This window comes from Dendrobates tinctorius, unplaced genomic scaffold, assembly GCF_039654945.1.
Source record: "Dendrobates tinctorius isolate UK_male_01 unplaced genomic scaffold, ASM3965494v1 ptg000164l, whole genome shotgun sequence".
Classification (NCBI taxonomy): Eukaryota; Metazoa; Chordata; class Amphibia; order Anura; family Dendrobatidae; genus Dendrobates; species Dendrobates tinctorius.
In genome coordinates, this window is record NW_027361831.1 from 985,026 (window position 1) to 1,129,204 (window position 144,179).

The 144,179-nt window shown below is 46.4% G+C and overlaps 1 protein-coding gene across 3 annotated transcripts; it reads left to right on the top strand.

Annotated features, from left to right (window-relative positions):
• Positions 1-8,570: 8,570 nt before the first annotated feature.
• LOC141053011 (uncharacterized) lies at positions 8,571-118,298 on the top strand. 3 transcript variants are annotated; one of them, XM_073550340.1, is made up of 8 exons: positions 8,571-8,698; positions 10,813-10,973; positions 11,104-11,283; positions 11,369-11,492; positions 11,576-11,673; positions 11,860-11,962; positions 32,633-33,960; positions 114,159-118,298. In XM_073550340.1, the coding sequence occupies exons 2-8, from the start codon at positions 10,896-10,898 to the stop codon at positions 115,281-115,283; spliced, it is 3,036 nt and encodes a 1,011-aa protein (XP_073406441.1). In that variant the 5' UTR covers positions 8,571-8,698; positions 10,813-10,895; the 3' UTR covers positions 115,284-118,298. The 3 variants fall into 3 exon arrangements, with proteins under 3 accessions (XP_073406441.1, XP_073406439.1, XP_073406440.1); XM_073550338.1 differs by lacking the exons at positions 8,571-8,698; positions 10,813-10,973; positions 11,104-11,283; ... (2 more) ...; positions 11,860-11,962; positions 32,633-33,960 and adding exons at positions 65,410-65,481; positions 81,893-82,060; positions 82,190-82,369; ... (1 more) ...; positions 82,659-82,753; positions 82,952-83,042 and having other exon boundaries at positions 113,803-118,298; XM_073550339.1 differs by lacking the exons at positions 8,571-8,698; positions 10,813-10,973; positions 11,104-11,283; ... (2 more) ...; positions 11,860-11,962; positions 32,633-33,960 and adding exons at positions 65,425-65,481; positions 81,859-82,060; positions 82,190-82,369; ... (1 more) ...; positions 82,659-82,753; positions 82,952-83,042 and having other exon boundaries at positions 113,803-118,298.
• The last annotated feature ends 25,881 nt before the right edge of the window (positions 118,299-144,179 follow it).

Sequence of the window (144,179 nt, forward strand, 5' to 3'; positions counted from 1 at the left end):
TATTGATTGTGTGTTAGTCATTCACAAGGAAGCTGGGTGAATGAAGGAGCTGAACATGAGTCCTGCGCAGCCCAGCCAGAAGGGACGAGTGGCAGCTAGGTGGTCTGCAAGAAGGGCTGGCATGGCGTGGTGGAGTCACAGTTTATGGTGTTGGCAGGAAGTGCTTGCATGGCTTGGTGGAGTGACGACTATGGAGAGTTGCACTCAGCGTGCGGGACTTGGTTGCTGAGAGCTGGACTCAAGCATGCTGGACTTCTTGGGCAGGAGCTGAACTCATCTTTGGGACTCTGTTACTGGACAGCTGCAACTGGTGGTGGACTCTGCTCCAAGGCTGCACTATGGTGAAGGATCCAGTTATGGTGATGGATCCGGGTGGAGAAGATGCACACAGGTGGTGGGCTCTGTTGCTAGGAGCATACGCAACAGAGCAAAGCTAAGTGGTGTTTCCCCTGTTTTGTCATCTTTCCTCATGTGTGTTTTAGTGCAGTGGTGGGATTAGTTTCCGCACCGATCTATTCCCTAGTGAGGGTTTAGGTCAGGGTGAGCTAGGGTTTTTAGGTTCCTGTTGCGCGCCCGGTGCGGAACCGGCATAGGGAACGTTAGGAGTGCAGGGACACTGGCTCAGGGGAGCTCAGGAGGTCTCCACTTCCCTATTCCCTATCGCAGGGCCCACCATTGTTAATGTTTCCCAGGTTTCCCTTATTGTTTAAATTTGCCTTACTGGAGGCGGGGTTTCCAGACTTGTATATACGTGTAATGTCTAAATTCGCCAGTTGGAGGCGGTGTATCCCGCTGCACGTGTTTATTATTTAAATTCGCCCCACTGGAGGCGGTGTATCCAGGGTCACGTGCGTCACATGGGTTCGCCTTGCGGTACTCGCTGCGTCCAGACACACGTGACCGTGACAGGTCTCTATGAGTTCAATTATATGCCATTTGGACTCTGCACTGCCCCAGGAACATTTCAACGGCTGATGGAGTGCTGCCTGGGACACATGAACTTTGAGACAGTCCTGTTGTACGTTGATGATGTCATTGTTTTCTCCAAGACGTATGAGGACCATCTGGAGCACCTGGCTGAGGTGTTTGAAGCGTTGTCCAACTTTGGCCTGAAGGTGAAGCCTTCCAAATGCCACCTCCTGAAGCCCAAGGTGCAGTACCTTGGTCATGTGGTGAGTGCAGAAGGTGTGGCACCAGATCCTGACAAGGTCACAGTCATCCGGGACTGGCTGAAACCCAGCAACCTCCATGAAGTACGTCAATTTCTTGGACTGGTAGGCTACTGCCGAAGGTTCATCAAAGGCTTCACTGAAATAGCCACTCCTATGCAAAATCTTCTGGTGGGGCAGTCCAAGAAAGCCAAACAGAAGAATTCCACATTTGAATGGACTGAGGAGTTGGAAAGGACCTTCACCAGACTGAAGATGGCTCTCACAGGAGATGAAGTTCTGGCCTGCCCAATTTATGACAAACCCTTTGTGTTGTATACTGATGCCAGTGTCATGTCCGCCATGTTTGTCATGTCTGCCATGTCTGTTTTGCCTCAAGAACTCCTGGAGCGATGTGCATGTGCATATCTTGTCTGCTGTCCTGCATGTTCACTAGAGCAGTGTGCACACTCACCTCATGTCTGAGCTGCAGGATGCCTGCGTTTCTGTGATCTTCTCGTCATGTCTAGGATTCCTGATCATGTGTTCCTGCCTGGATCCTGCACTGTCTGGTTCTGCAATCATCTCGTCATGACTGAAACGCTGATCATGTGACCTTTCCTAGGATCCTGCACTGTCTGGTTTGGCAATCATATCGTCATGTCTAGAACTCTGATCATGTGACTTGTCTAGGTTTCAGCACTGGATCTGCGGTCGTCTCGTCATGTCTGGAACTCTGATCATGTGACTGTGCTCTGTTATCCTGTGGATCTGAACCCGGAAGTGCTCCCCTGGTCCTGACCTGGAAGAGGAGGTGCTATGCCCTATATCAGGCCGCCCCTTCCTATGCTCAGGGCCTGAGTATTGTGTGGTGTCCATGCATGGCTGCTTGGTCTGTGGGGCGCTCCCTCTATTCTGTGCCCTTGCACTCTGCCCTGTCATGCGTCTCTGCACACGCTCCGTGCTCGTACTCCATCTCTTGTCCCGTGCCTTGTCTTATGTTTGTCTGTTGTGCCATGTTCGTCTGTGTCCTGCTTGGACTTGTAGTCCTTCTGTTATTCTTTGCCTTGCCTGTTTTCGCTATGTCTTGTTCCGTACCTTGCCTTGCTCTGCCTTGTTCCTCCCTATGGTCTTTGCATGCTCTGCCTCGCTCTCTCCTATGGTGCTCTGTTGTGCTCCCTGGCACACGCACCCTTCCTCCTCTCTTTTCCATGTCTAGTCCCAAGGCTCTGCCTTGGCCCGGCTCTGGGCTTCGCCTACGTTCCGCTGCTAGACTCTTTCCTATTAGGCTCTCTTGCACGTTTCTAGGCTAGTCCCAAGGCTCTCCCTTGGCCCGGCTCTGGGCTTCGGCCTACGCTCCGCTGCTAGCTCTGTTCTTGCTCTGACCTGATTCCGTGTTTCTGCCTATGCTTCCGTTCCTGGTTCTGTACTCTGCTTAAGCCCTGCCTTGTTTCTCGTCTTGTCTTCCCTTGCTCTTTCTTCGTATGCTCTTTGCATGCACCTGGCCTTCCTAGCCTCCTGTTTGTGCCTCAGCCGTGCCCGCCCTAGCCGTGCCCGCCTGCTTGTGCCTCAGCCGTGCTCGTCGGTCAGTGACAGCTGTGTCGCCTGCCATGCCTCAGCCGGGTTTGCTGGAGTCTTGCCCGTCTGTCAGTGCCGCAGCCCGATCAGCTAGCCAGTGCCCCAGCCGTGCTCCCTTGCATCTCACGCTGTTTCTGCACTGTGCTCTACGTGCCCTCTATAGCACGCACAGGCCTCGCCTGCCCATGGCATACCTCCCCATGCTTCTTTAAAAGTACGTGCAGGCCTTGCCATATCCCCTGTCATGCCCTCTTGCACGCACAGGCCCTAACCCTGTCCTGGAACCTGACCCTGGCGTGCCTCTCTGCACGCGCAGGACTTTGCCTCGCCTGTCCCTGGCGTGCCTCTCTGCATGCGCAGGACTCTGCCTCGCCTGTCCCTGGCGTGCCTCTCTGCACGCGCAGGACTCTGCCTCGCCTGATCCTGGCGTGCCTCTCTGCACGCGCAGGACTCTGCCTTGTGACCTTGTGCCTTGGCGTGTCTCTACACGCACTCTGTCTAGTGCCTTGGCGTGTCTCTACACGCATTCTGTCTTATCCTATGCTTTGGCGTGGCTCTACACACGCACCCTGTCTCGTTTGTGAACCCTGGCGTGTCCCCTACACACGCACCTCGCTTTGAACCCTGGCGTGTCCCCTACACACGCACCTTGTCCCGCACCTAGTCTTGAACCCTGGCGTGTCCCCTACACATGCACCTAGCCTTGGACCTCGGCGTGTTTCCTAACACGTACCATGCCTGGATATCTGTCGTGCCTCCTTGCCTGAAACCTGGTTTGCCTGCCGGATGCCTGGAACCTGCCGATCGCTGCCAGAGATCATGAGCAGGATGACTGCGGCCTGACGTCCGGAGCTGATGTCCGCAGCCTGATGCCTTGATGATGTCGATCGTTGCCAGCAGTCCGGAGTCTGATGCCATCGTGCCGTTACCTGTACCTAGGCGTGCCACCTGGCACGTACCATGCTATGGACCTTGGCGTGCCCATGCACGGACCTTTCCGTGTTTGCGTTCTCAAGTTTTTGCACTGTATGTGATCCTGAGTTATCCTAATGAAGATACCTTGCACCTACGTCTTGTCTTGCTTCCTGCTCGTCTTTGTAGTCAGACACTTGCACTTAGTGTCCCCCTGAGCCGGCCGTCTGGTTCCAGCAGTCGTGGAGGCTCACCCCCTTGGTCTTGCCCCTGACACTCCCTGTATAGGGGGTGGATTCTCACAAGGTAAGCTCGTCCTCATTGGGTGGGTGCCATGACCCAGAGGGTCCACTCAAAAAATGGGCTCGGCAGGAGCTGAGTCCGTCACAGAATACTCAGGCCATGGACTCCACTGGTACCTCAGCTACCCGTCTGATGACCCGTCTGTTGTAGAATCTGATGAAGGATCTGCCCTATGTCTCCTGGACTCTCCTGAAAATGGCGGTACCCCGGCCACTCTTCTGGTGTAATTCAGACCCGGCCCTTGACCTCTGAACTCATTTGGAAATGATGGCAGCCAGAGTAAGAAGACTTGCTTGTCTACCCGCAGTTCTCCCCACTGGATCCCCGTGTCTCGTCCGCGGCTCCTGTGTCTTGACCGCTGCAGGGGTGGATTCTCACAAGGTAAGCTCGTCCTCGGTGGGTGGGTGCCATGACCCAGAGGGTCTACTCAAAAAATGGGCTCAGCAGGAGCTGAGTCCGTCACAGCCAGCAACGTGGGACTTGCAGCAGTACTGTCGCAGGTACAGAATGGCAAAGAAAGGGTGATCTCCTACGCCAGCAGGAAGCTTCGTCCCACCGAAAGGAACCCAGACAACTACAGTTCCTTCAAGCTGGAGTTCCTCGCCATAGTCTGGGCTGTGACTGAGAGATTCAAGCATTACCTAGCTTCAGCCAAGTTTACCATCTTCACGGACAACAACCCGTTGACTCACTTGGACACTGCAAAACTAGGTGCACTGGAGCAGCGATGGATGGCTCGGTTGTGTAACTATGAGTTTACCATCAAGTACCGGGCAGGGCACAAGAATGCCAATGCTGATGTGCTGTCAAGGATGCCTAATCTGCCAGATGCAGGAGAAGACCCTGAGGCTCTTGAAGAAATTGAGTTACCTCCCTTCCACCGGCCACTTGCGGCCCAGCATGCTCAAGGAGTGAGAAACAGACGGTTTGGTTTGAAAGAAGTCACCCTAAACCCATTGCCCCATCATGACTGGGCAGAAACTCAGGATAATGACCCCGCAGTCCGCCTGGTGAAGGAGCTACTGTCACAAGCTTATTCACGCCCAGAGTCGAATGCTCCTGAAGAAGCCCAGCCATTGTGAACGAAAGAGGTTGGCTGTTCATATATGAAGGAAAGCTGTGTCGGAGGAGTATCAATGCCCGCACTCATGAGCTGGTTTGGCAGGTGATAGTCCCAAAGAGAGAGGCATCAATGGTCCTGGAAGCATATCACAATGGAGCTGGACACTTCGGATGGAATAAGTTGGAAGCGCTGCTCCGGGAGAGGTTCTACTGGGCTGGTATGAGGAAAGCCGTTAAGAGGTGGTGCCGGGAGTGTGGACAATGTAACCTGCGCAGAAAGGACTGAGACAGCCAGAGAGCTCCTCTACAACCAATCATCACCAAACAGCCACTTGAGTTGGTAGCCCTGGACCATGTGAAGCTGGTTTTAAGCCGGTCAGGCTACATGTATGCTCTTACCATTGTGGACCACTACTCAAGATTCCTGGTAGTTGTGCCTGTCAAAGATCAAACAGCCAGGACAGCAGCCAGACCATTCCAACAGCACTTCTGTAGACCACATGGATATCCTGAGCAAGTGCTTACAGACCAAGGTCCCGCCTTTGAGGCAGAAGTGTTCCAGGAATTCTGTAACTTGTATGGTTGTAAGAAGATCTGGACAACACCGTATCACCCACAGACCAATGGCATGTGTGAGAAGATGAACCAGGTGGTGATAGACCTGCTGAAGACCTTGCCTTTGGAGGAGAGGAATCTGTGGCCAGAAAAGTTGCCAGACCTTGTAGACCTCTACAACCACATCCCTGTGAAATCCACCAATTGCACTCCAGCCTACCTAATGAGAGCAAAGCCTAGTAAACTGCCTATTGATTTGGACATGGGAGTCCTGACACCTGAAGTAACATCACCAGATGCTGACTGGGATACAGAGAGGCAGCAACAGTACAGAAGAGTACAAGAATGTGTGGAAAAGAGTTTAGCCCAGGCAAGACAAAAGCAAGAAAGGCACAACAATCAGCATGCACCTGCAGTTCCCTTGTCACCAGAAGAACAAGTCCTCAAGAGGAAAAGAAGACTGCATAAGCTGGATGACCAATGGGAAGCTGAACCCTATACCATTCTACCCTCAAACTTTTACAATACCAAGGTGTGCCTTATTAGTAAAGATGGAGGAGAAACATCAACAGCAGTATCAAGAGATCATTTGAAATTATGCCCTGATCAGCTAAAAGAAAGAATGGAAGAACAAGATAACATCCAACCCATAGAAGAAGAGAAGGTCAGCACCATACTTGGAGAATTTCCTGCAAATTGGACTAAAGTAAATGATACAATAGTGGTGCCAGTGTTGACATTTCCCCAATTGGTAGCACAGGAAGAAGTGACTCAAGAAAATCCTGAAGATCAGGAAAATCAGGCAGCAGATGCCACACCAGCAGTGGAGAAAGAGAACCCTCGCCCTGCCAGTGGTGAACCTGTTGTGCCCATGGTGAGTCTAGGAGTTCGCAGATAATCTAGTATCCCTGTGTTACATAGAACCACCAGTAGTGTATCCAGTACATTACCCAGTACACCAGTATTATGCAGGTCTACCCGTACATCACAAGGTATACCGCCCATCAGATATCGCATATAAATAAGTTAAGGTAATGTTAACCTGTACCTGTAAATATGTAACTGTTCTCAAGTTTTGTGCCTACAGGTAACCTGTAAGAGTTTCCTTTGAAGTTTCTGGTTTTGTTTTATGGACATTGTACCACAGGACTTGTGTGGTCACCAACCTGTATATAGTTCACCATTTGCCCAGGAATGGACCATGGACATTGATGCTTGGACTTGTCATCATAGGACTATTTTTGGAGCTCTTGGGTTTTTGTAACTTTTTCCTTTTTCAAATCTTGTACAATTGTAATTGTTCACATTGTCTAGCCGTTTATATGTTTTCATGCTTTGTTCAGCCCAGGAGTGCTGACTTGCTCTAGGGGGGAATGTGGTGCCCCCAGGAGTATGGCCTCCACAGTGGCTTTGCCTTCCTCCAGGGAGGGTAATGCCAGGCTTGGAAGCAGTGAAGGGTCTCTCTCGCAGCTAACCTATACATGCAACACAGTTCCACTCCAGGCCAGCAGGGGGGACTCTGAACCGGAATTGAAGGGAGGAGTGCTCTCTGAGGGCCAAGAGGAAGAAGTGGTCAGTTAGTCTGTGGAGGGTGAAGTGTGCAGACGTGTGGAGAGAAGCTGGAGGTTGAGCTGAGGAAAGAGAGCTCCCTCCCAGTGAGAGCGCATGAACTGTAGCCTGGTCTCCACGGGTGTATGGATACTCACGGTCCTGCACCAGAAACCAGAGGAGTAGGAGGCTGTAAATGCCCTACTCTCATCTAATACTCGGAGGCACAACAGCACGGAGTGAGCCAAGAGAGGAATAGCGGCTACAGCTGTCTGCCATACGAGGAGTGCTAGTAGAAGAGAATTAGGAGGAACTTCAGTGTAACTCAGTACTAGGAGTACTTCATTCACATAAGCGCTAGGAAGGAGACTACACATCCCTTCTGCTGAGAGAGAATCCTGAGCTGCTTCCAGGCAAGCCTGCTCCGGTACCATCTGTAATCAGGACCCTGGACTGCATTTATCAAGTAAAGGTACAGAAACTGCACCCCACTGTGTCTTTGTCTGCTTCCTACCCTTCCGGCACTGTTACATCCCCGTGCCAACCACATCTACACTGCCCTGGGACTACAGCTTCACCTGTGGGGAGCTTTTACATCTTTGCTGCACCATACTATCAGTCCCAGCGGATCTGCATGCAGCGTCGGCTTAACATCTCACTTGCCGAACACCACAGGTGGCATCACAAACTATTCCATTAACTATAATCCACCATTTCCATTCCCCCATTACTTGGGCGCAGAGGGCCACGGACCGGGTCACCGCTGCTGTGACACATCCCGCTGACACCGGCCCGGTACCGAGTACCCCACAGCCCTGGGAGGGCGACCCATATATATCATACAATCACACACATGCTCTGCTGCATACACATACGCATGGCTTGGCATCGTACACAGCATACATGCACAGCTTCACTCTGTGCATATTGTACCCACACTGCTCTGCTCCGTGTATATATTACAAACACGCGGCTCCGCTGTGTACACATTGTACAAGAACACAGCTCCGCTCCGTACACCTCGTACACACGCGGCTCCGCTCCGTACACCTCGTACACACGCGGCTCCGCTCCGTACACCTCGTACACACGCGGCTCCGCTCCGTACACCTCGTACACACGCGGCTCCGCTCCGTACACCTCGTACACACGCGGCTCCGCTCCGTACACCTCGTACACACGCGGCTCCGCTCCGTACACCTCGTACACACGCGGCTCCGCTCCGTACACCTCGTACACACGCGGCTCCGCTCCGTACACCTCGTACACACGCGGCTCCGCTCCGTACACCTCGTACACACGCGGCTCCGCTCCGTACACCTCGTACACACGCGGCTCCGCTCCGTACACACGCGGCTCCGCTCCGTACACCTCGTACACACGCGGCTCTGCTACATCCACCCTGTAAACCCCTCCTGACCCCACACAGAAACTTCTCCTCATCCAGCACCATGACAACCAGCACAGCAGAGTCCTGCATACACTGAGGCCCCTGATCATGTGACCCCTGACTCCTCCCCTCCTGTGACCTCATCCCAGGTCCTGTGCGCACAGAACAGCCATATATGTGGAGTGCGGCTCTGCAGGTGGAGGTAGGTGCTGGAGATTCCCCATTACTGGGCACAGGGGGGCAGTAACCCCTTCAGTGCTGATTATCTTTTGAAGTTTGACATCACTGTGTCCCAGACCTTTATAATTTTCTTTCCGTCCCATTTCTCTGTTTCAGGCTTTTTAGTATAACAACTGATTGACTTCTATTAACCCCTTCACGACCTTGGTCATATACTGTAGGTACATCCAAGGTCGTCTCCCTCCCTTTGATGCGGGCTCTAGAGCTTTCCCATCACACGACAGCTGATCTGATCCAAGATTCACCTACGGCTGTAAACCAGTTACATGCCGCTGTCAATCTCATCACTAATCCGCATGTGTCATGTGAGCACAGGGCGCCGATAGGTTGTCATGACAGCCGGGGATCTGCAGAAGAATGTAGAACGCCCCGTAGCCGGCGTTCATAGGAGACGATGATTTCTGCTATACATGGGAGTGCTGAGTTCCTGCTCTGTGCAGCACAGGCGATCAGATCAGAAGATCGCAGCTTCAATTCAAGGAGACTAATGAAACCAGTAAAATGTGGAAGAAAAAAAAGTTTAAAAAAAGCACGAAAGGTCAAATCGCCCCCCTTTTTCCCCATTCAAAATAATAATAACTAAACAATATATAAAACACACATATTTGGCATCGCTGCATTCAAAATCGCCCGATCTATCAAAATTGAAAGTAAATTAAATGTGATCGGTAAACGGCGTAACGAGAAAAAAAATCGAAACACGAGAATTACCTCCTTTTGGTAGCCGCAGCATTGCAATAACGGGCGATCAAAAGATTTTATCTATCCCAACATGGTACAGAAACAACGTCAGATCGGCGTGTAAAAAATAAGCCCTTGGCCAGCCCGGGATCACGAAAAATGGAGACGCTATGGGTCTCGGAAAATGGTGCGATTTTTTTTTTTTTTTTTTTTAAAAAGAACCTAGACATGTTTGGTGTCTACAAACTTGTAATGACCTGGGGAATCATAATGGCAGGTTAGCTTTAGCATTTATTGAACATGATAAATAAAAAATCCAAAATCTATTGTGGAATTGCTCTTTTTTTTTTTTTTGCAATTTCACCGCACTTGGAATTTTTTCCCCATTTTCCAGTACATTATGTGGTAAAGTCAATGGTGTCATTCAAAAGTACAACTCGTCTCGTAAAAAACAAGCCCTCACATGGTCATATTGACGGAGCAATAAAAAGTTATGGCTCTGGGAAGAAGGGGAGCAAAAAACGGAAAATTGCCCTGGGGGTGAAAGGGTAAATATATTTTTGGTGAGCAGGAGACAGACAGACGCTTCTCTATTATTTCTGATTATTACATATACAATTACTGTGATAACAATGACGTATAGAGAATACTTGTCTGACTTTTCCACAATAATATCTTATTACTGGGAAGAAATATTGTTTTCATGTCATCACTTTACAAGTACCGGAACCTTTGTTATTTTTTTCTGGCTGCCATGGTGACTATCAACATCCTGCGATCGAAGCCGATGCGATGTTTAACCTTCTGGATGAGATGTCACTATAGATCACAACATCTAAGGCCCCTGTCACATTGCTATCTTGCCCACTCTCAGTGGTCCGGTCAGAGCTTGCATCTGAACCCCCTGCAAAACGGGTTTTGGGAGTATGCGTTGAAGGAGCCATTGATAATAATGGTTCTGACAAAGACAACATATGTGCTCTGTCAAGCAGATTTTTGAGTGTATACACCTACTGGAAGCAGACGCCCAGATCCAGTCTATTACGTCTTGGTGTCTGCATCCAGTAGGCGTGTACGCCCGAAAACAATGCACGACAGACCACACATACACCCATGGGGAGGTTCGGATGCAAGCCTCAAAAGGACCACTGAGAGTGGGCAAGTGCGCAATGTGAAAGCACCCTAAGGAGTTATGTAGCCTCTATCGAGATTTGTAACAGTATGGCCATTGTTCTAGGAGGGATAAAGGGATTTTCCAATCATCGATAGATTATAAATAGAAAATCTACGCATTACATTATTTCCTGATATGTTTCCCTTTATTATCTCCAGTAATTGTATTATCACACAGAATTCTTTATGATGTTACATAGGCCTCATCTTCTTCCCATTCAGGTCAGGTCCCTACAATATCAGTATCAGATCCGTTCAGTGTAGATTTTCTGTATAAGAGACTCTTCCTGATTGACCAGTCAAGGATGGATGGGGACAGAGACAAGATGGTGGAGAGGATATTACACCTCACCCTAGAGATCCTCTTCCGGCTTACTGGAGAGGTGAGAGATTCTGATGATGTCACATTACATCATTCTTATCTATGTGAATAACAGATGGACAGAACTTGGAGAGGTGAGGACTCTGGAAATGTCTGTAGTGAGATTTATTAATGTGTCTCTCCATAACCAGGATTACACAGTAGTGAAGAAGACCTCTAGAGGGCGCTGTCAGGACTCTGTGTCTGAGGGATGGGGAAGACCCCTGAGCCCAATTACAGGGACTCCACCTCACCCCCTGATGCATGAGGACATCAATAACCAGAAGATCCTAGAACTCACCTACAAGATGATTGAGCTGTTGACTGGAGAGGTGACACTGCTGGGAATGCTGGGACATTATACAGTAATGGTATGAAGGGATCGGGGTGATGATGATATATCATTGTGTGTGTCAGGTTCCTATAAGGTGTCAGGATGTCACTGTCTATTTCTCCATGGAGGAGTGGGATTATTTAGAAGGACACAAAGATCTGTACAAGGACGTCATGATGGAGGTTCCCCAGCCCCTCACATCACCAGGTAATAGACAGGACTAAATACACATGGCCTATAATTATCTGTATGTAAAGAATGAATTCAGTCCCTGTATGTGTTTCCTCCAGTTCTATCCAGTAAGAGGACAACACCAGAGAGATGTCCCCATCCTCTTCTTCCACAGGACTGTAAACAAGAAGATTCCGATGCTCCTCAGGATCATCAGGTAAATGGAGAGAAGGTGTCATGAGATCTCCCCTATGATGTGTAGACGGCTGTGAAGGTCTTGTGCTCAGTCTTGTTTTATCCACCAGTATTATATGTTTTATACTTGTGTAATGAGAGCAGTGGAGATGGCAGGATTAGAGCTGATCATAGATGTGACTTCTCCATCTGTCTGTGACTTTTACAGTATTTGTTTCAGGGTGAAGATCTGACCCATATTAATACTACAGAGACATATGCGTGGGGTGATGAGGGGTGTAAAGAGGAGATTCCTACAGATAAAGGCCCAGGTGAGTAGTAACCGCTAACTTCAGAGAAGTCACAGATTATTCTCATTCACCGGCTGTCACTGATTTATAGGTTTTATCAAGTGGTCACCATTCTGCCACTGTCCCAAATACTTTGGGCATGGAAATTCTTCTAATGGAGTGATGCCTGTTTTGACCACAACTTACAGCTTGGTGAATCCATCCTATCCCCTGGAATTAGAAGATGCTGACCCTTAGCTGCCCAGATATTTAACCCCTTTTCCCCCGAAGGTAGTTTGCAAGTTAATTATCAGGCCAACAGATCCTGGTGATTCTGAGATTGTGTTTTCATGGCATATTGTATTTCATGATAGTGGTAAAATTTATTTGTTAAGACTTGTGTTTATTTGTGAAAAAAATTTGGCGAAAATTTCACAATTTTCCAACTTTGAATTTTCATGCCCTTAAATCACAGAGATATGTTACACAAAATAGTTAATAAGTAACATTTGAAATCACTTTGAGGGGTGTATATGATAGGAGATACTCAAAAGTCACATCATTTCTAAAAACTGCACCCCTCATGGTCCTTAAAACCACATTCAAGAAGTTTAGTACCCCCTCAGGAGCCTCACAGGAATTTTTGGAATGTGGAATACAAATAAACATTTAACTTTTTTTTCACAAAAAATTTACAATTTTTTTTTTACTTTGGCATGGATAACAGGAGAAAATGGACTCCCAAATTTGTTGTGTCATTACTCCTGAGCATGCCGATACCCAATAGGAGGGAGAAAACCACTGTTTGGGTGCACGACAGAGCTCGGAAGGGAAGGAGCGTTATTTGACTTTTTGAATGTAAAATTTGCTGGAACAATTGTCGGACGCCATGTCACGTTTTGAGAGCCCCTTATATGTCTAAACAGTGAATATCCCCCACAAGTGACACCATTTTGGAAACCAGACCCCTCAGGGAACTGATCTAGATTCGTGGTGAGCACATTGAACCCATCAGGTGCTTCACAGAAGTTTATAACGTTGAGCCGCAAAAATCAAATTTTCCCAACAAATATATTTTTAGCCAAAAATATTGCATTGTCATAAGGGTAACATGAGAACCTGCACCATACAAATTGTTATGCATTTTCTCCTGAGTACGCCTATACCCGATATGAGGGAGAAAACTAGTGTTTGGGCACTCGGAAGGGAAGGAGTGTCATATGACTTATTGAATGTAAAATTTCCTGGAATCATTAGTGGACGTCAAGTCCCATTTGGAGAGCCCCTGATGTGCCTAAACAGTGGAAGCCTCCAACAAGTGACCCTTTTTTGGAAACTATAACCCTCAAGGAATGTACAGTGGATACGGAAATTATTCAGACTCTTTTAAATTTTTCACTGTTTGTTTCATTGAAGCCATTTGGTAAATTCAAAAAAAGTTCATATTTTTCTCATTAATGTAGACGCTGCACCCCGTCTTGACTGAAAAAAACAGAAATGTAGAAATTTTTGCAAATTTATTAAATAAGAAAAACTGAAATATCACATGGTCATAAGTATTCAGACCCTTTGCTCAGTATTGAGTAGAAGCACCCTTTTGAGCTAGTACAGCCATGAGTCTTCTTGGGAATGATGCAACAAGTTTTTCACACCTAGATTTGGGGATCCTGTTCCATTCTTCCTTGCAGATCCTCTCCAGTTCCGTCAGGTTGGATGGTGAACGTCGGTGGACAGCCATTTCCACGTCCTCCAGAGATGCTCAATTGGGTTTAGGTCAGGGCTCTGGCCGGGCCAGTCAAGAATGGTCACAGAGTTGTTCTGAAGCCACTCCTTTGTTATTTTAGCTGTGTGCTTAGGGTCATTGTCTTGTTGGATGGTGACCCTTTGGCCAAGTCTAAGGTCCAGAGCACTCTGGAAGAAGTTTTCATCCAGGATATCTCTGTACTTGGCCGCATTCATGTTTCCTTCAATGGCAATCAGTCGTCCTGTCCCTGCAACTGAAAAACACCCCCATAGCATGATGTTGCCCCGACCATCTTTCACTGTTGGGATTTTATTGGACAGGTGATGAGCAGTGCCTGGTTTTCTCCACACATAGCGGTTAGAATTATCACCACAAAAGGTCTATCTTCATCTCATCAAACCAGAGAATCTTATTTCTCAAAGTCTGGGAGTCCTTCATGTGTTTTTTAGCAAACTCTATGCAGCCTTTCATGTGTCTTGCACTGAGGAGAAAAGTGGGAATGAATGAACTCATGGAGATCAACATCCAACACTGCAGAGGCACCATCACATGTTTCTCAACGCAGTGATTCTAGAGCTATGCCCCCATCCCCTATGGGAAATATGTAAAAACATGCAAAACACAAGCCGCCAGGTCTTTCTCCGGAAAGGAACAACCACGGGAAGGGCAGTCTCCAATGAAGGAAACCACCTATGCCAAAACATGGTATCCATCCACAGACTGCTGTTTCGGGGTATTGCCCCTCATCAGTGTGGAGTAGGAAACTTGCTAGTAGGAGCAATGCCTAGTAAAAGACTGTGAAAAATGGGGTTGAATGCAAAACACAAGCCGCGGAGACACCATCACATGTTTCATCCCCATTTTTCACAGTCTTTTACTAGGCATTGCTCCTACTAGCCAGTTTCCTACTCCACACATATGAGGGGCAATACCCCGAAACAGCTGTCTGTGGATGGATACCATGTTTTGACATAGGTGGTTTCCTTCACTGGAGACTGCCCTTCCCGTGGTTGTTCCTTCCCGGGGAAAGACCTGGCTAGTCATTGCTTGCGTTGAGAAACATGTGATGGTGTCTCCGCGGCTTGTGGTTTGCATGTTTTTGCACTGAGGAGAGGCTTCCGTTGGGCCACTCTGCCATAAAGGCCCAACTGGTGGAGGGCTGCAGTGATAGTGCACTTTGTATAAAAAGAGCAAGCGGGCACTATCACAACAGTAATAATTAGAGTCTATATTCACTAGGGGATCTCTTGCATGACATATATAGAAACCAAAAAGAGGAAAAGAATCATGCAAAAAAATAGGATCACCACACAGTATCAATAGGTACAAACTAAGAGCAAATTTTATTAATGACAAGCCAAAAAACAGCACACATTTAAAAACATCCAAAAGATCATAAATGGTCTCTCCAAAAGATGACAGAATATAACATAATAGATTTTAATATATCAGTAGACTGCAAATGCTGAAAGTGCACAGAGAAAAATAACTCTGAATAAATGCTGCCAGCATATAACCAACAATCTTAGGTTATAAACCAGTGTAGCCCCCATATATGGAGCCTGCAGTGCAAAAGTTCAACCCTGATTATTACCATAAGCCAAACGGCTGAATGCCACAAGAAAGGGGTTAGTAGTGAATACACAATGATGCCCAATGCATCCTGCATGCTGGGCTACAGAAGCTGAATACGTCACCCCGTATAATAGTGATTGGGGGAACCAGTCAGTCGTCCCGTCATCTGAATAGCAGCGGTGCGGTCAGAGGTGATGTTGAGTCCTCATGGACTCAACATCACCACTGACCGCACCGCTGCTATTCAGATGACGGGACGACTGACTGGTTCCCCCAATCACTATTATACGGGGTGACGTATTCAGCTTCTGTAGCCCAGCATGCAGGATGCATTGGGCATCATTGTGTATTCACTACTAACCCCTTTCTTGTGGCATTCAGCCGTTTGGCTTATGGTAATAATCAGGGTTGAACTTTTGCACTGCAGGCTCCATATATGGGGGCTACACTGGTTTATAATCTAAGATTGTTGGTTATATGCTGGCAGCATTTATTCAGAGTTATTTTTCTCTGTGCACTTTCAGCATTTGCAGTCTACTGATATATTAAAATCTATTACGGTATGTTATATTCTGTCACCCTTTGGAGAGTCCATTTAGGATCTTTTGGATGTTTTAAATGTTTTTAAATGTGTGCTGTTTTTGGCTTGTCATTAATAAAATTTGCTCTTAGTTTGTACCTATTGATACTGTGTGGTGATCCTATTTTTTTGCATGATTCTTTTCCTCGTTTTGATTGTTGACTTTTTTGGAACTTTCTCCCATCTCCCTCCTGCATCTCTGGAGCTCAGCCACAGTGATCTTCGGGTTTTTCTTTACCTCTCTCACCAAGGCTCTTCTTCCATGATTGTTCAGTTTGGCTGGACGGCCAGGTCTAGTAAGACTTCTGGTGGTCCCAAACTTCTTCCATTTAAGGATTATGGAGGCCACTGTGCTTTTAGGAGCCTTGAGTACTGCAGAAATTCTTTTGTAACCTTTGCTAGATCTGTACCTTGCCACATTTCTGTCTCTGAGGTCCTTGGCCAGTTTCTTTGACCTCATGATTCTCATTTGATCTGACATGCACTGTGAGCTGTGAGGTCTTATATAAACAGGTGTGTGCCTTTACAAATCAAGTACTATAAGTTTAATTAAACACAGCTGGACTCCAATGAAGGAGGAGAACCATCTCAAGGAGGATCACAAGGAAATGGACAACATGTGACGTAAATATGTGTGTCTGAGCAAAGGGTCGGATTACTTATGATCATGTGATATTTCGGTTTTTCTTTTTTAAAAGATTTGCAAAAAATTCTACATTTCTGTTTGTTTTCAGTCAAGATGGGGTGTAGAGTGTACATTAATGAGAAAAAAATGAACTTTTTTGAATTTTTTTTTTTGATCAGATAGTTTTTATTAAAAGTTTTAGAAATGACAGGCATGTACAACTTACAACATGTTGTCAAACATTCCCTTCCCCCATAACACCCCCCTCCCTTTGTCCGATGGCATATAGACTGGTACATAGCGAATAAACCCAATTCCATCACACAACCATATCATATGAGAAATGACGATTAGCAACCGACAGGAGACCACCTCCAGGGCCCACTCATTAATCTAGGAGATTTGAGGCAGCCAGGCCAGGAACCTTCAACCATCCCTCCCATATTTTCCCAAAAATATGCGGCACACCCCTCCTGAGGTACACAAACTTTTCCCTATATAATATTTGGTTCAGCCTATTAATGTATTCTTTTCTTGAGGGGATTTTGGCAGAAATCCAGTGATAAGCTATCAGCTTTCGGGCCACAAATAGCATTCTGGCCACAGCAATTTTAAGGTATTGATCCCCTCCCACCTCATCAACATAACCCAAAACACAAATCGTGGGGTCCCTGGGAATATCCTGTCCCGTGACCAAGTGTATAAGGCTAAGGACCACGATCCAGAATATTTGCAGGCAAGAGCATGTCCACATCATATGTAAAATGTCCGCATTATCCATCGTGCACCTGGGGCACCTCGAATCCAACCGTAACCCTCTACTGAACAACCATTCGGGAGACCTGTATGTCCTATAGAGGATATATAGCTGAGACAGGCGGCCAGGCTCACTAAAAGACAATCTGGGAATCATCTGTAGAATCGAGTCCCACTGTTCCGCTGCTATCGTACCCAGCTGTTGTTCCCACTTTGTCAGTGCACCAATAGGATGCTTTGACAGGACCTGTCCAAGTAAGCCACCATACACCATCGAAATCAGTCCCCTGGTGGACCCCTGCATACCAAGCCTATGAACAATGACGTCGTGGTGTACGGTTAGGTCAGCTTTTTTGCCTTGCACCATATACGCGTGACGCAGCTGCAAATATTGATAAAACATAGAGCGTTGGAGGGGAAATTCCCGTCCCAATTGCTCAAAAGTTTTAAAGACCCCTCCCTCCACCAGCTGCGACACCCACCATATGCCAATCCGCCTCCAGTGAGCAAAGCCTCTGAGCGTTTTCATGCACGGCAAATGCTGATTGTCCCATATGGGGGAGTACTTTGTAAGACCGCGTATTCCTCTCAGCTGCCTCAGCTTATCCCATACCCTAACCATTAGAAGCACCGTAGGGAACCTGAGTGCAAGGGATCGAAATCTACCCGACTCCAGACTCGACACCAGTGATCCCCGCCCCACTAGGAATTGAAGGATCTTCTGACCTCCCACCAAATCCACCAACTCGCCCTCCATTCCTCCCGCTACATGCTGGCATTGAGAAGACAGAAAATAAAGCCATGGGTTGGGCAACGCAAGTCCCCCCTCTTCTTTAGGTTTTTGCAAGTGTTCAAGTTTAATTCTCGCACCTTGTTTTAGCCAGATGAGCTCTCTAAAAATCATATTAATTTTATGAAACCTGTTCTGGGGAAGCCAGACAGGGGAGTTATGGAGGACATATAAGAGTTGCGGCATAACTACCATCTTCAACAGATTCACTCTTCCCACAACAGAGAGGTGTAACTTTGCCCAGGCCTTAACCTTCTGTTTGATCCTGTCCAACAGCGGAGCAAGATTTAGGCTCTCATAGTCTGTCAGCTTATTGGATATTCTTATGCCCAAATATTGGAGGGACGTTGCAACCGGCACACCTACCACACTGCAGGAGCATGAGTCCAGTGGGAGGAGCGCAGACTTCTCCCAGTTAATAACCAGACCCGAGACCTCCCCAAACGCCCCAAGAAGTGTCATCGTGTTTTGTAATGATCTGTCCGCGTCCGCTAAAAATAACAACAGGTCATCCGCATATAATGCTACCTTCTCCTCATGCTCCCCATACCGGAATCCCTCTATGCCAGCATCCGATCTTATCCTCGAGGCCAATGGCTCCACCGCGAGAGCAAACAGCAGCGGGGATAAAGGGCATCCCTGCCTTGTTCCTCTATGAAGTGAAAAAGGGTCAGACAACTGACCATTAGCCCTCAGCCGAGCACTCGGCTCCGAGTACAAGAGCTTGACCCAGCCAATAAAGCCCGGGCCAAAGCCCATACAGTGAAGCGTCGCCCATAAATAATCCCACTCCACACTATCAAATGCCTTAGCGGCGTCTAGAGACAGAACCACCCTCTTCCCGGCATTATCAGCCCTCACCTGCATATTCAGGTACAATCTCCTAATATTCATAGCCGTCGATTTGTTGGGCATAAACCCCGTCTGATCGGGGTGTATTAACACAGCTTAAAAATTAACTTTTATTCCAATATTTAAAACCTGGATAGTACCAGTATAGGGAACAGGGTACATGATATTTTTGACATACAAATTGTGCAATATATCAGGGCACTACACTCGCCCTAATAAGCCCTAGTGCGTCCCTTCCTTGCCGCGGAGGTTGGCACCCTAATATATGCGATATGGCGCCCACGCTCAACGTCGGTGACCCTAATAGCACCGACGTTGAGCGGGGGCGCCATATCGCATATATTAGGGTGCCAACCTCCGTGGCAAGGAAGGGACGCACTAGGGCTTATTAGGGCGAGTGTAGTGCCCTGATATATTGCACAATTTGTATGTCAAAAATATCATGTACCCTGTTCCCTATACTGGTACTATCCAGGTTTTAAATATTGGAATAAAAGTTAATTTTTAGGGTCAAATTTATTTTTCTTTTTGCTATCTTGGTTTTTTTCAGAATATTTGATCCATTAATTTTTTTGAGGTTTTTTCTGTATTAACACAGCTACTACTTTTGAGAGTCGAATGGCCAGGACCTTCGCTAAAAGTTTAATGTCTAGCGTCAACAGGGAGATGGGCCTATACGACGCGGGCAGAGTTGGATCCTTATCCTTCTTCAACAGCACGGCGATGACAGCTTCTCGCATAGACGGTGGGAGAACACCCCGTTCCAAACTATCATTAAACACTGTCAATAGAGCAGGGAGCAACACCGTTCTATACCGTTTGTACACCTCAGCTGGCAACCCATCTACCCCAGGTGCTTTACTATTGGACATGGTTCCCAGAGCCTCCTCCAACTCGTCCAGACTTAGAGGTCTATCTAGAAAGTGTCTGTCCTCAGGAGTCAGCCTTGGGAGATTGGCAGCCTCCAAAAAGGCAACAACATCCTCCGTCGGGGCCCTAGCATGTGAGGAATATAAGTCAGCATAAAAAGTCTCCAGAATTTTTAAAATCCCCGGTGCGTCAGTGAGTAATCGCCCATTCACATCCTGAAGACCCGCTATAGTCGCAGACCCTCTCTGTGCCGATGTCACGACAGAAAGCAAATGCCCCACACTTTCCCCACTCTCAAAATATTGAGTAGATTGAAACAGCCGTTTTTGCGCCGCCACCTCTAATGTCTGTTTGGTCACCTTTGACTGCGCCTCCCCCAACCGCTTCCGAGTGGCAGGTGTGCTCTGTGTCGCAAGGGCCCTTTCCGCATCTTCCAGTTCCCTGAATACAAGTTGTGATTTTGCCCAGGAGGCGGTCTTTATTTTAGAAATCTCTCGTATGTACATTCCCCTTAAGTACGCCTTTAAGGCCTCCCAGACGATCCCACTAGAAGTCGAGCCTCTGTTAAAACTAAGATATTCCTGCAACTCAGGGATAAAGCCGTTATTCTTATCGATTAGCTGCAGCCAAAACGGGTTGAGGCGCCAGAGAGGTCTATCACTCCTCCCGTTCCCGCCCCCCCCAAGCATGACTGAAACAGGCGAATGATCAGATACCGTTCGCGCCAGATATTTAACCTCTAAAGTTTTTCCCAGCATAAGATCATCACCCAGGGCCAGATCGATGCGAGACAGGGAGGAGTGAGTAGAGGAGAAGCACGAGAATTGACGGACACCAGGGTTACGGCATCTCCACAAGTCGGTCAAAGCTATCTCCCGCACGAGCACCCCAAATGGCGTAAGATTACCTCCCAGCCACAAAGGTTCATGGCTACCCCTGTCCCAGTGTGAATCCAGAATATTGTTAAAATCTCCCACCACCATACGCGGAACCCCCGGAAAATCTCTCAGAATGGCAAGAACCTTATAGATAACTCTACTGCTATATGGCGGAGGTATATATATAGATATCAACACCAGTGGGGTAGAAAAGATTGTACAAGATAAAAGAACAAATTGCCCCTCTGTGTCCACCACCACCCGGTGACACTTAAATTGAGTCCTGGAGTGAATCAATATACTAACCCCCCTAGAGTATTGGGAATGAGTAGAGTGAAAGCCCGCCTGTACCCATCTCTTATCCAGGATTCCCAACGTCTCCTGTGTGAGATGCGTCTCCTGCAAACAAACAACCGCCGGCTTCTGGTCCGTTATGAAGGAGAATATGGCCTGTCGTTTTACCGGCGACTTTAACCCCCTGATATTCCAACTAAGTATCTTAAAGTCAGCCATTATCATACCATAGCATATTGCCTACCATCTCCCCCCCAGCCGCACCATAGCCAATATTGAAATGTACAAGTATGCCAAAGGACATTTTGAACCTAATCCCACCCCCCTCCCCCCAAAGAACACCCTCCAACAATTCCTTGGGCTGAACCAAGGGTGCAACAAGTAAGGGTGCTGTCGAACCCTTCCACCCCATTCAGCAGGCGCTTCAGTTCCTTTTCACTACCCGCATTTGACAGGATATAACCCCACAGCACTTTGCATTTTTCCTTATCCATATTCAGACCAAGGCCCCATAAGGACCACAAATTCTTAAAAAACAGCATATAACAGAGTAATATAAGAATAAACAAAAATATAACTTCTTAGGCAGTCCATTGCCTCAGGACCGCAGACTTCAACCGCAAGGCACCATAATAACTGAGCGAGCCAAGATACCATCAGCCACGTTCCTACTCCTTCCCCTCCTTCTTCAACTGTCGCTCGTTAAGGTCCAACCAGTCCACGGCTTCCCTGGGGTCCAGAAAAAAGTGGATTTTATTCCAAGCCTCAACACGCAGTTTAGCCGGGAAAAACATGGAGTACTTGACGCCACAGGCTCTCAGACGCTTCTTGATGTCTGTGAACTTCGCTCTCATCTTCTGAACCTCCGGCGAAAAGTCCAGGTAAAAGGAGACTCTGGATCCTTCTATTGTAAGGTCAGGGTGTTCTCTTGAGTATCTAAGGATAACGTCTCTATCTCTATAATGGAGGATTTTAGCCAGCACAGGTCTTGGTGGATGACCAGGGAGGGGGGGCCGAGTCGGGACTCTGTGTGCTCTTTCCACTGCATATAGGTGTGTTAGATTGTCCTCACCTACTTTTTCCTTAAGCCATGTTTCAATGAAGGCAGTAGGATTCTTTCCCTCACAGTGCTCTGGCATGCCCACAATACAAACATTATTCCTTCTGGATCTATTTTCAAGGTCATCAGTTTTAGCCCAGACAGCTGCCATGTCCTTCTTGAGCTCTGTACAATGCTGTCCTAAGTCAGAGGCCGAATTCTCCACAGCACCCATACGTTTTTCCAGCTGGCTTGTTCTGTCTCTAACACTGTGCAGTTCATGTCGCACAGTCTGCATGGACTCCTGCAGAAAGCCCAGTTGTGTCAGGACATGTGAGATCGCAGTCCCACAGTGCACCACTGCCAGCATTACATCTTTGTTGGTGGGCTCGTCTGGAACTTGTAGTTGCAAGGCTGTGAGGTGCTGTTTATTTCTTTCCACCAGATCACTCCAGCTAGGCTCAGCTCCCTTCCCCCCCCCTGCACTCTGGCATGGGCAGCCTCCTCCTCCTCCCCCATTCCCGGGCTCATGTCCTCCACCACAGTCTCCTGGTCCATATCAGAGTCCTGGAGAGACTCCTGCTCTGCCTCAGCCGTGCGGGCAAAGCGCTGCAGCCTGGCCGCCACTGCCCTGTTCCTAGCCGCGCTGTCTTCTGCGGCCTCCTCTAAGGCGCGCGCTGCGGCGGCGGCGCCATCTTGGTTCCCCGCTCCGGCCTCTCCTGCCACCCTTCTCTGACCTCTTTTCCCCATATCCTGGGGTGAAGCAGCGATCTCCGGTGCCCCGCGGTGTCTACCGTCTCCGGTGCAGCCTCCAGGGTTTATACTAGCCGTGCTGTGGGGACGGAACGGCTGAATTAAGCAAGTATATGCGGGAGCTCAGCGGGCACACGTCTTCCTCACATGCCGCTCAGGCCACGCCCCCCGAACTTTTTTGAATTTACCAAATGGTTGCAATGAAACAAAGAGTGAAAAATTTAAAGGGGTCTGAATACTTTCCATACCTAACATAACTGTATTTAGATGTGTGGTGAGCACCTTTAACCCCCAGGTGCTTCACAGAAGTTTCTAACGTTGAGCCGTGAAAATAATAAAATCACATTTTCCCCACAAAAAATGTTATTTTAGCCCCAAATTTTGCATTTTCATAAGGGTAACAGAAGAAATTGCACAATACAATTTGTAGTGTAATTTCTCATGAGTACGCAGATACCCCATATGTGGGGGAATACTACGTTTGAGGCACAATGCAAAGCTCAGAGAGGAAGAGGCACCATATTGGGATTCAGACGTTACTGGAATGCATTGAGGGTGCAATGTCACATTGGCAGAGTCCCTGAGGTTCCAGAACAACAAAAATCCCCTATCTGTGAACTCATTTTACAAACTACACTCCCCAATGAATTCATCGCATTCATCTAGGGGTCATTATATTAACACCACATGTGCCTCACAGAATTTTATACCATTTTGCAGTGAACAAAGAATAAATTACATTTTTACCACTAAAATGTTGTTTTAGCCTCAAGGTTTTAATTTTTTTTTTTAGGGCTAATAGGATTTTTTTTTACAATAAACTGAGGTCCATTTTTTCCTGAGTGCGCCAATACTCCTACATGTAATCGGGAAATATTTTTCAGGTACAGTGCCATGTTCAGAAGGCAAGGAGCGCCAGATTTTACTGTTATGCAGGTTTTTTTACTGTTATGCAGGTACAATGACCCACTGCGGGGAGCCCATGAGGTGCCAGAACAGCAGACCCCGTCATACATGACCCCAGTTTACAAACTTCACCTCTCAATGAATTGATTTAGGGTGTGTCAGTGAAGAAAAAATAACTACATTTTTACCACAAAAATTTTGTTTTAGTCCCAGATTTTACAGTTTTACACAAGAAGTGGGTAAAATTGGCACCATAATTTGTCCCACAATTTGTACTGAACGTGGCAATACCCCTTATGTGGCTGTACAGTGCTACTTAGCCATATGGAGAGACTCTGGAGGAACAGAGAGCTATTTGCCTCTTGGAGCGCAGATTTTCCTAAAACAGTTTGAGGACTCCATATACAGAGCCCCTAATTTGCTAGAACAGCATAATCCCCCCTCAAGTGACCCCATTTTGGAAATTATACCCCTTTGGGAATTTATCTATAGGTGTAGTGATGATTTTGACTCCATGGGTATTTTCCAGAAACGAGCAGCAATGAATGTTGTTGAGTAAAAATTGAAAACTGCTGCTGTAGTGACCATTACGTTGAAGTCACCAGTACATTATGCCCAGCCCATGCTTCTGGAGGCATGCACCCGTAAGTTAGGCGGGCTCTCATCGTTTCAGAAATGCCAGACATGTGGATGCTATATGTGATTTAGGTACACTGTGGGGCTCAGAAGGGAGGGGGCATTTGGATTTGGGAGCTATTTTGTTTTTCCAGAGCCTTTGTACTACCAGTAATGTAGACGCCCCCTATATTTCAGTTAACAGATGGCAGACCTGAGTGATGGCTTGCTTTTTTTGTGGACTGAGTTGAAGCCTTTATTGGGAATATTTGACAATATTGGACGCTGTCCCGGCCAGTGACAGACGTCCCGCTTACCGCGTGCCAGCCACTAGTAGAAGACGGTAAGGGCACTGCGTGTAAGCTGTTGCCAGCGAGGTGAAGCAGAAACCTGCAGGACCTCGCGTGACGTCACGGTCACGTGTAGGATCACATGACTGGCTAAGGAGCGCTGAATAGACCACACTAATGTCTTGCGCGTTTCGGAATTCGCGGATTCCTTTCTGCTTCACCTCGCTGGCTACAGATTACACGCGGTGCCCTTACCGTCTTCTACTAGTGGCTGGCACGCGGTAAGCGGGATGTCTGTCACCGGCCGGTACAGCGTCCAATACCCACGATATCATCTTGTGTTTGGAGCATTTGGAAATTTATATTCCTACCTGTGTTGCCGCATGTACCGGTGCTCTTCTATTGGATCCTAGTAGCCAAGAACTTTCTACTGCTCAACGCTTTGCTCAGACAAAGGTATTTTTGGATCTGTGTATGATCTGTCTTTAGTAGTTACTTGGCTTTTAATTTTAATTATTTTTTATGGCTATTTTACCATTGGTGCAGGCATTGTTGTGCATGTATTGTGGATAAAACCTACCGTTGTGTAGGTCTTTTAGATATTTTGGATTTTTAATCATTTTCCTGCAGGCATCTTTGTGTGTGCATATTTTACTTTATTTTTTTCCCGGATATCCTTCTAGCGCAAATAGTATTTTTATTATAAATGATTTGTGTATCTTTTGGACAAACTAGGTGGTTTTGTCTATTATTTGCTGCTTAGGATTCCGATGTATAGCGCTTAGCGCCTCTGATACTTGTTTCATTTGTTATTTAATTTGTATTTGCAGTTTTGAGTTAAAGCTATGCTTGTGCTCTGGGGCGGCCTGTGGGGGGGGCTTCATCAGTATGGCTTATAACTAGTCACTGATCCCTCAATCACCTGCCCCCTATTTTACATACTGAATATAATATGGTTTGGGGGAAAAAAATCACATTCAGCAGGCAGGCGGCTGCGCTGTAGCATGATCGCGTCTATAATATCCATATAATTATTTTATTCAGCGATATAAATTTCTTCAGTAACAATCTCAAAATGGCGATCCGATAGATGCTACTGCGCAGGTGCTGCCAGCGCCATCTTGGCTGAGACAGGTTTTTTTCTCTAGCAAAATAGCGCACAGTAGCATGAATTGACGATGGCGCCATTTTGGTAGAATTTTTTTTCTACAGAAATTTATATCACTAAACAAAACAATTAAATGGATATTATAGATGCGATCATTCTACAGCTCAGGTGTTGTCGTCTGCCTACTGAATGTGAATTTTTTTTCAAACCGTATTCTATTCAGCATATAAAATAGGGGGGAGGTCACTGAGGGATCAGTGACCTGTCATAAGCAGTTCAGATGAATATGTAAGCATAGCACCACATAAAGAACCCCCTTCCCCACAGGCCGCTCCGGTACATGAGAATCTCATTAACTGAAAACTACAAATACAGATTAAATAACAACCACCAGACGGATTTCATCACCCAGGTATCATTGTAATCAGTATAATGACGCCAAGCTGACACTGTCTGTAGGTTACTCAGCACAATCCTGTTGACAAGTTTCCTTTAATCCCATAAAAATGTGACTCAAACTAAAACCCCGAGAGAACCACCCACTATAGTGAGGCAATTTGGAGTCTGTTCAGGTGGTGCCCATCTATTTAGACGTTTGCAGAACTGCGGTCGATCACACTTTTGTGCCAAAAAGACACCTAAAATGATGGGACACTGCGACAGAGACAAGATGGAGTTCAAAGTGACTCCATTTGCCTCATAAGTGATTGGTTCCATCAGGGGCTTTGTCTGAATTGCGGTTTTGGGGATTTACACAGAAACCCCAGAATAAGTGCTTAGTGGACATTGCAGGATAAATGAGAACCTTATTCTGATTTTTGGGACGTAGAATGAACATATAGACAAATAGCCTAAATAGGGTCCTGTTAGTATATGTGTTACGCGTCGGGTTCCTGCCTCTGCACAGGAGGAAGCCCGAGCCTTGCCTTCTGCGATCTCCCATTCTGTTTCGGCGGCAGAGGAGGCTGCTCAGCAAAGGCGTCGAGCCCGGCGTCTTGCTCAGGCAGGTGCTGTCAGGTTGGTTGCTGCTGCTACCTCTGGTTCAGCTTTAGCAATCCGCATTAGCCAGCAGCGAGCAGCTCCAGAGTCTAAGTCCTTTTTGTAGCCTACTGAGCATGCCCGTGGAACGACCTCTCATTGGAGCTCAGAGGTCACATGCTCAGGTCCTCAAGCAGCTCCGATTGGACTATCAGGAAGGTCCTGGAAGGACGCTGCTATAAAAGGTTCGCATGGCCGCTCGGCCATGCACTAGTATAAACTCTTATTGTTTATTGTGCGTGTGATGATAGATGCATGTGTACAGGTGACTGACTCATTAAGATTCCTTCCCTCTGGTTGTGTATGTGTATAGGGCACTCGAGTTAGTCAGCACATACTAGTGGCTCCAAGTCACAGCACTTTTCTCCGCGCCATATTGTGCCATTCAGCACAAGGCAACTCAGTACTGCAGTAAGTAGCTGCAACTGCCAGTGTGGCGCCATGCACAAGTCATGCGCTTTCTTTACCCTAGTCAGGGAAGTTAGTGGCGTCTGCCAGAGCGGTGCAGTGAACACTTAGTGCACTATTACTCCAGCTATTATCCTGCTGACTCCGCAGCTGCGGTATCGAGCACTAGTGTGTCTAGAAAAAAAATTCAGGATTGAGAGTCCTCAGTAGTTGATACCTTTTAATGGCTAACTGAAAAGATGGTAACACATTGCAAGCTTTCGAGACTACTCAGGTCTCTTCATCAGGCTAGACTAATACAAAATCTGAAGTCACATATTTATGCACAATACAGCCTAGAAAAAATGCAATAGATGAGACAAGTGACGTGAAGCAGAACTATCAATATGGGAGAGGGAGAAGCATAAATATAAACATTGGACCAGTTCATAGATAAGGAGTCCGGATGTTTTATGGTCCTCTGATTGGGGTCTAGTTTTAAAAGGAAATTCCTTAATTGATGTAAAAAGATATAAAGTGCTGGAATGAATGTGTCGCATGGATTTATGTCTTTTTACATCAATTAAGGAATTTCCTTTTAAAACTAGACCCCAATCAGAGGACCATAAAACATCCGGACTCCTTATCTATGAACTGGTCCAATGTTTATATTTATGTTTCTCCCTCTCCCATATTGATAGTTCTGCTTCACGTCACTTGTCTCATCTATTGCATTTTTTCTAGGCTGTATTGTGCATAAATATGTGACTTCAGATTTTGTATTAGTCTAGCCTGATGAAGAGACCTGAGTAGTCTCGAAAGCTTGCAATGTGTTACCATCTTTTCAGTTAGCCATTAAAAGGTATCAACTACTGAGGACTCTCAATCCTGAATATTTTTCTATCCACTGGCTAACACGGTACAAAGATATACATCTTTCCTGTATCAAAATAGTGTGTCTAGAAGGACTCTAACCCAGTGTCTCAGGGACAGAGTCCTGTGACTATACACTAGCACTCACACTGCCGAGCTTTGTGAGTATAAACAGGCTACGGCATTTATATTTGGCGGTTGTGCAGGTCTACCTCTGTATTATACCGCCATGTCACGTCCGCCATTACTGAGCAGCAGTTAACACCTCTGCACGGTGGACCCCGGGCTGCGAACGCACCTAAGTCCCATCTTTATTATTTGGTGCGTTCTGCCAGCCCCTAACAACATTTAAGTATATCTTCAAATAAAGTTAATTTTTACTGAGATAATACAAAACAAAAAAAACACTAATATGTAAGAACAATTAAGACCTCAGACTGCAGAGATGACAGGTAAGTATAAATTAATTTTGTGTTAGTTTTAAGTAGTGTTAATAAATCATAATTCATTACAAGAAAGTTATTTTAGAAATTAGAGACCCACATGGAAAAAAGGTACAATATCCTAATGTGACAACTTGCAAAACTTCTAGAGTGAACCCACTGTGTCATAGTGACGAACCTCCCCCGGGTGAGCTAACCTAGTGAGGACCACCCCCTATACAGGGAGCATCAGTGGCAGACCCAGGGAAGACTATCACCGCGACGGCGGGTACCAAGGGACGACCCGTAGGAGACACACGAGGCAGAAGAGGGTTAGGTGTCCTGGGGAGAGAGGGCGAGACCGGGTACAGGAGCCAAAACGGAACTGAGAGAAAAGATCAGGCAGACCACTAGGAAGAGGTGCAGGAAGGAAAACGAAGGCTAGCGAGGACTGGAGCAGACGGGCACTAGAGGGAACACAAGAACGGAAGGAGTTAAGTAACAAGGAGTATGGAAACGCCGGGTACACACAGGGAACCGGGAGGTATGGAGAGACATGAACCATGCAAGGGCCTAAATCACAGGGGTGCACAAGTGATAATCAGGCGCCTCCTACAGGAAGAGGCTGCCTGATATACCCGGTATGTACCGCAAAGCTTCCAAGTCAGGATACTCCCGTGGCAAAAGGAAGCAGAGACACGCGGCCTTAGCAACCTAGTGCGCATGCGCATATGACGCGATCCAGGAGCTGGCCACGAGACCGGAAGTGAGGACACCTGGCGGCGCGCTCCCGATACAGAGACACACCGGGATGCCGAGGCTGGGTCAGAATGGTGAAGCGGTGTGACACCTAAATTAAACCTACATAGACCTGTCTAACAAAAAAGATAGTATATTGTATACTCTTAGTGATGAAATGTGTACGCAAATCCTGATATAAAAATACGTTTCCAATAAAATCATCTTAATCCATAGGAAAAGTAGCTTGTATTACTATGGTTCACATCCATGAGGCATGTAATATGAAGTTCCAAAAGTAATAATAAACTGCTTATAGACCAGTGCTATATTTAATGGAGCAAACACCTGTCCAAAATCAAGGATCTAGCTCTGGATGAAATAATCATCTAAGTAGTGTTCTCTAATATCATCTACACGAGCGACTAGATAGCTATGTTGTGATGACATCAGTTATGTCACTGGCGCAGGCTAGGGGGCGCTATCAGGGGGCACGTGAATGAGCACAGGGAGTGAAGGAGCAAGGCATGCAGTGTGCTAGGACCTGACAATAAGCAGTGAGCACAGGACCTGGTACTAAGCAGTCACGTGACCAGGGGGCGTAGTCACCACGCGTGAGCACAGGGAAGGCAACTGAGTGCACAGAGTGCAGGGCACAGACAGTAAACGTAGTCAAAGGAGAGCCGAGGGTCAAAAGCCAGAAGGGACTGTAGTACTTAGAAATAAGACAAAGAGTAAATGGAGACAAGCCAAGGGGTCAGATAAGGCCTGTTTCACACTTCCGTTTTTGTGTCCGCCAAACGGATCCGTTTCCGTTTTTTTGACGGAAACTGATGCAAACGGATCCGTTTTTTTAAAAACTGATCCGTTTTTTTGACGGATCCGTGGTAACCGTAATGGAAGTCTATGGGACAAAAAAAACGGATCCTGCAAAAAATGGCGGATCCGTTTTTTTACGGAAAACAACGGATTTTGACGGATTTGAAAAAACGGAAGTGTGAAACAGGCCTAACCAGGAGGGACAAGGCAGTACAAAGCAGGATACAAAGGAAAAAGTCAGGAGACAAACCGGGTCATACACAGCAAAGCACACAAGCGCAGAGGCAAAACGATTACGGACAAGTAACCTGGGTCAGCAACCACAAACCGAGTATATACGAAAGTATCACCTACACCAAATCTAGGAACTGCCAACATTAAATTGCCAACTCAGAGCCAAAGAGAGGCGAATTAAGATTAACGCTGACCTGACCAGGATGGAGACGGCACCATCCTGTCCAGAGTCATGACACGTGTCTGAGAGCGCAGACTTCCAAATACTACAGATTATAGAAAGTACAATTGCTCTTAGTAAATCATATATTTTAAAAGAACAGGCACAGAGCTGGGCACATGGGGATCAAAGTACACAATTGAAAATAGTTGAGCATAAAGACACTTCAAGGGACAGATAAACATTTCAAATTTACAAGATTAGACCCTGTGACGTGCGTTTCGCTTAGTGCTTCCTCACACCTTTTCGAAATGTTCAACCTTTAAATTTGTACTCCTTTAAAACAGAAAATGATACCACACAAAATTATAAACATTTTCGGAATTTCAGGCTGTGTGCCTACCATGCGATTTTTAAGCATTTTTGCCGCGATTTTCGGCGCGAAAACGCTGCGAAAACGTTTAAAAAACTCGTACAGAACGCCCCCCATGCATTCCTATGGCATTCTGCACATGCTGTGCTAATGCTGCGCTTTTTTCTGCGGCGGAATCGCATCGCGGAAAAAACGCAGCATGCTCATTCTTTTTGCGGAATCGCAAAGAATTGCCGCGATTCCGCACCCATAGGAATGCATGAGAATCACTTACTTCCCGCATGTGGCTATGCCCACCATGCGGGAAGTTAAGCGTCTCATGTGTGGATGGTACCCACGGTGTGGAGGAGAGGAGACTGTCCTCCAGGCCTTGGGTACCATACCCCTGTAAAAAAAAAAGAATAAAAAAAAAAAAAATCGGGGTATATTTACCTTCCGGCGTCACGCGCAGCCTTCCCGGGCCTCAGCGTTCCCAGTAATGCCTTGTGGCAAGGACCTGTGAAGACGTAGTCTCGCGTTACTCTAGCGGTCTCGTGAGATCACTATAGCAACGCGAGACCAACGTCATCACAGGTTTCGCAAGGCATCGCTGGGAATGGGAGCGTCGCTGAGGCTGCGCGGGACCTCGGAAGGTAAATATACCCCAATTTTTTATTTTTTTATCATTTTTCACATTCTATCTTTTACTACTGATGCCGCATTGGCAGCCTCAATAGTAAAAAGCTGCTCACACTTGTCAAACACTATGTGTTATGCTTCAAATCGCTTGGAACGTGCTTGAATTTCGCTTGCGAAAATCGCGGCATAAACGCGAACATAATCGCGGTAAAATCGCGCGGGAAAAAAAGCACGCATTTTCTGGGAAGGAGTCCGGTTTTGAGTGTCCGGTTTAAAACGCTACGTGGGCACATAGCCTCAACATCTTTTTCTATTTATTTTTAGAACATATAAAAAACCTATTTATTAATTTTTTATTTTTTTTTAGACTGGATCACTTTTGAAATTACTTTGAGGCGCATGTACTGTAGAAAATTTAACTCTTAGTATCAAAAAGCACATTCAAGAAGTTTGTTAACCCTTTAGGTGTAACACAATAACAAAAATGTTTTTTTCCCCACTAAGAGTAATAGGAATAAATAGACCCCACAATTTATTTTTAAACTTGTCATAAATCTGATAATACTGTATGTATTGTTGCACACTACTGTCTGGGCACATGGCAGGGCTCAGAGTGGAAGGAGCGGTATTTTGGCTATGGGAATGCAGATTTTGGTGGCATAATTTGTTAATACCATTTGCAGATCAACTACAAGAGCTACAGAACTGTAGAAAGCCCGATAAAGTGACTACATTTCTCTATTGGAATTCATAGGAGTAGTGACTATTTTGACACCACAGGCACTTTCTGGAAAACTGCACATAATTGATTTTGCAGAGTAAAAATTGTAAATCTGTCATTTTAGCGCCCGATACATAGTGCCCAGCTCGTGCTTATAGAGACATGCACACCATAAATGTTTAAGTGGGTTCTTCTCAGTACAGCAATGCCAAAAATATGGACACTAACAGTGTTTGGGCATATGGCAAGGCTCAGAAGCGAGGGGGACATTTTGTCTTTGGAGAATGGTATTTGCTTGATTGGTTGTTGCTTTTCAAGAATCATTGAGCAAACCCTCTAGTTTTCCATTGAAAAGTGATGGATCTGAGTAGGGGCTTGTTTATGAAGGATGAGTAGAAATTTTTATTTCTATCATTTTGACCCACATATAATTTTTGGTGGTTTCTTATTCCGATATCAGGGAGGTGTTTTGTGCAAATAGTCAAATTTCGTGGTCTACTGGTTCGTGCTCTGAGGTTTGTTAGATTGTGAACTGTTTTTGTCTTAGTAAACCAATTTTTCTACATAAAATATTCATAGAAATTGCAATTTATCGAGAAATTTAAAAATATAATTAAGGATTCTTTATTAAATATTTGGTTTTATTCTTGGCAGATGACTGTACCTGGAGATCAGAGGGACATCAGACATCTTCAGTTTTTAAATCAGATGACCTTGATATCACACAAGATATAACTGAAGTGAATGCCATTACTCCAGATATTTCATCATCCCTTCACAGCAAAGATCTATCATCTGATCCTTCTAAACAAGACTTATCTCCAAATGCTTCAAAAACTATTAAGAAAAATCTAACCCACAAAAGAGGCGTTAAAAATCCAATTGCTCATACAAAAAAGAAGCCATTTTCAAATTCAAAGAATGAAAAATGTTTTTCCCGTAAAAGTTTTCTTGTTAAGCATCAAACAATTCACACAGAAGTGAAAAGATTTTCTTGTTCAGAGTGTTTGAAATATTTTAATCGGAAATCACACTTTGTTATACACCAGAGATCTCACACAGGGGAGAGACCTTTTTCATGTTTAGAATGTGGGAAATGTTTTGTAAGGAAGGCACTTCTTATTAGACACCAGAGAATTCACACAGGAGAGAAGCCCTTTTCGTGTGCAGAATGTGGGAAATGTTTTAATCAGATATCATCTTTAGTTTGCCATAAGAGACTTCACACAGAGGAGAAACCTTTTTCATGTTCAGAATGTGGGAAATGTTTTGCAAATAAATCAAATCTTGTTATTCACCAGAAAACTCACACAGGGGAGAGGCCATTTTCATGTTCAGAATGTGGGAAATGTTTTACACAAAAATCACATCTTGTTCTTCACCATAAAACTCACATAAGGGAGAAGTCATTTTATTGTGCAGAATGTGGGAAATGTTTTAATCAGAGATCAGATTTAGTTATCCATCAGAGAACTCATACAGAGGAGAAACCTTTTTTATGTTTAGAATGTGGGAAATGTTTTGTAAGGAAGGCACGTCTTATTAGACACCAGAGAATTCACACAGGAGAGAAGCCCTTTTCATGTGCAGAATGTGGGAAAAGTTTTAATCAGAGATCAGATTTAGTTATCCATCAGAGAATTCACACAGGGGAGAAACCTTTTTTATGTTCAGAATGTGGGAAATGTTTTGCAAATAAATCAAATCTTGTTATTCACCAGAAAACTCACACAGGATATAAGCCATATTCATGTTCAGAATGTGGGAAATGTTTTCCAAGGAAATCAAATCTTGTTATTCACCAGAAAACTCACACAGGGGAGAAGCCTTTTTCATGTTCAGAATGTGGGAAATGTTTTACAAGTAAATCATATCTTGCTACACATCAGAGAACTCACACAGGAGATAAGCCTTTTTCATGTGCAACATGTGGGAAATGTTTTAATCAGAAATCAAATCTTGTGAAACATCAGAAAACGCACGTAGTGTAGAGAAACCTTTTTCATGTTCATGTTAGACATCAGAAACCTCACACAGGAGAGAATCCGACATTTTGAATATGGAACACTTTAACCAGAAATCATAGTTATTCACCAGAGAAATCACACAGGATTATTGATCAATATGCAGGAAATTTTGGGCAAATAAGTAAAGTCTTATTAAACACCAGAGAACTAACACATGGGAGAAGCCATTTTCATATTCAGAATGCGGGACGTTTTTTAGTCGCAAATGGCATCTTCTTGAACATCCTAAATCTCACACAGGGAGAAGACATAACCATACCTAAAAAGTAATAAATGGTTGACTTAACAGTCATTTTATTGACCATCAAAACAACTCAAACTCAAATATATTTTTGACAAACGGTACAAGAAAGCACATAACAGACAGTCATAGTAATGACAAATATGTAAACGAGAATGGGATTGTAATAGATATGTTACCTAAAAAGCAAATCAAATGCAATATTCTATCTGCACTGAATAGTTCAGTTATATATTTATATATTCACTACGTGGACAAGAGTATTGCAAACTCCCTCTGCAAGAAATTGCCCTACATTTCCTCCTCTTCTTCTTAACCCACAATCTCACATATCTGTCTGTGATTACAGTTTCCTATAATCCACGATCTGCGTGTGTGAACAACGTCTTTATCTTTTCTATGTTACAGTAATGAACATGTTCATATTGTAAATTGCTATTTACATCTATAATCCATTCCTTCTTGGTAGGAACATCTTGTGTGATCTATTTTTTTTAAATCACTTTCCGTGTTAAGTTGGGAACTGATTCCCTTCTCTATCCCCCAATACACATATTATTGGGACTAAGGGGACTTTGATTTTAAACACTTATTCCCTTGTCTCAATAACCTGACACCCACAAATTTACATTTTATAGCAAAATAATTACATATTATACGTGTTCCCCCAACATAATCTGACATTTCAGAAACTCAGGGTCCTTTTTGTTACCCATCTTTGGCAATACCTCAAGCGTTAAATAATTGCCAAATTATTTGTTTTTAGAAAGTAGAGATACTTGTCTGGGTATTCCAGACAACTGCTCTTCTTTCATTGGTGTTACTTCTTTCTCCCATTTACTTTTTGTTGGAGCAGAAGTCGGCCAATCATGTTTTCTCATTATGGCATTATAAAGCCTGGATACAATTCTCGTATTACTGCAATTTCTAACTAACAAAGTTATAACTGTTAGTTTATTTTTCAAAAAATATGTCCCCTTTTCTCTCTAAAAGGCTTGAAATAACAATTTCACCCTTAACCAGTGAACATTTTCTAGATTGAATAAGAACTCTTAAGGGGGTTTTACACTAAGCAATATCGCTAGCAATATCGCTAAAACGTCACTGGTTTTGTGACGTTATAGCGATATTGCTAGCGATATCGCTATGTGTGATACTTACCAGCGACCGGCTCCCCCGCTGCTCATCGCTGATCGCGCGAGAATGTCCGGCTCCATTTCTCGTCGGGCGCTTCCTGCTGAGACTTCCTGCTGTGACGTCCAGCGACGCGTGGAGGCGGGCGGGAGGACGCAGGATCGCTGTGTGTGAATGGTAAGTATCGTGCGCTGCGTCGCTGCTGCATCGCTGTGAGATCTTTCTGTATGAAAGCTCACTAGCGATCATTTAGCGATGCACCAGCGATCCTGACCGGGTCGGATCGCTGGTTGGATCGCTGGTGCATCGCTAAATGTAAAAGGGCCTTTACTCCTCTATCGTCCTTATCCTTCTATTCTCTAGCAACTTAGAAGATAACAAACAGTAAAAAAGAGGCTATGTTGAAGCGCTTCTGAATGAACGCTGAACACACAAAAAGGATACACAAAAGGATGTTTGCAATCTGATCTGCATACCCATAGTCCATTCCTGCTTTGTCAGCTGGCGCTTCTGTTTTTGTTTCAGTTTTGTTATTCTCCAACAACTCTGATATTATATATACCTTTTGCCATCTAAAGTTCAAATTTTCTCAATTTAAAATATGTTCTAAAAATTACAAGGCATGGAACTTGATGAGTCGCCCATTTCATCCAAACCTGATTCATAAGTTTCCAAGTTCCCAGTTATGCAGCCATGAAATAGACAAATACATTCAGAATTCCCAATCCTCTCTCATTATTTCTAGACATTTCTTGAAATCTTTATTAACCTCAGCTCTCTACATCTCAAAACAAGGTCCTTTAACATATTTTGTGATTTTGATTTTTTTTTAGTATCCAAATTGGGATATTTGTCCCCATGGTCCTATAGTAATGGCTTTGCTAATTACGATTTGTTCAAGAGTTCAACTGAATACATCTAAATGTTATCAATTTATGTGCAAGAAACAATAAAAGTCTGACCTCACTTTTTTCCACGTGTCCAGGCTAAATTTTATTTACAATTGTAAGTAGGACCTCTTAACACTGTCAAATGCTTTTGCAACATCTAATGAGAATATAGTGGTTAGGCGTCGGGTTTCTCCCTCTGCACAGGAGGAATCCCGAGCCTTGTCTTCTGCAGTTTCCCATTCTTCCCTGACAGCAGAGGAGGCTGCTCAGCAGAGACGTCGATCCCGGCGTCTTGCCCAAGCCAGTGCTGTTGGTTTGGTTGCTGCTGCCACCTCTGGTCTAGCTATAGCAATCCACACTGGCCAGCAGCGAGCAGCTCCTGGGACTAAGTCCCTCTTTCAGTCCACTGAGCATGCCTGTGGGACGACCTGTCATTGGAGGTCGGAGGTCACATGCTCAGGTCCTGTTGCTGCTCCGATTGGACCACTAGGAAGGCCCCAGAAAGCTGCAGCTATAAAAGCCTCTCATGGCCGCCCGGCCATGCGCTAGTATAGAATTATGTACTGGTGTGTGTGTGATGATGGATGCATGTTTCTGGTGACTGACTCATAATTCCCCTCCCTTGGTTGTGCATGTAATAGGGTCATCGGAGTTAGAGTCAGCGCCTAGTAGTGGCATTGCCTAAGCACCACAGTGCATCCAGGTCTCCACACGTGTAATCACCAGAGTGTGCCATCCTGCACAAGGCACAACTGTGCCGCATATACAGCAGAGTCCGTCAGCGTGGCGCCGTGCGCCATTAGTGCGCTTTCCAGAACCTAAGCTTAAGCTGGTTAGTGGCGTCCGCCAGAGCGGAGCTGTATGCACTTCATGTGATTAATCTATTAGCGTAGCCTCTCCTGGTGCCTCAGTTGCGGCGCCGAGCGTTAGTGGGTCTAGAGGGGACTGTAGCCCTGTGTCTTTGGGGCAGAGTCCTGAAACTGCACACCAGTGCTCACCTTGCCGAGGTCTGTGAACATAACAGGCTACAGGGTTTATATCCCACGTTAGCGAGACTCTGTGAAGCAACAGAGTCCACCTCTGTACACACCAGGTGACGTTAACCCGCGTGTGTTCATCTGTTATACCGCCATATTGTGTCTGCCATTACAGCAGCAGGTATCTCTGCACAGTGGACACCGGGCTGCGAACGCACCTTAAACCATCTTTATTGTTTGGTGCGTTCCGCAAGCCCTTAACATTATACTAGCGCCAGGGTCTGGCTAGTAATGGGGGACGAACAGTGACAGCAGCGGTAAATACAGCATCTGGAGGGCAGGTTGGCGTCTCTCGAGCGTTCAGCCTCAGCTGTGGATGTTACCGCGGTCGCTGTTCAGGCAGCCACGGAGGCTGCCTCTTGTGTGTCCACTGCCATCCCTGTCCCGACTATGTCTCGCCTCCCTTTGCCCGAGAAGTTCTCGAGTGATAGTGCTTCTTGTAGGGGTTTCATGAGGCAGTGCGCTATACAGATAGAGCTGCTGGCTGCACGAATCCCCTCCGAGCGGGCGAAGGTGGGATTTGTCATTTCCCTCCTGTCAGGCAGGGCTTTGGAGTGGGCCACACCGCTGTGGGTGCGCGGTGATCATGTGGTATAGAATGCTTCACAGTTCCTGGGCACTCTGAAGCAGGTCTTTCTGAGACCACAGGTCACCCATGATTCCACGCTCCAGCTGCTGGCATTGACACAGGGCTCATCCTTGGTCAGTCATTATGCCATCCAGTACCGGACTCTGGCCTCTGAGCTGGAGTGGCCGGACAAGGTCCTCATTCCGGTGTTCTGGAGAGGTCTGGCTTACCATGTGAAGGACGCCCTAGCCACCAGAGAGGTTCCCGCCACACTGAAGGAGCTTATTACCGTCTCCACCCGTATAGACCTTCGTTTCACGGAACAAGGGTTGGAGCAGTCCCAGTCTGGCCAGAGGCACCTACTTTCTCTAGACCTCTGGAACCTCCCGATCGTGTGTCCGAGTCCCAAGAGGCAATGGAGGTTTCTCGTGCATGATCCAAGTCTCAGTCCACTCGAGTACCCGCGGTCTGTTATCGCTGCCGGCCCTAAAAGACTTGCATCTGTTCTCACGCAAGTTAGTTCTGAGGAAGCTTCACAATGATCATCAGAATATGGAGCCGCTGAGTGACATCAAGAGAGAGACATTGAAGAATTTGGAAGATCTTGCTGAGCAAGACTCTCCAGAACATAGTAGGTTTCCATAATCAATATTACCCAGATCTACGAGGTTTCCCCCCTTGTCCCTTTGTCCCGCTGTTGACATCTTTACCGGTCTGGTATTGGAGAATTTTAAAAATCTTTCAAAAAAACGCAGATATGATAATCTTACAGCTAAACAGCGGCTAGCCATTACACAAATGCAGTCTATACCAGATGTTGTGATTAAACCAGCGGACAAGAGGGGAAACATCGTGATCTGGCCCAATATCTTATATGAACGTGAGGCTTTTTGCCAATTACGTGATTCCAACACATATATACTAAGCTTTCTTTTAATCCTATGTCCTCTTTCTCGGTGGAGTTACAGCGCATCCTGTTTGATGCATTTGAACAGACTGTTATTCCTTAAAAAATTCTTGATGGTCTCGTCACCACATCTCCCAAGGTTCCCACGTTCTATCTTTTACCTAAAATCCACAAAAATGCCCTCAACCCCCCGGGATGTCCTATTTTGTCCGGAATTGGAGGACTGTGTGACTCCATCTGAAAATTTATAGATTTTTATCTCAAACCAATTGTCGAGGCTTTACCGTCTTACGTCCGTGACACAACTGACGTTCTGGTACGGGTTGATGGCATACTTGTGGATGAGAAGGTTATATTATTGCCGACGTGGAGTCCTTATACACCTGCATCGACCATTCACAGGGTCTAGAGGCGGTCCGGTTTTTCCTTGGGACCTCCGACCTGTACAGCCCTATGTGTGAGTTACTCCTCGAGCTCATACACTTTGTCCTGACCCACAACTTCTTTGTTTCCAATGATGTATTCTATTTAAAGAAGCGTGGCACTGCCATGGGCTCGGCCTGTGCGCCCGCGTTCGTAAATCTATTTCTGGGAGAGATTAATTTTTTGGGACGCGGGCGCGCCAGCCACCTCCCGTGTGCAGTGCTGGCTCAGATATATTGATATTTTGATGTTGTGGGACGGGACTGTGCATGAGCTCGAGGACTTTATGACATGCCTGAATGACAATCCATTTAACATTCATCTCACCTATTCTTTCCATCCCACTAGGATTGATTTTTCGGATATTACTTTGGAGGTGGATGGTTCACGTAGGATACATACCGACGTGTTACGTAAACCCACCTCAGTTAACTCCCTTATACATGCCAATTCTGCGCACCATCCTGCCACTATTAGGGCTGTCCCGGTCAGACAGTTCCTGAGGATGAGGAGAATTTGCTCCTCAGATGCATCTTTTGAACGTCGCGCTAGTGACCTCAAGGACCGCTTCCGGGCCCGTGGATATAGTAACAGGTCTATCCGGGCTGGATACGACAGAGCAAGGAGGACTCCATGCGGCAGCTTATTACATACTGGGAACAAACGGGAGGCGAGTGGTAATGGGACCATACACCTCATCACAACTTATAATCATGAGTGGTTCAGTATGCAAAGAATCATCAGAAAGCATTGGAATGTACTCAGGGCTGAACCCTCCCTGGGGCCAGTTTTGGGTGATTTTCCCTCCATGACTGCCAGAAGGTCCAAAAACCTGAATGACATTTTTGTCAGAAGTCATTATATCCCCACTCTAAGTAGTTTCCTCAATACACGAGGTCCTACTCTGGGTTTTTTTCCATGAGGGCACTGTCTTGCCTGCGCCAATGTCTTTCGCTGCTCCATATTCACGTCCTCTGATGGATCTAGGACATTTGACATTCGCCGGCGTATATTGTGCGGCAGCACCAATGTGGTATATTATGCCACTTGCGGCTGCCCCATGACATATGTCGGCCTTACTACCTGTGAACTTCGTGTGCGGGAGCACGTGAGGGACATTGGCGCGGCCAGGACAGTGTCCAATACTTGTGAAATGAAAAGTCACTTTCGGGAATTTCACGATTGTGACACAAAATCTCTTAAAATTAGGGGCATTGATATTCTTCAACTAGGCATGAGGGGTGGAAATAATAAAAAATTGCTCTCAAAATTGGAGGCGAAGTGGATCGTCACCCTTGGAACAATGGTCGCCAAGTGTCTGAATGAATCCCTGAGCTTTAGTTCATTTTTATAATCATCTTCTCCTCTGTATTGTTCATTATTTTAATCTTCAACATTTTTTCTTTGCACTTTATAGTACCAGCATAGCTTTGGGTCGGTGGCACCTTCTTTATCTGACATTCTGGAAAGACGTTGCTTTGATTTTGCCCTGGATGAAATACCTACTTCTCTTCTTCCCCTGATGGAGACATCATTGTGACAGCTTATACTTTGATATGTTATAACTATTAGTGTTGTTATGCACTTTATATATTGCTGTATTTTTACTATTGGTGCCTGTCTATATTTATATATATACACATGATTGCGTTACACCTATGGTTCCATTTACCTCCTCTTCTCCTTTTTTTCTTCCCTCCCCCTTTCCCACTCTCCTCCTCTTCTCTTCAGTAGGTTTTTATTTAGTTTATTATAGCCGGTGCGTGTGTGCGTTGCTGCACGCTCCTTCTGCACGCAGACAGGCGTCTCTATGTCCTCTGCGCGTGCATTTTCATGCCCACGCGTGGGCGCTGAGGCATGACACTGTGTGTGCTGTGTGACAGGACATGCCGTGCGCTGCGCGCATGCACCGCTTTCGTCTTCCCTTTGGGCTCACTGTAGCACGTGAAGCTGCATCGTCACTATTTGAAGGTCCTCAACCTTCAGCTTAGATCATCCCCGTGAGAAAGCTGCACCTGAGGCAGTGAAACGTACGTGGGGCTTCTCTCTAATGGGGCATTCCCTCCTTCATTGGCACCTTGGTAAGCCTGCTTAACCTTTTACCTATGCAACATTTTGTCACCAGTTGATATATTATTGTAACCAGGCTATACCTATAGACTTTTTGCATTGGACCTTTCTTCCAATGCCTTTACTATGGAGGGCTTACCCCTATTCCCATAGCGCTACTGTCTGGCACCTTCTTTTTGATATCTTGTGTTTAGTGATTTTTTTGTATCTTGTAATGTATTAATAAAATGTTGATATTTTTATATTGAATAGCACTCGTTACTTCCTTATTTCTCCTGTTTTCATTCAATTTGAAAGTGAGTGCAGTGACTTGGGGGATTTTTTTGCATTGTCACATGGCAAGCTATCCCCTTGAAGTGTTACAATGAGTCTGGGTTCGCATATAGGGATCCAAGTCCCTGTCCGCTCGAGCACCAGCGGTCTGTTATCGCTGCCGGCAGTCTGGTCACCTTACCAAGCCCCGTGTCTGGTGGCTGTTGGGGGAGGCCTACTAGACACTACGATGTTTTCCTCCAAGCTGTCCTTTAAGGGGACACTTGAGTTCGACTCTTCCACTCTGGCGGTGGAGGTTTGCGTGGATTCCGAGGTGGAGGTCAATTTTATGTCATCTACCTTCGCTCAATGGCACGCAATTCCTCTGGTTATACTACCTCAGCCAGTCACCATCAGAGTGGTGAACGGTGAGACACTACCCTCCCAGATTACCCACCAGACCATCCCGCTGATACTCTCGGTTTCTCCTTCCCATCAGGAGACGTTATCTCTTCTTATCATGCCCGAGGGTATCGATCAGGTCCTCTTATGGGTCCCCTGGTTGCGTTATCACTCCACCCATATAGAATGGTCCCCAGGGAGAATTCTCGGTTGGAGTAAATCCTGTGAGGGTAGATGTCACAGGGAGTGCATACAGGCTGCCTCCACTGAGGTTCCCGCAGATCGTTCCTCTCTCCCCAAACTCTATCAACAGTATGCAAACGTGTTCTCCAAGAAAGCATCGGAGAGTCTTCCACCGCACCGCCCCTATGACTGCTCTATTGACCTCTTGTCTGGTGCTGAGCCTCCCCGGGGTCGAGTCTATCCCCTATCTCTCCCGGAAACAGAGGCCATGTCTCTATACATCAGGGAGAATCTGGCAAGAGGATTCATTAGGAAGTCGGTGTCACCTGCGGTGGCGGGATTCTTCTTTGTTCAAAAGAAGAATGGAGAACTATGACCCTGCATCGATTACAGGCATCTTAGCGCCATCACCATTAAGAATAAGTACCCCCTGCCCCTGATATGGGAACTGTTTGATAGGCTACGGGGAGCAAGGGTTTTTTCCAAACTAGATCTGCGGGGGTCCTATAACCTGATACGCATCCGTGAGGGGGACGAATGGAAGATGGCATTTAGCACCAGGGATGGCCATTATGAGTACTTGGTCATGCCCTGTGGCCTCTGTAATGCTCCTGCCATCTTCCAAGACTTTGTAAATGATATCTTTCAGGATATGCTCTCCACCTCGGTGGTTGTCTATCTGGTTGATATTCTCATCTACTCTCCAGATATGGACTTCCATCGGAGAGAGGTTTGCAAAGTCTTCGACCGCTTACGGGCAAACTCCCTCTACGCCATGCTGGAGAAGTGTCTGTTCGAACAGGAGTCCTTGCCTTTCCTGGGCTATATCATCTCTACCCAGGGTATGGCTATGGATCCTGCCAAACTGCAGGCGGTAATGGACTGGCAGGAACCCCACTCCCTCGGTGCAGCACTTTCTGGGGTTTGTTAATTACTATCTCCAGTTCATTCCCCACTTCTCCTCCTTGGTAGCTCCCTTGGTTGCCCTCACTAAGAAGGGAGCAAATCCCAAGTTGTGGTTGGAACAGGTCTCCAAGGCCTCCTCCTCCATCAAGTCTCATTTTGCTAGCGCTCACATCCTACATCGTCCCGATGTGGATAAACCCTTCATGCCTCTTCCGTCAGTGCAGGAGCGGTCCTCTTCCAGAAGGATGCTCAAGGTCGGTTTTCAAAGATCTCTTCACCGGGGAAAGGAACTATTCCATCGGGGACAGGGAGCTACTAGCAATGAAGTTGGCCTTCTCAGGGTGGCGACACCTCCTGGAGGGGGCTTGGTTCCCTTTCCAAGTGTTTACCAACCACAAAAACTTGGCATATCTGCAGACAGCCCGGCGGCTAAATTCTCACCTGGCCAGATGGTCCCTGTTCTCCCGGTTCCATTTCACACTATTTTCTCTCCGGTGAGAACGTCCATGCCGATGCTCTCTCCCGCTCTGTGGTGTCATAGGAGGAGGAGGAGCCTCAGCTGATTGTCCCATCCGAGAGCCTGATGACCGTGGCTCCGGTCGCCGTCGAGTCGGTGTCTTCGGGCAAGACTTTTGTACCTGCCCGTCTGCAACCGGATGTCTTCTCTTGGGCTCACTCCTCCAGGGTGGGTGGACATTTCGGTACAAAGTGAACATCTGAGCTCCTGGCGAGGACGTACTGGTGGCCACATGTGGCCCTTGACGTCGGAGACTATTCGGGCGTGCATCTCCTGCGCCCAGAATAAGTCTCCTCAGCCACGACCCGCTGGGTTGCTTTATCCCCTGCCAGTGGCAGATAGGCCCTGGGAAATGGTCGCCATGGACTTTGTCATGGGTCTGCCCAGGTCCCAGGGCAGCACGATCATTTGGGTTGTCACCGACCATTTCTCCAAGATGATGCATCTAGTGCCTCTTTCATGCCTACCTTCTGCACGGACCTTGGCAGCGTTGTTCATCAAGCATGTATTTCGCTTACATGGTATGCTGGACAAGATTGTCATTGACCAGCGCCCCCATTTCACGTCTCAGTTTTGGAGAGCTCTGTCGCTTGCTCTGCATTGAGCTAAACCTCTCTTCAGCCTATCATCCTGAGACAAACGGGTTGGTAGAGAGGGCCAACCAGACCCTGGTCACATACCTACGACACTTTGTCTCTGCTAGGCAGGAAGACTGGGCATCTTTGCTACCATGGGCAGAGTTCGCTGTGAACAACGCTGTGGCCGACTCCACTGGTCAGACTCCATTCCTCCTTAATTACGGCCAGCATCCGCGACTCTAGGGTGGCAGACTAAGCAGTGGAGGCATGTGACATTTGGGATCGCACTCAGGATGCCAACTGGGCATCCAAGGAGAGAATGAGGTCTTCTGCTGACGCACACCGACATCCCGCTCCGACCTTTGCCCTCGGCGACTTAGTGTGGCTCTCCGCCCGTAACATCAGGCTGCGGGTTGAGTCCACTAAGTTCGCGCCTCGCTATATAGGTCCCTTTAAAGTCCTCTAAAAGGTCAATCCGGTGGTCTACCGCCTGGCCATCACCAACACCTTCCACGTGTCCCTCCTTAAGCCCGTACACATGTCCCAGTTTTCTGAGTCATCTGCCGGGACATCGAGCTTGTCATTGGACGAGAACATCCGCACTCCTCTGTTCATCGCGGCCTTCGAGCGTAGCGAGGCTCAGGGGGGAGGGGGGTAATGTTAGGCGTCGGGTTTCTCCCTCTGCACAGGAGGAATCCCGAGCCTTGCCTTCAGCAGGCTCCCATTCTTCCCCGCCCGCAGAGGAGGCTGCTCAGCTGAGACGTCGATCCCAGCGTCTTGCCCAAGCCAGTGCTGTCGGTTTGGTTGCTGCTGCCACCTCTGGTCCAGCTATAGCAATCCACACTGGCCAGCAGCGAGCAGCTCCTGGGACTAAGTCCCTCTTTCAGTCCACTGAGCATGCCCGTGTGACGACCTCTCATTGGAGGTCGGAGGTCACATGCTCAGGTCCTGTTGCTGCTCCGATTGGACCACTAGGAAGCTCCTGGAAGGCTGCAGCTATAAAAGCCTCTCATGGCCGCCCGGCCATGCGCTAGTATAGAATTATGTACTGGTGTGTGTGATGATGGATGCATGTTTCTGGTGATTGACTTATTATAATTCCCCTCCCTTGGTTGTGCATGTAATAGGGTCATCGGAGTTAGAGTCAGCGCCTAGTAGTGGCATTGCTTCCAGGTCATCCAGGTCTCTCCACACGTGTTAGCACCAGAGTGTGCCATCCTGCACAAGGCACGACTGTGCCGCTTGTACAGCAGCATCCGTACACCATTAGTGCGCTTTCCAGAACCTAAGCTTAGGGTGGTTAGTGGCGTCCGCCAGAGAGGTGCTGTATGCACTTTGCGCGATTAATCTATTAGTGTAGCCTCTCCTGGTGCCTCAATTGCGGCGCAAAATGTTAGTGCGTCTAGAGGGACTCTAGCCCTGTGTCTTTGGGGCAGAGTCCTGTGACTGCACACCAGCGCTCCCTTTGCTGAGGTCTGTGAGCATAACAGGCTACGGCGTTTATATCCCACGTTACGTTAGCGAGACTCTGTGAAGCAACAGAGTCCGCCTCTGTACACACCGGGTGACATTAACCCGTGTGTGTTCATTTGTTATACCGTCATATTGTGCCCGCCATTACCGAGCAGCAGGTAACATCTCTGCATGGTGGACCCTGGGCTGCGAACACACCTTATACCATCTTTATTGTTTGGTGCATTCCGCAAGCCCTTAATAATAGCTCTACCTCTAAAGTTATCTGATGGCATCTGAAGTCTAAATAAGAGACTTATAAGAATGATATTGGTGTATTTTTTTTTTTAGGCATGAAGTCTGTTTGATACTAATGTATGATATTGAATAAACTAATCTATTGGCCAGAACTTTTTACAGTATCCTGACATCAGCTCTCAAAAGGGACGTCTGAGTGAATCCCATATTTAAGCAAGACCATAACAATGGCTTCTGGCATTCAGGCTGGTAAAAATCCTGAGATTCATTAACTCCTTCACCCCCCCATGCCTGTATTCACCTTCATGACCAGGCCAAATTTTACAATTCTGACCAGTGTCACTTTACATGGTAATAACTCTGCAACACTACAACAGATTCCATGTCGGGTTTGGAAAGATGCTAATGTGCCTAAACAGTGGAAACTCTCCACAAGTGATGCCATTTTGGAAACTAAACTCTTCAATTAACTTATCTAGATGTGTGGTGAACACCTTGAACCCAAAGGTGGTTCACAAGAGTATACCGTAGAGCCGTGAAAGTAAAATAATCACATTGTTTTCAATAAAAATGTTTTTAGCCCTAAATTATTTATTTTAACAAGGGTAACAGGACAAAATGGAACCCAAAATTTGTTGTGCTAATACCCCATATGTGGGGTAAGTCTATTGTTTGGGTGCACAGTAGAGCTCAGAAAGGAAGGAGTGATGTTATGGAACTCAGACTTTGCTGGAATGGTCTGCAGGTGTCGTGATGTTTGGAGAGCCTCGGATGTACTTAAACATTGGAAAACCTCCACAAGTGACCCTGTTTGGAAACTAGCCCCATCAAGGAATTTATCTAGATGTGTGGTGAACACCTTGAACCCCCAATTACTTCACAGAAATTTACAATGTTGAACTGTGAAAAGGAAGAAATTATATTTTTCCCACAAAAATGTTTGTTGTTTTAGCCACAGTTTTCTTAATTTTACAAGGACAATGATAGCAGGAGAAAATGGTCCCTAAAATTGATGCATTTCTCCTGAGTAAACCGGTACCCCATATGTGGTGGAAAACTACTTTTGAGGTACAGTGAAAAGGTCAGAAGGGAAGGACTGCCATGTTATTGGGCAGATTTTGCTGTTATCGTTTGCGAGTGCCATGATTTACTGGGGGAGCCCCTGAGGTACCAGAACAGCAGAACTCCCTATAAGTGACCCCATTTTGCAAACTCCATCTCTCATTGTATTCATCTAGGGGTACAGTGATCAAAATGACATCGCAGATGTGTAACAGAATTGTATACCATTGGGCAGTGAATAAAAAATAATTACATTTTTACCACCAAAATTTAGATTTAGCCCCAAATTTTACATTTTCACGCAGGGGAATGGGTAAAAATTGCACGAAAATATGTCCCACAATTTCTGCTGAAAGTGGAAATACCCCATTTGTGTCTATGCAGTACTGCATAGCCATTTTGCAAGACTCCAGAGGGACACACCACTATTTGCCTCCTGGAGCGCAGATTTTCCTAGTTTGCATACTCCATATACGTTGTAGTGCTCAGCTCATGCTTCTGGACATACTGTGAGGTGCCAAGGGGAGAGGTACTAGAAAACAGGTATATTTCTCCCCGTTTCATTTCATATGTCTCCCTGTACTGATGATGAAGCCAGTTTATTTCACTGTAATCCAGTCCTGGTTTCCTTAGTGATCAGCATGGAAAGGACTGGTAGTTCCCCCTCCACTTATTCAATCCAGGTTTCTGGTCTCCTGACTGGTCCAGCTGATATAATCAGAAGGAGCTGGGAGCTCTCAGTCTATCTCGCCTGCTGAGCTGGGAGCTGACACAGTAAGATTACATGGACTTGTTTGCTGTTATATAGGTTTATTTTGTAGTTAGCCTGCTATTGTTAGTTAGTGGCCAGACGGCCTTAGATGTCTTATTTCATGTTTGGCATGTGTAACATTGAATAACAAGTGTGCACAATAAATATGCTGTGTCCATATTCATGTGGAACCTGCTAGCCTGCTGAAGTGACTTCATAGCCACACGCTTGTGCCAAAGCAAAGATCCCAGCTGAGCTATCTATTCCCCACAAATGGTGTTTCGAATGCGGGCACTTGTGGCTGCTGGACTGTGACTGCAGAGAAAACGCTGTGTATGTCCTGGCTGAAAGCTTCTGCGCTTTTGAAGAGCCAAGAGTCCAGTAATATGGAGGAACTAGTGAAGCAGTTATTGCAAGCAAATGTGCAACAACAGCAGACTAATGCTTGCTTCCAGAAGGCTCTGGAGCAGCAACACCAGATGCAGCAAGAGCAGTTGGAGGCAATAAAACAGGCCTTGGTTCGGCAACCCCGAGATGAGGGAGACCGTGCACAAAGCGCTGCTAGCGCGCAGAAAGCCGTACAGAAGACTTTGCTTAAAATGACCGCAGATGATGATGTGGAAGCATACCTCACCGTGTTCGAACGTATTGCAGAACGTGAGCACTTACCGCTGGACAGATGGGCTGAGGTAGTTGCTCCATTTCTAAGCGGAGATCCACAAAAGGCCTATTACGATCTGAGTGGAGCGGATGCTATGGACTATATCAAACTCAAAGGCGAAATCCTGGCAAGGCTGGGAGTAAACACGTATGTACGCGCACAGAGGGTGCATTTATGGAATTTTGTGGAGCATCAGCCAGCCCGCTCACAACTGCATGATCTCATCCATCTAGTAAAAAAATGGCTGCAACCAGAGGCTTTGACGTCCGCACAGATGGTGGAGCATGTTGTTCTAGACAAGTACCTGCGGTCCTTACCCGCTAAGATCCAGAGGTGGGTTGGACAGGGTGACCCAACTACCGCTGACCAGTTGGTGAATATGGTCGAACGCTACAATGCTTCTGAAAGCCTACTCCAAGGGACGTTAGCACCCCACTGGCTCCCCAAGAAATCGCTGGAGAGTCCTGCGAAACCTACTTCATCTTCAAAAGAAGAGACCGTCACAATGAAGGGTAGCAGACCTACAAAGGACTATGGAGGCGGTACGGGCTCACATCAAGCCAGCAGACCTCGTCTGGGATCTCCATCGAGGAGACAAGGGCCTATACAATGTTGGCGATGTCGCGGGCTTGGCCATGTAGCAGCTAACTGCCCAATGACTACAGAGCCAATGGACTGTAATGCTATGAGGCGTCTTTCGTTATATGTGCAGTCAGTCTGTGTGGCGGAGACCCTCATGGGAAATGAACAACACGTATGCCACGTCGAGGTTGACAGTTATAGTGTGAATGCCGTCTTGGATTCCGGCAGTCAAGTAACTTTGGTACATGCCAGTTTGGTGGACTCTAGCCCCCTAACGAACTTAACTGTGGGCATTAGTTGCATCCATGGGGATACTAAGAACTACCCCACTGCCTGGGTTACTTTTGCCACGCCAGTAGGGACCAAAAGACATCAGGCGGCAGTCATAAAGTCTATGGGACACAGTGTAATCCTGGGGAGAGACTTTCCCTTATTTTGGGACTTGTGGAACTTCAAAAGTGGCATGAACCCTCTAGTTGAAGACGGTACTCCGGAGCTAGCCCCTGAACCATTGCAGCAAGACGACGGAGAACCCATCTCAGAGGAAGTACTAGAATCTGCGGACTCTCCTCTGGCTGTGTATGCAGGCGAGGCAGACCAGCTAGAGGAGGTTTTAGAAATGCCTGATCTTGAGGTGGCCCGTGGTAAGTTCGGGACCGCTCAACACCAGGATCCTACTCTAGCAAGGGCGTGGGAAAATGTAAAGGTCTCCGAGGGAAGACCATTGTATCCAGGGGCTCAAAACGAGTTCCCACACATGGCGGTGCAGCAGGATATGCTGTATCACATAGACAAGGTGCGAGGAGTGGTGGTAGAACAACTAGTGGTACCTAAGTCCTTTCGCCAGGTAGTTTTGGAGTTGGCACATAAACATCCCTTGGGAGGACACCTGGCGGTAGAAAAGACAAAACACCGTATTCTGCAACATTTCTTTTGGCCGGGTCTAGTGGGAGACGTGACCCAGTACTGTCGGTCATGTCCTACGTGTCAATTGACCGCGCCTATGTCACATTTTAGAAGCCCCTTAGTGCCCTTACCAATAATAGAGGTGCCCTTCGAGAGGATAGCAATGGATATAGTTGGTCCGTTAGTTAAATCTGCCAGGGGTCATCAGTACATTTTGGTAGTATTGGATTATGCCACTCGTTATCCCGAAGCAGTGCCCTTGCGGAATGCCAATGCAAAATTAATTTCAAAGGAGCTGGTTAATATGTTTTTCCGCACCGGCATTCCGAAAGAGATACTTATGGATCAAGGGACCCCCTTTATGTCTCGTATACTTAAGAATTTATGTAAACTACTAAAAATCTCCCATTTGCGTACATCAGTATATCACCCTCAGACTGACGGTTTGGTGGAGCGCTTTAACAAAACCCTAAAGGGAATGTTGAAAAGGGTGGTGGATAAGGACGGGAGAGATTGGGATGCCCTACTACCATACCTCCTGTTCGCTATACGTGAGGTACCCCAATCCTCCACAGGCTTTTCACCTTTTGAGTTGGTTTATGGGCGTTGTCCTAGAGGCCTGTTAGATATTGCCAAGGAGACTTGGGAACAAGAGGTGACTCCTTATCGCAGTGTAATTGAACACATAACACTTATTCAGGACCGAATTGCAGCAGTTATGCCAATAGTTAAAGAGTGTTTAGAGCGCGCACAACTTGCCCATAGCACGGTATACAACCGAGCGGCTAAAACACGAGTCTTTCAACCCAGAGATAGGGTGTTGGTATTGGTACCTACCGTAGAAAATAAATTTCTTGCGAAATGGCAGGGACCATACGAAGTGCTGGAACGAATAGGTGAAGTAAATTATAAGATACACCAACCAGACAAGAGAAAGCCCGAACAAATATACCACATAAACTTGCTTAAGGCCTGGCGGGACAGGGAGAGTCTGGTGGTAGGAGCTGCCCTTGAGGATGGGCCTCGAGGGGCACCACCTTCTAAGGTAAAGGACCCCCAGGTAGCTCCGCCAGAAGTAGGTATTGCAGACGCTATCTGAAAGCCAAAAGCGAGAGACCAGGGAATTCATACAGAGGAACGCAGATGTTTTCTCGGAACTTCCTGGCCGGACTCGCCTAATTAAACATGACATTGTTACTGATCCACAGGCGCGGGTACGGCTAAAACCATATCGAATTCCGGAGGCTCGGAGACAAGCCATTGCCCAGGAAGTGAAGAAGATGTTAGAGCTCGGGGTCATTGAGGAGTCCCGGAGTGATTGGGCTAGCCCTATCGTACTGGTGCCCAAACCCGATGGGACTATCCGATTTTGTAACGATTTTCGGAAAGCAAATGAAGTATCGAAATTCGATGCCTACCCAATGCCAAGAGTCGATGAACTGATAGAGAGACTGGGTTCGGCCAGGTACATATCCACTATTGACTTAACAAAAGGTTATTGGCAGATTCCCCTCACGGTATCAGCCAAAGAGAAAACTGCCTTTGTTACGCCCCAGGGATTATTCCAGTACCGCGATATGCCATTTGGGTTGCATGGTGGCGCAGCCACCTTCCAACGTCTCATGGATATTGTCCTAAAACCCCATGGCCAGTATGCGTCCGCATACTTGGACGACATCATTATCTTTAGTGATGACTGGGACACGCATTTGTCAAAAGTACAAGCCGTCTTAGACTCCCTAAAAACAGCTGGGTTGACTGCCAATCCCAAGAAATGTACGTTGGGATTGGAAGAGGCTCGCTATCTGGGATATAGCATAGGGAGAGGCGTTGTGAAGCCTCAAGCCAATAAAGTGGATGCTATTCAAAATTGGTCACGACCGGTAACCAAAAAACAGGTTGGAGCTTTTTTAGGGATCGTTGGTTATTATAGGCGGTTCATCAAATATTTTGCGACCATCGCAGCTCCTCTCACAGATCTTACTAAGGGGTCGAAATCTGTCACAATAAAAAGGAACGCAGAAGCAGAGGAGGCCTTTCAGCGATTGAAAACAGTCCTCTGTGACCAACCAGTGTTGGTTGCACCAAACTTTAAACGGGAGTTTATTGTCCAAATGGACGCCTCTGGGGTGGGCCTCGGCGCGGTTTTGTCTCAAGAAGTAAATGAACACCCAGTGGCCTATCTAAGCAGAAAGCTTACGAGAGCAGAAAAGAACTACAGTGTAGTTGAGCGGGAAGCCCTGGCTGTGAAATGGGCCCTGTGCACCTTGCGCTATTATTTACTAGGTCGCCAGTTTAGGCTAGTGACGGACCATTCGCCCCTAACGTGGATGTCCCGGGCAAAAGAAGGCAATGCGCGGGTGACACGCTGGTTCTTAGCATTACAAGGCTTTAAATTTTCCGTTGAGCACAGGGCGGGCACAGCGCACAGAAATGCAGATGCGTTGTCTAGAACGCACTGCTTGGTGACTCGTCGTGTCCGACCCCACGGGCTCGAACAGAGGAGGGGGGTGTGTGAGGTGCCAAGGGGAGAGGTACTAGAAAACAGGTATATTTCTCCCCGCTTCATTTCATATCTCTCCCTGTACTGATGATGAAGCCAGTTTATTTCACTGTAATCCAGTCCTGGTTTATTTAGTGATCAGCATGGAAAGGACTGGTAGTTCCCCCTCCACTAATTCAATCCAGGTTTTGGTTTCCTGACTGGTCCAGCTGATATAATCAGGAGGAGCTGGGAGCTCTCAGTCTAATCTCGCCTGCTGAGCTGGGAGCTGACACAGTAAGATTACATGGACTTGTTTGCTGTTATATAGGTTTATTTTGTAGTTAGCCTGCTATTGTTAGTTAGTGGCCAGACGGCCTTAGATGTTTTATTTCATGTTTGGTATGTGTAACATTGAATAACAAGTGTGCACAATAAATATGCCGTGTCCATATTCATGTGGAACCTGCTAGTCTGCTGAAGTGACTTCATAGCCACACGCTTGTGCCAAAGCAAAGATCCCAGCTGAGCTATCTATTCCCCACAATACGTACATATAAATTAGGCGAAATCTCATCGCTAGAAAAATGCCAAACATGTGAACGCTAAATGTGGTTTGTCCCATTTACAGCAATAAAAGACTTCCACATTTTCACAAGATCACGGATATTTAAAAATTGGTTTCATAATGAGGAGTTACAGAGCATGTTCCCAACACCCATGGAACAATGAGCCCTGCAGACCCTGGACGGTTTATCTAAAGATCAGGATGCTACACAATTGGGTAAGAAACCACCTTGTCTCTACCACAGATCTCAGAGGTTTCCACCTTTTTTGTGCATGTTCTAACATTGAACTATTTGTTCATCTAGTTTTGGAGGACTTTGAAAAAATAAAAAAATCCTTGTTTTGAATTATAGGATAACATTAATAGCGCACTCATTAACAAATTGAACAAAATCTGAGATATAGTTATCAAGCCAGCGGACAAGGGTGGAAACATTGTGATCTGGCCTAGCAAAATGTACAAGGCTGAGGCTTAATACAGGACGGCCAATGCTATCGAAAAATTATGTTTAACGCTATCTTTTCATAATGTGATGCACTCCCCAAATTTTGGAGAGTGTCTGGAAGAAAAATGGAATCTCTAAACAATTACGTGAGGCATTAATAGTACCTGAGCCCAAAGTCTCCATATTATATTTGCTCCCTAGAGTACACAAGACCTGTAAGATACCACCTGGCAGACCGATTGTTTCAGGGGATGGCAATGTCTTGGAGCATATATGTAAATACATCGATACATTGTTGAAGCCATTTGTAGAAACTTTGCCATCCTTTGTCCATAATACAACAAGTTTCTTACAAAAGATAGATTTGATGCATGTGGCTGAAAGTGCAACCATGGTGACATGCTGTACACTATAGTGTATTCATCACCATGATGGCCTCAATGCAGTGTCCTATTACCTACAGTTGTGGCCAAAAGTATTGACACCCCTGCGATTCTGTCAGATAATACTCAGTTTCTTCCTGAAAATGATTGCATACACAAATTCTTTGGTATTATTATCTTCATTTAATTTGTCTTAAATGAAAAAACACAAAAAGAATTGTCCTAAAGCCAAATTGGATATAATTCCACACCAAACATAAAAAAGAGGGTGGACAAAAGTATTGGCACTGTTCGAAAAATCATGTGATGCTTCTCTAATTTGTGTAATTAACAGCACCTGTAACTTACCTGTCGCACCTAACAGGTGTTGGCAATAACTAAATCACACTTGCAGCCAGTTGACATGGATTAAAGTTGACTCAACCTCTGTTCTGTGTCCTTGTGTGTACCACATTGAGCATGGAGAAAAGAAAGAAGACCAAAGAACTGTCTGAGGAATTGAGAAACCAAATTGTGAGGCAGCATGAACAATCTCAAGGCTACAAGTCCATCTCCAAAGACCAGAATGTTCCTGTGTCTACCGTGCGCAGTGTGATCAAGAAGTTTAAAGCCCATGGCACTGTGGCTAACCTCCCTAGATGTGGACGGAAAAGAAAAATTGACAAGAGATTTCAATGCAAGATTGTGCGGATGTTGGATAAAGAACCTCGACTAACAACCAAACAAGTTCAAGCTGTCCTGCAGTCCGAGGGTACAACAGTGTCAACCCGTACTATCCGTCGGCGTCTGAATGAAAAGGGACTCTACGGTAGGAGACCCAGGAAGACCCCACTTCTTACCCCGAGACATAAAAAAGCCAGGCTGGAGTTTGCCAAAACTTACCTGAAAAAGCCTAAAACAATTTGGAAGAATGTTCTCTGGTCAGATAAGACAAAAGTAGAGCTTTTTGGGCAAAGGCATCAACATAGAATATACAGGAGAAAAAAAGAGGCATTCAAAGAAAAGAACACGGCCCCTACAGTCAAACATGGCGGAGGTTCCCTGATGTTTTAGGGTTGCTTTGCTGCCTCTGGCACTGGACTGCTTGACCGTGTGCATGGCATTATGAAGTCAGAAGACTACCAACAAATTTTGAAGCACAATGTAGGGCCCAGTGTGAGAAAGCTGGGTCTCCCTCAGAGGTCAAGGGTCTTCCAGCAGGACAATGACCCAAAACACACTTCAAAAAGCACTAGAAAATGGTTTGAGAGAAAGCACTGGAGACTTCTAAGGTGGCCAGCAATGAGTCCAGACCTGAATCCCATAGAACACCTGTGGAGAGATCTAAAAACGGCAGTTTGGAGAAGGCACCCTTCAAATATCAGGGACTTGGAGCAGTTTGCCAAAAAGAATGGTCTAAAATTCCAGCAGAGCATTGTAAGAAACTCATTGATGGTTACCAGAAGCGGTTGGTCGCAGTTATTTTGGCTAAACGTTGTGCAACCAAGTATTAGGCTGAGGGTGCCAATACTTTTGTCTGGCCCATTTTTGGAGTTTTGTGTGAAATGATCAATGTTTTGCTTTTTGCTTCATTCTCTTTTGTGTTTTTCATTTAAGACAAATCAAATGAAGATAATAATACCAAAGAATTTGTGTTTGCAATCATTTTCAGGAAGAAACTGAGTATTATCTGACAGAATTGCAGGGGTGTCAATACATTTGGCCACAACTGTATCTATGACTAATATGACAGGGAAGAGATTGATTTTATTCTACAGTTAGATTGACACTCAATTTTTTTCTTTTTTGGCGGTTCCCTCAACTTGCAACTCCAGGGGACAGCCATGGAGGAGGGCTTTGTGCTGTCCTATGCCAGTCTGTTCCTGGGACTGTAGGAGAGGGGCCTGTTCCTGTCAGATCAATACTCGTCAATGGACCATGTCCCATTTTGGGTGTGGTACATTGACCATGTATTTTTGATCTGGCAGGGAAATCCTACTGAGTTGGAATCTTTTTTTGACAAATAAAGAATAATAACTTGAATCTGCGTCTCACATACAAGTTCAGTGACACCAGCATTGATGTCTTGAATGTGACAGTGAGGTGTGATAGATATAGCATGTTACAAGCTGACCTTTTTTGCAAACAGACTTCAGTCCACACCTTATCATCACATCCTCCACATGTAATCAATGCAGTACCTACTGGGCAGTTCCTAAGAATCCGCCGCATTTGCTCCTACAATACGAACTTCAAGAGGAGGTCTGCAGACTTAAGGGAACTATTTTGGGAGTGTGGCTATAGTAATCGTTCCAATGAATATGCCTTCAACAGGGCTAGAAACTCCAGATGCCACAATCTCATCTGTACACTGAAACCACGCCCCATGGATACTAAAGTAAGGCTATGTTCACACGTCGCATTTTTAGCGTTTTCGCGGCGGTTTTAAACATGCGATTTTGCTGCGAAAACGCGAAAAATAAGCATCCCATGCATTCCTATGGGATTCCACAATGCTGTGCTAATGCTGCGTTTTTTTTCTGCGGCAGAATCGCTTCACGGTAAAAAACGCAGCATGCTCATTAATTTAGCGGAATCGCGGCGATCCCGCACCCATAGGAATGCATTGCTCTGCTTACTTTCCCCATGTGGCTGTGCACACCATGCGAAAAGTAAGCAGAACATTTGCGGGTGGTACCCACGATCCGCAGGAGGGGAGACTCTCCTCGGGGCTGTGAGTACCATATCCCTGTAAAAAATAGAATTAAAATAAAAAATATTATTATTCTTACCTTCCGGCGGTCCCGCGCTGCCTTCCCGCCTCTCTCCACGGTCCCGGTCCCAATAATCCTTTGCGAAAATGACCGCGATGACGTTGCGATCTCGTGGGAGCACGACGTCTCGCGGTCATTCGCGATGACGTCGTGGGAGTGCGAAGTCTCGCGGTCAATCGCGATGACGTAGTGGGAACGCGACATCTCGCGGTCATTCACGCAAAGGATTACTGGGACTGGGAGCATGGAGAGAGGCGGGAAGGCTGCGAGGGACCTCGGTGGAAGGTAAGAATAACAATATTTTTTATTTTTTTAATTATTTTTTACATCCTATCTTTTACTACTGATGCGGCATAGGCAGCCTCAGTAGTAAAAAGTTGTTCACACTCGTCAAACACTGTGTTTGATGAGTGTGACCAACCTGTCAATCAGTTCTCCAAGTGATGCTACAGATCGCTTGGAAAACGCTAGCATTCTGCAAGCTAATTACGCTTGCAAAACGCTAGTTTTTCTGCGGGAAAATCGAGGGAATTTAAATGCGATTTTCCAGCGGAATGGAATCCGGAATTCTCGCAGTAATTTCCGCAAGAGTTCCACTACGTGTGCACATAGCCTTAGAATGATCACACAGTACCATTCCCAATGGAATCTTATGAAAAAATTGCAATACAATACAACCAAGTGTTGCAGCTAGGAGTAGTAAGAATTTAGGAGACATATTGGTGCAGAGCCATTACGGTCAAAATGATCAGTCCATCATATCTTTCACTCATACTCATGGGAATTTCATCCCTGTTCAGGGTATGTGCCATACCCTAACATCGAGCATGCCACAACTTTCTACTCATCCGATGGCACTAAAGAGTGTAAGATTACGGAGTCCATTACTTGCTCCACAAAAGTAGTTACATACTGCGCAATATGTCCCTGTTCTAAAACTTATGTGGGACTCACTACACGGACTTTAAAAATAAGAACACATATGGGACATCATAGACTAACATTATTATAATATATATATATATATATATATACAATTTTTTTATCTTTTACATTTTAAAAATCACAAAAAGAAAAATAGGCCAATGCAAGTATCTCAGCTTATAAACAGTGTTTGTAGCCAGCCAAGAGTCTTTCAAATCTTGTTTGAGGGATTTTCATCCATTCTTCCTCGGAAAATTCTTCCAGTTCTGTGATTCCTGGGCCATTTTCCATGCACTGCTATTTTGAGGCCTAACCACAGATTTTCAATGATGTTCAGATTAGGGGACTGTGGGGGCCATTGTAAAAGCTTCAGCTTGTGCTTTTTGAGATAGTCTAATGTGGATTTTCACGTGTTTAGGATCATTATCCATTTGTAGAAGCCATCCTCAGCTTTTTTTTTTTTTTACAGATAATGTTATGTTTGCATCGAGAATTGTTAATATGTCATTGAATCCATTCTTCTCTCTACCCATAAAGTGTCCCCAGTGCCATTGGACGCAACACAAACCCAAAGCATGATTGATCCATCCCCAAGTTTAATGGTTGGCGAGAATTTTTTCCTGAAATTCTGTGCCCTTTTTTCTCTACACATACCTTTGATCATTGTGACCAAAGATTTCTATTTTAACTTCATCGGCCCACAGGACTAGTTTCCAAAATGTACCAGGCGTGTTTAGATGTTCTTTTGCATATTCTGAAGCTGAATTTTAAGGTGAGGATGCATGATATGTTTTATTCTGATGAGCTCACATGAAAACTAATACCTAAAATCAGATTTTATTAAATTCACTTAAAATCAACACATTATATATTACTCACTGTATAAAATAATAATATAAAAAAGGGGGGAAGGGGGGAAGCCAGCACTGCCTATGGTCGTAACGTAATACATAAAGTGCATATGGACATATTGATTTCTAACTGTACTTTAAAATGAGACATTTAGCAAACAATCAATTCTTTGAGCCACCCCGCCATGCCAAGGCATTCTCATATGGGGCAGTCCTACTCAACGTTTTTTTATATTTGCTGTGCCATTACGGCCTCCTAAATGTGTTAAAAGCAAGACTGTATAAAATGCAAAATGTACCTGAAGCATATTTGAATTACTCTCATGGCGCCAGCAAGCGCAGATAAAGGCCGACCAGGTCTGGACATAGACATTTCAGATCTGACCTCCACACTGCCTGACCAGTAACCATAGATGAACAGTGAAACAGGCCCAGACACAGGTGCATAATCAAACAGAGCCTGGGGGGAGGGGAGGGCTGCTGTATGTGTGTACAGCAGCCTAGATCAATCACAATAAAGACAGATAGAATGGCTTGCATAACCAGGCGCGCACGGCAAAAAGTGAGGGTCAGCCACAAACCAATCTAATATATAAAGCTCAATGTGGGTGTGTATGTATGTCCGGGATTGGCATCCGCACCGTCGCAGCTACAGCCACAAAATTTGGCACAGTCACACGTCTGAACCCCAAGAGCGTCATAGGCTATGTTGTGAGGCAAAATTTTAACCCTGCGCGTTCCAATTCACCAAACAATTTTGCCCCTATCTACATAATGGGGAAAAAGTGTATGTATTGGCATCTGCACCGTCGTAGCTACAGCCACAAAATTTTGCACAGTCACACATCTGGACCCTGAGAGCATCAAGGGCTATGTTGTGAGGCAAAATTTTAGCCCCGCGCGTTCAAATTCACCAAACAATTTTGCCCCTATCTACATAATGGGGAAAAAGTGTGTATATTGGCATCTGCACCGTCGTAGCTACAGCCACAAAATTTTGCAGTCACACGTCTGGAACCCGAGAGCGTCATAGGCTATGTTGTGAGGCCAAATTTTAACCCTGCGCGTTCCAATTCACCAAACAATTTTGCCCCTATCTACATAATGGGGAAAAGTGTGTGTATTGGTATCTGCAACGTCGCAGCTACAGCCACAAAATTTTGCAAAGTCACACGTCTGGACCCCGACAGCGTCATAGGCTATGTTGTGAGGCGAAATTTTAACCCCGCGCATTCCAATTCACCAATTTTGCCCCTATCTATATAATGGGGAAAAAGTGAAAGGAAAAGTGTTGGAGGCAAATTGACACCTGCGAGATGTGAACAAGGGGGACTTAAAGAATGAAAGCGATGGCGCCAAAGAGTATATACCATACAGTTGCTAAGGTGGGGCCCTGACATGGGATACTCACCACACACGGGGATATGAACACACACACAAAATGCGCCACACACTACCACGTGCTTCAACACATATACCACCCTCAGCACACATTTCACCACACATACACCGTCGCCATATAAAAGTCGAAACACAAAAGTCGCCACTCAAAACTTGCCACGTTATCCCAGAGCTGTTTACAAGATGAAAAATGAGCTGTGATTGGTTGCTATCAGCAACAGTTTTCTTTGTAGACAGTTGTGGTAACTGAGGCCTATTATTCTTATCATTTCTATGGTGTTATCGTCCTTCTGTAAAGCTGGAAATAACACAATTTATTACTGTGCCGACACAGACCACCCTCTGACACAGACTGCAGGGGGAGCCCAGTATCACACAGTATAGGATTAGATACACGGCTCAGCAGTCAGTATCACACAGGATAGGATTAGATACACAGCTCAGCAGTCAGTATCACACAGGAGAGGATTAGACACATGGCTCAGCAGACAGTATCACACAGGAGAGGATTAGATACACAGCTCAGCAGTCAATATCACACAGGAGAGGATTAGACACATGGCTCTGCAGGCAGTATCACACAGGATAGGATTAGATACACAGCTCAGCAGTCAGTATCACACAGGATAGGATTAGGTACATAGCTCAGCAGTCACTATCACACAGGAGAGGATTAGATACACAGCTCAGCAGTCAATATCACACAGGAGAGGATTAAATACATGGCTCAGCAGACAGTATCACACAGGATAGGATTAGATACACAGCTCAGCAGTCAATATCACACAGGAGAGGATTAGACACATGGCTCAGCAGGCATTATCACACAGGATAGGATTAGATACACAGCTCAGCAGTCAGTATCACACAGGATAGGATTAGGTACATAGCTCAGCAGTCAGTATCACACAGGAGAGGATTAGACACATGGCTCAGCAGACAGTATCACACAGGAGAGGATTAGACACATGGCTCAGCAGGCAGTATCACACAGGATAGGGTTAAAATAAAAAGATAAAGGGGTACTCACTCTAGAAATTCCTTGTAAACTCGGTGCTCAGAAGAAAATTAGACCAGAATAATCAGAAAAACTTAGGCACTCAAAATTACTTTTATTATTATTTTTTCTCACAAAATATCAGGCAGAGGCTTTTACAAAAAGAAAATCAGGGCATATAAGACACAACCCTTTGAAAAGACAAAAAATTCTTGATAATTCAGACACTTGCAACGTTTTGGCTAATATAAGCCTTTGTCAAGCCTACATCTGAAATATGCGGGATCAGTATGTCTAGCTCTCAATAGAATCCACATATGAGGCAATCAGTAATTGTGCTATCCCCAAACGGGGAACAAAAGAATCTACTGCCTGTCAGGGAGCCGTTATCACACGTGAGTACCAGAGCTCAGGCAGTAGATTCTTTTGTTCCCCGTTTCTCCACATACTGAATAAGGCCCCACACAGCCTCCCATATACTGCATGAGGCCCCCACAGCCTCGTCATATATTGCATAACAGTATACAGCCTTCCCATGGCCTCCCCATGTGCAGCAAGACACCCCCATAGCCTCCCTCCCCATGTGCTGTACATCACTCCCATAGAATCCCCATGTGCTGTACATCACCCCCATAGAATCCCCATGTGCTGCACGTCACCCCCATAGAATCCCCATGTGCTGAACATCACCCCCATAGAATCCCCATGTGCTGCACGTCACCCCCATAGATTCCCCATGTGGTGCACGTCACCTCCATAGAATTGCCATGTGCTACAAGTCACCCCCATAGAATCCCCATGTGCTGCACGTCACCCCCATAGAATCCTCATGTGCTGAACATCATCCCTATAGAATCCCCATGTGCTGCATGTCACCCCCATAGATTCCTGTTATGAATGAGTCACTGTAGGAGGCAAAAACAGAAATACTAGCTAAGTCCAGAAAACCAGAGAAGTTGGCAGCTATCGGATTGCAGACCCCTGAACCTAACAACAAGAACTAGCAGTAGCCGTGGGGGGTTCCTACGGTGCCCTAGACCCCTCGATCACAGCCGGAGAACTACATAGCCTAAAGACAGAAAGGGAAATCTAAACTGCCCCAGAGCAGACCCCAAAGCAATAGGCAGCCCCCAACATATAATGACGGTGAAGCAAGATGAAAAAACACTCACACAGATAGAAAGATAGGCTGGTCAAATGATGGGGCCCAAGCTAACTATATAGGACAGGATAGAAAAGCTGCTGTCTGCAATCCGCCAAAACCCTCTTAAAAACAAGAGCCAACAGACTGATAGGGAAAAAAGCCCTGAAGACGCTAGGCTTCAAACAGACTATATCAGTACTCAGGTATTTTCTGAAGACAGAGCAAAAAGGAATTCAGCTCACCCAGCAGGGAAAGGCAGAAATCAGAAAAACAAGGCAAAACAAAACCAAAACACAAATGCAAAAAGCAGAGCAGAAAAACTTAGCTTTTGAGGAGCAGGAATCAGACTGGTCTCCAAGAATCCCTCAGAGAAATCACCCGCAAGGCAGAAGGGCGTCGGCTGCCTTATATCCAGTCAGCAATTCCAGTCACCCAGTCATCATCATTCTGCTCAGGTGCTTTGTAATCAGCTTCACTACCTTCCTTAAACAGAAGAGGGAGTTCATCAGACCTCAATGGTGAAGGGGAAAATGAACTCACAACAGATTCCCCATGTGGTGCACGTCACCTCCATAGAATTGCCATGTGCTACAAGTCACCCCCATAGAATCCCCATGTGCTGCACATCACCCCCATAGAATCCCCATGTGGTGCACGTCACCTCCATAGAATCGCCATGTGCTGCACGTCACCCCCATAGAATCCCCATGTGCTGCACGTCACCCCCATAGAATCCCCATGTGCTGCACGTCACCCCCATAGAATCCCCATGTGCTGTACGTCACCCCCATAGAATCCCCATGTGCTGTACGCCACCCCCAAAGAATCCCCATGTGCTGCACGTCACCCCCTTAGAATCCCCATGTTCACCCCCATATTCATACGCATGAAAAGAAAAACACTACATACCTCATCCCACTCCCAGGCGCCCTGCTTCTGCTTCCGAAGCACTGACTTTCCGGCGGTACACAGCTGACGCGATGACATGACGTCATCTCGTCAGCTGTTTCACCTGCTGATTGGTGGAGGAAGTGGCTGGAGGCCGCCCCCATCTTGCGCAGCCTCGTGCATAATGTGCAACGTCTCCACAATTGAAACAAGTTGGATGTCTTTTGGCTCGGGATTGTTCTCTTTCCTGGCGGGGTACAATGAGCAAGTGGGACTCGGGGTCACTTCTGTCTCGGGACTGATTCAAAGCCACAGCAGGGTTTGTCCTTAGGCCAGACCACTCTTCCCGCATTGCCTGTATTTCTTCCCGGATCTCTCAGGCCCATCCTGGCTCAGCTGCAGACAAAGCAGGCACCCCACTATTCCGAACCATCCCTGTCGATGCTGCCATCCCCTGCTCTCGCACGCGCATAGAATCATAGAATCGTAGAGTTGGAAGGGACCTCCTGGGCCATCTGGTCCAACCCCCTGCTCAAAGCTGGATTCGCTAAATCATCCCAGTCAGATGTCTGTCCAGCCTCTGTTTGAAGACTTCCATTGAAGGAGAACTCACCACTTCTCGTGGCAGTTTGTTCCACTCATTGATCACTCTAGCTGTCAAAAAGTTTTTTCTAATATCTAATCTGTGTCTCCTCCCATTCAGTTTCATCCCATTGCTTCTAGTCTTTCCTTGTGCAAATGAGAATAAAGTTGATCCTTCTACAATGTGACAGCCCTTGAGATATTTGTAGACAGCTATTAAGTCTCCTCTCAGTCTTCTCTTCTGCAGACTAAACATTCCCAAATCCTGCAACCTTTCCTCATAAGACAGGGTTTGCAGACCGGTCACCATTCTGGTTGCTCTTTTCTGAACTTGCTCCAGTTTGTTGATGTCTTTTTTAAAATGTGGTGCCCAAAACTGGACACAATATTCCAGATGAGGTCTGACCAAAGAAGAGTAGAGGAGCACTTTCGCCCCAATCTCCAAGAGCATCATGCACAGGCTGGCACACAGGCGCTCCCGCAGAGCTTGTTTAAGCGACATGTCTCTGAGGCCTGCTACAAGTTGATACTTCAGAATCACATCAGGGGGGTCCCACGCCCACATTATCCCGCTTAGCGATTGCCACGTGCACATCTTGTAGCACATTCATATATTGCGTTGCCCTCTTTCTGACTATGGCTAAATAATCACATCCACAATTCTCTGATATCAGTGGGATGCCCATGCATCTCAGCCAAAATTTGCAACACTTTTGTAAAGGTATCCCATTCATGAGGGGGCCGAAATATTACTGAACATCTAGCCTCCCCATCTAGGGTCATCACAGCAATCTCTGCTTGTATAGCGGGGGTCATTGGGTGCATTCTCAACATGCCTTTAACTCGCTTAGTCCAGTCTCAAAGTAACACGTTACTCACCCTGCAGCGCTCTCTCTGGCGGCCCGCAACTAACTGCTCCTTCACGCGCTTTCTGCAGCGTTTCCTGTATACACTCCCCATTTCCCTGGGTCATGGGGTTTGTCCAGTCCCCTATTCCTTCCCCTGGGAAACATAGGATGCAACCCCGCCAGTTCTGAACCCGGCTCAGCGCAGGTACCCGCAGCCCGGTCTTCCTTAATACACACACACGGCTCTACGCCGTACACTTCATACACGCGCGGCTCCGCTCTGTACGCCTCATACACACGCGGACCCGCTCTGTTCACCTCGTACACACGTGGCCCCGCTCCGTACACACACGGCTCTGCTCCGTACACGTCGTACACACGCGGCTCCACTCCATACTCCTCGTACACACACAGCTCCGCTCTGTACACACACGGTTCTGCTCCATACACCTCGTACACACGCGGTCCCGCTCCGTACACCTCGTACACACACGGCTCCGCTCCGTACACCTCGTACACACACAGCTCCGTATACCTCGTACACACACGGTTCTGCTCCATACACCTCGTACACACGCGGTCCCACTCCGTACACCTCGTACACATGTGGCTCTGCTCTAACACGCCTCCGCTCCGTACACCTCGTACACACGCGGCTCCGCTCTGTACACCTTGTACACTCGCGGCTCCGCTCCGTACACCTCGTACACACGCGGCTCCGCTCTGTACACCTTGTACACTCGCGGCTCCGCTCTGTACACCTCGTACACACGCGGCTCCGCTCTGTACACCTCGTACACACGCGGCTCCGCTACGTACACCCCGTACACACGCGGCTCCTCTCCGTACACCTCGTACACACGGCTCCGATCCGTACGCCTCGTACACACACGGCTCCGCTCCGTACGCCTCGTACACACGCGGCTCCGCTCCGTACGCCTCGTACACACACGGCTCCGCTCCGTACACCTCGTACACACACGGCTCCGCTCTGTACAGCTCGAACACACGCGGCTCCACTCCGTACACCTCGTACACACGCGGCTCCGCTCCATACACCTCGTACACACGCGGCTCCGCTCCATACACCTCGTACACACGCGGCTCTGCTCCGTACACCTCGTACACACACGGCTCCGCTCCGTACACCTTGTACACATACGGCTCTGCTCCGTACACCTCGTACACACACGGCTCCGCTCCGTACACCTCGTACACACACGGCTCTGCTACATCCCCCCTGTAAACCCCTCCTGACCCCACACAGAAACTTCCCCTCATCCAGCACCATGACAACCAGCACAGCAGAGTCCTGCATACACTGAGGCCCCTGATCATGTGACCCCTGACTCCTCCCCTCCTGTGACCTCATCCCAGGTCCTGTGCGCACAGAGCAGCCATATATGTGGAGTGCGGCTCTGCAGGTGGAGGTAGGTGCTGGAGATTCCCCATTACTGGGCGGGTGGGTTATTAACCCTTTTGAGCACAGAGCCCGGCGGTGTTTTCTGCTCCCCCCATTGTATGGACAGTAGTGCTGCTCAGTGTGTGAGGAAAGCTGCACTATGAGAGAAAATGGCCGCCCTGTACCTGAGCAGTGAGCGCCTTCTGTCAGACTGATAGGAACATTTCTCTCTTTCTGTCTCCAGAATTCTATTCCTTTAAATTCCTACATCTCCAGCTTCTACGGATCCGTAAAACAAAACGGATCAGTTTTTTTTCACACTTTGACAAGTTGTGACTGATGGCAAAAAACTGATGTGTGAAAGAGGCCTTACGGGGTGGGGGCAGTAACCCCTTCAGCGCTGAACATCTTTTGAAGTTTGACATCTGTTACAGACCTTTATAACTTTTCTTTCCCTCCCATTTCTCTGTTTCAGGCTTTTTCCTCCCTCTATCTGAAATTGAAACTCAAAAACTGAACTCCTTGTGTTTCCTCCCTCTACTAATGTACCTATACCCGACATTGCCATTTCCGTGTGTGGTTCCACCATTACTCCCCAGCAACATGCCCGCTGTCTTGGGTTCATACTTGACTCCAAGCTTTCCTTTGCCCCCCACATCCAATCACTGGCTCGCTCTTGTCATCTGCACCTCAAAAACATTTCTAGAATTCGACCTTTTCTTACTTTTGACTCTGCAAAACTCTTACTGTTTCTCTTATTCATTCTCGTCTGGACTATCGGTCTCCCTCTTACCAAACTCTCCCCTCTCCAATCCATCATGAATGCTGCAGCTAGGATCATATTCCTCACCAATCGTTACACCGATGCCTCTACCTTGTGCCAGTCATTACACTGGCTACCCATCCACTCCAGAATTCAGTATAAACTTATTACCCTCACCCACAAAGCCCTCCATGGCTCAGCAACACCCTACATCTCCTCCCTTGTCTCAGCCTACCACCCTACCCGCGCCCTCCGTTCTGCTAATGACCTGAGCTTAACATCCACAATAATCAGAACCTCCCACTCCTGTCTCCAAGACTTTTAACGTGCTGCGCCAATTCTTTGGAATGCACTACCCAGGTTAATATGATTAGTCCCCAATCCCCACAGTTTTAAGCGTGCCCTGAAAACGCATTTGTTCAAACTGGGCTACCATCTCAATGCAATAACGTAACTATCCCTGTGTAGCCCACTCAATATCTTTTACCATAAACAGGTTCCTTGCATCATGTTCTCAAATACTTTATGCATTTAATAGCCCTCTGTGTCTGTACTGTTACATATTTAGACTGTTAACTGATTCATGCAGCATTACATGAACACCCGATTCTTACACTATGGCTGGCCTGAACAACAAAAGCAATTGTTACCTGTTACGCTGGAGGCGGCGGGAACCAAGAGTGGACCCACTGGACCGTGATACCGAAACTCCCCCGAGCGAGTGCACTAGGTTTGACCAACCCCTATACAGGGATCATTAGGGAGCAAGCTCAGGGACCTCTAGTACCACGGATGCCAGGACCAGGGGTCTGCTCAGGGGTAGTGCACAAGCTGAGACAAGACTGGAAAATAGGAAGAGGGATAGACCAGAGCAGGAACCAGAAGGACGCAGGACAGGGCGGACACTGAAAGAGAAGGGAGACAAGGAGTTAATATGCCAGCGATGCTGGGCACCAGAAAGCAAGACATGCCTGGACAGAGGAGATAAAACTCAACAATCAGGCGCCTCCACTAGGGGAGGGCGGCCTGAAATACGAAATGCCAGCTCCCTATTGGCCCGGCAATACTGCCGTGTCAGGTCACAGTGCAGGATAAGGGGGCAGAGTGAGCGCGCGCCCGACCCCTAAGAGACACAGGGGAAGTGACAGGGGGTGCGGCCAGCAGCAGTGAGGGAATGCGCCGAAGTGAACGAGCAGGTGCGCGCCTGGAGGCTGTCTAGGGGGAAGCCTGCTGTAGCGTGGAAGCGGCGGTGAGGGCGGGGGAAGGAGCCGTGGGCGTGGCCCGAACAGTGACAGCCCCGGGGCCGGCGGCGGCAGTGAGTAAAACATTACCATCTACCTTTCGTGTCTACCTTTTTCCTTATTGATTGTAAGCTTGCGAGCAGGGCCCTCATTCCTCTTGGTATCTGTTTTGATCTATGTGTTAATTGTTATGCTGTAATGTCTATTGTCTGTACAAGCCCCCTCTAAAATATAAATTGCTGCGGAATATGTCGGTGCTATAGAAAAAAAATATTATTTTACATATAATGTAACTGACTTATTAACCCCTTCACGACCTTGGGCATATAGGTATGTCCAAGGTCGTCTCTCACCCTTTGATATGGGCTCTGGCGATGAGCCCACATCTTTCCCATCACATGACAGCTGATTTGATCCAAAATCCACCCACGGCTGTTAACCAGTTAAATGCCGCTGTCAATCTCTGAAAATGGCATTTAATACGCACTGGCCAAAAGCACGTCACTAATCCCGCCTTTCAGCGCATTTGTCATGTGAGCACAGGGCGTGGGTTGTCATGACAGTGGGAGATCTGCAAAAGAATGTAGAACACCCCGTAGCCGGCGTTCATAGGAGACGATGATTTCTGCTATACATAGGAGTGCTGAGTTCCTGCTCTGTGCAGCACAGGCGATCAGAAGATCGCAGCTTCAATTCTCCTAAGGAGACTAATGAAGCAAAACGTGGAAGAAAAAAGTTTTGAAAAAACACAAAAGTTCAAATCACCCCCTTTGTGCCTCATTCAAAATAAAATAATTTAAAAAATATATAAAAAACACATATTTATTATCCCTGCATTCAAAATCGCCCGATCTATCAAAATATAAAGTAAACTAAATGTGATCAGTAAACGGCATAATGAGAAAAAAAATCGAAACACGAGAATTACCTCCTTTTGGTAGCCACAGCATTGCAATAAAAAGCAATAACAGACTTCCGGTTCCGGCGCTGTGATGTGAGGTGAGGGAGGTGAGAAGCTCCAGCTGGCCACTGCACTAAATCTCACAAAAACGACAAGGAGACTCCCCAGGATGGCGTGAAAACAGCTGACAACCTCACTGAGGGTCAGTGCATGGAGCGGTATCTCCTCAGGACTGGGGGCACGCCGAGCAGAGCTGAGAGAGCGTCCAGAGTGGGGGCAGTGAGCGGTCTCAAGATGGTACCAGTAGAGGGGAAAGAGGAAGAAGCTGAAGGGGAGAAACAGCAGCAGCTCCAGGGAGAGATCGCTGACAGACAGAAGAGCAGTAACACTGTACCTGATAATGAATCACAGAGGCTGAGTGGGGGAGAGATCAACTATTCCAGACTGGCCAGAGAAGTAGCAGATCACCTGGCTGTAGAGGTCAGAGAAGCTCTGAAGGACACCGTGAAGGAGGCTTTAGCAGGATTGCAGGAGGACATAGAACATCAAAATGTCCGGCTGACTGAGGCAGAACAGAGGGTGTCCGACGCTGAAGATACACTGGCATGGCTGGAGAGCAGATTTAAAGAATTAGACACGAGCACCCAGTTGATGAAAGAAAAAATGGATGACCTGGAAAACAGGTCAAGGAGGAACAATCTGAGAGTGGTGGGACTGCCGGAGTCAGTGATGCCAAGCCAGCTGGATGCAATCTGTGAGAAAGAACTTCCACAGGCCCTGGGCTTAACACACAGCTGTCGTGTGGAAAGAGCCCACAGAGTGGGACCGATGACGAGGCGGGAAGAGAGAAGGACCACTACAGACGATACATCCAGGCAAGATGAAAGGTCCAGAGCACGTCAGGTCATAGTCAAATATCTAGAATACAAAGACATGGAAGAAATCCTGAGGGCCTTCAGGAACAGAAAGCAACCTCTGTGTATCCAAGGACATAAGATCTTAATATTTGGGGACTACTCTGCGGAAGTCACCCGGAAAAGAAAAGCTTTGAGTCAGGTTTGCACAACTCTTTACCACAAACACATCAAATTCCAGCTCCTCTACCCTGCAATATTGAGGGTAAGAGGGCCAGATGGAGCGACTAAGACTTTTCGGGACCCGTTGGAAGCGGAGCGGCTGCTAACCCAAGAGGGGAGTTCACGGCGACAGAACAAGAACCCAAAAGAGGGGACTGTCACGGAATCGGATGGAGGAGGCTCCGTTTCTAACAGACCATCTTCAGACAGACCGAATCCAGAATCAGAGTGGAGTCAAGCAGGCACCAGGGCGGAAAGTCCAAAAGAAAAATGACTCATGGCCACGTCAACTGGGAAGAAAGGAGGAAGAAGCAGTCGCTGGTGATTTGAGATGAGGAAGCAGAGATTGTAATTTTTGGAACGTTGGGAGGAGGAATATGGTGATAAGCGTATTGTTATGTCTTGTGCTTCTCTCTGTCTTCTAACTACAAGTGTCATATCTTGGTAAATCTGAAAAAAATGATGGAAGGGGATGGAATTGGTGGGAGATTATGAAAGGGGAGGAGGGAGACATCAGGAAAGGGATGTCAATCAAGACGGTTCGACTTATGGCATAGGCTTGGGAGGTAAATTAAACATCTCAGAAAAAATGGAAGTGGAAAAATGTTTATGTACAGTTGAAACCGTGGGTGGTTTCAAGCAATCAGTTGAGGGGGGAAAGGAGGGGGGGATTTGGAAAGTAGTTTTTCTAGTTCATGCGACACGGCCGGGAAAAAGAGCAATCATTTTAAGGGATTATGGTTAGGATAGTAACGTGGAATGTTAAGGTACTCAGATCTCCACACAAACGAAATATGATTTTACGTCCTCTTAAGAAGCTTAAAACTGATATTGCTTTATTGCTGGAGACACACTTATGGAAAGAGGATTTCTTCCGTATGAACAAGATGTGGGTGGGAAAGGTGTATGGGTCGGCATCACAAGGTAGGAAGGCAGGAGTGCTCACTCTGATCAATAAGAGCTTGGCACACACAGTGGAGTCACAAGAATCAGATGAGAAAGGAAGATATCTCCATATCAAAATCGTGGGCACTTTTAGCATCCACAATGTTTACGCTCCCAACACCGAACAAAAAAATTTTTTTGAAAACATAACAAACAGGATATTACTTGATGGAGAAGTGTGTAAAATGGTGCGTGGTAATTTCAACACTGTAGTCTCCCAGGAAGAAGACAGGAGAAGCCAGGGGAAACAGGGGAGGCATACGGAGAGACCTTTAAAAGCGATGTTGGAAACCACCACAACCCTACATGACTGCTGGAGAATGTATCACCCACAAGAGAGAGAGTTTACGCACTGCTCACACCCGCATAATTCGTGGTCACGGATTGATCTTCTTTTGACAAGTGAGACTTTGATGCAGAGGGTGGAAGGGATTGACATAGAAAACATGGTGATTTCAGACCATAGTCCAGTGGTAGCAAGTGTAGCTGACAAAGCTCAGAGAGGACAGGACTACATTTGGCGATTCCCCACTTTCTTGGCGACAGACAAAAACTTTCACAGGATATTGAGAGAGTGGTGGGTGGAGTACACACTGACGAATCAGGAACATAGAGGAGAGATAGGGTTGTTTTGGGATACAGCCAAGGCAGTACTGAGGGGGAAAGTGATGGGATACATGAAGGCAAAACGACAGGCGCAAGTAAAATTTCAAGAAGCCAGTCGGTTAGTTAGAGAAGCATATACGGTCTTTCTAGAAAAACCATCAAGGGTGACAAAAGCAAAGTGGATGGAAGTGAAGGGAGACTTTGAAATCTGGGCGGAAAGGAAAGAAAATATGTACAGAACGCAACAGGAGGCTGAGTTGATGCGCTGCAGGAATAAGTCAGGGAAATTAATGGCAAACTTGGCAAGGGGAAGGCGACCAATGACTCATATAACGACACTGAGGAATGCTTTGGGAAACAAAACAACAGATCCGAAGGAAATAAATGATATCCTGGGAGACTTCTATGCAGATCTATACAAAGAGGAGGGGTTAATGAGGAGGGGAAGGAGAGGAATGGTTAAGGGGAACGCAAATGACTAGGTTTACGGAGGAGCATCTACAGATATTGAATAGGGAGGTGACAGAGGAAGAAATAGGGGAAGTCATAGGAAAGATGAGTTCAACGAAAGCCCCGGGACCAGACTGGTTCAATGGCAGTTTCTTCAAGATTTTAAAGGAACAAATTTCACCTGTATTGAAGGAGTTATTTAATAAGATATTAGGGGGAGAGCGAGTATCCGCTACCCTTAACACAGCATACATAAAGCTCATCCCTAAAGCAGGAAAGGACCTAGAGGACCCAACTAGTTATAGGCCTATCTCGTTAATCAACCAGGATCTGAAAGTTTTGGCAAAGTTGATGGCTAATAGATTGACATCGATATTGCCAGAGATTATAGATCTCCCCCAGGCGGGATTTGTCAAGGGGCGCTCAGCAGTGACGAACATCAGGAAAGTAATGTTGGCAGTTGACATAGCTAAGCAGAGAGGGGGAGAAACTCCAGCCTTGATCACCTTGGATGTGGAAAAAGCATTTGACAATGTGAGGTGGTCATGGCTGGAACAGGTGTTAAATCATCTGGGTTTGCATGGCGCCTTTAGAAATTTTTGCAGGTGCTGTACGCGAATCCTCAAGCTAGGGTGAACACCCCAGGATTCTTATCAAGAACATTTCCTTTGCTAAAGGGAACCAGGCAGGGTTGCCCGATGTCACCTTTGTTATTCAATTTAGCTATCGAACCATTGGCTAGATGTTTGAACGGTGGACGATGGTTTGAAGGGATCAAGGTGGGGGGCAGAGCATAGTATTCGGCATTGTTTGCTGATGATATTGTCCTGTTTATGAGTAGGCCCAAAACACAACTGAGTGAAGTCATAGACAAATTGAGGGGTACGGGAAACTGGCAGGATTCAGACTTAACAAAAATAAATGTGAAATACTCTTTTTGGGAGAAAAAAGAGCGGAGAGAGAGAGAGGGGCTCAATATGTGACATTCCTATTGCCAGAAACACAATTAAATACTTGAGAGTACTGGTGGGGAGGGATCCAAAAGCTTTATATTCCTTAAATTATTCCCCACTAATCGAACGTATAGAGAAAGAACTGCAGGGATGGGCTAATCTTCCGCTGACCCTTTTGGGAAGAAATCAACTGATAAAAATGATGAGCTTCTCTAGGCTCCTTTACCCCATGCAGACAATCCCATTACTTCTCAAACATACAGACATAAAAAGATTGACAAAGGCATTCTCTCACTTTTTGTGGAAGGGAAAGAGACCGAGGATTAGCGCTAATAAGCTAATGCTACCAACGGAGGGGGGGGGGGGGGATCAAACTACCAAATATTAGAGGCTATAATCTGGCTTGCATTTTGAGACATGCAGTTGACTGGATTAGACAAACAAGTAGACACTCTGACTGGACTTTAGAAGCCGAATTCTGTAGGCCATGGGACCTGAGATCAATATTACATACGTCCATACCAAATTTACCACCCAATATTAAACACTCATTGATATGTAGGGACACCGTAATGACCTGGAATGCGGTTAGAAAAAAGTTTGGGCTAGCATGGAATATTTCAAAATTCATTAACATCTGGGCAAGCCCATATTTCCCACAGGGGAGGGAAAATGACCTGTTTAGAGAGTGGAGGGAGAAGGGGATAAAGACTTTAAGGGACTTGATGCATGATACAGAGCAGAGATGGATGACTTGTGGGGAAATAAGAGAGAAATATGACTTGCGCCCATTCCAGACTCTCCAGTATGAACAGTTAAAGCAAGGGATAATGAGGAAATTACTCAACGTAAACAGTGAATATGAGGTAAACCACTTGGACACGATTTTATTAAAGGACATTCATGAGATTACCATTTCGGGTCTCTATAGGGACTTGAGAGAAGCATTAGTTCCCAACTTACCAGGGAAAATTTTAGAGGGATGGGCAAAGCAGTTGGGAGACCAAGAAGGGGAAGAAAAAATCTTGAAAGGGTGGATGAAGATGAGGATGAAGATAGTAAACGAAATCTGGAGAGACAATCAATACAGACTTATACATAGGACGATATATGGTTTCAATTTTTTGAGTATTAGACAAGACAAACTGGTGAAATGTCCGAAATGTGGTACGGAAAGAACGGACTTATTGTCATGATCTCAGTGCGGGTTTGACTCGCACACGTGGGGTTAATGTTTGGAACCAGTGCTGATGACTGGCATTTCTGGGGTTAAAGGTTGTGATCCTGATGCAGGCTTACCTGCACACCTGGGGCTATGATTGTGGCCTCTCCCTGGTTCTGGGGAGGCTTCTTATAGCTTCAGGACGCTCCCATCCCTGTCAGTTATACTCTTGCCCTTGGCATTGTGTGGTGACCCCTGAGTGTGTTAGTGCTGTGTTCTGGTTGCTTGATTCTCTGTGTATGACTCGGTCTGTTCCCTGGATATCGCTTTGGATTCTGCCTGGTACCTTCTATGTCTGTTTGGTTTTGATCTCTGCTTGGCCCTGATTATCCGCTCTGTCTCATCCCTGGTACTGTACTGTGATCCTGTGTATGACCTTTGGCTTTGTCTGACTTCCCGTCTGTTTGTCCGTACTGTTGTGACCTCCGTTTTGCCTGACTCTGAGTTGTACTGTCATATCTGAAAGCAGGATGCTAAGCCACGCCCCCTTGCAGTCACATGACCATAGGTCCCGTGCAAGCTTGCTCATTTTCAGTGTCCGCAGGTCCCGTGCCTCTTTACTTTCCAGCGCTGACTGGACCCTGACACTATTAGCTTGTAGCACACATTGTCACCTCTGCTGCCCTGCTCCCCAGGTAACTCTTAGCACTGCTTCTGTGCTCAGGACACGCGCACTGGCTCTGTGAGCAAGTGTAGTGCGGTGTCTCTGACACTTATACCATGGGATTTGGCAGTGCGGAAAAATTGAGGGATTTTGGAAGCAAGTTCAGGGGTTGGTTCGAACAATCTGGAATAGAAACTTGGAGCTGGAACCAATGGCTTGGCTATTCCATTATCATCATCAGGAGTGAGGGGATAAAGGAGGGGGTACAATACCATCTCTCTTCCACGATATAGTCATGATAAGTAAAAGGGCAATTCTCCAGAAATGTTTGGTGAGGGAAATTCCCTCGAGAGAAGAGGTGATAAGCCAGCTGAAAAAAATGCTGATGCTGGAGAAAGTGGTGGTGGAGAGGAGCAAGGAAAGATCGACAGCAATTTTCTTCAGTAAATGGAGAAAGTTCATAAGTGGTATATGCTCAGGAGAAGAAATAAGGCAAATAATGTTAACATTTGTATCTACTGAATGGTATATGAAGGAAGATCTGTTAGGATCACTAGGTAAGCTGAAATTATAGGGGGAGGTTCCGAGGCCGAGTCGCATGGGGAGTGGGAGGCAAGGTGGGAATGGATAGGGTTGTTAAGTAAGTTTGGATTTAAGACATAAGAAACTGTTGAAGTATGGGAGAAGGAAAACAGGAAGGAAGAATATATAAGGAGGAGGAGGTGAAAAAGGCAAATTGGAAGGATTATGTGAATGCATTGAGATTCCTTGATAACTATTACGACGTTTGATATATTTTTGTATGCTAATACTTATCCTTTTTATTCTATAATTTGTATATTTTATGTAAGAAAATCAATAAAAAGTTGTCTTAAAAAAAAATGCAATAACGGGCGATCAAAAGATTTTTATCTATCCCAACATGGTACAGAAACAACGTCAGATCGGCGTGTAAAAAATAAGCCCTTGGCCAGCCCGGGATCACGAAAAATGGAGACGCTATGGGTCTCGGAAAATGGTGCGATTTTTTTTTTTTTTTTTTTTTTTTTCTTATAAAGTTTGGATTTTTTTCACCGCTTAGATTAAAAAGAATCTTGATCTGTTTGGTGTCTACAAACTTGTAATGACCTGGGGAATCATAACGGCAGGTTAGCTTTAGCATTTATTGAACATGATAAATAAAAAATCCAAAATCTATTGTGGAATTGCGCTTTTTTTTTTTTTTTTGCAATTTCACCGCACTTGGAATTTTTTTTCCCCACTTTCCAGTATGTGGTAAAGTCAATGGTGCCATTCAAAAGTACAACTCGTCTCGTAAAAAACAAGCCCTCACATGGCCATATTGACGGAAAAATAAAAAAGTTATTGCTCTGTGAAGAAGGGGAGCAAAAAACAGAAAATTGCCCTGGGGGTGAAGGGGTAAATATATTTTTGGTGAGCAGAAGACAGACAGACGCTCCTCTACTATTTCTGATTATTAAATATACAATTACTGTGATAACAATGACGTATAGAGAATACTTGTCTGACTTTTCCACAATAATATCTTATTACTGTGAAGAAATATTGTTTTCATGTCATCACTTTACAAGTACCGGAACCTTTGTTATTTTTTTCTGGCTGCCATGGTAACTGTCAACATCCTGCGATCGAAGCCGATGCGATGTTTAACCTTCTGGATGAGATGTCACTATAGATCACAACATCTAAGGCCCCTGTCACATTGCTATCTTGCCCACTCTCAGTGGTCCTGTCAGAGCTTGCATCTGAACCCCCTGCAAAATGGGTTTTGGGAGTATGCGTTGAAGGAGCCATTGATAATAATGGTTCTGACAAAGACAACATATGTGCTCTGTCAAGCAGATTTTTGAGCGTATACACCTACTGGAAGCTGTGGTGCAGTAACCTCTGTTAAAGCTAGGGGGCGCTGCATATGCAACTCAGAATATGCATGTGCGCATTTCCTTGATGGTGAAACAGTGACCGGCATGGTTGTAAATGTCCAGTATGTGTCGCTGAGGTTCTCTGCGCTATAAGCCAAAATAGCGTTGTTATGCTGGGACTTATAGTCCATGAGTTGTTTATCTATAAGGGCGGCTTATAGGGCTAGTCAGAGAGCTGGGCGGGATCGGCTAGCCACACATACACTGCCCACATGGGGGTGGTTTGGGATATATAATGTGACTGAGGTCTGATCACATGGGTTGTGTGTTTGATCGTGAGTGGTCAGAGTGCAAGGTCCCGGAAGGCCTGTGTGTGTTGGAAGTGTCTGGGACTGAACTTCCTGGAAGAGCACATGGAAAGGCCTGGACCTGGTAGAGTCTGTGACGGCTCTGTGTAGGGAAGCTACTGCCGGCTGTGGCTCTGCAACTGTAGACGGCCTAGTGAGCAAGGCACTGTCTGAAACAGTGATCCCAGTGCGGCCGCTTCCCTGATAACCCATGAGGGATAAACTGTGAGTAACGCTGACCAGGGTCAGTAAGAGACTTTGTATGCTTTACATGGTAACGCTGCATGCGTGCTGGACATGGCACAGCCTGTGTGACCACAGGCCTGAGAGAGCGAAGCTCTACTATGGACATTAAGAAGTCATCTGTCTGATGTAAGACTGTTTGCCTTGTGTTCCTGTGACACTGGATTATGAAGGAAATAAACCACACAGACTGTTACTTTAAGCAAAAGTGTTCCTGTGTGTCTCAATATCGCAGCCAAGCGAGTTAATCCCCGTCCACTCATTTGGTGGATCCCTACAATTGGTGGAGAATGCTAAGGGCCCTTTTGTAGCCTTGTTGCTAGGGGCAACGGACGAGGTCTAAAAACTCGGTTGCTACGGGCAACAGTTCAGGAGGCACGTGTGAGGTGTTTGCTGTGACTTGGCAGGGTCACGAAGGTGACAAGCGTCTGCTGTAACTCGGTGGGGTAACGAAGCTTGCTGTGTATCGGTGGGTCCACGAAGACGGCGCAGCGGAAGTGTGCAGAGACTTGTGGTAACAGGAGCTGCAGTTACAGTTGCAGCAAGAGGTTCTGCAGCAGCAGGAGCTGCAATGACACCAGCAGCCATTTGTGGTCGGCAGCCGGAGGTGCCGGCGAGTTTGTGGCAACAGCAGGAGCTGTGGCAGTGCCAGCAGGAGCTGGTGGGGTGTCGTAAAAGGACATCAGAAGTCCAGTGCGGACAATCTCTTAAAGGGCCAATGCAAGCATGAGAGACATACTGTATGTGTTCTGTGTGAACTGGACCTGAGAGTACCGTGCGGAGTCCACGGGTTGTGCCCCAGGGAGGGGGTGGTGTCCCTAAAGGGGGCGGTAATTCAGACAGCGATGGGTGCCAAAAAAGGGGTGGAGTCCCAAAAGGGGGCGGTATCCCAAAAGGGAGTAGTTGTCCAAAAAGGGGTGGAGTCCAAAAGGGAGTAGTGGCCCAAAAGGGGGTGGTATTCCAAAATAGAGTGGTAACCCAAAAGGGGGCGGAGCTTTCCGAAGTTAAAAGGGTGGCGCAAACAGACTGCTGCCAGAGCCAAGTGTACTATATATGTCCAGTCTGCTATATGAAATACCCACGCGGTGAGAAGCTTCAGGGGTGTTCCCTGCTGATGGATGGGGAGGATGTGTTTGGAATGGTTGTCTCTGGGGGCTCGGTGACCCTAGTGAGGGCTGTGCCAGAGAAATTTATAATGTCCGAAGGGAAGATTGCGGTCACCTGCATCCATGGGTGCACGAAGGACTATGTAGTAGCCATGGTGATACTCGAGACAGACAGGGACATTAAAAACCATGATGTCGCTGTAGTCCCGAACTTAACCTGTCCGGTGATAGTAGGCCGAGATTCTAGGCTGTTTTCAGACTTGTGGGAGGAGGGAGCTCCTCTATAGCAGGAGGATGGAGGCCTCTCTACTGGTGAGGTGGCATACTTTAAGGCAATAACAACTCCCATAATGGACGGATCAGACGTAGGGGTGACCAGAGGAAGGGATGCCCAATTTACTGACCTGACGTCACCTGAATGGTACCACAGTGTGACTAATAATGATGTGGTAAATAAAAAGAGCGGAGCTGACACCCAGATAGAGACTATCTGGGGGGGTTCACCGTACTGTGTGGTGTGACTGTGACGTGTTATTACCAGTAGCAACCACTAGGACCGAGTCTAATGCTGTGCAGACTGGAACTCGGACACAAGGGAATGACAGTGCTTCACAAGGTGGAGACGGGGAAGCTCCAGGAGTGGAGGTTGACACTCTTAGCAATGGGGACCTCTGGTTCCAGGATGACCGATTGGGTGGTGGTGACTCCCATTCAGACAGTGACGAAAGTGGAAAAAAAGTGCAGTAATACTGACTCAAGTTTAATTAGCAGGTCTACCTCCCATCGCCGGAGGCGTAAGGGCTGAAAACGAGCTGAACAAACTGCACCCTCAGACAAAATAGAAGAGCTGCCGGAGAAGCTGGCCAATTCGACCGATATCACACGACAACTAGAGGAATTAATCGTCAAGCTGACACAAGAAATGTACACCTGGAAAGAGCGAGCTGACAGTTTCCACCAGGTAGAAGCATGTGTCCAAAGCTTGGAGAAAGAGCGTGAAGAGGTCTGTCAATAGCTGGCAAAGGAGAGTTTGAAGGTGGCGAGTATGGAAGTTGCCAACTCCGTGCATTTGGAGCTGGTACGTCACCTGGAGTCCGAGCTTTTGGCAGTCATTGCACTGTTTGGAGAGAAGGAAGCACAGGAGGTCCAGGACCTCGTTAAAAAGTGCTCTAGTGAGAAGAAAAAGGTGGCAGATTTACAGGCCGAACTAAAGGCAATTAAGGAGCATAACGTACAAGAAAAGGCCCTGAGACAAACGGCTGAGCACAGAGTGGATGAGCTGGAGAGGAAGTCTCTGAGGTCACCTGTCAACATGGCAAAGTGTGAATAAGGCCTTAAGAGAAGACGTAGAATTGCTCAGAGAATCAGTAAGAGGTCTTCCACAAGAGGAGGCATTGGTGGTTGAAGACTTACAGCAGCTGTGTCTGAGCGATAACAAGGCAGAGTTACAAATACCTATCTTAGGGAGGGGGCCTGAAGAGTGTAAAACTAAGGAAGACTATGCACTGAGAACGGAACAAGACAATCGCCCGGTTGTAGTAGAAGTCTTGATGGAAAATTCCGTGGCCAAGCGAGAGCCTTCCGTCCATGAAGAGAGTGAACCCTCGACCTTCAAGTGCGTGATAGAGGTACCCGAAGACGTGCAAGAAGCCTGTACCAGTGAGGGTGTGCATGAAGCTTTTAAAAAGCCGGTCAAAGCGTGTAGGGTGCACTGGGCACCTGATACTCAGCAGTTAGTTGCACTGTCAACCAGTGAAGACACAGAGAAAGCGGGTGGCTGTCCTGACGGATATGCATCTGCAATGTCTCCGCGCAAAACAGACGATCATGTTGAGTGATATGAAAGCCGCTCGACGTCTGGAGCTTGCGAGGGAAGCTAAAAATCGTTTGGGCTTGGTGGAAGACGTAATTCCGGTACCCAAACATCTGGTGGGGAGAGTCATTGGTTTGGAAAAGTGATGCAAGACCTTGTGAATAGATCCGGTGTGGCGATGGTGAGGATACCACCTGATGATGAAGTCCAGGCATCTGGTGAAGATGGCATGGTTCCATTCATTGTTGCTGGCTTCGTGGAAAGCCTTAGGAACTTCCGAATGCTCCAGGAATATCGGGTAACATACCTGAGGGAAATGGAGCAGCTAAAGCTGGACCGAATGCAGATTGATAAACAGATGCAGAACATAAGGTGGCGGCCGCCTTCATCCCGCGGTATAAGGACCAGAAGGTACCCTCCAAATAATGAAATGGCAGGTAGCCGAAGACTTTTATCAAGACAAAAACGTAGAGAATCTGCAAGTGGCAGTTCTACTCGCAGTATGAGACTGAGAGACCCGGACAGTAGCTCCTGTGACGTACTAGATGGGTCAGACTCAGACCAGACAGTTGGCTCGACTGTAAGTGGGACTTATGACCGCACCAACCGGGGGAGCCGGACATGGAGAGAAAAGTCGGGTGATGGGGCGGACTGGAGAAGTGTGGAGACGAAAAAGGGTCTGGTGACACAGACGGACTTTGACTGGAGGGCCAAAACCCAAGGCCGATGTACTGACTGCTGGGGGCGGGGGAGGCCTAACACAAATATGATGCCGAATGACGCCCAAAGCAGACTGAGATGGTTCTCTCGACTTGTAAGGCAAGGTGACAGTGTCTACCCGGTCTCGAGGCACATGGGGTGTGACAAATGTTCAACCCCACAAGTTTGAACAGGGGGGAGGGTATGTGGTGCAGTAACCTCTGTTAAAGCTAGGGGGCGCTGCATATGTGACTCAGAATATGCATGTGGGCATTTCCTTGATGGTGAAACAGTGACCGGCATGGTTGTAAATGTCCAGTATGTGTCGCAGATGTTCTCTGCGCTATAAGCCAAAATAGCGTTGTTATGCTGTAGTCCACGAGTTGTTTATCTATAAGGGCGGCCTATAGGGCTAGTCAGAGAGCTGGGTGGGATCGGCTAGCCACATATACACTGCCCACATATGGGGAAGGTTTGGGATTCCCACTATCCCGTAGAATGTAAGTCCGCAAGGACAGGGTCCTCTCCCCCTCTGTACGAGTCCGTCATTGTAAATTTGTTTACTGTTAACGATATCTATAACTTTGTATGTAACCCCCCCTTCCCATGTACAGCACCATGGAATTAATGACGCTATATAAATAAATAATAATAATAATGTGACTGAGGTCTGATCACATGGGTTGTGTGTTTGATCCTGAGTGGTCAGAGTGCAAGGTCCCGGAAGGCCTGTGTGTGTTGAAGGTGTCTGGTACTGAACTTCCTGGAAGAGCACATGGAAAGGCCTGGACCTGGTAGAGTCTGTGACGGCTCTGTGTAGGGAAGCTACTGCCCGGCTGTGGCTCTGCAACTGTAGACGGCCTAGTGAGCAAGGCACTGTCTGAAACAGTGATCCCAGTTCGGCCGCTTCCCTGATAACCCATGAGGGATAAACTGTGAGTACCGCTGACCGGAGTCAGTAAGAAACTTTGTATGCTTTACATGGTAACGCTGCATGCGTGCTGGACATGGCACAGCCTGTGTGCCCACAGGCCTGAGAGCGTGAAGCTCTACTATGGACATTAAGAAGTCATCTGTCTGATGTAAGACTGTTTGCCTTGTGTTCCTGTGACATTGGTTTATGAAGGAAATAAACCACACAGACTGTTACTTTAAGCAAAAGTGTTCCTGTGTGCCTCAATATGGCAGCCAAGCGAGTTAATCCCTGTCCACTCATTTGGTGGATCTCTACAAAGCAGACAGCCAGATGCAGTCTATTACGTCTTGGTGTCTGCCTCCGGTAGGCGTGTACGCCCGAAAACAATGCACGACAGAGCACACATACGCCCGTGGGGAAGGTTCGGATGCAAGCCTCGAAAGGACCACTGAGAGTGGGCAAGTACGCAATGTGAAAGCACACTAAAAAGTTAAGGAGCCTCTACAATCTAAATTTGTATTAGTTTGGGCATTGTTCTAGGAGGGATAAAAGGGATTTTCCAATCATCGATAGATCATAAATAGAAAATGTACACATTATGTTATTTCATGATATGTTTCTTTTTTTTTATATCCAGTAATTACTCAGAATTCTTTATGATGTTACATCAGCCTCATCTGCAGGTCCCTACAATATTGGTATCAGATCCTTTCAGTGCAGATTTTTTATATAAGAGACTCTTCCTGATTGACCAGTCAAGAATGGATACGGACAGAGACAAGATGGCGGAGAGGATATTACACCTCACCCTAGAGATCCTCTTCCGGCTTACTGGAGAGGTGAGAGATTCTGATGACGTCACATTACATCATTCTTATATATGGGAATAACAGATGGACAGAACTGGAGAGGTGTGGACACTGGAAATGTCTGTAGTGAGATTTATTAATGTGTCTCTCCATAACCAGGATTACACAGTAGTGAAGAAGACCTCTAGTGAGCGCTGTCAGGACCCTGTGTCTGAGGGGTGGGAAAGACCCCTGAGCACAATCACGGGGCCTCCACCTCACCCCCTGATGCGTGAGGACAGCAATGACCAGAAGATCCTAGAACTCGCCTACAAGATGATCGAGCTGCTGACTGGAGAGGTGACACTGCTGGGAATGCTGGGACATTATACAGTAATGCTATGAAGGGATTGGGGGATGACGGTATCATTGTATGTGTCAGGTTCCTATAAGGTATCAGGATGTTGCTGTCTATTTCTCCATGGAGGAGTGGAAATATTTAGAAGGACACAAAGATCTGTACAAGGATGTCATGATGGAGGTTCCCCAGCCCCTCACATCACCAGGTAATAGACAGGACTAAATACACACGGCCTATAATTATCTGTATGTAAAGAATGAATTCAGTCCCTGTATGTGTTTCCTCCAGTTTTATCCAGTAAGATGACAACACCAGAGAGATGTCTCCGTCTTCTTCCAGAGGACTGTAAACAAGAAGATCCCGATGTTCCTCAGGATTATCAGGTAGATGGAGAGAAAGTGTCATGAGATCTCCTCTATGATGTGTAGACGGCTGTGAAGGTCTTGTGCTCAGTCTTGTTTTATCCACCAGTATTATATGTTTTATACTTGTGTAATGAGAGCAGTGGAGATGGCAGGATTAGAGCTGATCATAGATGTGACTTCTCCATCTGTCTGTGGCTTTTACAATATTTGTTTCAGAGTGAACATCTAACCCATATTAATACTACAGAGACATATGCGAGGGGTGATGAGGGGTGTAATGAGAAGATTCCTACAGATAAAGGCCCAGGTGAGTAGTAACCACGAACTTTAGAGAAGTCACAGATTATTCTCATTCACTGGCTGTCACTGCTTTACAGGTTTTATCAAGTGGTCACCATTCTGCCACTGTCCGCATTACTTTGGGCATTCGAAGTTCTTTTAACCCCTTTCTGCCAGCAGATGTACTATCCCGTCCATGTGCCCTGGGACTTAATTCCCAGGGACGGGATAGTACGTCATAGCGATCAGCGGCCGGGTGTCAGCTGATTATCACACCTGACACCCGGCACAATGTGTCGGGGCGGTCACGGACCGCCCCCGACACGTTAACCCCTTGTACACCGCGATCAAACACGATCGCGGTGTACCGGGGGTTAAAGGGAAGCATCGGCAGGGAGGGGGCTCCCTCCGTGCTTCCCTGAGCCCCCCCATGGCAGCGCAATGTGCAGCGCTGCTGTGGGGAGCTCTTTCCCTACAAGCCCCCGGATCCAAGATGGCGACAGGGACCTTCGGGGCCTGTAGGGAGCTGACTTCCTCACTGCCTGCAAAGCGCAGGCATGAGGAAGTCTGCAGCAGTGCCTGTGACAGATGGCTGATCTGTCACAGTAATCTGTGATGTGACAGATCAGCGATGTCCCACCTGGGACAATGTAATAAAGTTTAAAAAAAAAAAAAAAAAAGTGTAAAAATAATTTTAAAAAAATCGCTAAATAAATTAGTAAAAAAAAAAAAGTATTCCCCAATAAATTCTTTTTTTTGAAAATAAAAAAACAAATAATAAAAGTACACATATTTGGTATCGCCACGTCTGTAACGACCCGCCCTATAAAACTGTCCCATTAGTTAACCCCTTTAACGAACCCCTTAAAAAATAAAAATAAAAAACGAAGCAAAAAATAATGATTTATTATCATACTACCGAACAAAAAGTGCAATAACGCGCGATCAAAAAGACGCATATAAATATCCATGGTACCGCTGAAAACGTCAGCTTGTCCCGCAAAAAACGAGCCTCCATACAGCGTCATCCGCAAAAAAATTAAAAAGTTATAGCTCGCAGAATAAAGCGATGCAATAATAATTATTTTTTATTTAAAATAGTTTTCATTGCATAGAACTGACAAAACTTAAAAAAACGACCTAAATGAGGTATCGCTGTAACCGTACTGACCCGAAGAATAAAACCGCTTTATCAATTTTACCGCACGCGGAACGGTGTAAACGCACCCCCCCAAAAGAAATTCATGAAACGCTGGTTTTTGTTCATTCTGCGTCCCAAAAATCGGAATAAAAAGCGATCAAAAAATGTCACGTGCCCGAAAATGGTACCAATAAAAACATCAACTTGTCCCGCAAAAAATAAGACCTCACATGACTCGGTGGGTCAAAATACGGAAAAATTATAGCTCTCAATATGTGGTGATGCAAAAAACTATTTTTACAATAAAAAGTGTCTTTTAGCGTGCGACAGCTGCCAAACATAAAAACCGCCATAAATAGTAAATCAAACCCCCCGTTATCACCCCCTTAGTTAGGGAAAAATAATAAAATAAAAAAAATGTATTTATTTCCATTTTCCCATTAGGGTTAGGGCTAGGGTTAGGGCTGAGATTAGGGTTAGGGGTGTGTTGGGGTTAGGGTTGGAATTAGAATTAGGGGTTTCCACTGTTTGGGCACATCAGGTGCTCTCCAAATGCAACATGGCGTCTGATCTCAATTCCAGCCAATTCTGCGTTGAAAAAGTCAAATGGTGCTCCTTCCCTTCCAAGCTCTGCCATACGCCCAAACAGTGTTTTATCCACACATATAGGGTATCATAGACACAGAAAAGAGAAGCGAAAAAGTCCAAAAGACTAAATGATTCAAAAGATAAAACATTGAATCTTTATTGAAATATGACCAAGGTACAGGGGAAGTGAAAACAAGTCAAACATGACCATAGTAGCACAAGGGCGACAAAGTGGGGCATACATGGGGCTTATGGACAGTGTAGGGGAAAACAAGGTGTTTAGGCATTGTTATGATGGTAGCATTGAAAATATAACACCCATCCCCGAAATACACATATTATGAATACCATTCAACAGGATATATTAATATAGAGACACTAAGTCAATGTATACACATCTTTACCTGTTTGGATGGAAGATGAAAGTCCACCCAAGTATGACCCCCCCCCAACGCACGTTTCGGCAACTGGCCTTTCTCAAGAAAAAAGAAAGGCCAGTTGCCGAAACGTGTCCATAAGCCCCATGTATGCCCCACTTTGTCGCCCTTGTGCTACTATGGTCATGTTTGACTTGTTTTCACTTCCCCTGTACCTTGGTCATATTTCAATAAAGATTCAATGTTTTATCTTTTGAATTATTTAGTCTTTTGGACTTTTTCGCTTCTCTTTTCTGTGTCTATGGTTATGTCTTTGCGATTGTCCACATGTTCCTTAAACCCTTTACTTTATTGTATACATTAGTGTTTATGGGTTGCTTATCCTTAATGTGGTTATGTACATATAGGGTATCAGCATAGTCAGGACAAATTGCAAAACAATGTCTCCTGTTACCCTTAGGAAAATAAAAAATTGGGGGCAAAAATATCATTTTTGTGGAAAAAAATGATTTTTTTATTTTCACGCCCAGGCGTTATAAACTTCTGTGAAGCACTTGGGGGTTCAAAGTGCTCACCACACATCTAGATAAGTTCCGTGGGGGGTCTAGTTTCCAAAATGGGGTCACTTGTGGGGAGTTTCAATAGTTTAGGTACATCAGGGGCTCTCCAAACGCACATGACACCCGCAGACCAATCCATCAAAGTCTGCATTCCAAAACGTCACTACTTCCCTTCCGAGCCCCGACGTGTGCCCATACAGTAGTTTTCTCCCACATATGAGGTATCAGTGTACTAAGGACAAATTGGACAACAACTTTTGCGGTCTAATTTCTCCTGTTTCCCTTGGGAAAATAAAAAAATTGGTGACTAAAAGATCATGTTTGTGGAAAAAATACGATTTTTTTATTTTCACACCCGGGCGTTATAAACTTCTGTGAAGCACTGGGGGGTTCAAAGTGCTCACCACACATCTAGATAAGTTCCTTGGGGGGTCTAGTTTCCAAAATGGTGTCATTTGTGGGGGGTTTCTACTGTTTTGGTACATCAGGGGCTTTCCAAACGCGACATGGTGTCCGATCTCAATTCCAGCCAAAAACGTCAAATGGCGCTGCTTCCCTTCCGAGCTCTGCCATGTGCCCAAATAGTCATTTACACCCACATATGGGGTATCAGCGTACTCAGGACAAATTGCACAATAACTTTTAGGGTCTTGTTTCCCTTGGAAAAATAAAAATTTGGGGTGAAAAGATCATTTTTGTGGAAAAAATATGATTTTTTAATTGTACCGCTGTACGTTATAAACTTCTGTGAAGCCCTTGTTGGGTTCAAAGTTCTCACCACATATCTAGATAAGTTCCTTGGGGGGTCTAGTTTCCAAAATGGGGTCACTTGTGGGGGGTTTCCACTGTTTAGGTACATCAGGGGGACTCCAAACGCGACATGGCGTCCGATCTGAATTCCAGCCTATTTTGCATTGAAAAAGTCAAACGGCGCTCCTTCCCTTCTGAGGTCTGCCATGCACCGAAACAGTGGTTCCCCCCCACATATCAGGTATCAGCGTACTCAGGACAAATTGCACAATAACTTTTGCAGTCCAATTTCTCCTGTTACCCTTGGTAAAATAAAAAAAATTGAACCTGAAGTATTTTTTTTGTGAAAAAAAAAGTTAAATGTTCATTTTTTTTTTTTTTTTAAATATTCAAAAAATTCATGTGACGCACCTAAAGAGTTAATAAACTTCTTGAATGTGGTTTTGAGCACCTTAAGGGGTGCAGTTTTTAGAATGGTGTCACTTTTGGGTATTTTCTATCATATAGACCCCTCAAAGTGGCTTTAAATGTGATGTGGTCCGTAAAAATAAAATGGTGTTGCAAAAATAAGAAATCGCTGGTCAACATTTAACCCTTTTAACTTCCTAACAAAAAAATTTTGGTTCCAAAATTGTGCTGATGTAAAGTAAACATGTGGGAAATGTTATTTATTAAGTTTTTTGTGTGCCGTATCTCTGTGATTTAAGGGCATAAAAATTCAAATTTGGAAAATTGCGAAATTTTCAAGATTTTTGCAAAATTTCTGTTTTTTTTCACAAATAAACGCAAGTTATATGAATGAAATTTTACCATTAACATGAAGTACAATATGTCACGAGAAAACAATGTCAGAATCACCGGGATCCATGGAAGCGTTTCAGAGTTATTACCTCATAAAGGTACAGTGGTCAGAATTGTAAAAATTGGCCCGGTCATGAACGTGCAAACCACCCTTGGGGCTTAAGGGGTTAATGGAGTGATGTCTATTTTGACCACAACTTACAGCTTGGTGCAGGGCTGTGGAGTCGGAGTTGTGGAGTCGGAGTCGGAGTTAGTTTTGGTTGGAGTCAGAGTCGGTAGAAATGTACCGACTCCGACTCCAGCTTTAAAAAAAATGTATTAATATTTCATAATTGAACTTTCATATGAATTTTATAAATGTTACTCAAATATATATGTTCTATCAAACTATGAACAACAGTGATAATCAGTTCTGCTGGAGATAGAGACATTTCTTACTTCTTGTGTGTCACTGTTCTCCACTGCCCTTATCTAATCTTATACTTGGTTAACCTCATGCTGCCCCAACCCCCCTACTTACAATGTATGAAACTGAAAGTGAAAATGTGTTGCAAATTCTTAGTAGTAAAGCTCCTCCTCTAGACTAGATCATACTAGGTGTGCGTCTTCCAAGCATCTCACAGCTGCCTGCTACTCAGAAGAGGAAGACTGTAAGAAGTATTATCCTTTCAACAAACTTTGCATCAGTTAACTGTGAGTACATGAGGAATAATAACAGTATTACTGACCACTATATCAGTTGTACGACCTGGCAATAATTTTGTACAATTGTTTTTAGGAAAAACAATTGTCATTTGGATTGTGAATGCAGAATTAAAAACCTGAGAATGTCAAAGAAGCATCACATTAAATCAGCTGTATTTGAACATTTCACCATCACTCAAGATAGAAAACATTATGTCTGTCAGTGTATGACAAATGATCCAGACGAAAACAAATGCTGTGAAGCCAAGATGAGTGCATATTCAGGCAAAGATAAAAATGCTCCTACCAGAGCTTCTAATCTAAAGAGACATTTACAGTGCTTTCATCCAGAAGTACTGAAAGCAGTGGATGAGAAAGACTGCATCCAAACCAATGAACCAGTGCCCAGCTCTTCCAGCCAAACAAAGGAGCAGAGAACTTTGCAGCCATCAGTTGCAAGATATTTTGTCAGTGACAAAGTTACTGTGACAATGACAGTAGATACATTTAAAAAACAGATCATAGAGCTTGTTGTAAAGGATAGTGTGCCTATTTCATTATTTTCACGACCAGTTTTTATGTGTCTGAATGGGGAAATGGCCCGCAAGCTTGGTGTTTCTCTGGAGAGAGAGAGTATTAGAAAATTAGTAATCGAAGAAGCTTTTAAACAAAAGGAAGAACTTAAAAAAACTCTCAAGGGACGCTTTCTGTTTCTTAAAATGGATGCCTGCACACGTCACAGAGTGAACTATTTTGCCATCAATGTCCGATTTGTTTGTGACAAAAATGAAATAGTTACCAAGACATTGGCAGTAAAAGACACCAAAGCTCATCACACCAGTGAGTTTCTCCAGGTCTTGGTGGAAAAGGTTCTGCAAGACTATGAACTTAAAAAAGAGCAAGTTCTTTCTGTCGTAACTGACAATGCTTCAAATATGATAAGTACTATTAAGCTAATGAATGAGAGTAATGATGATGACCAGCAGCTAGAAGAACATTCTGGGTCCACAGACACAGAAATGTTTGAAATAGAGGAATACAGTATTGTAACTGAGGAGCAAACTGAAGTTGCTTCAGATGAACAGCAACATGATAGTTTAGATCAGTGGTCCCCAACCTTTTTTGCACCAGGGACCGGTTTCAAGCAAGACCATTCTTCCATGGCCCGGCAGGGCGTGGATGGAGGTGTGGCAGGGGCGGGGCTTTGGCCATAAGGGGGCGGGGCTATGGACACGGTTGTAGTGTAGCAGTGCATACTTATAATTAAATAACATTTATAATGTGACTCAACTCACCATAGGTTTTGAATGAGTGCTCCATCACCCCCTTCTCCCCATCATTGCCTTCACCCCATCACTCCCCTCTCCCCATCATTGCCTTCACCCCATCACTCCCCTCTCCCCATCATTGCCTTCACCCCATCACTCCCTTCTCCCCATCATTGCCTTCACCCCATCACTCCCTTCTCCCCATCATTGCCTTCACCCTATCACTCCCTTCTCCCCATCATTGCCTTCACCCCATCACTCCCCTCTCCCCATCATTGCCTTCACCCCATCACTCCCTTCTCCCCATCATTGCCTTCAGCCCATCACTCCCCTCTCCGCATCATTGCCTTCACCCCATCACTCCCTTCTCCCCATCATTGCCTTCAGCCCATCACTCCCCTCTCCCCATCATTGCCTTCACCCCATCACTCCCTTCTCCCCATCACTCCCCTCTCCCCATCATTACCTTCACCCCATCACTCCCTTCTCCCCATCATTGCCTTCACCCCATCACTCCCTTCTCCCCATCATTGTCTTCAGCCCATCACTCCCTTCTCTCCATCATTGCCTTCACCCCATCACTCCCCTCTCCCCATCATTGCCTTCACCCCATCACTCCCCTCTCCCCATCATTGCCTTCACCCCATCACTCCCCTCTCCCCATCACTGCCTTCACCCCATCACTGCTGTCACCCCATCACTCCCTTCTCCCCATCACTCCCCTCTCCCCATCATTACCTTCACCCCATCACTCCCTTCTCCCCATCATTGCCTTCACCCTATCACTCCCTTCTCCCCATCATTGTCTTCAGCCCATCACTCCCTTCTCCCCATCACTGCCTTCACCCCATCACTGCCGTCTCCCCATCACTGCCTTCACCCCATCACTGCTGTCTCCCCATCACTGCCTTCACCCCATCACCCCCTTCTCCCCATCACTCCCTTCTCCCCATCACTCCCCTCTCCCCATCATTACCTTCACCCCATCACTCCCTTCTCCCCATCATTGTCTTCAGCCCATCACTCCCTTCTCTCCATCATTGTCTTCACCCCATCACTCCCTTCACCCCATCACTCCCCTCTCCCCATCACTGCCTTCACCCCATCACTGCTGTCTCCCCATCACTGCCTTCACCCCATCACTCCCTTCACCCCATCACTCCCTTCTCCCCATCATTACCTTCACCCCATCACTCCATTCTCCCCATCATTGTCTTCAGCCCATCACTCCCCTCTCCCCATCATTGCCTTCACCCCATCACTCCCCTCTCCCCATCATTGCCTTCACCCCATCACTGCTGTCTCTCCATCACTCCCCTCATGGCCTTCTCCTCATGTCCCCATCTCCTCCAGGGCCAGGCTACACAAACACAGACCAACACACACATACATACACACACACATACACACATACATATACATACACACACATACACACACACATACATATTATACGTACACACACACAGACACCACCTCTCTCCTCTCACCTGCCCGCCGCCCGCGCTTCCTTGCTCTGACACAGCAGCGGCCGCGCTCCTCTCTGTGTCAGTCAGAGACAGGAAGCGCGGGCGGCGGGCAGGAAGCTGGACGCAGTGGATGGGTCCTTGCAGCTCCGCTCCTGCTATTCCCTCTTGCAGGCAGCGGAGCTGCTTGGATCGCTCCCTGCCGCCACTGACCGCCCCTGGCTCCCCTTGTGTCCGCGGACCGGCAAGGGCACTGCAGCGGCCCGGTGCTGGGCAGCGGACCGGCGGTTGGGGACCCCTGGTTTAGATGATCTTGTTGAAACTGTGTCAATATGTTCTTTCATTCATCACATGCGCTGTGTTGTGCATACGCTACAGCTGGCTATAAGAGACAGTCTGCAAGAAGGACATGCTGCTGCACTGATTGGCAAGGTGAGAAAATTGGCTACTGTTGCCAGAACCCCTAAAGTTGACTCAGTTTTGAAGAGACGTGCTGGAAAAGGGGCAATTATTGATCAAGCCACACGATGGGGCAGTACTTACTTAATGATTCAGCGCTTGGTTGAACTGAAAACCTTTCTTGTAGACATGGCTAACCCTCAACTGACGCTAAATGAAAGTCAGTGGAATCAGGTGACTGAGCTGGAAAAATTGCTAGAGCACCCATTTACAGTGACTAAAAAATTACAAGCAGAGGACTTATCTCCAGGTATTTTCTTAAAGGAGTGGAAGAACCTGATGTTTCGCCTGTCCCAAAGAGGAGGGTTAATTGCAAGTGGCATTGCTACATCAATGAAACGGAGAGAGGAGCTACTATTACAAAATAACATTCTTTTGGCAGCTGTTTATGTAGACCCAATGCATCGGATTCTTCTAGATGATCAACAGCTAAGTAAAGGAAAAGAAGCTCTGTTTGAAATAGCAGTAAGGATGATAGGGTTGCATAACAGTGAGGAGGAACAAGAAGAATTTGGTCGTCCTGCCACATCTTCACCCTCATCATCGACTGATGAAGAATTTAATTTCGAAAAATATTTGGATCACAAGGACCGTGCAAAGCGTTTCCGCATAGAAGAAGAGTCATCCCCATCAAGGAACACAGCCAGTACATTTCAGCAGAATTTTTCATGTGCACTAAAAGAAATTGAGAAATTTGACCGTTCATCAAAAATAACAGTGCAACAAGCGATTCCTCTGTATCCTGACATTGTTAGAGATGTTGCCCGAGTGGTTACTGCTTTGCCACCAACACAAGTTAGTGTAGAGAGGTTGTTCTCTGCTCTCAAAATAATTAGATCAGATTTGAGGGCATCCATGAAGGAGGATCTGACAGAGGCAATACTTTTTCTGAGGACAAATTTATAGATTTCTTCTTATTAACTGCATAAAAGTGTTTATTGCATATTTACTTACAGTTTAGAAAAGTTTATAAAAGTTATTTGCTATATTCTAATTGTATTCTAATAAATGTGGTTTTTGCTCTAAGTGGTCTGATTACTTATATGATGGTGAGAAACTGAATAAGCACGATGTTTAATATTTTACAACAGTAAATTTGTTGTTATGAATTGGCCATTTATGAAGGAGCCGGAGTCGGAGCCTGATAAAATCCAGGAGTCGGAGTCGCAACTGTGGCTTACCGGCTCCACAGCCCTGGCTTGGTGAATCCATCCTTCCCCCTGGAATTAGAAGAGGCTGACCCTTATCTGCCCAGATATTTAAACCCTTTACCCCCGAAGATGTTTGCACATTAATTATCAGGCCAACAGATCCTGTAGATTCTGAGTTTGTTTCTTCATGACATATTGTACTTCATGATAATGGTAAAAGATAATGTTAAGACTTGTGTTTATTTGTGAAAAAAATGGAAATTTGGTGAAAAATTGGAAAATTTCCTAATTTTCCAACTTTGAATTTTCATGTACTTAAATCACAGAGATCAGTCACACAAAATAGTAAATAAGTAACATTTCCCACATGTCTACTTTACATCAGCACAATTTTGAAGCTAAATTTTTTTTTTTGTTAGGAAGTTATAAGTGTTAAAAGTTGACCAGCAATTTTTTTTTTTTTTTTTTTCCTTTTTGCAACAAAATTTACGAAACCATTTTTTTAGGGACCGCATCACATTTGAAATCACTTTGAGGGGTCTATATGATAGGAGATACTCAAAAGTGACACTATTTCTAAAAACTGCACCCCTCAAGGTGCTGAAAATCACATTCAAGATGTTTATTTACCCTTTCAGGTGCTTCACAGGAATTTTTGGAATGTGAAAAAAATGAAACATTTTACTTTTTCTCACAAAAAAATTAGTTCAGATACAAATTTTTTTTATTTTGACATGGATAACAGGATAAAATGGAACCCAAAATTTATGTAATTACACCTGATCATGCCGATACCCCATATGAGGGAGAAAACCATTGTTTGGACACACGACAGAGCTCGGAAGGGAAGGAGCGTCATTTGACTTTTTGAATGCAAAATTTGCTCAAACAATTGGCGAATTCCATGTCGCGTTTGGAGAGCCTCTGATGTATCTAAACATTTAATATCCCCCACAAGTAACACCATTTTGGAAACTAGACCCTTCAGGGAACTGTTCTAGATATGTTGTGAGCACTGTTGTGAACTCATTTTCTGGTCTACCAGTTGTGAGTTCTCCTTCCGGGCTCCCTCTGGTGGTAACAGGAGGTAGTGAGGTTGATTTAATTAGTAGAGATCTGCCACCTGATGATGAGGATAACGTTTGGATCTCTGGAATCTCAGACTGGATTTAAGACAGCCGACGCCCTATTCTGGTGCTGGTGATTCCTTCTGGCTTTTCAGGTCTTGGTTTTCAGCTCTGTTCCAGTCATCTCAAGCTAAGTGTTTCTGCTATTGTTCACACTTGATTTTGTTGGTCTATTCAGTTTTTTTGTGTGGTCAGCCAGCCCCGGCTGGGGCTGTGCTGAATTTCCACTCTTATTTATCTGTATTTGCCAATTTGCTTTTTGTCCCTTATTAGATTGGCCTCTTTTTTGCTCTGTCTCAGAATATTTCAGAGTGCTGATATAGTGGGAGAAGTCTAGTGGCTTCAGGGTTAATTTTGTTATCAGAAGTGTTGGACATTATTTTTGTAGGGTTTTTGGGGCAGATTGCAGACAGTGTCTTTCCTTTCCTGTCCTTGCTAGTTAGTTTGGGCCCCATCGTTTGCTCAGCCTATTTTCCTGCCTATGTTTTTGTTTTCATCTTGTTTCACCGTCAATACATGTGTGGGGGCTGTCTATTCCTTTGGGGTCTGCTCTGGGGCAGTTAGTTTTCCCCTTTTCTTGCTTTAGGCTTATTTAGTCCTCCGGCAGTGACGAGGCATCTAGATTCATCGTAGGAACGCTCCACGGCTGCTGCTAGTTGTGTGGTTAGGATCAGGGGTCTGCAATCTGCATAGTTACCAACCTCTCTGGTTTTCTGTGACTTAGCTTGTTTAGTTTTCCTCCTCGGTGACCCATTCATAACAGAGCACATTGAACCCATCAGGGGCTTCACATAAGTATATAACGTTGAGCCTCAAAAATAAAAAGCATCACATTTTCCCCACAAATAAGTTTTTAGCCAAAAATATTGCATTTTCATGAGGGTAATAGGAAAAATTGCACCATTCAAATTGTCACTTCTTTCCGTGTTTTTTCAGCGTTTTCCCCCATTGACTTGAATGGGTGGTGAAAAAACACACCAAAAACACAGGCATCATGTTTTGCTGCGTTTTTTTGTAACAAAACCTGATTCTATGGAATATGACTTTTTTTCAACACTAAACTTTATCCGCATGCACAAGAGACAAATTTAGCATGCCAAAACCGCCGCAAAAAATGCATGGTAATACAAGACCAACTCATTCATAAACAAAACAATCATTTATTTAAAGAATAAACTGAAACAAATGTTGGATGAAACAGGCCGTGATGTTTATTAAGAATTACTAACAAGAAATATGAAATATATAATCAATTTTTATAATAAAATCAGAATCATCTATTATCCCACTAGTATGCATCACGACAATATAAAGGGAGGGCGGGCAGGCGTCTTCAATCTTCTTTGACACTGACAGCTGATCAGCGCATCCAGGAGTTTAAATATATGAAATCAGGGACCTAGAAAAAAGCGGGAAACCAAGCAGCTGAGAACCATCTGTAACCAGAAATACTAAAAATAGTCAGGGAAATTGAGCTTTGCCCTGGCAAACCATGTAGATGAGGAACATAGAGAAAACACAATAGAGAGTAAAAGATAGAAATTACCAGGCAAATTACATGTGGTCTGTGTGACCATGCGTCCCCCATATTATGATATGGGGGGCCTAAAAGAAAAAACAAGGAAAACCTGGAAAATGCTGAAAAAACGCCTAGTGTGAACTTACCCTACAACAGTTAGTCATGCTGTACAAAAAAAATTAATAGCATTTTGTATTTGTCTACTTTTACATCTGCATCATTTTTCAAACGTCATTTTATTTTGTCGGGATGTTAGAAGAGGAGCCTGTTAAAAGGGAACCTGTCAGCAGGATTGTGCACAGTAACCTACAGACATTGTCAGGTCAGCGCCGTTAGGCTGTGTTCACACGTCGCGGTTGTTCGTGTTTCTGCGGCGGTTTTAAACGCGCGATTTAAGCATCCCATGCATTCCTATGGGATTCCACAATGCTGTGCTAATGCTGCGTTTTTTTCCGCGGCAGAATGGCTTTGCGGTAAACGCAGCATGCTTATTAACTTAGCGGAATCATGGCGCGATCCCGCACCCATAGGAATGCATTGTTCTGCTTACTTTCCGCATGTGGCTGTGCCCACCGTGCGGAAAGTAAGCAGAACATTTGCGGATGGTACCCACAGTCCGGAGGAGAGGAGACTGTCCTTCGGGCTGTGGGTACCATATCCCTGTAAAAAATAAAATTGTTATTCTTACCTTCTGGCGTCCCGCGCAGCCTTCTCGCCTCTCTCCACACTCCCGGTCCCAGTAATCCTTTGCGAGAATGACCGTGATGACATCGCGATCTCGCGGGAGCGCGACGTCTCGCAGTCATTCGCGCAAAGGATTACTGGGATCGGGAGCGTGGAGAGAGGCTGGAAGGCTGCGTGGGACGCCAGAAGGTAAGAATAACAATATTTTTTTAATTATTTTTTACATCCTATCTTTTACTACTGATGCTGCATAGGCAGCATCAGTAGTAAAAAGTTGGTCACATTCGTCAAACACTGTTTGACGAGTGTGACCAACCTGTCAATCAGTTCTCCAAACGATGCTACAGATCGCTTGGAAAACGCTAGCATTCTGCAAGCTAATTAAGCTTGCAAAATGCTAGTTTTTCCGCAGGAAAATAGCGGAAATTCAAATGCGATTTTTTTTTTTTTTTTTTCTTCCGCGGAATGGAATCCCGAATTCTCACTGTAATTTCCGCGAGAGTTCCGCTAGTTGGCGCCTGCGCAGTAGCAGCTATCGGCGATCGCCAATAGCTGCTATTGCACAGGCTGCAGCGGCACTTGTAGCCCATGTCTGTGTGTACGTCTGTGTGTTGTGGCTCATGAAGCAATGGCTCCAGCAGCAGTCCACTGCTTGTGAATATCCCCCAAATTTTTGAATGGCCTTTTCTTAACAATCCTTTCAAGGCTGCATTTATCCCGGTTGCTTGTGCACCTTTTTCTACCACACTTTTTCCTTACACTCAACTTTCCATTAATATGCTTGGATACAGCACTCTGTGAACAGCCGACTTCTTTAGCAATGAGCTTTTGTGGCTTACCCTCCTTGTGGAGTGTGTCAATGGCTACCTCTGGACATCTGTCAAATCAGCAGTCTTCCCCATGATTGTGGAGCCTACTGAAACAGACTAAGGGACATTTTTAAATGCTTAGGAAGCCTTTGCAGGTGTTTGCTAATTATTCTAATTTGAGGAGATAATGACTTTTGGGTTTTCATTGGCTGTAAGCCATAATCATCAACATTAACAGAAATAAACACTTGAAAGAGATCACTGTTTGTAATGACTATATATATATATATATATATATATATATATAGTATGAGATTCACTTTTTGTATTGAAGAACTGAAATAAATTTTAACTTTTTGAAATTCTAATTTTGTGAGAAGCACTTGTGTATATAATATTAATTATGAAGATTAGGGGGCAGGTCTCTGTGAGATCAGTGACCTGTCAGCAGTCTTCAGTATGAACAGCTAATCAGAGCACCACATGAAGACCTGCGCACAGGCTGCCCCGGCGCACGAGCATACATTAACTCAAAACTGAAAATAAAGATTAAACAACAACCACAAGAAGAATTGCATTAACCAAGGTATCATTTTAATAAATATAAAGGTACCAATCTAACACTGTCTGTAGTGTGGGAAGGAGGACTCCCAGACAGTGAAAGGACAGGTACCCAGGGGATTGCCATCAGGGTGTGACGGACTCAGCTCCTGCTGAGCCCATTTTTTGAGTGGACCTGGTCGTGGCACCCACCCACCGAGGGCGAGCTGACCTTGTGAGAATCCACCCCCTATACAGGGAGTGTCAGGGGCAAGACCAAGGGGGTGAGCCACCACGACTGCTGGGACCAGACGGCCGGCTCAGGGGACACTAGACGAGTGTCTGACAACAAGGACGAGCAGGAAGCAAGACGAGACTAGACGTAGGTGCAAGGTATCTTCATTAGAATAACACAAGATCACATACAGAGAAAACAAGCAAAACGTGCAAGGTGCGCGCGTGGGCACGCCAAGGTCCATAACATGGTACGTGCCAGATGGCACAGGTAATGGCATCGGACTCCGGACTGCTGGCAAACCGACAGGGTCCAGGGATCAGGCTGCGGACGTCAGCTCCGGACATCAGGCCGTAGTCATCTGGTTCTGGACCTCTGGCAACGGTCGGCAGGTTCCGGGCATCCGGCAGGCAAACCAGGGTTCAGGCAAGGAGGCACGACAGATATCCAAGCAGGGTGCGTGTTTAGGGAACACGCCAAGGTCCAAGGCTAGGTGCGTGTGTAGGGGACACGCCAGGGTCCAAGGCTAGGTGCGTGTGTAGGGGACACACCAGGGTTCAAGACTAGGTGCAAGGCAAGGTGCGTGTGTAGGGGACACGCCAGGGTTCAAAGCGAGGTGCGTGTGTAGGGGACACGCCAAGGTTCGCAAACGAGACAGGGTGCGTGTGTAGCCACGCCAAAGCATAGAATAAGACAGTGCGTGTAGAGACACGCCAAGGTACAAGGTATAAGACAGAGTGCGTGTAGAGACACGCCAAGGTTCAAGGTACAAGACAGAGTGCGTGTAGAGACACGCCAAGGTACAAGACAGAGTGCGTGTAGAGACACGCCAAGGCACAAGACAGAGTGCGTGTAGAGACACGCCAGGGTTCAGAGCAGGGCTGCGTGCTAGGAGCTACACAGGGACGCACACCTCACTGGCCAATGCACACGGCTGTAACGCCAGCACGAGGCACGACTAAGGCACAGGAGGGGGCAAAGGAACCTTCGTGCTAGGAGCCACGCCAGGGTTCAAGGCAGGGTGCGTGCTAGGAGCCACGCCAGGGTTCAAGGCAGGGTGCGTGCTAGGAGCCACGCCAGGGTTCAAGGCAGGGTGCGTGCTAGGAGCCACGCCAGGGCACAAGGAAGGGCTGCGTGCTAGGAGCCACGCAGGGGGCACGCCACACTGGCCAGTACACAAACACGTGGCACTTACCACGGCACAGGAGACGGCCAAGGGGAACCCACGCCAGGGTTCAATGCAAGGACAAGGCAGGGAACAAGGCAAGGAATACAGGCAGAAACAGAGCCAGGTCAGAGAGAGGACAGAGTCTAGCAGCGGAGCGTAGGCAGAAGCCCAGAGCCGGGCCAAGGGAAGACCTTGGGACTAGACAAAGAAACGAGCACTAAGGAGAGGAGAAATGGTGCGTGTGCCAGGGAGCACTACAGAGCACCATAGGAGAGAGCGAGGCAGAGCAAGCAAAGACTGAGACCATAGGGAGGAACACAAAGCAAGGAATAGCAAGGCAGAGAACACAGGGAGGACTACAAGTCAAAGCATAGCAAAAGCAAGACATGGCAAAACAGGCAAGGCAGAGAACACAGGGAGGACTACAAGTCAAAGCATGACAAAGACAAGACATGGAACTAGAGACAACACAAGACAAGAGACGGAATTCGAGCACGGAGCGTGTGCAGAGATGCACGACAGAGCAGAGTGCAAGGGCACAGAATAGAGGGAGCAACCCCACAGACCAAGCAGCCATGCAGGGAAGCCACACAATAATCAGGCCCTGAGCATAGGAAGAGGCGGCCTGATATAGGGCATAGCACCTCCTCCTCCAGGTCAGGACCAGGGGAGCACTTCCGGGATTCTAGACATGACGAGATGATAGCAGAACCAGACAGTGCAGGATCTTAGGAAACGTCACATGATCAGGGTTTCAGACATGACGAGATGATTACCGAACCAACCAGTGCAGGATCCTAGGAAGAACACATGATCCGGGATTCTAGACATGACGAGATGATTGCAGAACCAGACAGTGCAGGATCTTAAGAAACATCACATGATCAAGGACTCCAGACATGACGAGAAGATCACAGAAGGCAGAGCAGAAACGCAGGGATCCTGCAGCTCAGACATGAGGTGAGTCTGCACACAGCTCTAGCGAACATTCAGGACAGCAGACAAAACATGCGCATGCACATCACTCCAGGAGTTCTTGAGACAAACAGACATGGCGGACGTGACAGTACCCCCCTCTTTAAGCCCCCTCTCACTGGGGCTGGAAAGAAGAAAAAAAAAAATTTTCTTCGGCAGAAACCAGAGTTTAGTACAAAACCACTCCAACAATGTTGATCCGACATCTGAAACGGACACCTGCACCGGTCAAGACACAGGAGCCGCTGACGAGACATGAAGATCCAGTGGGGAGGACTGCGGTTAGACAAGCAAGTCTTCTTACTCTGGCTGCCATCATTTCCAAATGAGTCCAGAGGTCAAGGGCCAGGTCTGATTTACATCAGAAGAGTGGCCGGGGTACCGCCATATTCAGGAGAGTCCAGGAGACAGAGCAGATCAGATTCTATAACAGACGGGTCATCAGACGGGTAGCCGAGGTACCAGCGGAGTCCATGGCCTGATTAACTGTGACGGACTCAGCTCCTGCTGAGCCCATTTTTTGAGTGGACCCTCTGGGTCGTGGCACCCACCCACCGAGGGCGAGCTGACCTTGTGAGAATCCACCCCCTATACAGGGAGTGTCAGGGGCAAGACCAAGGGGGTGAGCCACCACGACTGCTGGGACCAGACGGCCGGCTCAGGGGACACTAGACGAGTGTCTGACAACAAGGACGAGCAGGAAGCAAGACGAGACTAGACGTAGGTGCAAGGTATCTTCATTAGAATAACACAAGATCACATACAGAGAAAACAAGCAAAACGTGCAAGGTGCGCGCGTGGGCACGCCAAGGTCCATAACATGGTACGTGCCAGATGGCACGCCTAGGCACAGGTAATGGCATGATGGCATCGGACTCCGGACTGCTGGCAAACCGGCAGGGTCCAGGGATCAGGCTGCGGACGTCAGCTCCGGACATCAGGCCGTAGTCATCTGGTTCCGGACCTCTGGCAACGGTCGGCAGGTTCCGGGCATCCGGCAGGCAAACCAGGGTTCAGGCAAGGAGGCACGACAGATATCCAAGCAGGGTGCGTGTTTAGGGAACACGCCAAGGTCCAAGGCTAGGTGCGTGTGTAGGGGACACGCCAGGGTCCAAGGCTAGGTGCGTGTGTAGGGGACACACCAGGGTTCAAGACTAGGTGCGTGTGTAGGGGACACGCCAGGGTTCAAAGCGAGGTGCGTGTGTAGGGGACACGCCAAGGTTCGCAAACGAGACAGGGTGCGTGTGTAGCCACGCCAAAGCATAGAATAAGACAGTGCGTGTAGAGACATGCCAAGGTACAAGGTATAAGACAGAGTGCGTGTAGAGACACGCCAAGGTTCAAGGTACAAGACAGAGTGCGTGTAGAGACACGCCAAGGTTCAAGGTACAAGACAGAGTGCGTGTAGAGACACGCCAAGGTTCAAGGTACAAGACAGAGTGCGTGTAGAGACACGCCAAGGTTCAAGGTACAAGACAGAGTGCGTGTAGAGACACGCCAAGGTACAAGACAGAGTGCGTGTAGAGACACGCCAAGGTACAAGACAGAGTGCGTGTAGAGACACGCCAAGGTACAAGACAGAGTGCGTGTAGAGACACGCCAAGGCACAAGACAGAGTGCGTGTAGAGACACGCCAAGGCACAAGACAGAGTGCGTGTAGAGACACGCCAAGGCACAAGACAGAGTGCGTGTAGAGACACGCCAGGGTTCAGAGCAGGGCTGCGTGCTAGGAGCTACGCAGGGACGCACACCTCACTGGCCAATGCACACGGCTGTAACGCCAGCACGAGGCACGACTAAGGCACAGGAGGGGGCAAAGGAACCTTCGTGCTAGGAGCCACGCCAGGGTTCAAGGCAGGGTGCGTGCTAGGAGCCACGCCAGGGTTCAAGGCAGGGTGCGTGCTAGGAGCCACGCCAGGGTTCAAGGCAGGGTGCGTGCTAGGAGCCACACCAGGGCACAAGGAAGGGCTGCGTGCTAGGAGCCACGCAGGGGGCACGCCACACTGGCCAGTACACACGGCTGTACACAAACACGTGGCACTTACCACGGCACAGGAGACGGCCAAGGGGAACCCACGCCAGGGTTCAATGCAAGGACAAGGCAGGGAACAAGGCAAGGAATACAGGCAGAAACAGAGCCAGGTCAGAGAGAGGACAGAGTCTAGCAGCGGAGCGTAAGCAGAAGCCCAGAGCCGGGCCAAGGGAAGACCTTGGGACTAGACAAAGAAACGAGCACTAAGGAGAGGAGAAATGGTGCGTGTGCCAGGGAGCACTACAGAGCACCATAGGAGAGAGCGAGGCAGAGCAAGCAAAGACTGAGACCATAGGGAGGAACACAAAGCAAGGAATAGCAAGGCAGAGAACACAGGGAGGACTACAAGTCAAAGCATAGCAAAAGCAAGACATGGCAAAACAGGCGAGGCAGAGAACAAAGGAAGGACTACAAGTCAAAGCATGACAAAGACAAGACATGGAACTAGAGACAACACAAGACGTGGCACAAGACAAGAGACGGAATTCGAGCACGGAGCGTGTGCAGAGATGCACGACAGAGCAGAGTGCAAGGGCACAGAATAGAGGGAGCAACCCCACAGACCAAGCAGCCATGCAGGGAAGCCACACAATAATCAGGCCCTGAGCATAGGAAGAGGCGGCCTGATATAGGGCATAGCACCTCCTCCTCCAGGTCAGGACCAGGGGAGCACTTCCGGGATTCTAGACATGACGAGATGATAGCAGAACCAGACAGTGCAGGATCTTAGGAAACGTCACATGATCAGGGTTTCAGACATGACGAGATGATTACCGAACCAACCAGTGCAGGATCCTAGGAAGAACACATGATCCGGGATTCTAGACATGACGAGATGATTGCAGAACCAGACAGTGCAGGATCTTAAGAAACATCACATGATCAAGGACTCCAGACATGACGAGAAGATCACAGAAGGCAGAGCAGAAACGCAGGGATCCTGCAGCTCAGACATGAGGTGAGTCTGCACACAGCTCTAGCGAACATGCAGGACAGCAGACAAAACATGCGCATGCACATCACTCCAGGAGTTCTTGAGACAAACAGACATGGCGGACGTGACACAGGGTTCCTGAGGGAACGATACTGGGAAGACAGTAAAAGGAAAGACTTGACTGAAGTTGTCAGGGAAACAGGGGGCGGGGCAAGTATAAAAGGAGCAGAGGGCGCGCTGAAGTGGCAGTTACAGAGAGCAGGACAACAGACAGGAATCCGTGTGAGACAGAGAGGACCGAGGGAGCAGACGGTGTGTTGTGGAGAGACCGACAGGGGCCTGTGAAAGGAAAGCTGCGGACTCACCGATTAGTGACACGTGAGAGACTTGCACTGGCGGCCGCTCCCCGCATACGGTCCCATACAGCGACTCCCGCTGCGTCCCACCCTGTTGTGACAAGGCGGCTACCTCAGGTGACCGCAGCGACGACAGACCATTCCTTTACAGCCCCCCTGCCTTCTCCCACAGCTGCGGCCCTGTCATCACCTGCCCCAGAGGGCACCACCTCGCTACAGGCATTAGTAGAGGCCCCCGTCCGGTTTTCTCAGGGACCCTGAGCAGAGGTTGGTGAACGGTTATATTTTGAGACTGCGTCATAACCCCGCGGTGAGACGAGAGCCGCAAGGTGACGCCAGTTGCACCCATTGGCACAGTTTCTTCAGGGCCTGTTGCGCCCCACCGTCATCGTTTCTTCAGGGCCTGTTGCGCCCCACCGTCATCGTTTCTTCAGGGCCTATTGCGCCCCACCGTCATCGTTTCTTCAGGGCCTGTTGCGCCCCACGTTGTTTCTTCATGGCCTGTTGCGCCCCACCATTATCGTTTCTTCAGGGCCTGTTGCGCCCCACCGTCATCGTTTCTTCAGGGCCTGTTGCGCCCAGCTCCATCCCAGAATATCGAGGCGTCAAGGCAGCCGCATCAGCGACCTCTACGCGGCCACGCCTGTGATCCTGACAGACCCCTGGAAGGATAAGTTTATTATAAGAGATAAGGACCCCCCAGTTTGGTCATACGTGGCCTATAGCACCCGGGCCAACCGGGTTAGTCGCATTACCCATAAGAAAGTGTTGTTAGGTTTGTTGAGTCCCTGTGTGGACTGGTTGCTGTTAATACTTTTTTTGGTTGCTCAATATAGCCCCAGCGGCTACAGTTTATAAAAGTTAATTCCACAAACCACACTCAGTCTCGTGTCTCATCACTGCATCCTGCGAACCTGCTAGAACCCTACACTTGGGGTAGTCGGCAGGGTGCAGTCTCCAAGCACAGACAGTGGTGCCCCAGATCAGGGTAGAGCTGTAAACTCTACAAATGATGAGGGTCCCCGTACCAGCATATCATTGGGGGCCATGCTGAACAGCCTGCCTAGATTTTCCGGCTCCAATACTATGTTATGGAGCTGGATAGAGCGGATGCGGGGGCTCTTTCGGATGCACCCAATGACCCCTGATCTGGAGGCTGAGGTGGCACTCATGGCACTGGACGGGGAGGCGCGGAGGTCAGTGATGTTGAAACCTCCTGGTCACCGCAACACTTTTTCAAAAGTGTTACAGATAGTAGAACAAACCCATGGGGACCCTACTGATGTGGGAGAGTTAAGAACCCGTTTGTTTAGTCGGATGCAAGTAGAGGGGGAGACGATCACAGAGTATATGTATGTCCTCCAAAAATTGCATACGGCTATAGAAAGAAAGGACGGGGTAGGGGCAGGACCTGTTGACATTACCCTACGTGACCTACTGGTGACTGGTTTGTGAGATCCATTAGTCAAACAGGCACTGCGGGAACAGATCAGGATGAATCCCCGAATAGATCTTTCAGAGGTGGGAAGTCAGGCACGTGCTCGAGAGCAGGAGCAGGGGATTGCGGTCCCCATGGGAAAAGTCCGAGGTGTGGAGGCCTCTGCGAATGTAGTCAAGGAGCCTCAGTGGGTGGAAGAGATGAAGCAAGAGCTGAAAAGTATTAAGGGCGAGTTGGCCGAAGTAAAGTCAAAGAACCGGGACTGGACGACCTGGCTTTAACCCCAGCTTCTGGGGATCACGCTCCCCGCGGGGTGGTCAACCTACACAGGCCCGGTGTTTTGAGTGTGGAGAACCAGGCCACTTTGCCCGAGAGTATCCACGGCGTGGGAGATACCCACCTCGGCCACCATTAAACTAAAGGGCTCCGGGCTGGGGGGATGCCACTCAGCCGAAAACCACAACTAGGGGTGGTGGAAGTCCCTCAAGATTTGGTAGCAAAATGCCCGGTGGTTTGGGCAGAAGTGGAGGGCTGGGCCATCCGGTGCCTGGTGGACACGGGGTCACAAGTAACCACTATGCCCGCAACGTATTTTCAACAGAACTTACCGGAAGCAGCAAGGCCTCAGTGGGGGCCTGTGATCAGACTAGTAGCTGCCAACCAACTGCCGGTCCCAGTTGCCGGGGTGGTGTGGGTGCAAGTGACGCTGTGCGGTAAATCCCTTGGTCGCAGAGGGGTGGTACTGACTCAAGGAGAAGCTGATAAGCAACACACCGTCACCCTAGGCATGAATGTTCTACGAGAGTTCGGCAACCTACTGCTCAATGACCCTACACAGAGGATTCTGAAGCAGTGGGGTTCCCACACGGCCCAGGGACAGGTATTCCAGCAGCTGGTGCGGGGAGCACGGGTACATCAGGACTGCCAGGAAGGCGAGGCTCTGGGTAAGGTCATCATGCCAGCGACACCCCTGCTTGTGTTACCTCCTGGACAGACTGTGGAGGCCCTGCCCATTCGAGCCCCGATACCCTTGGAGGGCGTGGAGGTGAAGGTGGAGCCGTGTCACTCGGAGCACTTGCCTCCTGGCATACTTGTGGCCCGTTCCCTGGCTACCGTGCAAAAAGAAGCCGTCCTGGTGCGCTGCATTAGCCTTGAAGACCAAGACACCGTTCTGAAAGCACGGTCTGTGCTGGCCAAACTAGTAAGGCCTTTAGAAGAAGTGCTGCCAGCTCCTGCGGTTCAATTACAAGTACACCCCGAGGATCCTTGGGAAGTAACAATACGAACCTTACAGGCCCACGAAGTCTCGGCACAAGAGAAGGGCCGAAAGATTTTGGAGCAGATGCGGGCCAAGCTTTCTGGATTAACTGCAGCCCAACTCTCACAGATAAAAACATTGCTGGGACAGTACCATGAAGTATTTGCTAGTCAAATTTTGGGTGTACCACCGCCATCACTCATGAAATCCCCACAGCAGGAGCGGCCCCTATCCGGGAACGATATCGAGAGTTTCCGCCACAACTCTATCAAGAGGTGAAAACTTTGCTGGCCCAAATGCTGCGAAAAGGGGTGATACGGGAAAGTCAAAGCCCCTGGGCGGCCCCAATCGTGTTGGTCCGGAAGAAAGATGGTACACTACGATTTTGTGTGGATTATCGTAAACTGAATGCTTGCACTATTAAAGACTCATATCCACTGCCCCGCATAGAAGAATCCCTGTCCGCCTTGGGAAAAGCTACATATTTTTCAACCCTGGACTTGGCCAGTGGGTACTGGCAGGTGCCCATGTCAGAAGAAGATAGAGCCAAGACGGCGTTCATATTGCCTATGGGACTGTTTGAGTTTAATCGGATGCCGTTTGGGCTGGCCAACGCCCCCGGGACCTTTCAGCGATTGATGGAGCGGTGTCTGGGAGATCTCAATTTTGAGGCTATGTTGATCTATCTGGATGACATCATCGTCTATGCCGCCACCTTTGAGGACCACCTGAAGCGGTTGGGACAGGTACTCAGCCGGTTGCAAAAGTACGGGTTGAAGGTGAAGCCTCAGAAATGCCACCTATTTCGTTCTCAGATTGAGTATCTGGGTCATGTCGTTTCGGCAGAGGGTGTGAGGCCATCCCGGGAGCAGGTTGCTGCTCTCCAGGAATGGCCTACCCCGACACGGTGAAAGATGTGCGGGCTGTTCTGGGGTTAGCCAGATATTACCGTCGCTTCGTAAAGAATTTTGTATGTCGAGCTCGAGCCCTGCACGACCTGCTGAAGGGGGCTCCCGCTGGGGCTAATGGGCGAAAAATCCAGTGGCAACACCCTCAGGAAGAGGCCTTCCGAGACCTCAAGGCTGCGCTCTCGGATGCCCAAGTGTTGGCTTATGCGGATTTCTCCCACCCGTTCATCCTGCACACTGACGGGAGTCTTCACGGGCTCGGGGCTGTATTGTCACAGGTTCAGGATGGCCGGGAGAGAGTGATCGCATATGGAAGTCGCTCACTCCATGACTCAGAGCGTAACCCTGACAATTACAGTTCTTTTAAGCTCGAGCTCCTCGCAGTGGTGTGGGCTATGGCGGAGAGATTCGCAGAGTACCTAGCGGGCTCCGAGGTGGTAGTGCAAACTGACAACAACCCGCTGGCTCATTTGGAAAGCGCCAAATTGGGGGCTCTGGAACAGCGATGGGTGGCCCAGATGGCGAAGTACAATTATAAGATTATCTACAAAAGGGGACGAGAATGTCCATGCAGACGCCCTCTCCAGGATTCGACATACAACTCCAGGACAGAATCGAGACGAAGAATTAGGAGACGAAATACCGTTCGCTCTCACTGCTGCCGTGCTCACAACTGACAATAGAAAAATATCTTCCTCTGAGACTCCAAGGGGCATATTAGAACAATCCCAGGATAAGTGGATACAACAGCAACAAGAAGACGAAGAGGTTGGCCTTCTCCGGACATGGGTCGCCGCTGGGCAATTACCCCCTGACTCTCAACGGCAAAATTTGACTCAACATCTGTTGCTTATGCTGCGACAATGGGAGAGGTTGGTTATCTGAAAGGGATTATTGTATCGTAAAATAACATCACAAATAACCTCAATGACGGTTTGGCAGGTGGTTACGCCAGGAGCCCAACTTGACGTACTGGCTCGGGAGGCTCACGAAAAAGGGGCCCATTTCGGAACAAAAAAACTTTGCAATGGCTGCAACAGAAAGCTTACCACCCGCGCTTGCCGGCTGTTGTGGACGAAATTTGCCGGACCTGCCGCTTGTGTGAACTAGCCAAACCACCCGCTCAGCGAGCCGCAACACAGACTATTGTGACCTCAGCTCCCCTTGAGCTCCTGATGGTGGATTATCTGACCATTGGGCCCGCATTTCAGGGATACGAACACTGTCTCGTTATGGTAGATCATTTCACCAAGTTCGCTGTGGTCACCCCTACTCGGGATCAGACCACAGAGTCAGCTGCCTCCGCCATTTGTGGAAACTATATACAAGTATACGGCTGTCCTCAACGAATACATTCTGATCAGGGAGCATGTTTTTTGGGGAAAGTTATGGAAGAACTACATCACCTCTATGGAATTGACAAATCCCGGACCACACCGTATCACCCGCAAGGGAATGGGGCTTGTGAACGATTTAATCGGACATTGATTCAGATGTTGCGCACTCTGGAGAGTGACAAGAAAGCCCGTTGGCCTGAATATGTTTCCGAATTAGTTTGGGTCTATAACAATAGGGTACATCGAGTGACTTGCTATACCCCCTATTCCCTGTTGTTTGGGCGAGAAAGTAAAGGGATCACGGAGGTGGAGTTAGACCCCGAAGAACCTCAGCCCTGCACTGGAATGTCGTCTTGGGTCCGAAATCATCACCATCGGCTGCAAACTCTTCACCGAATTGTACACACCAAGCTCCTAGACTGGGAGCACCCAGGGAAGAATGCAACCCCGCCTCCTCACCTCCAAAGCGAGGACAGGGTGCTTGTACTAGATCAACGCCCCCAGAACAAACTGGAGCCGTGTTGGGAAGAAAGTCCTTATCTGGTCTTATGCGGTATCCGGACGGACCGGTGTACGAAATACGACCCGAGGAGGATGAAACACGGCCCACTCGTGTTGTGCATCGTAATATGTTACGCCCATGTACTTCCTCCGACCTGAAGCAACCGGAGCCTATCCCGTCGACATCTGAACCGTCTTCCGTATGTTGGGACCCGGACGACGACAAAGATTGTCTCCCAGGACCCGGAGGCCCTCCACTCAGTAATGAATCATCTGACACAATTAGCCCGCCCGCACCAACCAGCCCACTGATGTCCACCACCCCAGACGACTCTACCTCAGTCAAACTTAGACGCTCCGAGCGGTCAACAGCCGGCAAACCCCCTGAACGATATAAGCAAGATCAATTCCTATGGCAACGAACATTGAAACCTCTACAGACCGATCTCAATAGACTAAGGCCCTCGCCCGAGGACTGGTAAGCTTACAGGGTGGGGGAGTGTGGGAAGGAGAACTCCCAGACAGTGAAAGGACAGGTACCCAGGGGATCGCCATCAGTAAAAGGAAAGACTTGACTGAAGTCAGGGAAACAGGGGGCGGGGCAAGCTTAAAAGGAGCAGGGGGCGCGCTGAAGTGGTAGTTGACAGAGAGCAGGGCAACAGACAGGAAGCCGTGTGAGACAGTGAGGACCGAGGGAGCAGACGGTGTGTTGTGGAGAGACCGACAGGGGCCTGTGAAAGGAAAGCTGCGGACTCACCGACTAGTGACACGTGAGAGACTTGCACTGGCGGCCGCTCCCCGCATACGGTCCCATACAGCGACTCCCGCTGCTTCCCACCCTGTTGTGACAAGGCGGCTACCTCAGGCGACCGCAGCGACGACAGACCACTCCTTTACAGCGGTCAGGACACTGCCCCCCTGCCTTCTCCCACAGCTGCGGCCCTGTCATCACCGGCCCCAGGCGGCGCCACCTCGCTATAGGCGGTAGTAGAGGCCCCCGTCCGGTTTGCTCAGGGACCCTGAGCAGAGGTTGGTGAACAGTTATATTTTGAGACTGCGTCATAACCCTGCAGTGAGACGAGAGCCGCAAGGAGATGCCAGTTGCGCCCATCGGCACAGTTTCTTCAGGGCCTGTTGCGCCCCACCATCATCGTTTCTTCAGGGTCTGTTGCGCCCCACCGTCATCGTTTCTTCAGGGCCTGTTGCGCCCAGCTCCATCCCGGAATATCGAGGCGTCAAGGCAGCCGCATCAGCGACCTCTACGCGGCCACGCCTGTGATCCTGACAGACCCCTGGAAGGATAAGTTTATTATAAGAGATAAGGATACCCCAGTTTGGTCATACGTGGCCTATAGCACCTGGGCCAACCGGGTTAGTCGCATTACCCATAAGAAAGTGTTGTTAGGTTTGTTGAGTCCCTGCGTGGACTGGTTGCTGTTAATACTTTTTTTGGTTGCTCAATATAGCCCCAGCGGCTACAGTTTATAAAAGTTATTTCCACAAACCACACTCAGTCTCGTGTCTCGTCACTGCATCCTGCGAACCTGCTAGAACCCTACAGTCGGTTACTGTGCACAATCCTGCTGACAAGTTTCCTTTAAAGATTTAGTAGAAATTTCTATTTTTTTTCACGAAACAGACTAAGGAACCTTTTTCTTTAGGTACCTAGTCAGATTTAAATTGATTTTATTGTGCCTATATATTGGAAACTCCCCAAAAGTGATACCATTTTTTAAACCTTCAGGTGCTACACAGGAATTAATGCAAAGTCGAATAAAAAAAAATATTTTTACTTTAAAATGTTGCATTAGCTCCAATTTTTCCTCTTTTACAAAGGAATAGCACAAACAAAATGCCTCCCACAATTTACCTAGTTTCTTATGAGTGCGCTGAGAAAACTCTGTTTGGGTAAACGGCAAGTGACCCCATTTTGGAAACTACACCCCTCAAGGATTATATCCAGGGGTATAGTGGCACTTTGAACTTACAGGTACTATCCAAAACTTGATAACATTGGGTCATCATATTGACAATATTCTTTATTTTTTTTATGAAAATGTTGATTTATCCCCAAATTTTTCACTTTTTCAAGAGGTAACATGGTAAAAGAGACCACAAAGTTTGGTACCATTTTTCTTCTGAACGTGGCAATGACCACATATGTAGTCAAAAATTTCTCTCTGGATATACAGCAGTGCTCGGAAGGGAAGAAGCCACATAAGGTACCAAAACAGCAGATAAGTGACCCCATTTTGAAAGCTAGACCCATCAAGGAATTCATGTAAGGGTGTTTTGAGCTTGTTGAAGCTACTTAATATGTGGATGTGAAAACGTGAATTAAAGTTTTTTTCTGCTTATTTTCACAATGGATAATAAGAAAAAACAGACTCCCTTATTTGTTTTGCAATGTCTTCCGAACAAGACAATACCCCATATGTGGTCAAAAACTGCTATTTTTGGACACTGTAGGGCTTTGAAAGGAAAGAGCGCTATTTGATTGTTGGAGCATAAATTTGTCTGGAATAGATTGTGAAGGTCATGTCTCATGTGCAGAGCTCCTGACATGCCAAAACAGCAGAAACCCGCCATCCGTTACCTACTTATGGAAACTATACCCCTCAAGGAATTCATCTAGGGGTGTTCTGAGAATTTTTAATCAACAGACGATTCATGAAACTGTATAACATTTGGATGTGAAAACGAAAAATAAAATTTTTCCACTAAATTACAGTTTTAGCTCCAAATTTACAAATTCCTCAAAGGGTAATAGGAGAAAATGACCCCATAGTTTGTCTTGCAGTTTCTCCCAAAAGTGACAGTGCCCCATATGTGGCTGAACACTACTGTTTGAGCACACGGCAGGGATCAGATTGGAAGGAGCGCTACATGACTTTTATAAAGCAGATTTCGTTTGAATAGATTGTGGCTCCATTCACTGAGCCCCAGAGGTGCCAGATCAGCAGAAACCTCCAAAAGTAACTCCATTCTAGAAATTGCATCTCAACGAATTAATTTAAGGCTGCAGTGACTGTTTTGCAACATCCACGTCGTGCTTTATTTTGGAAAATTGCAAATCTGCCAATTTGGTTAAGTGCCCATTCATTGTGCCCCCATACAGTGTATCCCCCTCATATATTGTAGTGCCCCCATCCATTGTGCCTAGTTTGTGCTTCTGGTGATATGCACTCTATAAATTGTTAATTGGGCTCTCCCGGCTACAGGAATGTCAAACATGTGACCACTTACTGTGGTTTAGGCACAGTGGGGCTCAAAAGAGTGGGGCATTTGGATTTGGGAGCGCAGATTTCACAGGATTTTATTTGAGGGAGTGTTTGACCTTAGTAACATAGTACGCAAGGCCGAAAAAAGACATTTGTCCATCCAGTTCAGCCTATATTCTGTCAGAATAAATCCCCAGATCTACGTCCTTCTAAAGAACCTAATAACTGTAAGATACAATATTGTTACGCTCCAGAAAGACATCCAGGCCTCTCTTGAACCCCTCGACTGAGTTCGCCATCACCACCTCCTCAGGCAAGAAATTCCAGATTCTCACTGCCCTAACAGTAAAGAATCCTCTTCTATGTTGGTGGAAAAACCTTCTCTCCTCCAGACGCAGAGAATGCCCTCTTGTGACCGTCACATTCCTTGTTATAAACAGATCCTAGGAGAGATATTTGTATTGTCCCCTTAAATACTTATACATGGTTATTAGATCGCTCCTCAGTCATCTTTTTTTCTAGACTAAATAATCCTAATTTTGCTAATCTATCTGGGTATTGTAGTTCCCCCATTCCATTATTAATTTTGTTGCCCTCCTTTGTACTCGCTCTAGTTCCATTATATCCTTCTTGAGCGCAGGTGCCCAAAACTGTACACAGTGCTCCATGTGCAGTCTAACCAGGGATTTGTACAGAGGCAGTATAATGCTCTCATCATGTGTATCCAGATCTCTTTTAATGCACCCCATGATCCTGTTTGCCTTGGCAGCCACTGCCTGGCACTGGCTGCTCCAGGTAAGTTTATCATTAACTAGGGTCCCCAAGTCTTTCTCCATGTCAGATTTACCCAGTGGTTTCCCGTTCAGTGTGTAATGGTGATATTGATTCCTCCATCCCATGTGTATAACATTACATTTATCATTGTTAAACCGCATCTGCCACCTTTCGGTCCAAGTTTAAAACTTATCCAGATTCATCTGTAGCAGAATACTATCTTCTCTTGTATTGACTGCTTTACATAGCTTTGTATCACCTGCAAATATCGATATTTTACTGTGTAAACCTTGTACCAGATCGTTAATAAATATGTTGAAGAAAATAGGTCCCAACACCAACCCCGCGATACCCCACTGGTCACAGCAACCCAGTTAGAGAATATACCATTTAAAACGACCTCTGCTTTCTATCACTAAGCCAGTTACTTACCCATTTACACACATTTTCCCCCAGACCCAGCATTCTCATTTTGTGTACCAACCTCTTGTGTGACACGGGATCAAACGCTTTGGAAAAATCAAGATATACCACGTCCAATGACTCACCTTGGTCCAGTCTATAGCTTATCTCTTCATAAAAACTGATTAGATTTTTTATGACACACTTGTCACTTCCAGAGGCTTTGTTCTACCAGTAACATGGGATCCCCTATATTTCCAGGGACAGACGACGTACCTGAGTAGGGGCTGGTTTTGTGCAGGATAAATTAGGGATTTTATTGGTAACATTTTGGGGTACATAATATTTTTTGATCACTCTCAGTATAATAAGGGATCACATTCTTGTGTTCTATGTTAATCATCTGTGTTTCTGTGTTAAAGGGTACCTGTGAGCAGGATTGTGCTCAGTAACCTACAGACACTGTCAATTCGGCACCGTTATACTAATTAAAATGATGAAATCCGTCTTGTGGTTGTTGTTTAATCTGTATTTTCAGTTTTGAGTTAATGATATGCTCGTGCTCCGGGTCGGCCTGTGTGGGGTCTTCATGTGGTGCTCTAATTAGCTATTCATCAGTATGGCTTATGACTAATGACTGATCCCTCAATCACCTGCCCCCTATTTTACATAATGAATATAATATGTTGTTTGGAAAAAAAAATCACATTCAGCAGGCAGGCGGCGCTGTAACATGATCGCATCTATAATATCCATATAATTATTTTATTTAGTGATATAAATTTCTTCAGTAACAAAAAATCTCAAAATGGCGTTGGCCATGCCTGCATTTGAGCAAACCCTCTAGTTTTCCATTGAAAGATGATGGACGTGAGTAGGGGCTTGTTTATGAAGGATGAGTAGAATTTTTTATTTCTATCATTTTGACCCACATATCATTTTTTTGGTGTCTTCTTATTCCGATATCAGGGAGGTCTTTTGTGCAAAGATAGTCGAATATCGTGGTCTACTGGTTCGTGCTCTGTGGTCTGTTAGATTGTGAATGGTGATGAGCGAGTATACTCGTTGCTCGGGTTTTTCTCAGAGTATTTTGGCGTGCTTGAAGATTTCGTTTCTGTTGACGCAGCTGCATGATTTGCGGCTGCTGGACAGCCTGAATACATATGAGGAATGCCTGTTTGTTAGCTCATCACTAATTGTGAACTGTTTTTGTCTTAGTAAACCAATTTTTCTACACAAAATATCCATAGAAATTGCAATTTATCTAGAAATGTAAAAATATAATTAAGGATATTTTATTAAATAATTGGTTTTATTCTTGGCAGATAACTGTAAATCAGATGACCTTGATATCACACAAGATATAACTGAAGTGAATGCCATTACTCCAGATATTTCATCTTCCCTTCACAGCAAAGATCTATCATCTGATCCTTTTAAACAAGACTTATTTCCTAAAGCTTCAAAAACTATTCTGAAAAATAAAAGCCACAAAAGAGGTGTTAAAAATCAAATTGCTCTTACAAGAAAAAAGCCATTTTCAAATTCAAAGAATGAAAAATGTTTTTCCCGTAAAAGTTTTTTTCTTAAACATCAAAAAAATCACACAGAAGTGAAAACATTTTCTTGCTCAGAGTGTTTTAAATATTTTAACCGGAAATCAGACTTTGTTATACACCAGAGAATTCACACAGGGGAGAAGCCCTTTTCATGTTCAGAATGTGGGAAATGTTTTACTCAGAAATCATCTTTAGTTGGCCATCAGAGAACTCACACAGGGGAGAAACCTTTTTTATGTTTAGAATGTGGGAAATGTTTTGTAAGGAAGACACATCTTATTACACACCAGAGAATTCACACAGGAGAGAAGCCCTTTTCATGTTCAGAATGTGGGAAATGTTTTAATCAGAGATCATCTTTAGTTGGCCATCAGAGACTTCACACAAAGGAGAAACCTTTTTCATGTTCAGAATGTGGGAAGTGTTTTAATCAGAGATCATCTTTAGTTGGCCATCAGAGACTTCACACAAAGGAGAAACCTTTTTCATGTTCAGAATGTGGGAAGTGTTTTGCAATTAAATTATGTCTTGTTATTCACCAAAAAACTCACACAGGGGAGAAACCTTTTTTATGTTCAGAATGTGGGAAATCTTTTACAAGTAAATCATATCTTGCTGCACATCAGAGAATTCACACTGGAGAGAAGCCATTTTCATGTGAAACATGTGGAACATGCTTTGTTCAGAAATCAAATCTTGTGAAACATCAGAAAACTCACACAGAAGAGAAACCTTTTTCATGTTCAGAATGTGGGAAATCTTTTACAAGTAAATCATATCTTGCTTCACATCAGAGAATTCACACAGGAGAGAAGCCATTTTCATGTGAAACATGTGGAACATGCTTTGTTCAGAAATCAAATCTTGTGAAACATCAGAAAACTCACACAGGGGAGAAACCTTTTTCATGTTCAGAATGTGGGAAATGTTTTCCAAGGAAATCAATACTTGTTAATCACGAGAAAACTCACACAGGGGAGAAACCTATTTCATGTTCAGAATGTGGGAAATTTTTTACAAGTAAATCATATCTTGCTTCACATCAGAGAACTCACACAGGAGAGAATCCATTTTCATGTGAAACATGTGGGAAATGCTTTGCTCAGAAATCAAATCTTGTGAAACATAAGAAAACTCACACAGGGGAGAATTCTTTTTCATGTTCAGAATGTGGAAAATGTTTTGCAGCTCAATCGAGTCTTGTTAAACATCAGAAACTTCACACGGGAGAGAATCCCACATTTTGAATATGGAACACTTTAATCAGAAATCATATAGTCATTCACCAAATAAATCACACAGGATTATTGATCAATATGTAGGAAATGTTGGGCACACCAGCGTTCTGGCACATGGGAGAAGCCATTTTCATATTCAGAGTGCAGGGCATTTTTTATTCGCAAATGGCATCTTCTTGAACATCAAAAATCTCACACAGGGAGAAGACATAATCATACATAAAGGGTAATAAATGTTTGACTTAACAGTCATTTTGACCATCAAAAAAAAATCAAAATGGGAAAGCAATATATTTTGACAAACAGTACAAGAAAGCACATAACAGACAGTCATAGTAATGATAAATAAGTAAGCGAAAAAGGGATTGTAATTTAAAACACAGATGCAGTTACCAATAGATATGTTACCTAAAAAGCAAATCAAATGCAATATTCCATCTGCACTGAATAGTTCAGTTATATATTTATATATTCACCATGTGGGAATATTGCAAACTCCCTCCGCAAGAAATTACCCTACATTTCTTCCTCCCTCTTCTTCTTAATTTCCAATCTCAATTATCTGTCTGTGATTACAGTTTTTTATAATCCACAATCTGCGTGTGTGAACAACGTCTTTATCTTTTCTATATTACAATAATGAACATGTTCATATTGTAAATTGCTATTTACATCTATAATCCATTCCTTCTTGGTAGGAACATCTTGTGTGATCTATTTAAGTTACTTTCCTTGTTAAGTTGGGAACTGATTCCCTTCTGTATCCCCCAATACACATAATTATTGGGACTAAGGGGACTTTGATTTTAAATTCTTATTCCCCTGTCTCAATAACCTGACACCCACAAATTTACATTTTATAGCATAACAATTACAGATAATACGTGAAAAAATAATTGCCAAATTAATTGTTTTTAGAAAGTAAAGATACTTGTCTGGGTATTCGAGAGAACTGCTCTTCTTTCATTGGTGTTACTTCTTTCTCCCATTTACTTTTTGCTGGAGCAGAAGTCGGCCAATCCTGTTTTCTCGTTATAGCAATATAAAGCCTGGATACAGTTCTCTTATTACTGCAATTTCTCATTACAAAGTTAGAACTGTTAGCTAATTTGTCCAAAATTATGTCCCTTTTTCTCTCTATAAGGTGTGGGGAATATATATATATATATATATAAAGCTCAGTTGGGATCTTTGCTTTGGCACAAGCGGGTGGCTATGGAGTCACAACAGCAGTCTAGAGAGTTGCACACGGATATGGGCACGGCATATTTTATTGTGCACATTGGTCATTCAATGTTACACATGCCAAATATGAAATAAAATGTCTAAGGCCGTCTGGCCTCTAACAATAGAAGGCTAACTACAAAATAAACCTATACAACAACAAAGAAGTCCATGTAGCCTTACTGTGTCAGCTCCCAGCCCAGCAGACGAGAGAGAGCCCAGCTCCTCCTGATTATATCAGCTGGACCTGTCAGGAATCAAAACCTGGATTGAACGTGTGGACGGGGAACCACCAGCCTTTTCCACGCTGATCACTAAAGAAACCAGGACCAGATTACAGTGAAATAAACCGGCTTCACTATCAGTACAGGGAGACATATGAAATGAAACGGGGGGAAATATATCTGTTTTCTAGTACCTTTCCCCTTGGCATCTCACAAAGGCTTGACATAACAATTTCACCCTTAACCGGTGGCCGTTTTCTAGATTGAATAAGAACTCTAACTCCTCTATTGTCCTGATCCTTCTATTCTCTAACAACTTAGAAGATAACAGAAAAAAAGAGGCTATGTTGAAGCGCTTCTGAATAAAGGCTGAAAACACAAAAAGGATACACAAAAGGATGTGGGCAACAAAGAAAGGATTTACAAAAGACAATAAATTAAATCCTTTATAGTCAGCCAGCTGCTACCATAAGCCGGTTGTCCTCACTCTGGACCCCTTGTTGCCAAGTACAATACGGAAACAAAAAAATGGGAGTGCCATCAGGCAAATCAAGAGACAACTATTAGTTTAAAATCTGATCTGCATACCCATAGTCCATTCCTGCTTTGTCGGCTGACGCTCCTGTTTTTTGTTTCAATTTTGTGATTCTCCAACAACTGTGACATTATATATGTACATTTGCAAACTAAAGTTGAAATTCTTACAACTTAAGATACGTTTTAAAAAGTACAAGGCATGGAATTTGATGAATCGCCCATTTCATCCAAACCTGCTGATTCATAAGTTTCCACGAACCCAGTTACAAAGCCATGAAATTCCATTCAGAATTCCCAATCCTCACTTTTTTATTTCTAGACTTTTAGATATAAAGTGTCCTCAACCTCAGCTCTCTACTTCTCAAAACAAGGTCCTTCAACATATTTTCTGATTTTTATTTTTTTTTAGTATCCAAATTGGGATATTTGCCCCCATGGTCCTATTGTAATGGCTTTGCTAATTATGATTTGTACAAGAGTACAACTGAATACATCTAAATGTTAACAATTTTTGAGCAAGAAACAATAAAAGTCTGACCTCGCTTTTTCCATGTGTCCAGTGTAAATTTTTATTTACACTTGTAGGTAGGACCATTGTGATGGAAATATATATGTGTTTCATATAGTTCTCACTTACATGCACATTGCTATATACTGATATATACATATATATAATCACAGCTAACATGAACTCTATAATCAATTGCTCAGAATGACCCAGTGACTTTGTGAGCTAGCTAGCTCAAACCAGGATTGTCTTGTGATATATTTGCTAGACATGAGAACAGAGGAAGTAGGAACAGATGTTCAAACTGATGTCTCCATCTTGCTGAATGTCAGGAAAATGGTTACCGTAAATCATGCATTGCTGACTCACACTTTTGATAGACATTTCCATATACGTTCATAAAATCAAACCAGCCAATAAGATAGAAGTTCAGCCTTATGTTAACTTACTAACCACTCCTTTCTGTACGTAATTATAAAACCATGTATGTGCAATAAACCTCCAGAGTTCTGGTGGAATGTTATTCCTCTATTAACAGTGTATAGCGTCTTCATTCCTTTGAGCGCTCAAAAGACTCTGTTTTAATTGGGAGCAGCCGCAGCACACACAGGGATATATCTATCCATCCAAGTTTCAATAACATCTGTTGCTCAACATGGGGCAGTGGACGAAACGCACGGGGACCCTGCTGACCGGAGAGACGGGGGTGTTGGCTATGGCCTTGACTCATGGGGACAGAGACTGCGCAGCTCCATAAGTAAGGTAAGAAAATCTGGTTATCTTACCTGAATGTCCCCTGTGCCCACTCCGTGTCTATACCTCTTGCCAGTCAGGTGTGGTCACCACCGCATTTCCCAGGTAGTTTAAAAGTCCACACTCTTAACCCAACCCTGGGATATAAGTCAAGGTGTCTGCTGCTTGTGTGTGTGTTTCATGTCTGTCAAGATCCGGGAGAAAGGGTTGGAATGGTGGCTGATTGTGCTTGTGGTTGCTGGGAAACCGATAGCAGGAAGTTGAATCTCTCAGATAAGTCCTCACAAATTCACTCGTGCATCAGAGGGACAGGTGAAGCCTATCCAGGTACGGGTGGTGGGGGCTTAGAGAGATATCACTAGTCGAGTCTCCTGACAAGTTGTCACAGATTCATCTGTGCATCGGAAGGACAGGAGAGGCCTAGCCAGGCACAGGTGGTGGCAGCTTGGGGAGATATCGCGAGCCAAATCACTTGACAAAGTTGTTGCAGATACAATTGTGCATCGGAGGGACAGGAGAGGCCCAGCCAGGGACGGGTGGTGGCAATTTTGTGGGGGTTATCACAGATTCGGGTTACCGGCAGGCCAGGCGGAAAGACCGGTACAGGGTCGTAACATTTTCCCGGGTGCCAGAGCGCAGTATACCCAGTGTGATTGGCAGTTATTGGTTACCAGAGCTGCTTGTACTACGTGTCACAAAACAAAGAGGGTTTCAATTTCTCCCGGATGTCTATTCATGTGTGTCCGTCCATCTGTGATTCACTGCTCTCCATGGAGATCTGAAGCAGAAAATGTTTTTGTTTTTTTAACACTTCCTCTTTTGCCCGTAGGGTGCGTCTCTGATATTTTTCATATTGTCACATCTGTTTTGTGCCCTTGTTCATTTTTTGCATTTTGTGAAAATTTCAGCTGCAGTGTGAGAATTTTTTAGGAAAGCTGGGTTGCTTAAGCTGTATATACCATTGTTTCAGTGTGCCCTTTTGTTTTCATTGTTCTCAGAGACATGACTTAACTGAGAATAGACATGGGCAGAGAAAAGGGGAAGTGTGTGTCTTGCATCTGTCAGGCATGGACATAAATATATATATATTGTTGGGAGTTGTACTGATTTTTTATTTCTTTTCGGAGTGTTTTTCCAAGTTTTTTCAACTCCTTGATTTTTCCCTTTGTTTTCTTTTTTCTCCTTTTTCTAAGTTTTTATTAGTTTTTTTAGTTTTCCATTTTCTTTTTGAAGATTTTATAAACGCTCTGGTTTTTACCATTTTCTTTCCTTTTTTTTAAGCAAGTTTTAAAAGGTTGTAAAATTTTTGAAGTTTTTGGAATAGACAGTAGGTGTGATTCAGAAAGTTAAGTATGTGGATTTGCAGGGGCAGCTTTTAGGCTGTGGCATGGCATGATGTATTGAAAGGAAAAGGGGAAGTTAGTTGAAGCTGGATCGCTGCCTGCGTTTTATAAAGTAGCTGTCACGGCTGCGGCGGTAGCCGCCGCCGCTCCAGCAGCGGCGGGGCCCGCCGCTGTCAGCACTCACCCGTCCTCCCCTCGCGCTGGTTCCGCCTCCTCCTCTCTCCCGTCCTCCTGGCGCTGACGGGCCATGTGCACTCGCTCTAGGGCGCGGGCGCACACCCTGAGGGTTCCTTAACCCTGCAGCGCCCGCCCAGAGCTGTGAGGCCACCAATGAGAGCTGTGCACAGACTATATCAGGCGTCTCCAAGATGGTGGAGACGCCTGATTATCGTGTGCCTTGCCTGCGGTGCTCTGGCCGGGTTGCAGGAGCCTTCCTGTAACCTTCCTCCTATTCCTGCCTTGTTCCCGTCTGGTACTCTGTATCTCCGTCCTGTACCTCAGTGCCCAGTTCTGTGTTTCATATCCCCGTCCTGTACTCCAGTGCCCCGTCCTGTACTCGGTGTCCTGTCGTGTACTCTGTTTCTCCATCCTGAACCCCAGTGTCCAGTTCTGTGCTCCGTATCCCCGTCCTGTACTCCAGTGCTCTGTCCTGTACTCAGTGTCTTCACTCGGTACTCCAGTGCCTAGTCCTGTACTCCGTATCTCTGTCTAGTACTCCAGCACCCAGTCCTGTACTCCGTGTCTCCGTTCTATACCTTGACCTGCACTTCCTACCCGTTCTGCATTCTATCCTCAGTCCTGTACCTTTCACTCATCCGTACCTCCTGTGAGCCGTCCCGGTTCTGACCTCTGCGGTCTTGCCCCTAACGATCCCTGTATAGGGGTCGGGTATCACCTGGCGTGCTCGGCCCAGGGGCTCCTGATCCGCGACCCAGAGGGTCCACTCTTGGACGTTGTCCGCTCCTGAACGTCACAGTATAATCAGGCCATGGACCCCGCTAGTGCCTCGGCGGCCACACAAAAAGAGTTGCTCTTTTTACGTGAGAACCAGACTAGAATAATGTCCTTCATGAAATCTATGGATACTCGTCTCTCCGCCTTACAAACTGCTGACCCAGGGAACGCCCCATTGCTAGTTGGGCTCCAGCAGGAGCTCGCGCAGCAGCGTGATGTCCAGTCCCATATTCTGAGCTATATGGCATCCGTGGATGATCGCCTTCTGTCCCTGCAGTCTGCTGCAGCCGCTTCAGCTCAACCACGGGATCCAGTATCTCACCCGCCACCCCGCTTGGGAAAACCTCCCAGATTCAGCGGAGACCCCAAGTTGTGTCGGGGGTTCTTGAATGTGTCGGTTGCACTTTGAGCTCCTGCCTCAGCAATGCCCCTCTGATCGAGCCAAAGTGGCATTTATTGTGTCCCATCTTGAAGGGGAGGTCTTGGCTTGGGTCAATCCCTTATGGGAGAGAGATGACCCCGTGGTGTCTAACATACAGAACTTTCTTGACACCTTCCGCAAGGTATTTGATGAGCCTGGACGCGTGGCCTCCACCACCGAGGCTCTTTTCAATCTCCGTCAGGGTCCTCTCACCGTAGGACAGTATGCCATTCGCTTCCGCACGCTGTCCTCGGAGCTGGGGTGGAATAATGAGGCTTTGGTTGGGGCCTTTTGGAGGGGACTCTCAGGCAAAATAAAAGATGAGCTTGCCGGGCGAGATACTCCTACCACCCTGGAGGATCTCATATCTCTAGCCACCCGTATTGACTTACGGTTTCAAGAACGCTCTCGGGAGTCAGGGAGAGGAGACCCTTTAGGCTATACCAAGCGCCCATTCCCCGCTCTCCGGCCTCTCCTAGTAGCTCCGTCCCGGAGCCCATGCAGGTGGACCGTGTAAAGTTGACCGAGCAGCAATGCCGGGAGAGAAGGACATAAGGGTTGTGCCTTTACTGTGGCGGGGCCAATCATTTTGTGCGTACTTGCCCAGTGAAGCCGGGAAACGCTTCCACCTAGGCCAGGTAGGAGAGGCCTCCCTAGGTGATACCGATTCCTCTCTGCCCCTTACCATTTCTGTTCTAATTGTTGCAGGTCGGGAGCGTAGATCTGTGGAGGCGTATGTGGACTCGGGTGCGGCAGGTAATTTCATCCGACTTAGGGAAGTGGACCAGTTCCGAATTCCGGTGGTGACTCTGGAAAATCCTCGCACTATCGCCTCCGTGGATGGCAAACCGCTACCAGAACCCATCACCATGGCCACTGTCGAAGTGGAACTACAAGTTGGAGCTCTTCACCGGGAAAAGATCGCTTGTTATGTCCTGTCTAATCTGTCCCATGCCGTGCTTCTCGGCCTACCATGGTTACGTTCCCATGAGCCTGTTCTGGACTGGCATTCCGGGGAGATTCTACGCTGGGGACACTCCTGTCAGGAGAATTGTTTACTATCGGTACCTCGTCCTGGACCTCGGCATGCTCCTCTCGATCTCCCGGGGCTTCCCTCGGCTTACCACTCTTACGCCGATGTCTTCAGTAAGAAGGAGGCAGAGACCCTACCGCCGCACCGATCCTTTGATTGCCCAATTGAGCTGATTTCAGGAGCTAATCCCCCCAGGGGGAGAACTTATCCATTATCTCCAGCAGAGACCACGGCCATGTCAGACTACATTCGGGAGAACTTGGCTCGAGGGTTCATTCGGAAGTCATCATCCCCTGCCGGAGCAGGGTTCTTTTTTGTCCGGAAGAAAGACGGATCCCTTTGACCATGTATTGATTACCGAGGTCTTAATAGCATTACGGTCAAAAATAGGTATCCTCTTCCACTGATCCCTGAGCTCTTTGACCGTCTGAGAGGAGCCCGGGTCTTCACCAAGTTGGATCTGCGAGGAGCCTATAACTTGATCCGAATCCGTGCCGTGGACGAGTGGAAGACAGCGTTCAATACTCGGGACGGCCATTACGAATATTTGGTTATGCCTTTCGGTCTCTGCAATGCCCCGGCGGTTTTCCAGGAGTTCATTAACGAAATCTTCCGAGACCTACTATACTCCTGTGTCGTCGTGTATCTTGATGACATCCTCATTTTCTCACCTGATTTATCCACCCACCGGAGGAGTGTTCGACTGGTTCTGCAACGCCTACGGGAGAACCAACTCTATGCTAAATTGGAGAAGTGCCGGTTCGAGCAAACCTCATTACCCTTCTTAGGGTACATTATTTCGGACTCCGGGGTGAAGATGGACCCTGAGAAACTATCGGCAGTACTCAAATGGCCACGTCCGGTCGGAGTAAAAGCTATCCAACGGTTCTTGGGTTTTGCAAATTATTACAGGCAGTTCATTCCCCACTTTTCTTCTGTGACCAAGCCCATCTCTGCCCTGACCCGAAAAGGGTCCAAAGCAAATGCCTGGCCACCAGAGGCCGAAGAGGCCTTCCTTGCCTTGAAGCGATCCTTTGCCTCCGCCCCGATTTTACATCGGCCGACAGCTAATAGGCCCTTCACCTTGGAGGTGGATGCATCCTCCGTTGGAGCCGGGGCGGTCCTCTCTCAGCGGTTGTCTACTGGTCACTTGGTTCCTTGTGGTTTCTTTTCTAAATCCTTTTCCCCCGCAGAATGCAACTATTCTATCGGAGATCGGGAATTACTGGCCATTAAGATGGCATTGGAAGAGTGGCGATATCTTCTGGAAGGGGCAGTCCATCCATTCACAATCTTCACGGACCACAAGAATTTGGCGTACCTTCAGTCCGCACAAAGACTCAACTCCAGGCAAGCCAGGTGGTCGCTGTATTTTTCCCGCTTTGACTTCGAACTCCGTTTTCGGTCTGGGGATAGGAATACCAAGGCGGACGCCCTATCCAGGTCCTTACAATCACCAGAGTCTGAGGAGGCTCCTTCATATATCATTGAGCCTGCCAAAGTGATCACCGTGGCACCCGTGACGCTCTCCCACGCTCCCCCAGGCAAGACCTTCGTTCCATTGAGTAAGAGGTCGGAAATCCTAGACTGGGGGCACTCCTCCAAGATTGCGGGCCACGTTGGGGTCAAGAAAACCCTCTGCCTTCTCTCTCGCTACTACTGGTGGCCTTCTCTTCATCAGGATGTGACAGATTTCGTAGCCTACTGCACGACTTGTGCCCAGAACAAAGTACCAAGAGGTCTGCCATCCGGCCTGCTTCATCCTCTGCCTCCTCCTGACGCCCCCTGGCAACAGATTGGTATGGACTTCATTACCGATTTACCTCGCTCTTCTGGATGTACCACTATCTTGGTGGTGGTCGACCGCTTCTCCAAGATGGCCCATTTTATCCCGTTGGCTGGTTTACCCACGGCATCCGAGTTAGCCAAGGTCTTTATCCACCAGATCTTCAGGCTGCATGGACTCCCTCGACGTATTGTCTCCGATCGAGGGGTCCAATTTACCTCCCGGTTCTGGAGGGCACTCAGCAAGCTCATGGGGATATCTCTGGACTTCTCTTCTGCCTATCATCCTCAGTCCAACGGGCAAGTGGAGCGGATCAATCAGGTACTAGCAGCTTACCTGCGCCATTTTTCCAACGCCCATCAGGACAACTAGGTGTCCCTTCTGCCATGGGCAGAGTTCGCCCATAACAACCACCCCAACGAGTCTACCACCAAAACACCGTTCTTCGTAGTTTCTGGCCAGAACCCTGGTGTTCCGCTACCGCTCTCCTCGCCTTCTGGTGTTCCCGCTGCGGATGCCCTTTTTTCTGAGTTTTCTCAAGTCTGGAGGGAGACCAGAGAAGCACTGGAAAAATCCAGCATCCGGATTAAAAGACATGCAGACAAGAGACGCAGGGACCTTCCGCCATATCAACCTGGTGACAAAGTCTGGTTGTCAACTAAGCATATCCGCCTGAGGATGCCTTCTTACAAACTGGGTCCCCGGTATATTGGTCCATTCGAGGTTCTTGGACGCATTAACAACGTGTCTTACAAATTGAGGTTGCCGGCTTCACTCCGGGTTCCTAACGCCTTCCATGTCTCGCTCCTTAAACCTGTTGTTCTTAATCGGTATCGCCCGCTTCCACCTCCTGTTCCTCCACCTGTAGGGGCAGATGATATCTTCGAAGTAAAAGATATTTTGGGCATGAAAAGAGTTCGGGGGCGAACCTTCTTCCTTGTCGTTTGGAAGGGTTTTGGTCCTGAGGAGAGGTCTTGGGAACCCAAAGAGAATGTTAATGCTCCTCTTCTTTTAAAGAAGTTTTTGTCCAACCTCAGGAGGGGGAGACGTAAAGGGGGGGTACTGTCACGGCTGCGGCGGTAGCCGCCGCCGCTACAGCAGCGGCGGTGCCCGCCGCTGCCAGCACTCACCCGTCCTCCCCTCGCGCTGGTTCCACTTCCTCCTCTCTCCCGTCCTCCTGGCGCCGACGGGCCATGTGCACTCGCTCTAGGGCGCGGGCGCGCACCCTGAGGGTTCCTTAACCCTGCAGCGCCCGCCCAGAGCTGTGAGGCCACCAATGAGAGCTGTGCACAGGCTATATCAGGCGTCTCCAAGATGGTGGAGACGCCTGATTATAGTGTGCCTTGCCTGCGGTGCTCTGGCCGGGTTGCAGGAGCCTTCCTGTAACCTTCCTCCTATTCCTGCCTTGTTCCCGTCTGGCACTCTGTATCTCCGTCCTGTACCTCAGTGCCCAGTTCTGTTTCATATCCCCGTCCTGTATTCCAGTGCCCCGTCCTGTACTCGGTGTCCTGTCCTGTACTCTGTTTCTCCATCCTGAACCCCAGTGTCCAGTTCTGTGCTCCGTATCCCCGTCCTGTACTCCAGTGCTCTGTCCTGTACTCAGTGTCTTCACTCGGTACTCCAGTGCCCTGTCCTGTACTCCGTATCTCTGTCTAGTACTCCAGCACCCAGTCCTGTACTCCGTGTCTCCGTTCTATACCTTGACCTGCACTTCCTACCCCGTTCTGCATTCTATCCTCAGTCCTGTACCTTTCACTCATCCGTACCTCCTGTGAGCCGTCCCTCTTGGCACCGGCTGTCGCGGTTCTGACCTCTGCGGTCTGCCCCTAACGATCCCTGTATAGGGGTCGGGTATCACCTGGCGTGCTCGGCCCAGGGGCTCCAGATCCGCGACCCAGAGGGTCCACTCTTGGACGTTGTCCGCTCCTGAACGTCACAGTAGCAGCGGACTTACAGCGTAGAAGGTGCTGAGAGTTACGTGTATAAGATAGGAAAAGGTGTTTTCAGCTGGATCCAAACCTGTGCCATTTGTGCCAGGGAGAAGGCACCACTAGTCCAAGCATGCCCTTTCTGACTTCAGAAAAGGGGAAGGAATCCGCTCCTCTGTCCCTCCCCTCGCTTCCCGCTCTTCCCTCCTCCCGTATCTCTCTCTCCCCCTTCTCTCACCTCTCCTCCCTCATCTATCTTTCCTCCCTCATCTTTTCCCTCTCCTCTATCCTCTCCACCCTTACCTATCTTTCCTCCTCCCTCATCTCCCTCATTTTTCCCCTCTCCTCTATCCGCTCTTCCCTCACCTATCCTCCTCCCTCGTCTCCCTTGTCTTCTCTCTCTCCTCTGTCCTCTCCCTCATTTCTCTCTTCTCATCTTTCCTCTCTCTCCTCCTCCACTTCCTGCTCCTCACGCTCTCTCTCTCCCCCACCTCTCAGTTTGTTGTCACCAGCTGGGCCAATGCCAAATCCAGGCAATGAGGTGTCCCTATATTCACAGGGCACCCTCTCAAAAGTGCCAGCTATGATACTGGGAAAAGAAAGTGAAAATCTCGTGAAGGAGATAGCAGAAGAAATTTTTGAACCCCTCTCCATAATCTTTGAAAATTCTTGGAGAACAGAAGTCCCAGAAGACTGGAGAAGAGCAAATGTTGTTCCTATCTTCAAAAAGGGGAAGAAGGTGGACCCAGGCAACTATAGGCCGGTGAGTCTGACATGTATACCAGGAAAGATCTTTGAACAAATTATTAAACAACATGTATGTCAGTACCTGGATAAGAATGAAGTGATTAAACAGAGTCAGCATGGGTTTGTATCTAATAAGTCATGTCAGACTAACTTAATTTCCTTCTATGACGGAATCACTGGGTGGATCAAGGAAATGCTGTAGATATAGTATATCTTGACTTCAGCAAAGCATTTGACAAAGTATCTCATACAATCCTTATTGAAAAAATGACTAAGTATGGAATGGACAAGGCAACTGTTAGGTGGATTCATAACTGGCTTAGTGATCGGACCCAAAGAGTGGTCGTAAATGACTGCACATCCAGTTGGAAGAATGTCTCAAGTGGGGTACCACAGGGCTCTCTCCTGGGCCCTGTATTGTTCAACATCTTTATCAACGATTTAGATGAAGGAATTGAGTGTAAACTGATTAAATTTGATGACACAAAGCTAGGAGGGATAGCTAATACTAGAGAAGAGAGAGAGAGGATTCAAAAAGATATAAATAAACTCGAGCAGTGGGCAGCAACTAACAATGGTTTTTAACAGGGAAAAATGCAAAGTACTACTTCTGGGCAATAAAAATGAAAAAAGCATATACAGAATGGGAGCAATAGGGCTAAGCAACAGCACATATGAAAAAGACTTGGGTATACTAATAGATCACAGACTGAATATGAGTCAACAGTGTGATGCAGCAGCAAAAAAGGCAAATGCAATTCTAGGATGTATTAACAGAAGCATACAGTCTAGATCACGTGAAGTCATTATTGCCCTCTACTCCTCTTTGGTTAGGCCTCATCTGGAATATTGTGTCCAGTTTTGGGCACCACATTTTAAAAAAGACATCAACAAACTGGAGCAAGTTCAGAAAAGAGCGACCAGAATGGTGACCGGTCTGCAAACCCTGTCTTATGAGGAAAGGTTGCAGGATTTGGGAATGTTTATTTTGCAAAAGAGAAGACTGAGAGGAGACTTAATAGCTGTCTACAAATATCTAAAGGGCTGTCACATTGTAGAAGGATCATCTTTATTCTCATTTGCACAAGTAAAGACTAGAAGCAATGGGATGAAACTGAATGGGAGGAGACAGATTAGATATCAGAAAAAAACTTTGACAGTTAGAGTGATCAATGAGTGGAACAGGCTGCCACGAGAAGTGGTGAGTTCTCCTCCAATGGAAGTCTTCAAACAGATCCTGGACAGACATCTGACTGGGATGTTTTAGTGAATCCTGCTTTGAGCAGGGGTTTGGACCAGATGGCCCAGGAGGTCCCTTCCAACTCTACGATTCTATGATTCCTTACACAAAACACCACAGGTGGCCCCCCGATACAACAGCCAGCAGAGCCCATAGCTCGGGGTGCAGGGAGGGGGGAGGCAGGAGCAAAGGATGCTGAAAATGAGGAACCTAACTACCAGACAGAGCTGCCAACATTTACATCATCATCAACGCAGCCTCAGGAGGAAGGAACATCCACACGCAAAAAGGCAAACACACAATGTCACAGTTTCTCCCCTGATGAAAATGAAGAGGGAGCATCATACATTCAGCCCTAGGGAAAGAAACCCACAGACACCAAGTAGGCAGGGGCAGATAGAGCCAGAACCCTTACACTATGTGCCCTTCACCCTTAGTCAGGTGTTCAGTATTCTGAATAATCTGCCAGACCCGGATATGCACCCCATGCCATTCTACCGAAGAATGCAGCAGAGCCAGCATACATATACTGCAATCTGGATAGATTTCTGGTCCATAATGGAAATAAAAGCAGGTGAAGCATTCTGGCCAATCATGAAGGAACACTTCCAGCTTCCAGCAGAATTAGATGTGCACTCCTGGGTGTCAGGTTCAAAGCTAATTGAGCAGCTCAGAGAGTGGGACAAAGCCAGACCGGCAGGGCAAGCCCTCAGCCCACGTGACATGAGACAAGACAAGACAGAGTCTGTAGACAAGTTTCATGGCAGAGTGATGCAAGTATTCCAAGATTTAGGCTTCACTATTCATGATACACAGACAAATGTTGGCACAGGCCTTTGTGCATGGACTAAGAGAACCAATCAAGAAACTGCTGATAGTGGCCAGGCCTGAGTACAGGTCAATAGCAGTAGATAACCTGCTCACAGTAGCCAGAAGGATTGAGTCCCACCCAGGAGTGTGGAAGACAGCCCCTCTTATGGTGGCCACTGATGTGGAAGAGCAACCACCCCGCAAAGACAGGAGAAACATCATGTGTTACAACTGTGGCAACCTTGGCCATTTCCGGAACCAGTGCAAAGCACCCCGGCAACCCAGGACATTACGCAGAGGAACAGGCCAAGAAAGAAGCACAGTAAGCAGAGAAGAATTCTGTCCATAGGACAGAGGCAAGCCAGGTCCGCAAGACATCACGCTCCTGACATGTGAAACCCCATCAGCAGACCCAATACCTCAAATCACCCTGAAGGTGGACGGGGGTAGTCAGATCCTTCATTGTGGACACTGGTGCAGTCGGAAGTGTGATGAGACATGTGGAACTCCCCGACCCCACCTGCCTATCAGAACACTCTGTCTTGTGTGGGGATTGATGGTCAAGACAGACATTCCCAGCTTACAAGCCCCTGAGCGTGTGAACACAGCCAGGACATTCCATCCTGTTCCTGTTTATGGTGGAGACGTGCCCACTCAACCTGATGGGAGTAGACCTACTGCAGAAGCTGAAGGTGGCCAAAGTGTTCCAGGAAGTTGTGACCATGACATTTTCTCCACCCCTGATCCAAGAAGAATCAATCATGCTGGTGGCCCTACAAGAGCCTCGAACAACCGGTGAAAGCCTACCCAAGGAGGTGCTGGACATAGTACCCGAAAGCCTATGGTCCAAGGGAGACTTTAGGTTACGCCAGTGCGGGTGTCACTCAAGTCTGGAACCCCATACCCTCACAAGGCCCAACATCCCCTGTCCATCACCCACAGTCGAACTGCCTCTGACCAACTGAAGGTCTAGGTGAACCCACTGTTCGAGAAACGGCCTAAGAACTTTGGAATTGGCCAGAAATTACCCGCTTCGTGAATTGCCTGCGCTGCTTCCGGCTCCAGCGCCAGAGGATCATCTTGGACAAGATTCTGAAGGTGCTCTCTGAAGTTTATCCAGGCCCTGGACCAGAAGACAGCCACTCAGCTCTTCAAACTGGTACACAAGTACTGACCTGAGACCAAGCTGGGAGAAAGGAATGGCTGCTGGCTGGTAAAGAAGACGTCCCAGCAAAGAGACCCCCTGTGATCAGAGCAGGTGTTAACACAGTGACCGCCTTGGTGGAGAGCAAGGAAGCCCAGCTGGTCATCATCTCTGATGAAGAGGATCCTAGTAAATGGCTTGTTTTCCTTCTGGTTCTGTGCCAGAAGATGGGAGTCTCTCACGGCATTGTGAAGAGCAAGGCCAGACTGGGCCGCCTCATCCATAGGAATCGTCATGCAGTCCCAGCTTTTCTCGATCAAGAGGAAGACTGTGAAAGGAGAACTAGCCAGGTTCAGAATGGTGCATGATCTGAGGGCTGTGAATGAAGCAACCGTGTTTGAAACTCCAATTGTGCCAAGTCTGCACACTCTGCTGTCAAATGTGCCAACAACAGTGCTCACGGTGATTGATCTGTCCAATGCTTCCTTCAATGTTCCCCCTTCACCTGGATGACCAGTTCCTGTTTACGCACCAGGGGGGTGCAGAACACATCGAGAGTGATGCCCAAGAGGGCCCAGAACAGCCTTTCACAGCTCACTAAAGCATTGTCCTCCATCCTCGTCAACTTGATTGCAGAACATGCAGAAGTCATCAACATCGCTACCTGCACAGCCCTTTCCTTGTCTCCTACTCTACCTGGCAGAGCAGCAATGCAAGTTCTGGAAAAAACAGTCCAGAGGAGTCAAAAGCAAGTTACATTCCTGAGACATAGTAGTGGCCACCAGACAAAATGCTTGACAGATGACCGGAAGACCGCTGAGAAGATGGCTCCCCCAACAACTCCGAAGATGCTGCAGGCCTTCCTTGGTCTAGTTTCATACTGCAGAACTTGGATCCCTGGTGCCCCAGTCTTAATGCAGCCTCTGTACGATTGCATCAATGCAACCTCGATCCTCCTGTTGTTTGCAACCTTCATCTCGTACAGGAAACTGAAAGACTCCATAGTCTCTGCGCCAGCTCTAGGCCTCCCTGACTATGAGAAGTCATCCCGTCTTTACCAAATGGAAAAAGAAAGTCATGATGCTGGCGTCCTAAAACAGACCCACGGACGAAAATCAGAGGCCTCTAGGCAACTCAGCCCGCCTGGATCCAGTTGCAAGGGGGGCCACCTCCTGCATAAAAACAGTATTTTCAGCGCACGCCCTCCTGGACAAGGCTGCTGACGTCATTCTTGGACAACCACTAGAGATGCTCTCTCCAACAAAACATCTCTTTGCCACCCTCCAGTGTTCTCAGCTGTTGCCTGACTCTACTCCCACTCCCAAGGGGGGATGCGGAAACGTTTTCCACCGCCACTCTACTCCCACTCCCAAGGGGGATGCGGAGACCGACTCTCCAGAACAAAATCTGCAGGATACCGTAGATGGCTCCAGATTTGCAGATGATGAAGGAAGGTTCCACACGGGATGTGCAGTGACCAGCAATCAAGAAACCCCGTGGTCCAGAAGTTTGTCACCTAGCTTGTAAGCCCAAGAAGCGGAACTGATAGTGCTGACGAAGGCCTGCCAGATTGCGAAGGACAAAACTGCAAATGTCTATACCAATTCCAGGTACTCGCATGGCATAGCACACGACTTTGGACACATCTGGGCTGCAAGGGACTTCATCGCAGCAAGCGGGACAACCTTGAAGCATCATGGAGCCATCAGGGACCTGCTGGACGCTCTCCAACTTCCAAAAGCAGTGGCAGTGTTAAAAGTCAAGGCACACGGAAAACTGAACACAGTAGAGGCACGGGGTAACAACGTGGCAGACGTGGCAGCCAAAGAAGCAGTCAGAGGAATACAATATGGAAAAGTGGGAGAGGTCGTAGAGCCGGACGGCTACTACATGACGACTGCAGACAAGAAGACCTGACAAAATGACGTCCTGGGATCTGTTCAAGAAGTTGCAGGACCAGACTCCAAAGGGGAGAAGGAAAGCTGGATGCTGAAGGGACAACATATGAAGGAAAAAAGGCAAAAGCATTGGACTCCAAAACCTTGTCTACCTCAAAGCACTGGACTCCAAAACCCTGTCTACCTCAAAGCAAACCTTGTCTACCTCAAAGTATGTACCCTATGGTGGTTCAATGGGCACATGGGCCCCTGCACAGATTGAAGACGCAGATGAATGGTCTGATTGGACTCCTACCTTAACAGTCAAATTTCCCACCAGCTGTCTGACCTCCGACAAATGCAACATTGGACGAGTGGAAAAAAAGTTCCCCCACATCATCTGGCCAGAAGCTTTTCCAGTAATTAACCAGTTGGCGAAGACTACTGCAAAGAAGCTACTCTCAGAAATAGTGTACAGATATGGGGTTCCAGAAGTGATAGCGAGTGATCAGGGACCCGCATTCACAGCAAACTTGACACAAGAGATCTGGTCAGCAGTAGGGTCAGACTTAGGACTACACACTTCTCATCCCCAAAATAGCGGGAAAATAGACTAAGTGGGACACTTAAGAGCAGCATGTTAAAAAAAATTGCCAGAGAGACAAACCATGGCATTAGACACTCCCAATCGCCCTGTTTAGTGTAAGGCACACTCCCATAGGCCCAGAAAAAGCTGTCACCAATATGAAATTTTATTTGGGTCTAATCCCAGGTTAGGAGTATTTTTCCCTCAGCAGTTGACAATGCAGTATGATACTTTGTCTGCTTGTGTAATTGAATTCACCAAGAAATTTGCTAATGTCCATCCTCGAGTTTTTCTTCATTGCCAGATCCAGAATCGGTACCTGGTATGCACGCCCTGAAGTCAGGAGACTGAGTGTTGGTGGAAAAAGTTCATAAGGAGAGCACTCGATCCCAGATCTGATGGCCCTTCTCCAAGTGCTGCTGACAACACCAACCTGGAGGGAAGACGCCCACTTGGATCCACGCATCGCATTGTAAGAAAGCTCTTATACCAGAAGATACACCTGAGCCGGAATGATGCTGTGGATGCCCTACCTGACTAAATAAATTACCTACCTGATAGGGGATACACACCACTGACTACATAGACTGCTAACTAAGAGACTGATTACAATGCAATGAACCCCCGTTAGGGACAGATCTCCTGACCGCCCATTTGCGAAAGTCTGTAAGGGGAAGGGGCGTATGCACTAGGCATGCATCAGCCCACTGGCAGCATTAAAGAGTTGCAGCACTTTGGGACAGGAGCAGGATTAGGGCAAGTGATATCTAAGGGGGGATTGTGATGGAAATATATGTGTTTCATATAGATCTCACTTGCCTGCACATTGCTCTATACTGATATATGCATCTATATAATCACAGCTAACATGAACTCTATAATCAATTGCTCAGAATGACCCAGTGACCTCGTGAGCTAGCTAGCTCAAACCAGGATTGTCTTGTGATATATTTGCTAGACATGAGAAAAGAGAAAGTAGGAACAGATGTTCAAACTGATGTCTCCATCTTGCTGAATGTCAGAAAAATGGTTACCGTAAATCATGCATTGATGAATCACACTTTTGTTAGACATTTCCATATACATTCATATATTCAAACCAGCCAATAAGATAGAAGTTCAGCCTTATGTTAATTTACTAACCACTCCTTTCTGTACATAATTATAAAACCATGTATGTGCAATAAATCTCCAGAGTTCTGGTGGAATGTTATGCTGCTTTTAACAGTGTATAGCGTCTTCATTCCTTTGAGCGCTCAAAAGACTCTGTTTTAATTGGGAGCAGCCGCAGCACACACAGGGATATATCTATCCATCCAAATTTCCATAACACCACTCAACACTGTCCAATGCTTTTGCAACATCTAATGAGAATATAGCCCTACCTCTACAGTTATCTGATGGCATCTGAAGTCTAAAGAAGAGACGTATAATAATTATATTGGTAGATTTTTTTTTAGGCAGAAAGCCTGTTTGATTCTGATGTATGAAATTAGTTTATTCAATCTATTGGCCAGAACTTTTTACGGTATCCTGACATCAGCTGTCAAAAGGGAGGTCTGAGTGCATCCGGTAAAGTGTTCTCTTTCCCATACTTAAGCAAGACCATAACAATGGCTTCCGGAATTCAGGCTGGTAAAAATCCTGAGATTCATTAACTCCTTCACCCCCCAAGCCTGTATTCACCTTCATGACCAGGACAATTCTGATCAGTGTCACTTTATATGGTAATAACTCTGGAACACTACAACGGATTCCATGTCGGGTTTGGAGAGTCGCTGATGTGCCTAAACAGAGGAAACCCCCCCCCCAAGTGATGCCATTTTGAAAACTAAACCATTCAATTAACTTATTTAGATGTGTGGTGAGAACCTTGAACCCAAAGGTGGTTCACAAGAGTATAACGTAGAGCTGTGAAAATAAAAAAATTGTTGTGCCGATACCCCATATGTGGAGGTAAACTATTTTTTGGGTGCACAGTAGGGTTCAGAAAGGAAGGAGTGATGTTTTGGAACTCAGACTTTGATGGAATGGTCTGCGGGTCGTGGCGTTTGGAGAGCCTCGGATGTGCTTAAACATTGGAAAACCCACACAAGTGACCCCATTTTGGAAACTAGACCCATCAAGGAATATATCTAGATGTGTGGTGAACACCTTGTCTGCTTCACAGACATTTACAACGTTGAACTGTGAAAAGGAAAAAAAATATATTTTTCCCATTAAAAATGTTTGTTGTTTTAGCCACATTTTTTTTTAAATTTTTACAAGGACAATGATAGAAAGTGAAAATGGTCCCTAAAATTTGTTGCATTTCTCTTGAGTACACTGATACCCCATATGTGGTTGAAAACTACTTTTGAGGTACAGTAAAAAGGTCAGAAGGGTAGGATTGCTGCTATCGTTTGCGAGTGCCATGACTCGCTGGGAGAGAGCCCCTGAGGTACCAGAACAGCAGGCCACCCCATAAGTGACCCCATGTTGCAAACTCCACCTCTCAATGTATTTAAGTGTACAGTGATCATAATGACACCACAGGTGTGTAACAGAATTGTATACCTTTGGGAAATGAATAAAAATAGTTACATTTTTACCACCAAAATTTATATTTAGCCCCAAATAGTGATATAGATTACCCTCTTGGAGGGCACACCCCCTTAGGTTCACTTTATTGTGTCTTTACCCACACCCCCCCCTTTTCTTCCTGACACTGCGGCATCACTCTTGAGCACTGGTTGACATTATAGATTGGTTGGTGTTCAATGTTGCAGCCAGGGTCTTCTAGCGAGTATCTAGAGAGAGCCAACAGTGAGCGGGGGCGCCACATTGCATCAAAGTTAGGGTGCCAACCTCCATGGAAAGGAAGGGATGCAATAGGGTGCATCAGGGACATTCAGGGTATTTTGGTAATCTATACCACCATTTTGGTTTGACTAATTTACATGTTATAGGTGTAATATCGTACAGTTGTGGCCAAAAGTATTGACACCCCTGCAATTCTGTCAGATAATACTCAGTTTCTTCCTGAAAATGATTGCAAACACAAATTCTTTGTTATTATTATCTTCATTTAATTTGTCTTAAATGAAAAAACACAAAAGAGAATGAAGCAAAAAGCAAAACATTGATCATTTCACACAAAACTCCAAAAATGGGCCAGACAGAAGTATTGGCACCCTCAGCCTAATACTTGGTTGTACAACCTTTAGCCAAAATAACTGCGACCAACCGCTTCCGGTAACCATCAATGAGTTTCTTACAATGCTCTGCTGGAATATAGACCATTCTTCTTTGGCAAACTGCTCCAGGTCCCTGATATTTGAAGGGTGCCTTCCCCAAACTGCCATTTTTAGATCTCTCCACAGGTGTTCTATGGGATTCAGGTCTGGACTCATTGCTGGCCACCTTAGAAGTCTCCAGTGCTTTCTCTCAAACCATTTTCTAGTGCTTTTTGAAGTGTGTTTTGGGCCATTGTCCTGCTGGAAGACCCATGACCTCTGAGGGAGACCCAGCTTTCTCACACTGGGCCCTACATTATGCTGCAAAATTTGTTGGTAGTCTTCAGACTTCATAATGCCATGCACACGGTCAAGCAGTCCAGTGCCAGAGGCAGCAAAGCAACCCCAAAACATCAGGGAACCTCTGCCATGTTTGACTGTAGGGACCGTGTTTTTTTCTTTGAATGCCTCTTTTTTCCTCCTGTAAGCTCTATGTTGATGCCTTTGCCCAAAAAGCTCTACTTTTGTCTCATCTGACCAGAGAACATTCTTCCAAAACATTTTAGGCTTTTTCAGGTAAGTTTTGGCAAACTCCAGCCTGGCTTTTTTATGTCTCGGGGTAAGAAGTGGGGTCTTCCTGGGTCTCCTACCATACAGTCCCTTTTCATTCAGACGCCGACGGATAGTACGGGTTGACACTGTTGTACCCTCGGACTGCAGGGCAGCTTGACCTTGTTTGCATGTTAGTCGAGGTTCTTTATCCAACATCCGCACAATCTTGCGTTGAAATCTCTTGTCAATTTTTTTTTTCCGTCCACATCTAGGGAGGTTAGCCACAGTGCCATGGGCTTTAAACTTCTTGATGACACTGCGCACGGTAGACACAGGAACACTCAAGTCTTTGGAGATGGACTTATAGCCTTAAGATTGCTAATGCTTTCTCACAATTTGGTTTCTCAAGTCCTCAGACAGTTCTTTGGTCTTCTTTCTTTTCTCCATGCTCAATGTGGTACACACAAGGACACAGGACAGAGGTTGAGTCAACTTTAATCCATGTCAACTGGCTGCAAGTGTGATTTAGTTATTGCCAACACCTGTTAGGTGCCACAGGTAAGTTACAGGTGCTGTTAATTACACAAATTAGAAAAGCATCACATGATTTTTCGAACAGTGCCAATACTTTTGTCCACCCTCTTTTTTATGTTTGGTGTGGAATTATATCCAATTTGGCTTTAGGACAATTCTTTTTGTGTTTTTTCATTTAAGACAAATTAAATGAAGATAATAATAACAAAGAATTTGTGTTTGCAATCATTTTCAGGAAGAAACTGAGTATTATCTGACAGAATTGCAGGGGTGTCAATACTTTTGGCCACAACTGTATGTGTTGATTTTAAGTGAATTTAATAAAATCTGATTTTAGGTATTAGTTTTCAAGTGAGCTTTTGAGTTACTATACCACACCATCTATAGTTTTTTTTCTTTTTTTGTTTTATTCTGATGATTCTTCAATGAATACCATACTTGTGCAGATGTCTCTGATCAGTAGAACCATGCACCGCAACTCCAGCATCTTTCTGAAGGTCTTTTGAAGTCAAGTTGGGGTTTTGATTTGCCTCTCTAGTCATCCTACGAGCATCCTCCTGAAATTTTGCATAGTCTTCCAGACCTTATCTTGACCTCCACTGTTCCTGTTAACTGCCGTTTCTTAATTAGATTTCGAACTGAGGAAAGGTCAACCTGAAAACGCTTTGCTATCTTGTTATAGCCTTCTCCTGCTTTGTGGGCCTCCACCATTTTCATTTTCAGAGTGTTAGGCAGCTGCTTAGAAGAACCCATGAATGCAGTTTATGGGCACAAGGTTAGAGGAGGCTGCATTTTTATAAAGCTGAGAAATTTGCATCACCTGGATTTCCTAATAATGATAGAGAACAAGCCATAACCATAACAGGCTTATTAAGGTCTGAAACCTTGGTCAAAGTTATCTGAGCACACAAATCTCCAAGGTGCCCATACTTTTTCAATGGCCCATTTTCATTTTTTTAATTTTTAGAATGTAAAAAATTACAATATTATATATATATATTTTTTTTTTTGCCAAAAATACAAAAGAAATGTGTCATCTTTATCTTTAGCCATTTTAGAGATCACTAGCTGAACAGCCCGGCGTTGCCTGGGCATAGTAACCAACTGTGGTTAGTTATAACAAATTATAATGATTATATTGCACATAAAAACCATGCATCTAATCCTATCCTGTGTGATACTGACTGCTAAGCTGTGTATCTAATCCTGTGTGATACTGTGCTGAGCCATGTATCTAATCCTATCCTGTGTGATACTGACTGCTGAGCTGTGTATCTAATCCTATCCTGTGTGATACTGACTGCTGGGCTGTGTATCTAATCCTATCCTGGGTGATACTGACTGCTGAGCTGTGTATCTAATCCTATCCTGTGTGATACTGTCTGCTGAGCTGTGTATCTAATCCTATCCTGTGTGTTACTGACTGGTGAGCCGTGTATCTAATCCTATCCTGTGTGATACTGACTGCTGAGCCGTGTATCTAATCCTATCCTGTGTGATACTGACTGCTGAGCAGTGTATCTAATCCTATTCTGTGTGATACTGCCTGCTGAGCTGTGTATCTAATCCTATCCTGTGTGATACTGACTGCTGAGCTGTGTATCTAATCCTATCATGTGTGATACTGACTGCTGAGCTGTGTATCTAATCCTATCCTGTGTGTTACTGACTGGTGAGCCGTATATTTAATCCTATCCTGTGTGATACTGACTGCTCAGCCGTGTATCTAATCCTATCCTGTGTGATACACTGCTCAGCAGTCAGTATCTAATCCTATTCTGTGTGATACTGCCTGCTGAGCAGTGTATCTAATCCTATTCTGTGTGATACTGCCTGCTGAGCCATGTATCTAATCCTCTCCTGTGTGATACTGTCTGCTGAGCCGTGTATCTAATCCTCTCCTGTGTGATACTCACTGCTGAGCAGTGTATATAATCCTATTCTGTGTGATACCGTGTGCTGAGCCGTGTATCTAATCCTATCCTGTGTGATACTGACTGCTGATCCGTGTATCTAATCCTATCCTGTGTGATACTGACTGCTGAGCCGTGTATCTAATCCTATCCTGTGTGATACTGACTGCTGAGCAGTGTATCTAATCCTATCCTGTGTGATACTGTCTGCTGAGCCGTGTATCTAATCCTCTCCTGTGTGATACTGACTGCTGAGCAGTGTATCTAATCCTATTCTGTGTGATACTGTGTGCTGAGCCGTGTATCTAATACTATTCTGTGTGATACTGACTACTGAGCTGTGTATCTAATCCTCTCCTGTGTGATACTGCCTGCTGAGCCATGTATTTAATCCTATCCTGTGTGATACTGCCTGCTGAGCTGTGTATCTAATCCTATCCTGTGTGATACTGACTGCTGAGCTGTGTATCTAATCCTATCCTGTGTGATACTGACTGCTGAGCCATGTATCTAATCCTATCCTGTGTGATACTGCCTGCTGAGCTGTGTATCTAATCCTATCCTGTGTGATACTGACTGCTGAGCCGTGTATCTAATCCTATCCTGTGTGATACTGGGCTCCCCCTGCAGTCTGTGTCAGAAGGTGGTCTGTGTTGGCACGGTAATAAATTTTGTTATTTCCAGCTTTACAGAAGGACGATAACACCATAGAAATGATAAGAATAATAGGCCTCAGTTACCACAACTGTCTACAAAGAAAACTGTTGCTGATAGCAACCAATCACAGCTCATTTTTCATCTTTTAAACAGCTCTGGGACAGCGTGGCGAGTTTTGAGTGGCGACTTTTATGTGGCGAGGTTGGTGTATGTGTGGTGAAATGTGTGCTGAGGGTGGTATATGTGCTGAAGCACGTGGTAGTGTGTGGCATTTTGTGTGTGTGTTCATATCCCTGTGTGTGGTGAGTATCCCATGTCAGGGCCCCACCTTAGCAGCTGTACGGTATATACTCTTTGGCGCCATCACTCTCATTCTTTAAGTCCCCCTTGTTCACATCTGGCAGCTGTCAATTTGCCTCCAACACTTTTCCTTTCACTTTTTCCCCATTATGTAGATAGGGGCAAAATTGGTGAATTGGAACGCACGGGGTTAAAATTTCACCTCACAGCATAGCCTATGACGCTCTCAGTGTCCAGACGTGTGACTGTGCCAAATTTTATGGCTGTAACTGTGACGGTGCGGATGCCAATCCCAGACATACACACATACATACAGACATACGCACATACACACACACACACATTGAGCTTTATATATTAGATTTCATCTTCAACTTGCTTAACTGTTCACAATAACAGTTATTTTGACCAGGGGGTGCTCAAAATTTTACATGCCAGTGTACAGAAATTAGAAAGAGGACAGTATGTCAACAACACAGCCAGTGGATTAATAAGTGACCAATGTGCCCTCTCCCAAAAATTGGATGGCAGACCACCCGGTATATAATTAATAAAACAACTCACTGGAGATGGTGGATAGACTGAAAGAAGCCAAGCAAATAAAATATGACAAGAGAGCAATGTGGCAAAATAAAATAAAATAGCCTTTATTTATAAAAGTAGCTCAACAACATGTAAAAAATATATATAGTGCATTAATATATTAAAGGCAAAAAAACACATGAATATATTGGATAAACAGGATCCTATAACAATGTATATAATGGATCCAAATAGTACTTTTTGTAAATAATCTATACCCCCCAGGCCTGTAGCAGGTAAGTAAATAAATGAAAAGCACCACTGGTTAAAGCCTCAATAAAGTGCATATAGTGCTAAACATAATATATAGTTCAAATAAATATGATATAAAATATACCACTGGTTAGGACCTCAGTAAAGTGCATATAGTGCTAAACATAATAGTACAAAGTAATAGATGGTGCAAAAATTATATATAATACTGAAATGCAAAACCACCCAGAGTGCTATAAATAATTATCTGTGAAACAATATCCATAAACAGAACACTTGTGCACACATGTGCTAAAGGTGAAACTCATAATGAAGCAACCAGCAGTAATAATATATAAATCCAGTTACCTGCAATATCAGGACAAGGGAGGGAAGGAGTGTGCCTATATAACACGCCCCGACGCGCGTTTCGGATGTCTCCTTCGTCAATATTCTTGTCATTTTATTTGCATGGCTTCTTTCAGTCTATCTCACCATCTCCAGTGAGTTGTTTTACTATTATTAATGTCACTGCACAGATAAGATCCAGAATCTATGCTCTGAGGAACGAGAGGACGGTCTCTATAAAATCTGCAATGTCCATCCTGGGGTCCAAGACATCTTATATCCAAGCAGTTCCTTGGTCTCAGGCCCATACAAGGATCCTTGAAAATTTAATTCTTTCACTCTGGGACAGAATTCAGCAGAAGAATCCATCTACCCTACCAGGTAACTGTCTTTCAGCTGGTGGCTCTGTTTGGGAAATCTGGCAAAAGGAACACCATGGATATAGCATCCTGCTAACCTCAGTAAGGATGATGTCAGCAAAAGAGTTTACGGAGCTGTATTCTCCTAGGTCACGTTTCATGGAATCTGGCTGCAACTGATTACCAGTCAGTCCTCAAACTTCAGATACTTGCAAGCAGTAGAGGAAGCCCTCGAGACAGCAACATCTTTTCTTCATGGGACCCACGTCAGAGTATATTCCGACAACATGAGACATCAAGGGAGCACAAGATACGAGAATCTGTGTCAATCTCAGCGGCAATCTTTTCTTGGGCATAACGAGACCTACAGTCTTTATCATGCCGGGGAATGGAGTCTGAATACCATTATCTTTCAGATGAATGCCAGAAAAAGGGGTTATCCAGAAATAGACCTATTTACAAATCATCAAAACACAAGAGCAAAATTATATTTTTTCCTGGATCTGAACGACGCTTCGGTGACGGTAGATGCATTCGCTCATCCTTGGGAGTGCAAGCTAGCAAATGCATTTCCTCCTATTCCCTTACAGCGAAGGACACTACCAAAAAATCAGAAAAGAGAAGGTCAAGACTATCCTTGTAGCACCTCTGTGGCCAAAAAAGGGCTGGTTTGGGACATTAAACGGCTTGAAGTGTGAGGATCCACGACCTTCTACATCAAGGTCCAAACTATCATCCAGCCCCCCAGAGTCTGTAACTGGCTGCTTGGCTTCTGAAGCCTCAATCCTAAAAGCTATGAGCCTTTCAGAGGGGGTCACACATACCCTCAGTTTATAGTACTGGTTGGCATGAACGTGGTTTGTGGGACCACTGTGCCATGGACCGTGGAGAGTCTGGAGGGGTGTGACTAAGCGATCACCTGACTATTCACTAGAGCTTCTGATGGTGAGGTTATACTTGGCTTCCGATGAACGCCACATGCCACTAAAGGACAGACCTACAGTCACGCAGCAGCTGGACCCAGAAGGACAGGCTGGATGAAGCAGCAGGCAGAGCTTGCATCAGAGAGCAGCCAACCAAGTTCGTATCTGAGTGCAGCAGATAGAGTTTGTGTCAGAGTGCAGCAGAGTTAGCGTCAGAGTGCAGGAGACAGGATTTGCACTAGAGAGCAGCAGGCAGGATTTGCATCAGAGTGCAGCATGTAAGATTTGCATCAGAGTGCAGCAGGCAGGATTTGCATTAGAGTGCAGCAATTATAGCAAACAGGACTTGTACTGGTATGCAACCTTACACAACTTAGACTGAAACAGGAAATGCAGTGGACGTGGTGTACATGGACTTTTCAAAGGCTTTTGATACGGTGCCACACAAAAGGTTGATACATAAAATGAGAACAATGGAGATAGGGGAAAATATGTGTAGGTGGGTTAAGAGCTGGCTCAGGGATAGGAAACAAAGGGTGGTTACTAATGGAGCACACTCGGACTGGGTCACAGTTACTAGTGGGGTACCACAGGGGTCAGTATTGGGCCCGCTTCTTTTTAACATATTTATTAATGACCTTGTAGGGGGCATAGAGAGTAGAATTTCAATATTTGCAGATGACATTAAACTCTGCAGGGTAATCAATACAGAGGACAATTTTATATTACCGGAGCATTTATGTAAACTAGAAGCTTGGGCTGATAAATGGCAAATGAGCTTTAATGGGGATAAATGTAAGGTCATGCACTTGGGTAGAACAAACAAGATCTATAATTATGTGATTAATTGTAAAACACTGGGCAAAAGGGTCACTGAAAAAGACCTGGGTGTATGGGTGGACGACAAACTCACATTTAGTGGCCAGTGTCAGGCAGCTGCTGCAAAGGCAAATAACATAATGGGATGCATTAAAAGAGGCATAGATGCTCTTGAGGAGAACATAATTTTACCTCTATACAAGTCCGCGCCCGCATGTCAATAGTTAACAAACTTAACAGCCGCCAGCCAATCAGAGGCTGGCGGCTGACATCCGCCGCAGTGCGCACCTCGCCGGCATCTGACGTCATTGTCAGTCACCGGCGAGTGGGCGCTTCTGCATGGAGGGAGTCGGGGACGCCCGGAGCTTTGCCGCCGGACCGCGGCCAGGTAAGAAGAGCTTGTGTTTGTTTTTTTTGTTTCTTATTTATTGAGAGCGGCGATCCGGGGGGCCCGGGGCAGATGGCAGAATGCTGGACACGATGGGGGCAGAATGCTGGACACTGTGGGGGCAGATTGCTGGACATAGTGGGGCAGAATGCTGGACATAGTGAGGGCAGAATGCTGGACACTGTGGGGCAGAGTGCTGGACATAGTGGGGCAGAATGCTGGACACTGTGGGGGCAGAATGCTGGACATAGTGGGGCAGAATGCTGGACACAGTGGGGCAGAATGCTGGAAACTGGGGGCAGATTGCTGGACATAGTGGGGGCAGAATGCTGAACATAGTGGGGGCAGAATGCTGGACACTGTGGGGCAGATTGCTGGACACAGTGGGGCAGAATGTGGGAAACTGGGGGCAGATTGCTGGACATAGTGGGGCAGAATGCTGGACATAGTGGGGGCAGAATGCTGGACACCGTGGGGGCAGAATTTTGACAGTGACACAGGCGGGGGCAGAATGGACACAGGGGCAAAATGTGACAGTGAGACACAGGAGGGGGCAGAATGGACACAGGGGCAAAATGTGACAGTGAGACACAGGAAGGGGCAGAATGAGATACGGGGCATGATTGGAGATACGAGGCAGGATCAAAGACATGGGGGAATGACTGGAGACACTGGGGGCATGACTGCAAACACTGGGGGCAGGATTGGAGACAGATGGGGCAGAATGGATACGATGGAGACAGATGGAGCAGGATGGGGAGATCATATGGGGCAGAATGGATTCTCATGAGGGTGGGATGGGAGAACGTATGGCTGAAGCCAGGAATGAGACACACGGGGGTCAGGATGGGGGATATTATTACCACAGGGTCTAATTAAGGGATATTATTACTGAAGTGATGTATTTATTTTATTTTTTGAATATACTGTTTTAAATGGGGGGGCAGTCCTGTTACTGTGTAGAGCGACACTATGTCGCCTTTTTGTTCTTCATGTGATGTAATGTAG

Coding starts and splice junctions, on each gene's coding strand:
- LOC141053011 (XM_073550340.1), top strand. CDS start 10,896: ATGGATGGGGACAGAGACAAGATGGTGGAGAGGATATTACACCTCACC. Junction 11,674..11,859: donor ATGCTCCTCAGGATCATCAG/GTAAATGGAGAG, acceptor TGACTTTTACAG/TATTTGTTTCAGGGTGAAGA. Junction 33,961..114,158: donor TGAAACATCAGAAAACGCAC/GTAGTGTAGAGA, acceptor GTTATACACCAG/AGAATTCACACAGGGGAGAA.